We start from the raw sequence: 137,336 nt of genomic DNA, 5'->3' as shown, positions 1-137,336 counted from the left end.
GTACATAACAATATGAAGTATCAGCTTTCCTGTTCAGCTTTTATAATTCTCCATTCCGCATTGCCTTCCTATTGCTTTCACCTTGTCCTATAATATAACAACAGTAGTGCTAACACTTACAATAATATTTATTATTTATATCACCATATATTTGCATTCCCTATTTTTTATTTTGGCTTCCGTTTTCTAGCCACTTATTAGTTTTATTCCGTATTTTGTAAAAATCCGATTCTTCTTTTTCTTTTAGTTCTATTGTCATTTTGTCTATCTCTGCACATTCAAGTACTTTTCTAATTATTGTTTCCTTTGTGGATGTATTGATATATTTTTTTACAGTTTTGTGTGAAAGCAATCCTGGCTGCAGTGAGTATGTGTATGATTATGATTATTGAGAGTGTTTGTCCATTTTTTTGTCTAATAGTTCTAATAAGAATGCTTCTGATTACAGTTCTATTTTTCGCTCTGTAATTTCTTCCAACCATTTCCGAATTTTGCACCAGTATTTCCTTGTGATGGGGCACGTCCACCACATATGATAGAATGTTCCACACTTGTGGCTACATCTCCAACATTTGGGGGATAAATTTGGGTATATTTTGGCCAATCTCTCTGGAGGCACCTCTTTTCTATTCTTTGCATAGTCTGTAGATGTTGTTCAAATCTTATGTGTCTAGTGATGGCTGATATGTCAGAGACTGCCAGGATTCTAGAAATTCCCTGGCATTTTTGGACTTGGTCTGGTCTAGGATGGTCACATTTTCCTAATTGAAACTATGGTTATATCTGTCCTATGTGCTGTGAAATTAAAGAATTTTCCTTGTGTCTTCTGATTGCCAGCTGGTGTTCATGGAAGAGATTGGACAGCCATTTGGGGGGGGGGGGGCTTTTCTAGGGTTTCCTGCTAGAGCAGGGGGTTGGATTAGAAGACCTCCAAAGTCCCTTCCAACTCTGACTTCCTATATTCTATGTCTTTCTGCCTGTCCGTCTGTCTGTCTTATATCTGATAATCGTAGGGAATGCACAGCAACATTTAGAGAAACAAATATGAAGGAAAAGCAATCAGACTATAATTAGCCCTGCAATAGTCAAAAATCACATGTCAAAATAATTGTTCTGTAATTTTGGGAACTCACCCTTCTTAATAGCAAGCAGGTGTTCTAAGTTCTTTGGCAATATGGTTTCATCCCCTTTTTTACAAAAGGACCTGGCTACCTAGCAGCACTTAGATTCTCTTCACCCATCTCAAAAAGCTAAGCAGGATGTCAGGCAGGATGGGAGGCCAACAGGAGAAATCAGGATGCAGTCTAAACTGAGAAATATTTAAACACTCAGAAGAAGGGAAGCCAATTCTTGAGAGACCGCCTGCTGCCAATTACCTCCAATCTCCAATAGACCGATTAGATCCCACAGATTAGGCCTCCTCCGAATTCCATCCACTGGCCAATGCCGACTGGCGACCACCCGGAGGAGGGTCTTCTCTGTGGCTGCTCTGGCCCTCTGGAACGAGCTCCCCGTGGAGATTCGGACCCTCACCACCCTCCCCCCGACTTGGGTTGTGAGCCGCCCTGAGTCCCTTCTGGGAAAAGGGCGGCATAGAAATATAATAAATTCAATTAAATTCAAATTCAATTCTATATGCTGAAAATGAAACTCCCTGGGTTATCAGAAATTGAGTCAGCATGATTAAGAGGAAATGGTTAAGATTCCATAACTTCTTTCTATTTCTGTTCTTATTCATCTTCTACATATTTCTCTCTCTCTCTTTCTCTTTCATCTCTCCCTCCCTGTCTCTTTCTCTCCCTCATCTATCTATCTATCGGTTAGATATTTACTCTTAACTACAACGGTTTCCACCAAGGTCCTCTGTTCTGGCGGGACCAGAGGTTTAATCCTATTGGTTGAAGGGTCTGACAGCGCCCTATAAAAGGGCTGTTGTCAAACTCAATCTTCGCTGGATTTTTCCTCACTTGTTGTACTTAATAAAGAGCTGTTGTTACCATTAAGCCTGTGTGTGCCTATCCATTACCCAATCTAACTCTATCTATCTATCTATCTATCTATCTATCTATCTATCTATCTATCTATCTATCTATCTATCTATCTATCTCATCTATTTATCTATCATCTATCTATCATTATCTATCATCTATCTATCATCTATCATTATCTATCATCTATTTATCTATCTATCTATCTATCTATCTATCTATCTATCTATCTATCTATCTATCTATCTATCTATCTATCATCTATTTATCTATCATCCATCAATCAATCATCTATCTATCAATCAATCATCTATCTATCAATCATCTATCTATATCTATCTATCTATCTATCTATCTATCTATCTATCTATCTATCTATCTATCTATCTATCTTTCTATCATCTATATCTATCTATCTCTATCGATCAATCTAGCTATCTAGATATCATCCATAAAAACCATGAAACAATAATATATTTTTATGCTTTTTATAAGCTTTTCTGATATTTCATAACTCTGGGTGGAATTGGGCCTTCCCCTCCTTATGCTTGAATGTTTGCATTTTATTCTTTTATCTCAGAGGGTTGCTATCATTTATCCTGTTTTTAAAAGTAGGTCCTAGGGCTTCCTGCTTAGACCAGAAGACCTCCAAGATCCTTTCCAATCCGGCCATTCTGTATTCTCTATCAGGAACGAAATCCTCTTAACTTCGCTACCAGTTCGGAACAACACCTGGACATAAGTCACTTTTTTCAGTGATGGTATAACTTCAAACAGTCACTAAGTGAAGTGTTATAAGTTGAGGACTACCTGTATTCTATTCTATTCTATAAATATCGTAATTAATACCTATTTCCTGACAGTGAGAACAATTAATCAGTGGAACAACTTGCCTCCAGAAGTTGTGAAGGCTCCAACACTGGAGGTTTTTTAGAAGAGGCTGTCTGAAATGATATAGAAGAGTGATTGCTAATCTTTTTTTCATCATGTGTGGAAAGCACGCACACATAATGTAATGCATGTGCAACCTACCCAGCATGTGCGCACAGCCCCCCATGTGCACCCCACCCTCTGCACATGTGCATGCAACTCCTTTGCAACCCCCTGCACATGCACCTCTCCCCCCCCTTGTCCATTTTTGGCTTCTAGGTTGGTGCAGGAGGCTTTCCAGGCGCAAAATGGGGTGCAGGGTGACAAAATCCAATGCGAGTGCCCCCCTGCGCATGCACCCCACCCGCCCGTGCATGCACACTTGTGCATATGCAACAGAGACCCAAAGACGAGCTGGCCGGTGGGAGGTGGATGCGCAGTGGAGCTGGGCTGGGGTGACGGCTGGCATGCCCGCAGAACAAGCCCTGCATGCCACCTGTGCCATAGGTTCGCCATCAGGTGTATAGAGTTTCCTGCCCGGGCAGGAGGTTGGACTAGAAGACCTCCAAGGTCCCTTCCAACTCTGTTATTCTGTATATTATTGGTATAAGTGCAAAGGCAGAATGTAATAAACCATCTGAGGAAGCAAAAGTCAAAAGTACACATGACATGAGCCAAAGCAGAAATGCAAGTAACCACAGAGAACATCCCTGGTGGGGGGGGGGGAGAAGAGAAGGGTTGAGGACAATGACCCGTTTCACACATCCAAAAAAGGATGGACTGTAACAAAAAGCTGTCAACACCTAGAGCAGAGGTGTCAAACTGGGGGCCCGCGGGCCGGATACATTCCGTGCCGCACCTACCCCAGGTCTGGGAAAGGGGAAAACATTACGGCAATGTGATGCCACGAGTTTGACACCTGTGACTTAGAGCAGTGGTCTCCAACCTTGGCAACTTTTAAGACTTGTGGACTTCAACTCCCAGAGCTCTTCAACTCTGGGAGTTGAAGTCCACAAGTCTTAAAGTTGCCAAGGTTGGGGACCACTGACCTAGAGAACTGAACACAGATAATAAAACTCAATTATTCTGAGGCTCAAAAACCACAGACAACTCCTGCAGTGCCGGTAATGATGGTGGAAATGTCGTCCCCGAGAAATCATTGACAAGCAGAATGGAACAGAACAGAACCGAATTGAACAACAGAGTTGGAAGGGACCTTGGAGATCTTCTAGTCCAACCTGCTGTTCAAGCAGGAAAGCCTATACCCATGGCGGCGAAGCTGTGGCACGCGTGCCGGAAGTGCCTTTGCTGGGCTCCTCTTTTGTGTTCCTGTGCATGCATGCGTGCTGGTCAGCTGGAAGAGCATTGAAGTCTGTAATTTTTCTCTGGATATCTATTCCTACTGCCACATGTAAGAGGCAGATTGCCACTGCCTGCAAGGAATATAAATCCTTCCATCCCCCACTATCTTGTCATAGCTGAAGAATCTTCTTAAATGAGAAGCAAAACACCTTCAAAAGAGAAACAAGGAAGTCCAGTTGCCTCCTGAAAAAGCACCCTTGGGACACTCATGACCGGGATGACTGAGGATCTCTACAGACTTCTGGAGGCCAGCTGTTCCCCTGATTAATTGTTCTAACTGTCAGGGAATTTCTCCTTAGTTCTAGGTTGCTTCTCTCCTTGATTAGTTTCCATCTGTTGCTTCTTGTCCTGCCCTCAGGTGCTTTGGAGAATAGCTTGACTCCCTCTTCTTTGTGGCAGCCCCTGAGGTATATCGGAAGACTGCGACTCCCAACCAGAATGATGAAAAGGGGGTAATAATTGGTGGGCTTCGTTCATTTTGGTGAGCCCCTCTGTCACATCATTCTTTAATCTTTGCCCCTGGAAGAGAATACACATCCCTTATGAATTTGTCTAGTCTACAAATGGTTTCCTTTAAGTAGTGATTTGGGGAAACCTGAATATTTCGTCTCACTGGTACATGTGGCCAAGTCTTTTCTTCAGGTCTCTGCATGTTTCCTTCCAGGGAATGGATATGAAATCTTGTGGTTTTTAAAAAAATCTTAGCATCCTTGCCCTTCCTTACTGTTTCATCTTCCTTGGGATGCTCTGTTTGGGTAGAAACCTTTGAATTAAACTGCCTTTTTCCCTCTCCTGCGGTCCAGTCCCTCCACCAGTGACTCAGCTCGGCAGATCTTCCTTCTCAATCTTGTTAGCTCCTGCTAATGTCATCAGCGGCTCGTCCATCCTTCCTCCAGTGACCTGCCCATCTTTTTTTCACCATCTGCGGCATCTGCTCCTTAATAGGAGAGTTGGAAGGGACCTTGATGGTCTTTGAGGGCTGGATCAGCATTGTAGCTCTCCTCCACGGGCCAACAAGGGGCGGACAGCCGGGGACGGATACCTCCTGCTGGCCAAAACGGGGCACAGTAGGGTCCAGACGTGCCCCCCCCCTGTGCCTCATTTTCACCCTCAATGGCCTCCTGCCACAGCCTGCCAGCTGTTTTTGGGCTTGTTTTGGGGGCCATTTTTGGGGCCATTTTCAGCTAGCAGAGTGCTGCAGGAGGCTATGGAGGGTGAAAACGAGGCATGGGGAGGGGCGCACGCTGCTCATTTTAGCCACCAGAGCATGGGTGAAATCCTACTGGTTCGGACCGGTTTGGGAAAACTGGTAGCGGACATTGGGCCTGAGTCACTGAACAGGTAGGGACCACTGGCTGCCCGTGCCCCAGAACCAGTCCCTCAGTCGCAGCTCGCTCGCTCGCCCTGCCCAGTCTCTGCTTTCCACCATCCCAGCCTGCCTCCCCTACTCCCTCCCCTGCGGCCCGTGGCCCTGTGACGCTTGCCTGCCTTCCATGCGACCTTCCCAGTGACCCCATGGCCAGCTTGTGAAGGCAGGCAAGCATGTTGGGGCTGGCCGGCTGCGGGGAAGGGAGCTAGCAGCCTACCCCCTTCCTCGCAGCTCTGCGATTCTTGCCTGCCTTCCACACGGCCTTCCTGGTGCTCTCCATGCCCATTTGCCTTCCAAGGTTGGCGTTCAGCCCAGCCTGACCAGTGGGTGGGCCTTGGTGGTGATGCAGCCGCTGTTCTGGGGCTGAGAGGGGCGGTGGTGGCGGTGCTCCAGGAGGGGAGGCGCCAGGCAGATACCCTGGGGCTACTGCACATGTACACTGCCTGTCCTCCCAGAGTGCAGCTGCTGCTGGATGCAAGGAGGAGAGCTCCATTTCTCCTGCGCTGTGCAGGGCTCTCCTTGTGCAGGGCTCTCCTGCACTCAACCCAGCCTATGGGAAACCATAGCCGGTCACAAGCCCGGATAAACGGGGAGTGTTGGTTCCCGTGGCGACGGAACCGTGAAACAAGCTGAGAACCCAATGGCAGGACAACACACGGATAAACAACTCTGTAATCCGTGACGTTCTGCCTTTGGCCTTCACAATGCAACGGTCACTGCCTTGTGGACGTTGACATTTACGAAGATTAAGTCCAAGTCTCCTGCACTCCACAGGAGAACTGGAGCTCTCCTCCCTGCATCCAGCAACGGGTGCTCTCCTCTCCTGTGCTGCACAGCCAGCTACTTGCCTCACTGTGCAGTGGCGGCAGTGGGAGGAGGAGTTGAGAGAGAGAAGGAGAGAGAGAGAAATGAAAGAGCTGGAGGGAGAGAATGCGAGAGAGGGAAACAAAGAGAGAGAGAGAAGTGGAGAGAGAGAAATGAAAGAGCTGGAGGGAGAGAATGCGAGAGAGGGAAAAGAGAGGGAAACAAAGCAAGAGAAGGGGAGACAAAGGAAGAGAAAGAAAGAAAAGAAGAGAAAGAAAGAAAAAAAGGAAGAGAAAGAAAGAGAACTTATGACCACAGTTGAGCCCAAAGTTTGGCTGCTAAGCAAGAGCGTTGTTAAGTGAGTTTCACCAGCTGAGGAATTCTGGGAGTTGAAGTCCACAAGTCTTAAAGTTGCCAAGGTTAGAGACCCCCTGATCTAGAATACAGTCATTGACTTACAGCTGTTCATTTAACGACGGTTCGAAGTTACAACAGCATTGAAAAAAATGGCTTATGACCCTTTTTCTGAGTTACGGCCTTTGCGGCATCCCCCATGGTCATGTGATCCAAATTCAGATGCTTGGCAACTGATTCCTATTTATGACGGTTGCAGTGTCTCGGTGTCCGCCCATCCCCCTTTGCGACCTTCTGACAAGCCAAGTCAATGGGGAAGCCAGATTGACTTAACACCCAGGTTACTCACTTATCCCCTGCAGTGATTCACTTTCAACAACTGGGGCAAGAAATGAGGCCAAACTCATTTAAACAAATTGTCTCACTTAACCACAGATATTTTGAGTTTTCCCCCTGTTGGAAGAAACGTTCATCTGGGTTCAGTTCCAAGTGGGCAGACAGACAACTGGAAACATGGAGGCTGCTTGGAAAGATGGTTTTTAGTGGTGGACAGGAGGACCACATGGTTTGAGGTGTGGGGGGGGGGGAGGGAAGAGATGCTGAGAGTGCTCTGGTTTTATGCCCTCTCTGGGCTTTTGAATTTGAGCTTGGATTCTGATTGGTTGTCAGACTCCCCTGGGGCCATGCAGGGCAGTGGCGGGATTCAATTTTTTTTTACTACAGTTCTGTGGGCGTGGCTTGGTGAGCATGGCAGGGAAAGGATACTGTAAAATCTCCATTCCCTCCCCATCAATTGGGAGGGGGGGAACAGAGAATGGATGGTGACGGGGGTGGTGTCAGAAGTATTTATTTACCAGTTCTCCCAGCTACTCAAAATTTCCACTGAACACCTCCTCTGATGCAGGGGCAACACTGTATGCTGTCCTGTATCCCAGGCTTGGTTGAGCCTTGCTGGGTGATGGAATCACCCCAGGTAACCCGTGGTGAGATGGGTCGAGGGCTAATCCTCTCCTGTCCTAAGGGCCATGTCTTAATCCCATTGTTGCAGAAAATGAGACAAGACCAGCGGGAAAGGTTTATTTGCGCAAAGGTTCAGGAGCAATTGGTCAAGCAAAAATCTGAACCCCGAAGGGCCGTTGTTAACAGTCTTTATACTCTTAGACAAGTTATTGATCATCCCAAAGTACTGGCCTCCCTGTGTCACGTAGACTCTTTTCCTGTGTCATGTAGACCTCGTACACAATCTCCCAAAACAGAGACATGACATTTATTACTCATTTACCTCCCCACAGGGGGTATTGGTACAAATATCCTGTTTCATTTGTTTTAGTTAGGGGAAGCAAACAGAGCAACTAATCTTAAGGGTAATCATTCCTTTTTCCCATTCCACAGGGTAAAGAAACTTTAATACCCAAATAATCTGTCTAGTTATTAAATTCTCTTTTACCATCACCCGTGGAGCTGAAAGCCGGCGGGGCAGGGAGCTGTTTTGTCTTTAAAAACAAGCTTCTCCTTTTCTCATCCAGGGAAGCAGAATATTCTGCCTTTTAAGAGCCAAGGTGGCGCAGTGGTTAAATGCAGCACTGCAGGCTGACTGCTAGATCAGCAGTTCAGCGGTTCAAATCTCACCGGCTCAGGGTTGACTCAGCCTTCCATCCTTCCGAGGTGGGTAAAAGGACCTGGATTGTTGTTGGGGGCAATATGCTGACTCTGTAAACCGCTTAGAGAGGGCTGAAAGCCCTATGAAGCGGTATATAAGTCTACTGCTATTGCTATATATTAAATATTTTCCAGGATATTCCATTTTTCTTGGAGGGCGGTGGGTGCTAACTTCCTACACGCCTTCCCTGCCTCTGATTTCCCCCCTTTTTCGCTGGCAGGTGTTTTTCTCAATTTGGTTTCGTTTTCGTTTCTCTCACTCTCTGTTTTAATGCTCGGGGCGGAGCAACTTTTCTGCTTTAAAACGTCCGTCCTTCCCTGGCTACCAGTCTCTCCCCTCTCTGCATCAGGAGTCTTCGGAGCCGAGGAGAAATCCGCGCATGGGAACGCGATGAAGTTTGCCCGGGCGCCCCTGGAAGTCCTGACGTTCCTCCTGCTGGGGGTCCCCTCCGGTAAGCCCTTTTTGGGGGGCGCCGGGTTTTTAACAGACCGGTTTTTTTTTGCTGGGCGGGATTTATTCAGGCAATCTCCCCCTCCCTCCCCCGTTATTGAGCGACCGTGTGAATGCAGGCAAAGAACCCGTGGAGAAACTCTGCTTGGAGAGCTTCCTTAAAGGAGAAGCGCGCGGGATTTGTCTTCCTTGGATCCGAGCCTGCTGTTCTTATATATCCCATTATCCCCAGCGCTGGATCCTAGAATGTATCATTTTATTTGCCTCGTAAGATGTTGATCTTCTTCGCTTATTACAGATCCGCCTGGCTCCTAATCCGGCACCGCCTGTTTATAATAATAAATAGATCCGGGAGGAAGCTGGAAAAGCTGGTCTTGTGGCAACGGATCGCGTATAGTGTGCTTAGCTAGGCGAGGCTCTGTGGGGGGGAAATGGGGGGAGGAGAAGGGAGAAATTAACCCCGTCCAAAGGGTAAAAATCCCCCTTTGCTTTCCGATGATTTCTCAGGCACTTCCCTGTGGTTTTCTATGGTTTTCTTCAGAAACGGGTTTTTGGGGGTTTTTTGCTTTCCTAAGTGTGATCTAGTTCAAGGATCTCCAAATTTAGCAACTTGAAATTTAGCAAACTTTTAAGACTTGTGGACTGCCTTCAACTCCCCGAATTATTTTAAGCCAGCCTGGGAGTTGAAGTCCACGAGTCTTTAAAAGTTTATCATGTTTGGAGACAGACGTCCGGTGGTGGGAGGAAAGCCACGTGTCCTAATTTAGCTTCGGAGAGTGTCAGTGTGGTTTAGTGCGGGTGTGTGTGTGTTTCTGTGTCCAAATTTGGCGACTTTTTAAAGACATGTGGACTTCAACTCCCAGAATTCTGGGAGTTGAAGTCCACAAGTCTTAAAAAGTCGCCAAATTTGGAGACTGAACCCCGTAGTTAATAGCAATAGCAATAGCAGTTCGACTTATATACCGCTTCATAGGGCTTTCAGCCCTCTCTAAGCGGTTTACAGAGAGTCAGCATATTGCCCCCAACAATCCGGGTCCTCATTTTACCCACCTCGGAAGGATGGAAGGCTGAGTCAACCCTGAGCCGGTGAGATTTGAACAGCCGAACTGCAGTCAGCTGAAGTAGCCTGCAGTGCTGCATTTAACCACTGCGCCACCTCGGCTCTTTTTAAGGCACCAGACTAGAAGTTGGGAAGCTGCTAGGAATTTGGATGACTTTGGGGGCAAACTGCCTTTTCCCACCCTTAGGAAGGAGGGGGCAACCATGGGAACTGGGCTTCTCTTTTCCCTTTTGGCTTGGAAACGCTTTTCCAAGTAAGCTTCGTCGGTGAAAAGAAAAGGGGACGCTGTTTTGAGGACCACGATGTTCACATTTTGGGCAGGGAAGGTTTGAGAGAGAGGAGTGAAGGAATCCTCTGTTTACCCCCCCAAAGTGGAAAGCTTTTCCCTCAATAGAAATGGGGAGGCTTCAGCAGGTTCCACCGAGAGGATTATTAAGTGCTGGAACGAGACTAATATGCCCCCCCCAAATGCAATGAGCCCCCCCCTGCACATGGGCCCTGCCTCCTGTGTTTGCACACATGACACCCCAGCATATGCGTGCATAACCCCCGCATGCCCCTGCCCCCCAACGCATGCACGTGTGATGCCCCCAATTGTGGCCCCCTCATGCTACGGGGGGGGGGGGCACTGCTTTGCCAAAAATCCATGAGGTCAGTGTTTTGACCCCTGTGTCAATAGCTGCAGTTATTAAGAGAATCACATGGTGGTTAAGTAAGTGAATCCTCCTTTTCCCCTTCATGGGCACCCTTTGAGCTCCATGGGCCCCGGAACAATGTACCAGCTGCACCCCCCTCTCCTCAGGCCTGAGCTTCAGACTTGAGCTGCTTCCCCATTTTTTATGGGCTGTCCCCAGAAAGATTAAGACCACTTCAAGGGGTTCACCAGGAAAGCAACCCTGGGGACACAGATAAACCTCCAAGGCCTTCAACGACCCTCTCAAACAGAGTTTCTCAACCTTGGCGACTTTGAAGTCCTGTGGACTTCAACTCCCAGAATCCCCCAGCCAGGCTGGGGAATTCTGGGAGTTGAAGTCCACAGGACGTAAAGTCACCAAGGTTGAGAAACACTGCTCTAAAAGGATGCAAGTGTTGCATGAAATATCAATCCTTCCATTCCCCACCATCCTGTTGGAGCGGAAGAAGCTTCTTGGATGAGAAGCGAAACGTCTTCAAAAGAAAAAAACCCAAGAAAGTCCAGTTGCCTCCTGAAAAATTTGCTCCTTTGGGACAGGAAAGCTACACTTAATAAAGGGGAAGGATTGTAGGATTTGGAACATTCCCAATGTTATCTGATTCTCTGCCTGCTCATCTAATGAGACTTTCCACCCTTAGTACACATATATGGAAGCCCATTCCCCACAGAGGACATATATGGAGTCCTCCCTACCAGCCTCGTCAGACGGAAAAAACTACTTGGATAAGCAGGAAACATTTGTAGTCAAGGGGAAAAGAAAAGTTGAGTCAGTTGCCACAACTCAACTTCCTAACGACTTTGGCTGGATGACAGAGAATTTTCACCAACATATATTATGAAACTGTTGTAACTGAATAGCAGAGTTGGAAGGGACCTTGGAGGTCTTCTAGTCCAACCTCCTGCTCAGGCAGGAAACCTTATATCGCTTCAGACAATTTCTGTCCAATCTCTTCTTAAATGCCTCAAGAGTGGAGTAGCTCCCACAAGCGGTTAATTTTCCTAGCTGTCAGGAAGTTTCTCCTTAGTTCTAGGTTGCTTCTCTCCTTGATTAGTTTCCATCCGTTGCTTCCTGTCCTGCCTTCGGTTGCTGCTGGATTGCTTCAAGGCTAATTGGTTGGTTGGTTGATTTTGCGTGATCAAATTTGTGGCCGACTCTTAGCAACCACAAAAATGCTGTGTTCAGTGTATAAGACGCACTCAGAATTTCAGCCACTTTTTTGAGGGAAAAAGGTGCGTCTTATACTCCGAAAATACAGTATATACTGTACTTTCAGAGTATTTTCATGGAATTATTTATTTGATTTATTGCCTTTTTCATTGCATTTTCTTTTAATAATAAGCAATCGTAGTCAATAAGCAATCGTAGCCGCAGGGGCATGAATTAAAAATTTGTAGCTGGATACGGGTAGTCCTTGACATACAACGATTTGCTTAGTGACCGTTCAAATTTACAACGGCACTGAAAAAAGTGACTTATGGCTATTTCTCACACTTAACAACCACTGTGTCATCTCCATGGTCACTTGATCAAAAGGTAGAGGCTTGGCAATTGACTCATACTTATAATGGTCCTGGGATCATGTGATCCCCTTTTGTGATCTTCTAACAAGTAAAGTCAATGGGGAAGCCAGTTTTATTTAAAAACTGCATTATTAACAACTGAAGTGATTCACTTAACGGCAGTCGCAAGAAAGGTCATAAAATGGGGCTAAACTCACTTAACAAATGCCTCATTTAGCAACAAAAATCTTGGGCGAAATAAGCCAAGGAACTACCTTTAATAGCTTTGCTCATTTGAGCCTTGTCATTTGTGACTGAGATCCAAAGGTTTGGTGACATCTTAAATATCAAATAATAATATTGCATATGTTTTTGTGGCCAATTTTTCAGTTCACCGTAGCCATAGAGCAGAAAGGGATGGTTTTGGGTTGATGGTAAAAGAAAATAGCAATAGCACTTAGACTTAAATATTTCTTACAGCGCTTTCTAAGTCAGGGGTCTCAAACTCACGTTGTCATGTCATTGTCAGGTGACTGTAACGCAACTTTTTCCCCCCTTTGCTGAATTGTGTGTGTGTGCGCGCATGTGAGACCATGACCAGCACGTGATCCATCCATCCCGTGGGCTGAGATTTTGACATCCCTGCTTTAAGTGGTTTACAGAGTCAGCCTCTTGCCCCCAACAATCTGGGCCCTCCTTTTACCCACCTCGGAAGGATGGAAGGCTGAGTCAACCTTGAGCTGGTCAGGATTGAACTCCTGGAAGTCGGCAGAATTAAACTGCATTCTAATGACAGGGCTACCACAGGGTGAGATGAGAGAATGTCTTTTGAAAGTAAATCGTTAAGACAAGTGTTGGTTTGGGATGCAGATATTTCTGGATTGATGAGCTGTTTTGAGGTGAATCAACATTTTGAATCATTAGGAAGAAAATAGTATTGTGAATTGAGTTAGCATTCATTATTCGTTTGTTTGTTTATTTCTCTTTCCCTCCCTCCCTCTCTCTCCCTCTCTCTCTCTATTTTTCACATGTCCTTTCAGATGTGAGCCAGATGTTAATCACTTTTGATACTCCTCCCCTCCCCTCTGCAATTTCTTATCTACAGGGAACAATTAATCAGTGGAACAACTTGCCTCCAGAAGTTGTGAATGCTCCAACACTGGAAGTTTTTAAGAAGAGATTGGATTTGTCTGAAGTGGTATAGGGTTTCCTGCCTAAGCAGGGGGTTGGACTAGAAGACCTCCAAGGTCCCGTCCAACTCTGTTATTCAAGTTAGTACTGGTGTCTGCCAGTATTCGTTAACATACTACTGAAGTTCTCAGTTCTCTTGAAATTGATCCTTGTCTGAAATTTGAATATAGATTTGCAATTCTGGAGGGGAGAGAAAATAAACAATTCTACACTCTGCTTAGTGTGTAGAATTAACAGTACTCATTTTGGTGCTGCCACCTTGTGGAAGGAAAGAGGACCGCTGTAGTTTTGGTATCACAGTTAAGAATTGTGTGTTGAAAACAAAATGGGCTGCAACTACCGTATTTTTTCGGAGTATAAGATGCACCAAGGTTTTGAAGAGGCTTTTAAAAAAAAAAAAGTAGGTAGGTAGATAGAGGGATAGAGAGGGACAGAAAGAAAGAGAAATACAGTAGGTAGGTAGGTAGATAAAGGGATAGAGAGAGAAATAGAGAGAGAAATACAGTAGGCAGATAGGGAGAGAGTGAGGAGGTAGATAGGTAGGTAAATAAAGGGAGATATATATATAGAGAGAAATACATTAGGTATGGAGAGAGAGTGTGTATATGTATGTAGGTAGGTAGGTAGAGGGAGAGAGAGAGAGAGAAATAGAAAGAGAGAGAGAGAAATACAGTAGATAGGTAGGGAGAGAGAGAGAGTAGGTAGGTAGGTAGATGTTTCCAGGTGTATTTATCCATGTGCTGGAGAAGGAAATCGCGGACAAACCTTAAGACATTGTTTCTGCTGGCACAGCGCTTGATCAATGTAATTCTCTTTTTTTTTTCCAAATAAAAGGCATGAATAGCCTGGGGGGGGGGCATGCAGAGTGCTCGGGGTGGGGGGAACGAGCAAAAAATGGCCCGTCAAAAAAAAAATGCATGCATAGCCTTAAGGAGGCTTATAGAGTGCTGCTGGGGGGCAAAAAACAGTGCATTTTTTGCTCATTTCTGCCCTCCCAGCCCCCAGGAGTTCTCTGAAAGCCTCCATAAGGGTATGTGCGGCCAATTTGGTGAAGGGGGCGGGGCTTTGGGAGGCAATAAATGCTGTATTCAATGTATAAGACGCACCCAGATTTTCAGCCTGTTTTTTGAGGAAAAAAGGTGCGTCTTATACTCTGAAAAATACGGTACGTAGAAAATTGTCCCATCCCACTTCCTCAAGGCTCAACTCATTCTTTCCCCCAAAAGGGACATTCTGGGGTTTTTTTCTTAACATGGTACAGAACATTAGACACAAAGGCTGCATTTGTTTTTCCCGCATAAAGTTATTTTATTGTACAACATTAAACTTTAGGATAAATGGTTGTGCGAATTGGGTATGTCTAGTCCAGTGGTGGGTTTCAAATTTTTTTAGAACCTCTTCTATAGGTGTAGCCTGCTTTGTGGGAGTGGCTTGCCAGCCATGTGACTGGGTGGGAGTGGCTTGCCAGCCATGTGACTGGGTGGGCGTGGCCAACTTGTAAAATGTGGTGAAACTCATTTAACAACGCTCTTGCTTAGCAACCAAAATGTTGGCTCAGGAACTCTAACATTGAAGTGTGCAAGTCTTAAAGCTCTCAAGTTACAAGACCCTCGCACCCCTAACCCTTTAGAAATAAAACCCCAGGGGTGTTCAAACTTGACAGCTTTAAGACTTGTGGACTTCAACTCCCAGAATTCCTTCTCTCACTCTTCATCTTGATGATGTGCGGACGGGCGGAGGGGGGAGGGAGCTGGAACCGGTTCAATTTGTGGAACCCCTTCTATAGAAGAGGTTAGAACTGGCAGGAACACCCCCCCCCCCGGTGCAGTCTAATGAAGAGCAGGACTAACATGATAGCAGTTTTCTGACATCTGAGGGACTGTCACCGGGGAAGAGGGGATCAACCTTGTAGAAACTCAGCACTTACTCACTGTCCTGGAGAATGAAATATTTTGAAGAATATTAAAAAAGGTAGAAGGTTGAATATTGTATTTCCCCAAAGAAGTGTAGGAAGTTAGCACCCACCTCTCTCCTAGAAAAAATGAAATATCCTGCGAAATATTGAAAAGGCAGAATATTATATTTCCCGGGATCAGAAATGAAGAAACATATTTTTAGGCAGGAAACAGACTCACTCTTGATAGCCCGCACCTTTCTCAACAGGCCTGTAGGGGTCCTGAGCTACTTTACTCTACATAACAAAGATGGGATTAACCTTCTACAGAAACTCACCACATGGCACCTGAGAACTCAACCAATCTTGCACTCAAAACACAGCCTAGAGAGTTGTTCCTACATGGCCTCATGGGAGTCTGACAACCAATCAGAATACATTTCTTACACAGGAACATGAAACAGAGAGATGGGGCTGAACAGAGAGTATAAAAAACCCAGCAAGCCCCTTCTTTTCTCTCTTTTCTTCTTCACCCAACATCTGGGTGAACATCCCCCCCTTTTCTGTTCAGGACCTCCAGCTGTGTGGTCCTGTCCATTAAACCATCTCTCCAAGCAGCCTCCTTGTCTCCGGTGTCTTTGGAGTGAACCCAGAAGGACATTTCTTCCAACGGAAGAAATTGAGCTTCCTGCATAGTAAAACAGCCACCAACAAATGCAAGAAGTCTTTAGAAATGGGTATTTGTGCCCATTAAGAAACCTGGACCAATCTATTGATAAACCAAACATTTTCAGCTCCAGGGTGATGGGATTAAGAAGGACAGGACATGACGTTTTAGGACATAAGAAGATTAACCCACCACCATTTAGGAAAAGAGACAAACCCCTTCATTGCACAATCCCCAGAACAGTTCAGAACAGCACTTCAAAGTCACAGAAACCTATAAAGAGTCATTCATTAATTCAACCATTTGGTCAGCTGTCCCAGAACCACAAGTTGTTTTTGGTTCTGTTCATCCATAAACAGAATCTTTCTTTCCAACCAGCCGCATTCGAAGCACGGAGATGATGGCCCTCTGGTTTGAAGGGCACTGGGTGAAAGATTGGAGGAATGGGTCAGGTCCACCATTGGATTCTGGTGTCCTGCCATTGTGCTGGGAGGGGGAGGGGATATGCTTGGGATTTTTCCACTTCTGCTGTGTGCCTGGGAATTAGGGAAGGGGACAGTCTTTGGAGACAGAGAGGACTCCTTCCCAGCAGGTTTTTGTCAGGTTCCAAGGTTGTCACCCCACTGAGCGTGAACCCTTATCAGCCTTCTCAAAACATCTTCTCAGCAGTATATTGGCTGATGGTGGGGGGCGTTGTTGGGATTGGGAAACTGAAATAATTGCTTTTGCTTTGCGTGGGAACTTCAGATTCCGCCTGACTTTACTGCAGCCACTTTATCTCAGTAAAAGTTCTTTTGATTCAACCCAAAAGTTTTGTTTTTCCTGACGCGGGGGTAGGCCTGACAGAATGCCCAGAACTGAAGATCCTCTGTTTTTTCATCTTCCCTCCTTCCCTGTTAGGCTCTTTCGAGCACACTCTGCTCTATAAGTACATGTTGGTATCCGAACCTGGTGAGGGGCTGCCCCAGTTCATCACGGTGGGCTATCTGAATAACCAGATCATCACTTACTATGACAGCCAGAATAAGAAGAAGGTGCCAAAGGTTGACTGGATGAGGCAGGTGGAGAATGAGGATGTCAACTATTGGAAGGAAGGAAGCTTTATCTTGCATGAAACCCAGCAGGTGTTGCAAGAGGATCTGAGGCAAGTTCAAAACCGCTACAAGCAGAATGGAGGTGAGTGAAAGTAGAATCGACCCCTGGGGCCTCGGGTGTGGCGGTTGATAGATGGTGTATGAAGAAATAATCCATCTGTAAGACCTGTATTCATCATTCTCAAGGTTTTTCTCCTTCAACCAATTGGATTAGAACCGGGAAGGCGGTGGGGGAGGGGACAACTGTGGCACCTTTACAGCCTGTGGACTTCAACTCCCAGAAATCTGGCTGGCTCATTGAAGTCCACAGGTCATAAAGAGGGCATAGGTGCCCACCATGCATTAGAACAGGGCATGCATTTGGCACTGAGTGCTGAAAAGGGAGCATGCACACACGCCCGTCAGAACTGCAACCCGGATGAGGAGCTGCTTAGGGGGCATGCACACGTCAAGAAATGAATTCCAGTTTCTGGCATGTATGCATGCATGTGTGATGATCAGCTGGCTGGTCACATGTGCACGCTGGAAACTGGAAGTTCAGCTTTTGGGTTTCCAGCACTGTTGCATGCACGAAGGCCATGTGTGCAAGAAACCTGGAAGAGGGATGGGCAATGTGTGCCAGGCAACATGACTCTGCGTGTCACTTTGGCATCATGGCATTAGAAGAAGGAAGTGAATAGCGTTCCTCCTCTTTTTAATCTCTTGCCTATTGGAGGCATGTGGGGTATTGTGGGGGGGAAGAATGAGGGAAGCCCCCCACCCAATAAAGAAAGGGAGATGCTGGTCTGCAGTCCTGGTTGCGTGAGCTTAAATGGACTCCGGAGGATGGTAGAGGACAGGAAGGCCTGGAGGAGCGTTGCCCATGGGGTCGCGATGAGTCGGACACGACTTCGCAACTAACAATAACAAATCCGATTTCAGGGGATGGAAAGTCTTGAGTGTCAATAACCATTAAGCAATGGAATAGCTTAACTTCCTGCTGCAGTTACCTTTGGTGGGATGAAAGGGAGGTGAGCCTCTTTTGTGGGGGTTTCTGCGGAGGGGGACCCTCGGGGCTCCTCCTTACCCCTTTCTGCGATTTGTTTTTTCTTCAGGGTTTCACACATGGCAGCTGATGTATGGCTGTGCGCTCCAGCGAGACGAGAGCAAAAGAGGGTTAATGCAGTATGGCTACGACGGGAGGACCTTCATCAGCTTCGACAAGGAGACCCTTACCTGGGTGGCTCCCGTCCCCCAGGCCCAGGTCACCCAGAGGAGTTGGGATGCTAATGTGCAGTGGTCCCAGAGGAATAAGGAGTACCTGGAGGAGGAGTGCATTAAGTGGCTGGAAAAGTACCTGTCCTACGGGCAGGAGACGCTGCTGAGGACAGGTGCGTCCCCTGAGGGGGGAGGAGAAATACAGTGCTGGATTTATATTGCATGAGATGAGGTCCTAAGCTACTGTTTCGTAACCATGGCAATCTGAAGATGTGTGGACTTCAACTCCCAGAATTCCCCAACCAGCTTTGCTGGTTGGGGAATTCTGGGAGTTGAAGTCCACATGACTCTCAACTGGCCAAGGGGAGTCCCAACATCCGGGCCACAGCCTTCTACTGAGCTGTGGCCCTGTTTGGAACTGGGTCGCGGGAGTGGTGGGCGAGCATGCAACACGCAGCTCCAGTTGTGTGAGCAGCGGACGCTCGGACTTGTGCGTGGAGCCCCAATTGCGCAGGCGGCTAGCACTTGTGCTCACGGGCGAAGCTCCATTTGCACAAACGGTGGACTTGAACATCCATTGCTCTTGCAAATGGAGCTAGGCACATGCCTGCCACTCACACAGAAGTATTCCCTCTCCCCCTCCCACTGGGCTGCCATGCCAGAAAGGTTGGGGACCACTTATTATCATTATTGTGCCGTATCCACCATCGGACGTTGGCAATCATGTTGGCGATCCTATTTTTATCAACAGCTGCACGAAAAAGTCCCCTAGATTTTGTAGCCATGATGTTTTTCTTCTGCCTGGACCTCGTTTGTCTTCAGTCTTTCCCGGGTGGATTTAGTGAAGTATGCCGTATTTTTCCGGGTGTCGCATCACATGTCCAAAATATTCTAACTTTGGCTTTTTAATGGTTTTGATGATTTCCCTTGGCTTTCCCAGGCGGCTTATCACCTCCTCGTTTCTGATTTTGTCAACCCAGTAACAGCTGTCTGTTACTGGGTTGTTAGACCACTGCTCTAAGTAATATATAGCTCGTAGGCCCATTGTTGGAGGGAGGCGGTGGCTCAGTGGCTAAAACACTGAGCTTGTCAACCAGAAAGGTCGGCAGTTCGAATCCCTAGCACCACGTAACGGAGTGAGCTCCTGTTACTTGTCCCAGCTTCTGCCAACCTAGCAGTTCGAAATCATGTAAATTTTAAAAATGCAAGTAGAAAAATAGAAACCACCTTTGGTGGGAAGGTTAACAGCGTTCCGTGCACCTTCGGTGTTTAGTCATGCCAGCCACATGACCATGGAGACGTCCTCAGACAGCGCTAGCTCTTGGAGCACAGGGAGACAATTTTCACCCTCCTGGAGGCTTGAGGAAAGCCTCCAGAGCCTGGGAGGGTGAAAAACAAGCCTCCCAGAAGTTCCGGAAGTCCCCAAATGGTTCTGTTTCCAGCTTCCTGATCCGGTGGGGGGAGGCCATTTTTGCCCTCCTGGAGGCTTGAGGAAAGCCTTCAGAACCTGGGGTGAAAATTCCCTCTGCTGTGATGCAGGAGGCGGAGTAGGCCACACATCCCATGACCATGCCCACCCAGCAACCGGGCAGAGAACCAGTTGCTAAATTTTTTCAAGCCCACCTCTGGGTACCACTGTGTAGTATTTCAGTTCCAAAGGTGAAGAGATGCCTTGAGTGGTGGGGTGGCAAATATTTCAAGCAGCTCTGGGTTTTTCTTCTTTGCTAAAATTGTGTACATTTTCTAGGCAGTCCTGGAAAAAGACACAAATCAAAGACGAGTTTACTTATTCTGTCAGCTGGTGTGGAAATTCAGTGTTAATTCTGTGGGTGCCTTTTTTGCAGAGACCCCAGTGGTGACAATGAGCAGCAGGATGGAGTCTGAGGATGGGATGGAGACACACATTTGCAAAATCCATGGCTTCTACCCCAGGGAGATCGATGCCTCCTGGACAAGGGATGGGGAAGTCTGGCTGGAAGAGACCTTCCAAGGGTTTGTGGCCCCCAATTCGGATGGGACCTACCACTACTGGCTCAGCATCCGGATCGATCCGAAAGAGAGGGGCCGCTATCGGTGCCATGTGGAGCACGACAGCCTGCAGGAGCCTCTGGATGTGGCTATAAAGGGTGAGAGGCTTATTTGTGGCTACCCCGAGGCTTGATTGGATCAGCAGCAACTGGCTGGGGTCATCTTGGGAGGCGGCACCAAGTGACCAGGGTGCTCAGGATGGATGCAGGAGTGGTACGTCCAGCGGATCATCACCAGAGAAGAGACCCGCCAGAAATTAGGGGAGAAGAGGCAGCTCAAGAAATGGGGGCTATAAAGAGAGGAGGTGTGTGGCATGAAAAGGAAGAACAAAGGAAAAGAAGAAGAGTAAAGAAAGGGGAGAAGCAGCATGAAGGGGAAAAGAGACAGTGGAGACGTAGGCAAAAATACATTGGAGGAGGAGGAGGAGGTGTGGATAGCAAGTAGAGAGGAGGAAGTAGAGGTGGTATTCAGCCAGTTCTGATAGGTTCTGGAGAACCAGTAGCGGAAATTTTGAGGAGTTTGGAGAACCGGCAAATTGACTGGCCCCTCCCCTGCCGCCTCCCAGTGATCTTCTTTTGTTGCCCTGAACAGGAGAACAGAACTGGAAAGCAGGTTAATGGGGTGGGAAGGGAATGGGGATTTTGCAGTAACCTTCCCCTGCCACACCCACAAAGCCATGCCCACAAAACCACACCGCACCCACAAAGCCATGCCCACAGAACCGGTAGTAAAAAAAAAATTGAATCCCACCACTGGGAGGAAGTGTTTGTCAGTTTGCCCTGTCACCACCCTGCCTCCTGATCCCTGATTGGTGGTTCTGTATGGGAGGTGATGGGGCCAGAGAGAGGGAGAGGGAGAACAAGAATGAAGTTGATCAGAGGGCGGGACCGAAGCCGTGACGAGACGACGTGCGATCTCAAAGCTCTGAGATCGCAGTCGACACTTTTATTGTTGGGGGGGGGGGGGGTCCCAATGGACCTAAATCCTCCCGAAGAGATGGTGAATAGGAAGATTACATCTTGCTGATCTCGGGGATATCGCAAAATCTCCAAGAGAGCAAGGAAAACTCTTCAAGCTGGTAATAAAAATTCCAGTCTTTTGTCAAGACTGACAAAGTCAGGGCAGCCTAAGAACGGAACGATGTGGAAAGAGAAAGTGTTTCCAGCTGGTGAGAAACTTTTATTGTTTTAAAAAAACGGACTGTAATGGTTCTGGACAGTGGTTATCTTACTTTTTAAATGTTATTTACATGAATTGAATCTAAGCAAAACTTTTTCAAATGGATGGATTAAGCTTTCTTCTAACATTTCTTGGTGACTGTCTGCAAACTACAGATTGATTGTTTTGACTACGACATTGCAAGCTTTTGTTGCCTAGCCGTTTGGCTTAAGATCTGATAAGATTTTACAGCTGTCCTTTTGAAGTTTGTTTTCGCTTACAGAGAGCTTGTGAGTGTGTGTTTTAATCTTCCTGACCTTCTAAGAAAAAATATAACTGTGTATGGACATGGTGTCCATAGGGTCTTTGAATCTCCGAGGAGTATTATTAGCGCTGTAGAGATTGTTGGATATAGAGGAAAGAATTGAGAGAAAATTGGATTATTTGGTGCATTTAACAACAAAATATGATGAAAAAAACAGGATGTTTTTCAAATACAAAATAAGAAGATTGAAATTCAAAAAACTGAAATGGAAGACGAATATAAAGAGACTGAGCTGGTTGATATTCATGGTGGTTTATTTCTGAGGGAGGAAGGACTGGAATATTGGAAGAGGAATTAAATGGAGAGAAAATTTATTTCAAAGGACAGGACATAGAAGAAGAAGAAGAAGAAGAAGAAGAAGAAGAAGAAGAAGAAGAAGAAGAAGAAGAAGAAGAAGAAGAAGAAGAAGAAGAAGAAGAAGAAGAAGAAGAAGAAGAAGAAGAAGAAGAAGAAAACATTAAAGAATTTATGGACTATGAAATACTACTTGCAAAATATTTGATATTACTGCTGATAATTAAATATAAGCTGAACAAGGAAACAAAAAGAGGGTGTCAAGATTACATGAGAGGTATTACAAGCAAGGAGCTGCTAAGAGGAGTCCATACAGATTTGATCAAGAGGATGTTTGGAGGACTGGATCCACAAATGGCAGAAGACATAAGATTGTTTTGCTATTGGAGAGATACAGGTTGATAGATGGAAGAGTATAATTTAAAACTAGCTAAACTTAGTTAAATTTAGTGACAATAGGTATAGTTAAATAAAAAATGATAATTATAGTAATGTATACAATGTTGAACTGTTATGATAAACAATAATTGGATATGAATATTGAATATTACCCGTGAATGGAAGGTTAGAAATACTTTTGTACTATAAAGGTTATTAATAACAATAACAATAAAAGGAACAAAATTAGACACAGCTAAGTTTTAATTATTAGGGGGAAATGTTATAATATAGGTTATAGTCAAATAAAGAAAGGATAATGATAATAAATTATATACATGCTATGAGTACAATATGAGGGAATTGGATATAAATGGTAAAGAGGGATTTGGAAAGGAGGATTAGAAAATTTTGGTATTAAATATTATGGATGTTTAGCTAGAATAGGATATGAGGATTTAATGTTAATGGAGGATTTTATAACTAAGTAAATGAAATGCCAGTATGTGGTTATGTATTAAATCTTGGTATATTTTATGATGAAGGATGTTTAAATAATCATAGTCAAATAAAAGTGGAGGTATGATGATGGTAATGTAATAAATATCCGAGTTAAGAAATTAGAATTAATATGAATTATATTTGATGACGGTGGAAGAGATGCACGAAAGCCTTTTGTAACCAACTGATACACTTTCTACAGTATGTAAAGAAGGAGGATTTGTATGTTTGTTTTGAAAATAAAAATATATTTAAAAAAAGAATAAAGTTGAGAGAGAGAGAGAGACAGAGAGAGAGAGAGAGACAGAGAGAGCACAAAGCTGAACAAGAGAGAAGAAGCGAAGCCAACCCAGAGAGAAAGGGTGAGAGGAGCCAGCAACCATAATTGTCACCAGATGCACTAGGAGGCTGCAGAGGAAAGCCGATCCATGCGAGAGAGTGATCCAGTGACCGGACACCCCAGGAGGCTGCAGAGGAGAGCCAATCCATGCGAGAGAGTGATCCAGTGACCGGACACCCCAGGAGGCTGCAGAGGAGAGCCAATCCATGTGAGAGAGTGATCCAGTGACCAGACACCCCAGGAGGCTGCAGAGGAGAGCCAATCCAGGCGAGAAAACGGGCCAGTGACCAAAGGGTGCACCAGACACACCCGAAGGAAGCAGAGGCAAGTTGACACGCCGAAGGACAGTGGAGATGAACTGAGCTGGGCAAGTGGAAGTGCCTGGGTGAGCGATCAGAGCCAGAGACCCTAGGACATTCTATCAGTGACTGAGAGCGTAAAAGCAATAAGTTACTTGGGAGAAAGGGACAGAAGGAGTGGGACTTTTGCGGCCTTTTGAGGGGTGGCGCTACAAAGGGGGGGGTGGGGTTGTCCGGAATCTCCTTCTAGCCTTTCTCCATGTGGTATGTGTGTGTGATCCCATCCAGGGACGTGAGCAAAAAGCAATGGACTCCACCGCCATCACTATGTGGTGTGAGGAACAGAATAGTGAGATAGAGACAAGTGTAGCAATCAACATCTCTGGGGATACTTGGCCAGAAGAGTGAATTCTACAGGCAGTGAGGGTCCATGCCCCAGATCCACTGGTGAGACAACAACTGGTTCAGTGATTGCGTGCTTTGTACGCATGTGCTCCGCCTGCGCCTAGCACGAGCTCTGCGTACATGCACAGTTTTAACAAAACTTACCTTCCACATTACTTCTGGGGAGTAACACAGCTGAGGCACAGCAATCCACTCTGCCACGCAAATCAATTGAGAGGATGTAGGTAAGTAAAGTGCAGGGGCGGGCAAGTGGGCTCTCCTGATTGTCAGAGCGAACCGGTTCGCTCCTGAGCTGATTGTCGGAGCTACCAGTCCGGCTGAATCCTACCTCTGCCCAGATCAAAAGTAGACATGAAGACAAACTGGGGCTCTTCCCACTCTTTTATGTTATTGGAGTGGAAAAGAAGGCTCCCCAAGTGCTTTGGGGTATGTGTGACAGCCTTCAATTGATTAAGGACATCAGGGCAAGGGTGTTACACCTGACCCCACAGGTCACATATTTAGTGAAGGCATTCTTACCCAAGAAGAGACACCTACTGTATTTTCACGACTATAAGCCGCACTGAAAATCCTAGAATTTGATCAAAAACCGGCAGTGCGGCTTATAACCCGGTGCGCTTTATATATGGAGCAGTTTCCCTCCCCAGCGCCCAGGCTTTCTCCTCAGTTCCTGCCTGTTCCTGCCTCCCGTTCCTTCCACCATCTGAGCAGTTTCCCTCCCCAGCGCCCAGGCTTTCCCCTCAGTTCCTGCCTGTTCCTGCCTCCCGTTCCTTCCACCCTCTGAGCAGTTTCCCTCCCCAGCGCCCAGGCTTTCCCCTCAGTTCCTGCCTGTTCCTGCCTCCCGTTCCTTCCACCCTCTGAGCAGTTTCCCTCCCCAGCGCCCAGGCTTTCCCCTCAGTTCCTGCCTGTTCCTGCCTTCCGTTCCTTCCACCATCTGAGCAGTTTCCCTCCCCAGCGCCCAGGCTTTCCCCTCAGTTCCTGCCTGTTCCTGCCTTCCGTTCCTTCCACCATCTGAGCAGTTTCCCTCCCCAGCGCCCAGGCTTTCCCCTCAGTTCCTGCCTGTTCCTGCCTCCCGTTCCTTCCACCCTCTGAGCAGTTTCCCTCCCCAGCGCCCAAGCTTTCCCCGCAGTTCCTGCCTGTTCCTGCCTCCCGTTCCTTCCACCCTCTGAGCAGTTTCCCTCCCCAGCGCCCAGGCTTTCCCCTCAGTTCCTGCCTGTTCCTGCCTTCCGTTCCTTCCACCATCTGAGCAGTTTCCCTCCCCAGCGCCCAAGCTTTCCCCGCAGTTCCTGCCTGTTCCTGCCTCCCGTTCCTTCCACCCTCTGAGCAGTTTCCCTCCCCAGCGCCCAGGCTTTCCCCTCAGTTCCTGCCTGTTCCTGCCTCCCGTTCCTTCCACCCTCTGAGCAGTTTCCCTCCCCAGTGCCCAGGCTTTCTTCTCCGATTGGTTTTAATGGGGAGGTCCGATGGAATAGCGCTTAATGGGAGAAGGATTAATAGTTTCTCGGGTTCAAGCTGCGGATTCTAACTTTCACAAAGGGAACTAAAGCTGAGCAGGTAATTGCTTTATTAAAGCCAATTCAGTTTGCGGGAGATATTTGGTGCGCTTCTTTGAAAATCTCCCTCCCAATTCTGCCCAACGCCTCCCCGACCTTACTGGATGAACGGTGCGGGGGGGTGTGTATCATGTAGTGCGGAGTCCGAGGAGTGGCAGATGTTGCGATTTCATTAGTAATTTGTTTGTTTGCGCGCGCGGATGAATGTTGCAAAAAAAACGTGCGGCTTATAACCCGGTGCGCTTTATATATGAAAAAAGTTTGAAAAATTAACGTTAACTGATACTGCGGCTTATAACCCGGTGCGGCTTATGGTCATGAAAATACGGTACTTTGGTTACCATAAGGGCAGCAAGGACATGGTCTGCCCAGGCTGGTAACCACTGTGCGAAGTCTGGGTACAAGAAACTTCATGCCTTTTCGGGGATACAACCAATCCCAGAGGGGGAAGAAGAATACAAAGCCTGGATGGAACAGGTGAAGAATGGGATGTATCAGACACCCAAACGAAGCAGCGAAAAGAGCATGAAGGGTCCCACTGCCGAAACCATTAGAAGCTTAACACTCGGCCGAAGGCAATTCACAGTGCATGATTATACCTCTGTTTACTACAGGATGAGTTCAGGCCTGCCAAAACAGTTTCTAGCCTGCTGCTTCGGTTCGAGCAAATGTACCAGAGGGGAGGTAAAAGGCAGCCCAAGTACATCAGGCGCTTGAACAGGTTGCTGTGTCAGATTGTGTAGAGGAAGGGGATGGAGCCAGCTGAAGTGGAATGGGCCAGGATGAAGCAATTTTCATGGGGTGTTTTAATTCTCAGACCCAGTTTGGAATCGGCTGAAGACCCTGGCCGAGGGGAGAAGATTTAGGGCAACAGAAGTGGTGAGGAAGTTAAAGAGGCCACAGCCAATTCACCATGAGGCACAGGAATGAGGAGAACTGGAGGTGAGTATGCCTGGCTCACTTCTACGGAAGCCCAAATATCCCCAAAATGGAGATGAGCGCTATTAGGAATATAATTCTAACAGTTGGGTTGGCAATATATAAACCATGTAGTTAGTTTAGTTAACTAAACTAAACTAACTAAACCATGTAACAATTCTATACCTGTTTCTTTAAATCATACTGTAAAATGTGATTGGTTGCCGTTTTCCTCAATCGGCCATAAGAGGGAGCCAGAACGACTGTTAGCTCTCTCTCTGTTTGTTAGATGCTGGGCTGATCTGATCTGAGTGCCATGAGCTATTGTAAGTTTTGCAAGTGTTAGCAAACTTTGTGTACCGGACTGATTATATGGTACTGGACTATGTTATTTGGATTATCCCTTAACTGAAAGACGTCGATGACTAACTGTCTTATCCGTGTATGACTTGGACTGTTTGATGGACTCTGATACCTCTATTTCCAAGAAAGTAAAAGCCTGTTTAAACTGCAGTGTCTCTGTATGCCGGTTTGTGTGTTCTCCAACACAATTCTCACAACACATCTCTGAACGTACTCACTCTCCCAATGGGGAGCTTCCCTAACAAGCGCCTCACAGACAGCAAGAATGGTTCACACTTGAGTGGAAGCTGGGCTAGGCCAGCCAATGAGGGGGATAGGCTTTTTCATCTCAGCCAAGAAACTGGCAAAGCAAGTGATCTATTATTACTACTATGGGGGTACTGGGCCCCACAGACATACCTGTAGAAAGCCATCCAAACCATCAAGTCTGACCTAGTTTGGAAACTACAGAAGGCCCCAGTGTGAGACCCAACTGAGAAGCTGATCCCAGAAGAGAGAATGTTGAGGTGGAGATAATCCCAGAGGTGATCTCCATGAAGGCCTTGCAGCAGTCTTAAGGGAGGATCTTGGTCGGAATCTGGAATGTTCCTGACTTCCCTGTGAGGTTGAAGGACCAAACATTGTTGAGACAAGTGAGTCTGGCAACCCCTGTCGTACCGCCTGATACAGGGGGAAAAACTGAGGATGAGGTTTCAATAGATTGGCTCTGCCTGAAGAACACACAGTTTGCCCCACAGCGGCTGGAGGGGCCTGGAGGCCAACTTTAGAGGCGGCGACACCTGTTCTCGAAGGATGAATTTGACATGGAGTGTGCTAGGAGCACCCAACATCTAATCCATCTAAGGAAGATAAGCCATTCTGAGCGAGGTCTTGGAAGATTCCATTAAGTCATTTAGATGACCTCAGAGAGCATCTAGCGGAGTTGAAGAGGACCAGGGCCCTCTGAGAATCTTGGAACCTCTATGCCTCTCCCATAGTAGTGGTCTGGAAGAAGAATGGGTGGTCTGAGAATGTGCATAGGTTATCGTGCCCTCAATCAGAGGGCCATTCCGGATCAGTACACGAGGGGTACCCAACCTGTGTGCCGTGGTCCACTACTGGGTGGTGACCTATTCCCCAGTCGGCCATGAGGGGCTGGCTAATGTGCATGCATGCATGTGTGTGCACAACCCCACTGTCAGGCATTCTTGGCTTCACTCAGGGAAGCATCATGAATGCTCGAGGCCTCACTTGCCCAAGCATCAAAGGCACTCTCGACCTCCCTCGCATGAGGAGCACAGGCACTCTTGACCCACTCGCACAAGCGTCGTGGGCACTTGAGGCCTCACTCACACGAGCATTGCAGGCACTCTCGATCCACTCATGAGAGCATTGAGGGTTCTTGGGGCCTCATTCGCCTGAGCATTGCTAGCGCTCTTGGCCCCACTTATGCAAGCAACGTGTACTCTCATGCACACATGCAGGCGTACACATACCCATCCCTCCCACAAAACCATTCCCTCTTTCCCCTCTTTCCCAACTACGGGCCCCCAGCCCAGAAAGCTTGGGGAACTCTGAAGTATACCACCCCCTGGATTGAAGACATTGCTTATCAGGGACAAAGTGGTTTAGTGTGCTGGATCTGAGAAGTGGTTACCACCAGATTCCCATGCATCCAGATGATCAAGAGAAAACTGCTTTCATCTGCCTCTTGGGGTTCTATGAATTCAATCAGATGCCTCAAGGGTTTTCAGCAGCTTTTCAGCAATTTATGGAAGGCCAGTAGAAGACATGAATCTGATAGAGGTGCTGGTGTACTTAGACGATATCGTGTTTGGTGAGACTCTTGAACAACATGAGAACACAGAGAAGGTTCTGACTAGCTCCATGAAGAAGGGTTGAAACTGTCTCTAGAGAAATGCCAGTTTTACCGACCATCTGCCACATACCTCAGCCACGTCTCTGGAGAAGGGATATCAAACGACCCGACAAAGTTTGAGGCCATCACTTCCTGGCCCAGGCCCCAAAATGTGACTGAACTGTGATCATTTCTAGGGTTCTGCTCAAACTATCAGAGATTTGTTGAAGGATTTGGGAAGATAGCCCATTTTCTCCATGATCTGTTGAAGAATGAGGAAGAAGTGGATGTGTCTGACAGTTTGGGTCAACTTTACCAGGATAAGGGACCCAGGTAGTCCTGGGAGTCAATTCAAGCAGAGTGGGCAAAGCAGTGTGAACAGGCCTTCAATAAACTTGGGAGACTGACTAATGCCCGTGTCTTGACCTACGCAGTCCCAAGTGTCTTGATAAGCTACATGTCAATGCTAGCTGGGACGGCCTTGAAAGGGGTAGCCACCTTGTCTGGATTCCGTTTCAGCTTAAAGCAGGGGTTCCCATTCTATGGGCCATGACCCAGTACCAGGCCGCGAGGTAACCGCCAGCAGGCCGCATAAGTGGCTGGCTGGTGCACGTGCCTCTGTGCGCACGCACAGCCCGACATGCATGAGTGTGGCTGTGGGTACTCATGGCCCCACTCAAGCCTCGTCTCAGGTGCTCATGGCCCCACTTGCAGTAGCTTGGTTGTAGGTGCTTGTGGCCTCACTCATGAGAGCATCGCTGTGAACATCACAGGCGCGCCTACATGCACCTGCACGTACCCCTCCCACAAAACCATTCCCTCCCTCTCCCTGCTCTGGGCCACCAAACTGGAAAGGTTGGGGAACCCTGGCTAAAGTACCGACATTAAATAAGACATTCACGGACCCCATTGGTAAAAAATATAGGATTCATGTCTTGTATGTACAGATCATTGGTGAACTGTATCTCACTCATCGGGGGAACCAAAGAAATTTGGGCAGGGGGGAGTGTATAGCAGGGGTAGTGAGGAGAGCAGCACCCAGTATCAATCTTTTATTGATAGTCATCACCATGATACTAAAAATGTTTATGCGGATGTTTCAGGTACAATAAAATATCCCTTTGGTGTCTTTACTAAGTATCAATTCACAAGCTCCGTGACTGCTATTCAATGGGAATCCTGAGTTTTGTGAAAAAGAAATTTGAAGTTCCCCTCCTCAACCGGGTGTTCATGAGACCAAAAATGCCCGTATTTGGTCTATAAGATGCACTTAAATTTTCACCCACTTTCAAGGGGGGGGGGGAAACAGTGCGTCTTGTTCTCCAAAAAATACGGTATTTATTTACATCCTGCCTTTATTACTTTTACAAGTAATAAATGCAGGATGCAAATAAATATCCAACACACCTTCATCCTCCTATTTTCCCACATAACAACAACTCTGAGGTAGATTGGGATGAGAGAGAGAGAGAGACAGAGAGACCAAGAGAGAGACAGAGACCGAGAGAGACCGAGAGAGAGGGAGAGATTGGTCCAAGGTCACCAGCTGTCTTTTATCGCTAAAGCCGGACTACAATTCACCGCCTCCTGCTTTGTAGCCTGGTTTCATCACTATTAGACCCAACTGGCTCTAATTTTTACAAGAGGCAAACAAAATAAAACTCTATACCTGCTTTTTTTAAAAAAAAGAATAAATGATAAATGAGATTAAAAAATAAAATGCAAACATTCAAATGTAAGGAAAAATGCCCAATTCCACCCAGAGTTATATCAGAACAGCTTATAAAAAGCAAACACTTTATTGTTCCGTGGTTTTTATAGATGATATATAGATATATGGATAGACAGATGAACCATAGATAGAGATAACATGATTGTGTTGTTGAAGTTTTTGTTTCTATAAATGCTGAGAGTCACAAGACTGCAAATTGCTGTTTTTGAGCTAAACAACTTAACAACTAAAGAGATATATCAGCTGCCTTCATGCTGAGCTGGTGTGAGAAGAAGGCAGTATCATGAGGACATGTCTTTTAAACGGTTAGCAAGGCATCTTCATGCTACAGTTAGAAGGATATGAAGCTGAGACCCCTAGACTTATTAATATTGGGGATTTCCAGTCCTTGGGCTGCATTAAGTCTCTCCCTTATTTGGGAAGATTGTTTGGGGTTCTCCTTCAATGATCTGCTCTCTTTCTCCCAATTCAGAACCAACCAATTCAAAATCCAACCTGGGGCTCATCATCGGCTGCGTTGTGGCTGCCCTTGTCCTGGCGTGTCCGATTGCTGGGATCCTAGTATTATTCTTCAGTAAGTATCTTTTTCTGGGTGATTGAAGGAAGATGGGGAGTTTCCTCTCAAATCTAGCCCTTTGGGGGGGCTTTTTCCTGGCTTCCTTCTGTTTTCTTGCCTTCAGAGGTTGTGGGTGCTCCAACACTGGAGAAGCAACTGGACAACCATTTGTCTAAAATGGTATATAGGGTCTCCTGCTTGAGCAGGGTGTTGTTATCCCCAGCCGTCTTTGGGCTCCAGTCTCTGCTGAGTTTGAGGTTCTGACAGTCCTGTCTTCTTCTGAGCTATGAGGAAGCATCACACTTCTGTCTTACTCAGAAGCTTTAGTCACAGGGCAGCAGATACAGATTTCAATGAAAATTGGGTGCTTTCGCTTCCCCCATTTCTCCTCCATCTTGGAGGCAGCAGATCGCTCTCGATGTTTGTAATTGTAATCAGATGTTTATAGTCTGTAGATCAGGGGTGTCAAACTCGCGCCCCATGTGCCGGATGCGTCATGCTCTGGCCACACTCACTCCGGTTTAGCGAAGGGGAAAGACGTGATACGTCACGTGACGAACGATGTGACAATGCAAATTTGACACCCCTGCTGTAGTTTTTCCTGTGTCTGCTTATCGCTAGGAGAGGTTGTGACTCAACAACTGTGAAGACCTCTCTTGGGGATTTTCCCCCTACAGAGGGAGAGACTGGATGATCTCTGACGGATTCTTTTTTTCACTGATTTTTTTTTTCCTTGCAGAGAAATATGAAGATGGCTACAAAGCAGGAAAAAGTGAGTGGTTTTTTTCCGCTTGACATGTTGACTCCCACTCAGAGTAGGGATCAGAGGCTCCATGAGTTGAGAAGTGTGTATCTGTTCCTGTGACTCCAAATGCCATGAGCAACTCATGACGCTGCAGAGGACCGAGAAATAAGCTGAGGAGGATGGGCCGGGCTGTTCTTATGAGCGGAGGAACAGCTGATATGAGAAACTCTCGAAAGAGTGAGAAGGATGAGAAGACCTGGCTGAGTGGAAGATCCCTCCGATTGAGAAGTTGCTCTGTTTTCCAAGTAGGCAGAAATGAAGGCTTGGCCATAACATGATCAGGAAGCTCTGTAAAAGTACTGATCAAAAAGAGGCATTTTGAGAGAGCTTTGGTGGTTGCCAGCTGGATCTCCTCTTGGTCTCCCACCAAAAAGGCTCTCTAAGCACGAACTGATTGGAAAAAAGTAACGTTGGATCCATCTGCATTGTCAAGGAATTGCTTAGCACCTGTCCAGATGAAGTCACTATCACAAATTTGTATTTTTTTAATATGAATAAATATATATTTTTTATTCAAATTTACAGCCGCCTTTGCCATCACCCAGAAAGAAAAACGCAAGATAGTCAGGGACACAGGAATATCGTGAGGCAAATTAAAACAACCTACAGAAGACGGAGAAGAAAAAAGGGAGGGAAAAAAGGGAAACGCCCCCTTTATACTTACGGGAGCCAATCCTAGCGTAGATTGCCTCATGTATGAGTCAGCACTTTCTTTTTTCAAAGAATTTTTATTTTTTTATCCTCTTACATACCATTTAAGTATACATTCACATAATTAGTCTTCTTCTTTACATTTATAATTCTTATACATTTATTATTTCATTTAACAAGTTATAATGTACAATTTGGGTTGCTTTATTTACCACCCCTTCCTCCTTTTGTAACACCTCCTAACACCTTCTTTTCTCCCTCCCTCCCTTCTCTACTCTCTTCCTTCTCTCCTTCTCCTCCCTTCTTCCCTTCCCTTTCTCCTACTCCTGCTCTTCCTCTTCCCCTCCCTACCCTCTCTCCTTCTCTTTCTCCCCCTTCCTCTTTCTTCTTCCCCCCGTCTTCCTTTCTTTCTCTCCGCCTCTCGCCCTTTCTTTTTCTATTATTGTTGGTGTATATTTCAAAACTCAGTTTATGTTTCCTTGGGATGGTATTTCCGTCAGCCCAAATATAATTTAGTGTTCTGACCCCCCTCGTTCCACACCAAAGCACACTCCAAGCCAAAGATAAGTTACGGCATTTAATTAACAGACAGACAGGTCCTTGGCAGCAAACCGGCACAGACAAGCTTGGGCAGCAATCCAGCACAGATAAGCCGTGGCAGCAATCCAGCCTGCCAAGCTCACAATCATGTTCTCCAACATTAGTTCCTGCGTTGACTTCTGCAAAAGGGGCGTGTGCACAAGCAGTCCTTTTTATAGTCTGGAGAGGAGCCTAATGACCACCAGCTGAGTGCAGTTACCTCCTGTACTTGCATAACTGTTCCTGGTGCCTATTAGCTATTCGGTGCCGGGCATCCAGGAACAACTCACTGCTGGCGTCCGGATCACTCTTCCTTGTCTCCTCCCCACTGGTCCAAGGCTCAGGCGCCTCCTGGTGGCCAACCAGCCTCTCTGCGCCCTGCTCGGAGTCGGAACCCTGTCCAGGGTCCTCCAGAGTCGACTCATAGGGCCCCTCGCTGTTGGAGTCTGGTGGCAGCTCCAACGGCTCCTGCTGGGCCACAGCAATTTAGTATCATTTCTTATTCCCTTACCTTCACTAGTCTACCCTAGGTATGTTTCCCCCCCCTTTATATCTCGTTCTTGAATATATACTTATATGTTTAATATTTTCTGTTTTCCCCTTCTCCCCCCCCCTTTTCCATTTAATAGGAGTCAGCACTTTCTAACCACTACAACTGTGTGTTCTGGCCTATTGTACATTTTCCTCTCCCACCTACTAAATCCAATATCATAGCACCCCTCCAATTTATAGCTGGACAGCATTTAAACCAAGTTGTTTTATTAAGAATCTTGTGTTTTTGTATACTTAAATGGGTTTGTCATGAGGTCAACTAAATTATTTTCTGATGGACAATAAACCAGGTCAATTGTATTTTCTTTCACTGCTTCTCTGGCATTACAATATTTTGTGTCAACGTGCTTGCTTCTGGTTTTTATTCTCTCTTGCCATTTGTATACATGTTGTGTTATCTTCAAACACCGGCACAGCTCCTTTCACTTCAATATCCAAACCCTTTAACTATTACATATACCATGCTATATCTGAACACAATTCTGATAATGTCATGGATTCTGCTTGAGCTGTGGAAATGGCAACTGAAGTCTGTTTTCTGCATTTCCAACCGGTTAGTTGGCGTTCCAACCAAACCAGAGGTGGTATTCAGCAGGTTCTGGAGAACTAGTAGCAGAAATTTTGAATAGTTCGGAGAATCGGTAAATACTACCTCTGACTGGCCCCACTCCCCATCTGAGTCCCCTCAGGGAAAAGGGCGGCCTACAAATGCAAATAAAACCTCTAAAAACCTCTAAAAACCATCTATTCCCTGCCTCCCAAGTCCCAGCTGATCAGGAGGAAATGGGGATTTTACAGTAACTTTCCCCAGGAGTGGGGAGGGAATGGAGATTGTACAGTATCCTTCCCCCCGCCATTTCACCAAGTCATGCCACGCCCACCAAGCCATGCCCACAGAACCGGTAGTAAAAAAAATGGAATCCCACCACTGAACCAAACATTGCAAACATTACAACAAATCCTGACATTGACTCTCTATCTTGTACATCACTGTCTACAATACAGTTCCAGTTCACTTGTAAATGTCATCCCAAATCCATGGTTTGCTTTAAATTAGTTTTGTGGATCGGCGAGGGAGGGAGAGGATGGTTCCACACATGGAGCGGGCTGCATTTGTGTGAGCAGCAAGCACGCACAACAGTGCTCACCCATTGCTTACACGTATGGCTCGCATGCCACTTCAGCCCGGTTCCAAAAGATTGAAGTCCTGGTAGTGGGCCATGGGCCAGGGGTTGGGACTCCCACTTTTCATAACATAATATTTTAATTCCTAACCACTGTTGTATAGGTTTTAATCATTTAAGAGTCAGAGTGATTAGAATGCACTACTGCAAGCTATTTCTTTTTTTTTCTTTTTTCCCCCTTCTACAACACCTTACAGTCATTACATCAACATTGTTAGGTCATCATACCTGTACATGTATATAATATTTTGCTTCTATATTTACACACCTTTATATACAGTTCTATATATATTTATATATAGTTTTTTGGCTTAGTTAATTTTATTCTTGTTTTGCAGCCATTTGTACCAATTGTTCCAAATTTCATAATATTCCGACTCTTCTTTATCTTTTAATTTCAGTGTTCATTTGTCCATCTCTGCACAATCCAAAGTTTTTTTATCACTAATTCGTCCGAGAGGGTATTATTTTGTTTCAGCATTGGGCAAATGCTATTCTAGCTGTAGTTAGCAGATGCGTTAATATGTATTTAATTTTCTTTGTATATTTCTCTTTGATTATTCCCAGTAGAAAGATTTCGGGTTTGTATTTTATCTGTTCTCCTGTAATCTCTTGCACCCATTTCCAAATTTTTGTCCAATATTTTTGTGTTTCCGGGCAGGTCCACCATATGTGATAATAGGTCCCTTGTACTTTTTAACACTTCCAGCCGGTCGGCTTCATGTTTGGGTACATTTTAGCCAATCTTGTTGGTGATAAGTGCCAACGATAAAACATTTTGTATATAAGTGCTGCTGATCGTGTTAGTTTATAATTTGTGTTCCAAATTCTTACCCAATCCACTAGATCTATGTTGTAACCAAAGTTTTTGGCCCACACTATCATGCAACCTTTAACGTTTTCTTCTTCTAATGTTACTTCTAATAAAGTAGAAGTTATAAATTTATAAATCTTTCGCCTTTTTACTGCAAGCTATTTCTGCTGCCTGCTAGCTGCCTGCAGTTTGGTTAGGTTAGGTTAGGTTTATTTGCATTTGTAGGCCGCCCTTTTCCCTGAGGGGACTCAGGGCGGCGCACAGAAAACCAGGGAAAGGGGGATACAACGTTGAGACAACAACACATAATAAAATAATGAGCAACATGCATACAACATTCGGGCGGGGTAGCAATCCTTATCCCCAGGCCTGACGGGCGAGCCAGTTCTTCAAGGCTGTGCGGAAGGCCTGGACGGTGGAGAGGGTACGAATCTCTACGGGGAGCTCGTTCCAAAGGGTCGGGGCCACTGCTGAAAAGGCCCTCCTCCTTGTAGTTGCCAGCCGACACTGGCTGGCCGATGGAATACGGAGGAGGCCTAATCTATGAGATCGTATAGGTCGTAGGGAGGTAATTGGCAGAAGGCGGTCTCTCAAGTATCCAGATCCACTGCCATGTAGGGCTTTATGGGTGATCAATAGCACCTTGAAGCGCATCCGGAGATCGACAGGTAGCCAGCGCAGCTCGCGGAGGATAGGTGTAATGCGGGTGAATCGGGGTGCACCCGCGATCACTCGCGCGGCTGCGTTCTGTACTAGCTGAAGTCGCCGGATGCTCCTCAAGGGCAGCCCCATGTAGAGCACATTGCAGTATTCCAGCCTAGAGGTCACAAGGGCCCGAGTGACTGTTGTGAGGGCCTCCCGATTCAGGTAGGGTCGCAACTGGCGCACCAGGCGTACCTGGGCGAATGCCCCCCTGGTCACAGCCGCTATATGGTGGTCGAATGACAGCTGTGGATCCAGGAGGACTCCCAAGTTGCGAACCCTCTCTGAGGGGTGTAAAATTTGACCCCCCAGCCTGAGTGTTGAATTATTGGCCAAATTTTTGGGAGGAAAACACAACAGCCACTCGGTCTTTTCTGGGTTGAGCACGAGCTTGTTAATCCTCATCCAGTCCATGACGGCTTCAAGCCCCCGGCCCATCACGTCAACCGCTTCATTGATTTGGCACGGGGCGGACAGATACAATTGAGTATCGTCCGCATATTGATGGTATCTAATCCCGTGCCTGCGGATGATCTCTCCCAGCGGTTTCATGTAGATGTTGAATAGTAGGGGGGATAAGACCGAACCCTGCGGCACCCCATATTTTAGGGGCCTTGGGGACGATCTCTGCCCTCCCACTAACACCGACTGCGACCTGTCCGAGAGGTAGGAGGAGAACCACCGTAACACGGTGCCCCCCACTCCCACCTCCCGCAGTCGTCGCAGAAGGATACCATGGTCGATGGTATCGAAAGCCGCTGAGAGGTCGAGGAGGACCAGGATGGAGGGATGTCCTTCATCTCTGGCCCTCCAAAGATCATCCATCAATGCGACCAAAGCGGTTTCTGTGCTGTAACCGGGTCTGAAGCCGGACTGGAAGGGGTCTAGATAATTTGCTTCCTCCAAGGACCGTTGGAGCTGGAAGGCCACCACCTTCTCAACAACCTTCCCCAGAAAGGGGAGGTTGGAGACCGGGCGATAGTTGTTAAGGACAGCTGGATCCAAGGATGGTTTCTTCAGGAGGGGTCTCACCACCGCCGCTTTCAGTGCGGCGGGGAAGTTCCCCTCCCGAAGGGAGGCGGTTACAACCGCCTGGATCCAGCCTCGTGTCACCTCACTGCAGTTAGAGACCAACCATGAGGGACACGGATCCAGAGCACAGGTGGAGGAACTTACAGCTCTCATGGCCTTGTCCACATCCCCGGGGGTAACTTCCTGAAACTCAACCCAGAGCTGTTCTACTTGGTCCCCCTGTGCCTCGGCTGGAACTGCAGGTGTGGAGTCCAAGTCCGCCCGAAACCGAGCAATTTTGTCCGCTAAGAATTGGGCATATTCTTCAGCTCTGCCCTGCAGGGGTTCCCCCGTCTCCCTTTTATTCAACAGGGAGCGGGTTATCCTAAACAGGGCGGCTGGACGAGACTCAGCGGATGCAATCAGGGAAGCTATGTGTGATCTTTTAGCTGTCCTAAGTGCCCTAGTATATTCCCTGGTGCAGATGGTAACCATTGCTCGGTTCGATGCGGACTTATCGGACCTCCAACGGTGCTCTAGGCATCTCCTCCGGCGCTTCATCTCCCGGAGTTCCTCGGTGAACCAAGGGGGTCTCCGGGATCCGCCGCCTCGGAGGGGCCGCAGTGGCGCAATCCGGTCGAGGGCCTCTGATGCTGCCAAGTGCCACGCAGCAGCCAGAGTCTCCGCCGGACTGTGGGCGAAAGTGTCAGGAATAACCCCAAGCTCTGTCTGGAACCTTGCTGGCTCCATAAGACGCCTGGGGCGGAACCACCTGGTCGGTTCCTCCTCCCTACAGTGGGGGTTTGGCCTCCGGAAGTCGAGCCTCAGTAGGCAATGGTCTGACCACGACAGGGGTATGATGTCACTCCCCCTCAGACCAAGATCACACATCCACTGCTCCGAGAGAAATACAAGGTCAAGCATGTGTCCCGCTGAATGGGTTGGGCCTCGAATTACTTGAGTCAAGCCCATGGCTGTCATGGAAGCCATGAACTCCTGCGCCCCATCAGAGTTTTCACCGAGCGACGGCAAATTAAAGTCCCCCAGGACCATCAACCTAGGGAACTCAATTGCCAGCTCGGCTACCGACTCGAGGAGCGAGGGGAGGGCTGCTGCAACGCTGTTGGGAGGCAGGTACGTTAGCAGCAGACCCACTTGACCCTTGAGGTCCAACTTTAACAGCAAAGACTCACACCCGACAATCTCCGGAGCAGGGACCCTACGAGGAACTAACGACTCCCGGATAACGGCGGCCACACCCCCACCCCTTTCCTGAGCTCTCGGCTGATGCAGCACCTGAAATCCTGCTGGGCACAGCTCTACAAGGGGGACTCCTCCCTCTGGGCCCAGCCAGGTCTCAGTAATACATGCCAGGTCTGCCCTCTCGTCTTCAATTAAGTCCCGGACGAGAGGAGCTTTATGTACAACAGACCTGGCATTTAGCGACAACAGCCTGAGGCCAGGGTCCTGACTACTTGCGCCATCTGGTCTTGGAGTGGGACTCATAGGGCCGGAAGGAGGGATCTCTGTAATATAGCGAACCCTCCTTCCCCGGTAATGGCTTGCCCTAAAGTCCCCGCCGTATCTGCCTCTCCCTGTTACGACCGCAATACCCCGACCCTCTCCCGTGTCTCTGGTCCCCTCACCCACCCCCATAGCCCCCGCAACTCCCGGCAGGTCCTCCGAAGCACGCATACTCATGCACTCTCCCAAGCAGTCCCCACGTAAAGAGTTAAAAACACAAAATTACAACAATATAATCATAAAAGTGGGACATTCACTCATCTCAAACATACCTCATGCATAACCCATACAAAGGAAGAAGAGAAAGATGAAAGAAGAGTAAGAAATTATAGGTTGCGCAAGTTAATTAATTTAAAGTGCGAATAGTCCTGGGAAGGTCCAAAAGGGTCCAAGGTGGTTAAGGAATAGAGATAGAGAGGGTCTTCTATATGTTGTAAATACCCCCACTCGTCCAGTAGTGGTGCTATCTGTGGTAGCAGGTCCAAGGCGGCATCAGACCACATTGGCCTTGGCAGATGGAAATGTTGATAATGGGACAGATGAAAATATAGTCCGAAAGGTCCAAAGGACACATTCCAAGAAGAGTCTAATCTTAGCCAGCATAGGGCCCTGCGATGACAGCAGCCCGATGGAGGGGCGAATGTCCCAACAGGGGAGGCCAAGCCGAAGGGAAAAGAATGGGGTTGCAGCAGCGGCAGATAAAGACCGCCTCCCATTCTTTCCCAGTGATGTCTCAGGCTAACCGCCTTCTCCCTGGGGCAATAGTTTGACAGTTCGATTCTGACTGACTCAAGGTTGACTCAGCCTTCCATCCTTCCAAGTTGGTATAATGAGGACCCAGATTTTGGGGGGCAAGAGGCTGACTCTAACCCGCTTAGAGAGGTCTGTAAAGCACTGTGAAGTGGTATATAAGTCTAAGGGCTATCACTATTGATGTGTAGTGGCTTGAAATACTGACTGAATTGGCAATATCTGCCCTTGACCATTGTGGTAGTAGAGCAGACTTCCTAGGACCGCTTGATACAATTCCTGATTACAGGCTGTGCTATTTTTTATGGTTTGAAAATCTGGTACAGCATCATGGGAGTTTGCATGCTCCATATTAAACTTTTTTTAAAAACAAATGTTCTGTTTTCTTTTGACTTGGAGAACATATCCCCCTTGTCGTTTCTTTTATTTCTACTCCTAAATCATTCTTTATTTCTCCTAGACACTTTAACTGAAAATCCTTTTCAAGCTATTTTGCAAAGGAGTAAATTTGTGATTGTTCTTTTGTTATGTACCCAGATAGTATTAATTAATTGAATGCATCTTTAGATGACTTGTGAAACAACTTTCTTAAAGATTTCCCGTGTTGGGGCATTCAAAACTTCTGGAGGCAGGTTGTTCCACTGATTAATTTTTTTAGCAATAGCAATAGCAGTAGACTTATATACCGCTTCATAGGGCTTTCAGCCCTCTCTAAGCGGTTTACAGAGAGTCAGCATATTGCCCCCAACAATCTGGGTCCTCATTTTACCCACCTCGGAAGGATGGAAGGCTGAGTCAACCCTGAGCTGGTGAGATTTGAACCGCTGAACTGCTGATCTAGCAGTAGCCTGCAGTGCTTCATTTAACCACTGCGCCACCTTGGCTCTTGTTCTCACTGTCAGGAAATTTCTCCTTAATTCTAGGTTGCTTCTCTCCTCAATTAATTTCCATCCATTGCTTCTTGTCCCGCCCCCCTCAGGTGCTTTGGAGAATAGCTTGACTCCCTCTTGTTTGTGGCAGCCCCTCAGATATTACAACACTGCTATCATGTCACTCCAGTATTTCATTTCATTAAGCTAGACATATCCAATTCCCACAACCCTTCTTTATATGTGTTCGCCTCCAATCTTCTAATCATCTTTGTTGCTCTTCTTTGCACTTTTTCTAGAGTCTCAACAGCTGTAACAAATATCATCCACAAATGTTAACAATGCAGGTCTTTTGCCTTCTCAGTTTTGGATCAGCTTAACTGCTTCTGAAACCTTTTTTTCCCCCCAAGTCTGCATCTAAACATTGGTTCTAATTTCAAACTGTCACTAAATGAACTGTTATAGGTCGAGGATTACGTGTATACATATTAAGGGTTATTTCCAGTGTCTCTTAGCTAAAGCAGCTTGAGTCAATTCTTTTGAATGTATTGGTGGGTGTCTCTGTCTCTCTGTGTGTCTCTCCGTATGTGTCTCTAAATTAATTAACTCCCAGTTTTTTTTTCGTTTTTTTTCTAGCAAGTGACAAAGGAGCCAACAATTGGAGCTGGGTAAGTCAGTGGGAGTTGCTCCTGAATAAACAAGAGCTATTCTGTTTCTTAGCAAGAACTTTTGGCAGGCGGGGAAGGGGGGAGATTGAAAAGAGAGGCCCTCCTCTGTTTTTAAAGGGTCTCCTAAAACATTCTCCATGTGTTCCTTCTATGAGTGGTTCTAGTGAAACCAGGATTTATTCTGGCAGGACTGGGACTAAGTGTTTATAAATCTATTGAGATTGAGTCTTAAATTAGTACGGTCACTCCTCACATTTTTCCACCCAATATAATTAAGCGATTACGTTGATTGGAAACTTGTGCCCCCCCCCCCTCTCCGTTTACTCGTAGGACAATTGTTCATGAAGGATTAACTTTAAACTTTATTAACATCAGGATTGGGACGTAGTGGCTAAGATGCTGCGCTTGCCAATTAGAAAGGTCGGTAGTTCGGCGGTTCGAATCCCTAGCACCGCATAACGGAGTGAGCTCCCGTTACTTGTCCCAGCTTCTGCCAACATAGCAGTTTGAAAACACATAAAAAGTGCAAGTAGAAAAATAGGAACCACCTTTGGTGGGAAGGTAACAGCGTTCCGTGCGCCTTTGGCATTTAGTCATGCCGGCCACATGACCACGGAGACGTCTTCGGGCAACGCTGGCTCTTCAGCTTTGAAACAGAGATGAGCACCGCCCCCTGGAGTCGGGAACAAGTAGCACATATGTGTGAGGGGAACTTTTACCTTTACCTCCCCTGTTTACTTGGAGGATAATAAATGAAGGATTAACTTTAATTTACATCAGCATATGAATAGTAGGAGAAAAGGTTCCTCATTGAAAAGGAAATAGGGAAATTACCGTTTTTGGTTTTGTTTTGCTTATCCCTAGGGGTTACCAAAGTGGGGGATGGAAAGTTGGTTCTCTGTGCTTGTGGGTTTCGTTACCGGGCTAGGTAACATCTTCAGCGGAGTTTAGGGTGGATGTCAGTATCGGTGTTTTTCTGTTAGCAAAGTCTCCATTTTCCCTTCCATTCTGACAATTCTGTTCTCACTTTTTTCTTTTTCTTCCTTTTGCTCTGTGTAAAAAATCAACTTTATTCTCCCCTCCCCTCCTTTCCTTGATTTCTAACAAAGTTACAGAGTTACTATCATTGCACTGGTTTGTTCCTGCAGAGGAGAAAGGGAAACTCTCCCTGTTGGATTTCCAACCTCCTTCCCAACCGTCGAGGGAAGGCGGCCCTAGAGATTACATGGCATTTGCTTTGGAGCAAGGAGCCCTTTAGCTCTGGAATGGGAAATAAGGAAACCACCTTATAATGCCACGAGCCCTAACCGTTAAGAGACCTGTTTTGGTCACATGGCCTGGTCTCCTTTAAGAGATCCATGAAGCTGCAGAGGTTTAATGGTGAAGAGAAAGAGATCCTCCTCAGAGGATCCAGACAAGGCAGAGACTCACTCTGTGTCTTTTTCTCCAATGCAGGGAAGAACCAGGCCATTTAGCAGCTTCGGCCTCCTCACAGGTGAGTAGCCCCAGTGAGGGCTGTATGCGGGGGAGAGGGAGGAGGGGAGGGCTTTGAGGTCCAAGGACCAACTGATGGTGAAGATACTTTGGGGGAACCCTCTTCTCCTATTCATCTCAAACATTGCAAGGTAAGGAATTTGGGGGAGATTCAGAGGGGCTCCGGGGAGGGGTCTGCCTGCCCCCAACCTCTTATTCTGCAAGGCCCCCCAGGATCTGACTGGATAAGGAGGCTCAGAGACCTGCAAAGAGGAGATCAGAGCATCCCCAGTGTAAGGGGGAGGGAAGGGGAAGATGAAGAACTTCTTGAGGGTCCTACAACCATGGGCTTCTCTCCCCTCCTTGATCCCATCTGGGAATCCCTCCCTCCAGATGTTGAAGGAAAAGCTGGACTCTCTGGAGGCCATGAATCCATTTGCACTTTGTCTCTGGGGGCAACAGGGAGTAGAATTGGATTGGTGTACTTGAGGGAACACATCCATATGAGTTAGACAGATTCTCACCCACCCCAGGAGCCAGTCCCAGCCCTGCCCCTCCCTCTTGTGTTTTGGAAAATCCCATCCCTCTCTTGAAGCTGCTGTTTCTAGTCCTTCTCTGGGCTGATTTTTGCTGATCCCTCAGCCTGGACAGTGTGATTCCTCCTCGAGGCTCCCTCCCAGACTGATCCTGCCTGTTTTTTCCCCTCCTCTTTGCAGCACCAGTGGACCATCCAGCATAAGAAGAGAGGAAGGGACTCTTCCCTCAAGATGGCATGTTGAATGGTCAGGAATTGTTTATCTCCTTGCCACCAAGCTGGTGATTTCGTCGCTTTGCTCCTGGTTTTATGAATGAGAGACTAGGAAAGATCCAAGTTGAGTTTCAAATGAGCATGAATTGAAGGAGAAGGAGTGGTGGGGTCTGGATGCCTACAAAGCGCCCTCTGAACATCTAATCTCTTAGTATAGTGTTTGAGCGGCACATTTTCATGCCTGAGTCCCAACCACCCTAAGATAAACAGCCAAGTTGGTTAATGCACAATTCAAGCAACTTAGCAATCTCTGTGAAGTGAGTCTTAAGGTTTCAGACAAGACAAAGAGGTGACAACGGAAGGAAAGTTAGCAGAAGCTTCTGGGCTGGGATATAAATCCAGTCTGGCTACCTCCAAGTCTTGCCTTTAGAACTGTGTTTTTCCGTCTTGGAATTTTAAGATGTGTGGACTTCATCTCCCAGAATTCCCCCTCCCCATGGCGTTTATGGCTGCTTGCAGCGAGCGGGAGTAACTGCTTCGGCTATCCAGCCCAGGGGCTGTAGTTTAAGGATCCCTGATTTAGTGCAATATAAAAAAATGCAGAAATGCAAAAAAAAATTCTAAAGGCCACCAGTGGTTGACCACTGTTCTAGTTTATCCTCACCTCCCCAAATACCAAACTATTATTGATTGCTTCTTCATTCTCCTCCCCCCCCCTACATCCCACCCCGTTGGCCCAGCCCCATTTCCTCCCGGCTGTTCTCCAACCCTCTTGGGATGATAGTATTACTCGTTATTAAATGTGAACAATGCCAAGCTACTCTAGTACAGGTACTCCTTGACTTACAACCACAGTTGAGCACTGTTCCCTCTAAGGTGCGCGGCTGTGCGACTGCGCACATGGCAAGAAAACACTGCGTAGGACTTTTCAACTCCCGCGCAGTAATTTCCACAGGCTCCGGGAAGCTGGGGAGGAGGTCCTTTGCAGTCCGGACTAACTGCTGCTGCCTCCTCCTCCTCTAACAGCACCGCCGGATTTGCTGCCCGGTGCTGCGGCTTTGAGGAGCCTTTGAGGCTACGGGAGCCAGTAGGAAGGCGGCGGAGGGGCAGGAGCAGGAAAAAAAGCCCCAATAGCCCGTGGGAGATAGGGAAGTAGGCATTAACAGTAAGTTTCTAAAGGATAACTCAGCACAAAGGAAGCCGAGGGAAGGAAGCCATTTTCTAGCTGATTGACAGGGAGGCTGTTCCCTCCTGGATCAAAGTTACTGAGGAGAGAAGCGGCGGCAGCAGCAACGGCAGCAGCAACTGCAGCAACCAACTCTCAAACAAGTGGAAGCCCACGCCGGATATGCACATGTTGTCTGAATCCAGCCTCTGCGCTCGAGGTTTTTTTCACAGGAAGGGGGAGTCGAGCTGGTGCTCTGCAGATTTTATTCGATTTTAGAAAAAGAAAATAAAGGCTTCTTGGTCCACCTGGACCGGAAAGTCAAAATCCAGAAAATTAACCTTGTTTAGGAAAGTTTTGCACTGATGGAAAAATAGTGTTTTCCAGTGAAAGTTTTTTCCCTACTTTTCCTTGTTTGCTTTTTTGGCCTCTATTCCTTCTCTTCTCTCCTCTTTTCTTTCTTCCTTTTTTCTTTCCTTCCTTCCTTCTTTCTTCCTTTCCTCTTTCTCTCTCTTTCTTTTTTCTGCCTCTTTTTCTTATCCTCCCAGCCTCCTCTCCCCTTTCTTTTTCTCTTTCTCCTCTTTCCTTTTTTGTCTCTCCCTCTGTCTCTGTCTCTCTCTCTCCCTCTCCCTTCTTTCCTTCCTCCCTTCCTTCCTCTCCCCTCTTTGTTTGCTTCTTTAAGTGCCCCAATTGCTAATCTACATCAGTTGGTAATTTATTCATAACTTGCTAATATCACTGCAGACTATTGGATAATAAGGGGGAAAGTATAGTCCTCAACTTACAACAGTTCACTTAATGACTAAAGCTACATCAGCACTGAAAAAAGTGAATTACAGCTGTTCTTCACACATGATGATTGCAGCATCCCCATGGTCATAGGATCAAAATTTGGATCTTTGGCAACTGCCTCATATTTATGATGGTTGCAGTGTCCTGGGGTCACCTTTTGCAACCATCTGCCAAGGAAAGTCAGTAGGAAAGTCAGACTGACTTAACAACCAGGTTACTGATTTAACCACAGTGATTCACTTAACTGTAGCAAGAAAGGTTGTAAAATGGGGCAAAACTCACTTAACAAATGTCTCACTTAGCAATAGAAACTTTGGGCTCAATGATGGTCGTAGATTGAGGACTACCTGTATAGGGAGATTTCTTAATGGATATTTACATGGTAGAATTGAGTTTCAAATAACATTAATTTTGTTGTCTTGGGTGACATCAATGAAAAAAATCCAGGTGCTCAGGTATGAAAATGTGCTGTTCAAACACTATACTTTTCCACTCACACTGAAAAAAAATTAGAGGGAACATTGCAGTTGAGCCCAAACTTTCTGTTCCTAAGCGAGGCAGTTCAGTGAATGTTGCTTCATTTTAACCATCTTTCTTGCCACGATCATTAAGAGAAGCACTGCAGTTAAGTTAGTAGCATGGTTGTTAAGTGAATCGGTCTTCCCCCGTTGGCTTCACTGGTCATAAGGTCGCAAACGGGGATCACATGACCCTGGGACACTGCAACCGTCGTAAATATGAGCCAGTTGCCAGGCATCCAAATTTTGATCATGTGACCACGGGGATGGTGCAACGGTCGTAACTGTGAAAAACGGTCAGAAGTCCCTTTTTTCGGGTATTGTTGTAACTTGGAATGTTCACAAAATAAATGATTGTAAGTAAAGGACTACCTGATTTTGGAGCCCCAAAGACTAATAAGCTCAGGACTGTCTCAGCATTAAAATATGTTGGAAAAATAAATCTCTGGCCTTTTTCACTCAATGGAAGGAAAATTGGACTTGTATGAGCAGACTGCCTGCCCATAGATCAGAAGTCTTCAAACTTGGCAACTTTAAGACTTGTGGACTTCAACCCCCAGAATTCTCCTGCCAGCTATTGAAGTCCACAAGTCTTAAAGTTGTCGTGTTTGGGGAGCCCTGCTATAGATATATATGCAGCCTATAGTTTGTATGGATAAGTGCAATGAAATATGGGACTCACTTATACAGAATGCAAAAAATAGTTATATAAACGTGTCGGGAATATATTTTGTCTTGAATAATTTTGAACTATAGAATGTAATTACGGAACTATATAATTTTGCCTTTGCAAGTATATGTAGAATAATGTGTGACATATTTTTTTTCTTATTGCAGCTGTTCTTACATTTGTTCTTTCCCTTCAGCAATGTATCTACCGCTGTTGATATTATTTTTGTCTTTTGTTTATTTTTATAAAAATACAAAGTGCGCACTGCCAACCTACTTTGGCATATTAGTGTCACCTGGATGCAATCTCCGTTTTAGCTTAACTCGGAGCCGCCCCACTTTCAGAATGTGTTCCCCGATTAAGAAACCTTATGCCCAGCAGGGTGGTTGTGGAAATAAAATGAAGGGAAATTTAAGAAAAAGCCCCACCACCACCCAATGTTCCCTCTAATTTTTTTTCAGCGTGGGCGGAAAAGTATAGTGTTTGAGCGGCACATTTTCATGCCTGAGTCCCAACCATTCTAGTTTAAACTTCCAGCTGCACTTTTTCTTCGTAACAACATTTACTCCAGCTTTACGTTTTGACATCAGCAATGACCAATGATGTACCTATAGGGTTAGGGTTTATCAATTATTACAATGATCTTTTCAAATTCATTTTGGATTAAATAAAAAAGAGTTTTGAAATGAATATATAAATGGCACTTAATACCACTAATATTAAAATAGTAAATGTCTGATATACTTCATTTTAATGAATTTCACTTGATATACTTCATTTTAATGAGTTAACATTCAATTGCAAAAGTTGTCTATGCACTGTATTCTTCTGTGAATGTATTATATGCAATTTGCTATTTTAAATGAGTAAAATTATTAAAATCACCATAATTAAAGTCTCATTCGCATCTAAGAGTTTTCTTCCATCGTTAATTTGTAAAATCAAGGATTTATTGCCTGCATGTTCAACGATGCTTGCTGATTGTTTAAAAATTTGTGGGAATTTGCTCCTCTCTGTACAGAGGGTTTCAGTAACCTACTACTACTGCAAAACTAATTTCTAAACCGCATACTACTTGCAAATATAAATAGATTGTTAAAATGGCTCTACCATAACCAAATAAGAGAAAAAAACACCTTCCTTTTGTTTATAAAGTAGTGATTTTAGTTTGCTCTATGGAAGTCACTATTTTAAACTGACAGATAGGAAGTTTAATTAGATTAAAAGCAAAAATATTCTCAATGACTTTGAAAATCCCAATGAGTTATCAAATATAGGTACTCCTTCATTACAACGTGGGACTGGAATTTTTATTACTCAGCAATGCGGTCACAAAGCTGATGTCGTGTCATGGCTCATGTGACCGGGCTCTCCCGCCTCTTTCCAACTCCGAGGGCATCAATCGTGTTAGCCGAGGGATGTGCAAAGTTGGCTCTTTTAAGACTGGTGGACTTCAACTTCCAGAATTTTGAGAGTTGAAGTCCACCAGTCTTAAAACAGCCAACTTTGCAGACCCCTGTGTTAGCCCAAAGCCTGGTGCTGGGCTTTGCTCCCCCATTGGTGGAGCCTCAAGAAGCGAGGAGGGAGAAAAAGAGCTCAAAAGAGCTACATTTTTGCTAAATGTAACTGGGGAGAGCCAGCCCAGGCAATAGCAAATTACCCGATCTCGCAGCAGGTCTGAAAGGGAGGGGGGGAAGCAAAACTCCAGGCAGGGCTATCTGACTCTTCTAATTCCCCGTGAAAACCGTTGTTGCCTCTGAAGCATTCGCTCCGGTGTTTTAAATCTTTAAGCTTCCCTTTCCCTTTTTTCTTTTCAACCTACACTGATTAGAGAATCCTGAAGTCGGGCGGCAATGTACTGCAGTAGAAAAGGTTTAGCTGGAGGAGGTTTTGATTGCAATCGCTCTGTAGTTCGTGTCCAGATACCTAACGTGCCCCACGTGCCTCTGCGCGGCAATTAGAAACTACTGCACGCGGTATTGCAGCCATGTGAGCGGCCGCGCAAGCGCGCACCTTACTGGGAACAGTGCTCACATGCCTCTGCGCGGCAATTAGAAACTACTGCGCGCGGTATTGCAGCCATGTGAGCGGCCGCGCAAGCGCGCACCTTAGAGGGAACAGTGATTACTCTGGATATTTCTACGCCCTCTTTGTGCATTTCAGGGCTTCAAACCTGGCAGGTGTTTCTGTGCTGTGAGCTCATTGAAGACAGGAGCAAAGGAGGGTTTTTGCACTATGGCTATGATGGGATGGACTTCATCAGCTTCGACAAGGAGACCCTCAGATGAGTGACAGCTCAGCCCCAGGCCCAGAAGATCAAGGAGGAGTGGGAGGAGGATCCAAGGTGGTCCCAGGGAAGCAAAGACTTCCTGGAGAAGACCTGCATTGAATGGCTGCAGAGATACCTGCCCCACCAGAAGGAGGCTCCAAAGAAGACAGGTGAGTGGCCAAATGGGCTCAGATTGTTTTTTCCTAGGCCTCCACATCTTCCCCTCCTCAGGTTTTGTGCTCTACACAGCCAAGCCACCCTTCATGTGCCTGGCAGAAATTGAAGTGCGAACTTACCAAAACAAACTAGGGGAATTTACCACAGTAGGGAAAAGAAGTTCCAAACCTTCACTCCTCAAAAAACAAGTTCTTCAAAGAAAAAGAAAAGGAAACCAAAGGAGCCAGATATTAAGGCTGAGATCCAATCCTTTTTTCATGAGGAAATCTAATTTTTGCATCCTGCATTTGTGGCAGAATCAAAAGCTGATTGATTCTCTTCCCAATTTCCACCTTGGACAACAAATTCAATTTAGGGTGTCAAAACTGAACTCAAAGCCCAAGCATTGCAATTACTTTGGTCAGAGTGAGAACTTTACCCCCAACTCTATCTGTCCCTTTCAAAAATGAATCTAAAGCGTTCAGTGTCCCAGAGGTTCAGGAGAGGAGAGGGGGCAGAGGGAGAGGATGGGCAAAGGAGGTCTTCTTCCCACTTATTAAATCGCCTTGACAGAAACTCTAGAAATCCCAGGAACTTTGTTGTTACTCTTTCTTCAGAGCCCCCAGTGGGGAAAGTGACTCGCAAGGTGGTGGATGACAGCCTGGAGGTCCTCATCTGCCAGGTCTTTGGCTTCTACCCCAAGGAGATCCAGGCCACCTGGATGAGAGATGGAGAGGTCTGCCAGTATGAGACCCTCCATAGGAACGTGGCCCCCAACTCAGATGGGACCTATTATGTCCAGCTCAGCATTGAGATCGACCCCAAGGAGAGCAACCATTTTCGGTGTCGCCTGGAGCACGAGGGATTGCAGGAGCCTCTGGTGTTGTCTTTCAAGGAGGAAAGAGGTGAGAAGGTGATGGGTTAATGTAGAAATAAACTTTACATCAGTGTTTGAAAAGGGAAGGGAGAGTTTTCTGCTGCATCCTTTCATGTTTTCAGGTGGTGTGCAGGGAATATAGCCCTGCATTTAGCAATGGGAGAGAAGTGCCAGAAGAGTTGGAATTGGTAACTTAATAGCAAAAGTATGAAGATATGAAGATATATGAGATGATATGATAAATGAGATGATTGGTTGTGGCTCTTCCTTCTGCCTTTCAAGGCCATTCCCTCCATCCTCTACAGCAGTGAGGATGGTCCTATGCTGAAATCATGTGCAGGCGTGTGACAGCATACATTTGAGTGCCTACACCTATAATGCAATGCACCCCTCCAAACATTGTAACGATCCCCCCGTGCCCCATTTTTGGCCTAGCAGGTCTCCCAGAAGCCTCCTGGGATCAAAAACGGGCTGCATGAAATCCCCTTCCCTCCCACCCATGCGCGTGCATCTCCCACATGTGCGGCAGAGACTCAAAAGACAGCTGGCCAGCGGGAGGTACATGCGTATGCGCAGTGGAGCTGAGCTGGGTGACAGCTTGCCTGCCCAAGTGCCATAGGTTCGCCATCATGGCTTTACAGCAGTGGCTCTCTACCTTTCCAATGCTGCGACCCTTTAATACAGTTCCTCATGTTGTGGTGACCCCCAACCATAGAGATCTAGCTTGCCATTGCTTTCATCATAGGTTGGTCTTTCTTTCTTTCTTTCTTTCTTTCTTTCTTTCTTTCTTTCTTTCTTTCTTTCTTCTTCCTTTCTTTTCCCCTGGTTTCCCTCTCTTTTCCCTCTCTCTCATTCTCTCCCTTCAGCTCTCTTTCATTTGTTTCTCCCTCTCCCCCTTCTCCCTCTAATTTGTTTCCCTTTATTTTCCCTCTCCCATTCTCTCCTTCCAGCTCTCTTTCATTTCTCACTCTCTCTCTCCCCTTTTCTCTTTCATCTCTTTCTTGCGCGTGCAAGCAAAATACCCTCCTGGGCCGGGATCACGGAGGCGGGGACAGCGACTCTTTCTGCTGCTGCCACTGAGAAGTGAGTATCTGGCTGCGCTGTGGAGGAGAGTGACACTGCGGAGGAGACTCCTCAGTGCCAGACTCAGATTAGCGCCAGACGCGGTCCCCTTCATGTTGGCTCAGGAAAGAGCCGGAGCAGCCGTCTCTGGAGAGAGGGAAGAGCTCCTGAGCCCTGCACAAGGAGAGCCCTGTGCAGCGCAGGAGAAGTGGAGTTCTTCCCTCCCTGCACCCAACCAGCTGCTGCTCCCCATCCCCCTCCTTCCTGAGCCAACGTGAAGGGGACTGTGGCTCGCGCTGACCTGAGTCTGGCGCTGAGGAGTCTCCTGCGCAGCGTGGCTCCCCTGCGCTGTGTACCCAGTTGGAATTGGAATTGGAATTGATTTTATTTGTAGGCCGCCCTTTTCCCTGAGGGGACTCAGGGCGGCTCACAGAAACCAGGGAAAGGGGAATACAATACAATACAATACTAAGACAACGACACATAATAAAATAATACACAACATGCATACACCATTCGGGCGGGGTAATGGTCCTTATCCCCAGGCCTGACGGGCGAGCCAGTTCTTCAAGGCTGTGCGGAAGGCCTGGACGGTGGTGAGGGTACGGATCTCAACGGGGAGCTCGTTCCAAAGGGTCGGGGCCGCTACTGAGAAGGCCCTCCTCCTTGTGGTTGCCAGCCGGCATTGGCTGGCCGATGGAATGCGGAGGAGGCCTAACCTATGAGATCTTATAGGCCGTAGGGAGGTAATTGGCAGAAGGCGGTCTCTCAGGTATCCAGATCCACTGCCATGTAGGGCTTTATGGGTGGTCAATAGCACCTTGAAGCGCATCCGGAGATCGACAGGTAGCCAGCGCAGCTTGCGGAGGATAGGTGTAATGCGGGTGAATCGGGGTGTACCCGCAATCACTCGCGCGGCTGCGTTCTGTACTAGCTGAAGTCGCCGGATGTTCCTCAAGGGCAGCCCCATGTAGAGCACATTGCAGTATTCCAGCCTAGAGATCACGAGGGCCCGAGTGACTGTTGTGAGAGCCTCCCGGTTCAGGTAGGGTCGCAACTGGCGCACCAGGCGTACCTGGGCGAATGCCCCCCTGGTCACAGCCGCTATATGATGGTCGAATGACAGCTGTGGATCCAGGAGGACTCCCAAGTTGCGAACCCTCTCTGAGGGGTGTAAAATTTGACCCCCCAGCCTGAGTGTTGGATTAATAGCCGAATTTTTGGGAGGAAAACACAACAGCCACTCGGTCTTTTCTGGGTTGAGCACAAGCTTGTTAATCCTCATCCAGTCCATGACGGCTTCGAGTCCCCGGTCCAGTTACTCCTGATGCTGTGTTGTTGCCCTCCTACGGCCTCTTCCACATCTCCTGATGTACTGGCCTGTCTCCTGGTAGCACCTCCATGCTCTGGACACTACGCTGACAGACACAGCAAACCTTCTTGCCTCAGCTGGCATTGATGTGCCATCCTGGATGAGCTGCACTACCTGAGCCACTTGTGTGGGTTGTAGACTCCGTCTCATGCTACCACTAGAGTGAAAGCACCACCAGCATTCAAAAATGACCAAACCATCAGCCAGAAAGCATAGGAACTGAGAAGTGGTCTGTGGTCACCACCTGCAGAACCACTCCTTTATTGGGGATGTCTTGCTAACTGCCTATGCTTTCCACCTGTTGTCTATTCCATGTGCACAACAGCATGTGTAATTGATTGTCAATCAGTGTTGCTACCTAAGTGGACAGTTTGATTTCACAGACATGTGATTGACTTGGCATTACATTGTGTTGTTTAAGTGTTCCCTTTATGTTTTTTGAGCAGTATATATTTATATATAGTTTTTTGGCTTAATTAATTTCATTCTTGTTTTGCAGCCATTATTAGCTGCAGAGGCCTTTCCTGAAGGTCTCTGGCAGTGAAGCAGAGGCCAGCGGGTGAGGAAACGCGTGCAAGCAGCCGCAGAAGAAGTGGGCCAGCAAGGCAGGTCTTGGGGTGGGCAAAGCCTGGCTGCAACTGTCCAAAGATAATCAGTTCCACCCCACCATCCCCACCCTAGCTTGATTTTTACCCATGTGCCTCCCCCCCCCCAGTGCAACCAGGTGCAATGGAGTGAGCAGGATCTTAACTAGGGCTTATTTTTGGGGAAATATGGTAGGTCCTTTTAGTATCATAACATTCTAAGGCATCAGTTCACAATATTAAACCCTGAATGCCCCAGCCCAGCCCCCAGCCTTCCCCTTAGACCATGTAAACAGGTTCTCTTTGTTCTGAGAACCATCTGGTCTCTTGTGCACACCTGTTGATATGACCTTGAAAAGTTTTCAGTTTCTGGATTGTGCAGAGATGGACAAATTAACACTGAAATTAAAAGATAAAGAAGAGTCGGAATATTGTGAAATTTGGAACGATTGGTACAAATGGCTGCAAAACAAGAATAAAATTAATTAAGCCTATATATATATATATATATATATATATATATATATATATATATATATATATATATATATATATATATATATATATATATATATATATATATATATATATATATATATATATATATATATATATATATACACACACACATATATATATACACATACACATACACATACACATACACATACATACATACATACATACATACATACATACATACATACATACATATATATATATATAGAAATGTTTATAAAGTGTGTAAATATAGACGTGAAATATTATTGACCTGTAAAGATATGGTGACATAACAATGTTGATGTAATGACTGTAAGGTGTTGTAGAAGGGAAAAAATAATAATAAAAATCTGCTAAAAAAAGAAAAAGAAAAGTTTTCAGTGTCTTGCAAGTTCGCATGGAACAGCAGAGGTTTCATTTCTCCCAATTAACCCATTTATAGTCAACATCTCCCACCTCCCTTACTGTAATGACCAGTTGAAATGGAGAGGCACGGAGCTGCCTATGTTTCACTCTTGACATGCTGCCCCCTCAAAAGAAGAACGGACCTGGAACGGTAAAAAATAAACACACACACACACACACACACACACACACACACAGATCAACAATGGCAAGCAATTAAAAATGGGTTTGGGTGTTTTAACAACGGTTCTGTGGCAAAAACATAGGGAGTTCTGTGCCTCTTCATTTCAACTTCTCACCCGCATTACTACTATGGTCTGTTTCCTATTTACAGTACACTTGTTACCCGATTAGCAAAAACTTCATCTATTTCTTCTGCTTGGTTGGATGGCCTGTAGTATACACCTATGGCAATGTCATTCTTTTTCCCTTTTATATTGACCCACATGGCTTCTAGGAGGCTTTCATTCTTGATTTTGTGCATTTCTATAGAGATGTATATAATGCAACTTCACCTCCTCTCCTCTTAGGTCTGTTGCTTTTGAACCATTTTTATCATGGGTGTCAAACTCACAGCTCATAGGCCACATGTGTCACGCGCTGGCCATGCGCACCCTTGGTTTAACAAAGGGAGGAAATGTCTTGATACATCATGTGACGATGGTGTAAGTTTGACACCCATGGTTTATATCTTTCTATCAGTCCATTCCAGTCATGAGTTTCATCCCACCAAGTTTTGGTAATGCCAACTACATCATACTCCTACTTTGAATTTTAACTTTGCTGTTGTTTAACTTGTTAACAATTCCTTCTTTGATATATGTAATGTACAATAGATCAATTAGGTTTGCAAACACATATACAAGCTTATAAATTTCAGACCTGCTTTGCAAGGGAAGAATCTAGTATTCAACTAGGGGTTATATTAAGTTTTGCAATCGAGGCGAATATCTGTAATTCAGGTGTAAGATGAGGATGAAGGTTCTTTCTCTGAGCTTGTGGGTTGGTTTCTGAACATTCAATTACCAGACTAGGTAACATCTGCAGCGGAGTTTAGGGGGTGTCAGTGTTCTTTTGTTTGCAAGTGTCAACCAGATCTCCAGCATGGGGTTCGAATTTGCAGCATGCTTGCTATTGGCTGCCATAGTAACAGGGAGGGGGGGCATGGCATTTGGGTTGGGGAAGTGGGTTGGTGAGGTGAAGTCCCATGTGAACTGAAAGAGAAGTTTGTTGTGCCACTGGGAGAAAGGGTGGAGCTTCCCAGCATTACCAGTCACGGGGAATGGAGTTCTCTGTTCCTGTGGTGGCCTCCCCCTGTTTTTGGGCTCCTAAAGGAGCCAAAGCCATCTTGTAGGGGCAGCGAAGCTAAGGAGGGGCGCTGTGAGTGGTCGCAGGAGAGATTGGAACTCACCTGCTGAGCTCTGGGGGTTTTCTCTCTATGCCATGACAAGGAGAAGAGGCAACTTCACAAAGCCGGGACAGCAGATGACTATCTAAGCCCAGTGCAGGAGCGGACTTTGGTGAACAATGTGTGAACTGGGTGAGAAGACCGCTTCTCACCCAGAGGCCAGATGTCCTCAAGTATCCAGGAGGGTAAAACGGACTCAGCTGAGGCCTTCAGGAGGCTGGAAATGTTTCTGAACTTCCAGTAGGCTCGTTTTTCATCGTTGTACCCGTTCCACACACACACCTGAGCCTCTGCGCGGGGCCTGCACTTACTTCACACCCAAAACTGGCCACGTGGAGACTCCTGGGAAGGGAGGGGTGGGCGGGGTCAACCACACCTTGTTACTACCGGGTCAGCAAACCAAATAAAAATAATGGATAAATCCCACCATTGCTCCTGAGCATGTTTATTTTCTTAAAAGATTTCAGTGTCATGTTTATTCATGTCTCTCCTCTGATGCCGGTTAAGCAGTAGGTCTGTCTCTCTGCAAGCTAAGAATCCTGGATTAAATTCCATTCCTCTCACAACCACCCTCCAAGGTAGGCCAGCTAGGTCACATTGGCTGAAGCCTTTCCATGGATAAAACAGGCAGGTAGCCCCCAATTTACAACTTGTACAATTGTGGTACATCGGGGAGCCCCAGAGGGTCAATCCTCCGTCCTGTGCTGGAGAGTCTCCCCTCGGCCTCTGCCCTGGCTAAACCTCCTCTCTCTCTTCCACCAGCCAGGAAGGAAGTCCTTGGTCAGGCTCGAAAGTCCCACGGAGGTTGTAAGCTCTCTCATTTTCTCTAATGACATGCTGATAACGAGAGAGAAGGAGGAAAGGGGGAATGAGAGAGAGGGAGGGAGGGGGGAGGGAGAGAGAGAAGGAGGGAGAGGGTGGAGGGAGAGAGGGGAGGGTTAGGCCAACCTATTTGGCTTCCCTAACCTCTGTAGAAAAGTTCCCATGTTACAAAATATTCTGAATCTTCTTTTTCTTTTATTTTTAAGGTTAACTGTTGTGGTCCAGCAGGAGCTGTTGGAGCTGCCACGAGACTCCCACAACGAGGGCCCTATGAGTCGGCTCTGGAGTTGGAGGACCCTGGACAGGTTCCGCTCCGAGACAGCATGCCAGGGGCGGCTGAACCTTGGACCAGTGGGGAGGAGACAAGGAGTTGGTCCTGGATGCCAGGCAAGGGAAGCAAGAACGCGTTACAGCAGATCTTGTGGCTAGCTTGGCAGGCTGGATTGCTGCCAAGGTTAGTCTGTGTGTTAATAAATCCTCTTTGTCTCAGCGTGCTTTGTTGTAGGACGAGGGGTGGGGGTCAGGACAGTTAACCTATCCATTTCTGCACATTTCATAATTTTTTTTTTATTATATTATCATCTGTAGGGGTTTTCCCAGTATTGTGCGTATACAATCCTGGCTGCTGTTAGAATATGTGAAATTAAATATACAACGATCATGGGAGAAGAAGCCTTGTGGTGCAATCTATCTCATGATCCATTTTTCTACATCGTGAAAATCCACTAATGGCAATTTGGATAAAAGATTATTTTTTTGTTGTGGGGGGGGGGCAGAATTGTTTGAATGCTGCACTCAGTATAATGGTCAAACTTGGATGATTAAATATATAGTCAACTAGGTACAAATGGCCATAGGTTCGCCATCCCGAGGACCCGGATTGTTGGGGGTAATATGCTGACTCTGTAAACCGCTTAGAGAGGGCTGAAAGCCCTATGAAGCGGTATATAAGTCTAACTGCTATTGCTATTGCTATCCCGGATATAGGTGGTACGTGGATCAATAGTAGTAACTATGAAGCTGGGAAGCTCCTGAAGCCTCTGGAGGGTCTCTGGGGGAAGCTATTTTCGCCCTCCTCAGGCTCCTAGAAAGCCTCTCGAGCCTGGGGAGGGTGAAAAAAGTGTGCCAAAAGCTGGGGAGTGCTGTTAATGCACACATGCATTGGGGGGTGTCATGGGTGCATGCCCGCTGGGGTTGCACGCATAGCGTTATGAGTGTGGGCACGCCCGTGCATGGCCCCTCAGTGCTCCCCCTGTTTTTGGCACATGATCCAAAAAACATTAGCCATCACTGACCTATATTATACCTGTGCATTTGGTTTTTCTTGCCTAAATGTAGAACCTTACATTTTTCACCATTCAATTTCATTTTGTTAGATGGCCCCTAATGTTCAAGTCTGGCCAGGTCCTCTTGTATCTTGAGTCTATCTTCTCCCCCTTTTCATTCCTCCATCTGCCAAGCATTCCTAGAAGAGGCAAAAATGGTCTTCTTCATACAGAAGCAGCTCCCTGCAGCTTACCCCAGCAAGAACTGCGATTTCCTGGAAAAGAAAGAAAAGAAAATGGAGATGTCAGTCTCTTAGCTGGATGGAAAGAGATGAAGAAACTCTTTCTGACTCTAGATTCCTCTTTCCTTCCTTCACGTACAAACTAAAACACACAAACACACCCAAAGCGTTTGAACCAAACAATGTCCTAAGAGGCATAGGAATGAATTCTTAACATTGAGAGACCTCCACAAAGAGAAATAGTCCAACAATTCTTCAGTCAGAAGCACAGCCAGTGTGAGGATACAGATGGTTGCAAAGTTTTCCCAATCAGTTCATATTTGGAGAGCCTTGTGGTGGGAGACCAAGAGGAGATCCAGCAAAGCTCCTTTTCCCTCAAAATGCCTCCTTTCGATAACTACCTTTACGGAGCTTCCTGACCACGTTATGTCCAAGTCTTTCCCATCCGCATTCTTTGAAAGCAGAGCAGCTTCTCAGACAGAAGGATCCTCCAGACAGCTGAGTCGCCTCACCGTTTTGAAAATTCCTTGAATCAGACGTTTCTCCTTGGGGGTCTCCATTCCCTAGAACAGCTTGGCTGTAATGTAAAGGGAGCCCACCTTTCTCAGCTTAGTTCTTGGGAGGAAGACAGAGATAGCACAACTCTGCAGCTTCAGGAGCTGCTTTTGTGTTTGGACGGAAACACACGAACGCACCTGATGCTACCTCTGATCCCAGCTGGAGCTAACAGGTAAATATCACAGATCGTCCACCTTATCATGAGGCAGGAGGAAGGAGACGAGTCAAAATATAAGTACGTCCCCTGGGTATAGCAGCCCCCAGACTCTATATTCTAAATCAGTAATATGTACTTAATATGCACTTTGATTAACTTTGATTTCTTACTTCCTCAAAGTTGTTACAAATCTTACTGGAACAGTGTGGCAACATGCTGTAAAGGAAGGACACAGGAAGCCAAGCATGGGTGTAAGAGAGAACAAGGGTGAAACTCCAAAAACAGCTTAAGAAATCTAGGAATAAGAACTTTTGTATTTTTTCCTATGAGCTTCTCTTTCTGTAAGATTCCAAAATGTACTTTTCTGTTTTAGTAAAATGTTTACGTCTTGTATGGGAAGAAGAGAAACACCTTAAAACAACTTAGTTTGAAGTATGGTATAAAAATCAATGTCCTGGGTGGATCCCGGGGAGTTCAGATTTTGGTGTGTGAACACGCTGAACTCGATGCATCAATAAACCTGTTTCTCTTGTACCTTCGTGGTCTCACGCCCCGTTTTTATTGAGCATTGTGGCCAAAGCCTCACCCTGCTGCAACAATACTGCCTGGCAGAGTTAAAGCTGAGTCAGGACTGAGGTGCCCCAAGGAGGCCAGGTGTAAGATGCTCCCCAAAAGGGCTGTGAAAACCCAGGAGAAGGAAGCCCAGAAGAAGCTCCCTAAAGCGAGAGATTTGGGAGGATTTCTCTATCTTCTTTAAATCAAACCCCGCAAAATGATACTTACTCAAGAACATCAAAGTCCCAACAATCACACACACCATGACAAGACCAGCCATAACGCAGCCGATGATGAGGCCCAGGTTGGATTCTGGGACTGAATTGGGAAAAAAGAGCAGATCATTGAAGGAGAACCCCAAACAACCATCCCAATAAAAAAGATTTAATTCAGCCAAAGGAACAGAAATTCCTCAAATTAAAAAGTCTAAGGAGCTCCTCTTCCTGTCCCTCTAACTGTAGCATGAAGACGCCCCACTAGCAATTCTTCCAATAGGACCCTGATCATAAAACAATGTGTGCGCTTCTTTCTTAGAGGAGCAATTTGTTATTTATAGGGACAGAGGCTAAGAGAGGATCTAAGGGGATTTCATCAGGATTGGTCAGCAGTTGTGATGGGATTTGTTGCTTCCTTTACATCACCGGAATCCAATTCTATGGACTGTTGCCTGCAGGTCCACCAACCTCATACATGGGGAAAACTCAAGTTCTAAATAATTTAGAACTCAACATCTGGATACAGCTGGGGTCAGATTTCTCCCCCACCACCCTCCACCCTCCCAAAGAGCCCAGCCTTTACCTCCCTGTAGCCTCTCACCCGCCAGGGCAAGGGCCAGAGGCTCCTGCAGGCCGTCATGCTCCACATAGCACTGATAGCGGCTCCTCTCTTTGGGGTCGATCCGGATGCTGAGCCAGTAGTGGTAGGTCCCATCCACATTGGGGGCCACAGACCCATGGAGGGTGTTCTTCAGCCAGATGTCCTCATTCCGTCTCCAGGAGGCATTGATTTCTCTGGGGTAGAAGCCGTATATCTGGCAGATGTGCATCTCCATCCCATCCTCCATCTCCGTCCTGCTGTTCACTGTCACCACTGGGGTCTCTGCAGAAAAGGCATCCCCGGAATTAACTTTGAGCACTTCCAGAGCCTGACGGGCAGAAAAATCTCCCACTTCTTGGTTTTAATTCGGGTATATAACTCTCTATAACTGTAGTGTCTCCAAGAGTTTTAGGAAATGCTCAAATGTTTGACAAAAATGGAAAGAATGCCAAGAAACAGTGGCGGATTTATACATTTATCCCATTGACATATCCCATATGGAATTGTCCAGTAGCGAGTTTTCCCACAGCAAATATCCCCAATTGGTCCCATTGCCTCATTGAGGGCTGTGAAGAGGACACTCCTAAGTGCTTTTGCTGCCTGATACACACAGACACCCACCAGGCAGAGGCTGCATTTCCTGGTCCATTGAGTGGCTTCCTGTGTCCTGGAGACCTGCTGGAGGGGGAGGGCTAGAATTCCCTCCAGGTATCCAGGCAGCAGATCCGGGACTCAAAGGGGCAGAATCAGATCAGAAAGGAGGAAAGTCCAGCCTAGATCAGATGCTCACCTGTCCTCATCAGCGTCTCATTCCTATAAAACAGGCACTTCTCTAGCAACTCAATGCAGACTTCCCTCTTGGGATGATCAGACCCGCTGAAGGTGTATTCAGTTTTCAAATTATAAGCCACCTTTAAGTAAAACTCTTTTTCGCTCCCATTTCCCCGGAGTTCACAGCTTACGATGCCCTGTGCCGTATGAAGATCTGAAAGGGGGACAGGATTAGATTTGAGGAATCCTCCGAAGAGACAGACATCTCCCTTCTTGTAGGGATTTTGATTCAGGAAGGAGTCAGCAAGAAATGGGACAAATAACAACTGTAAAATAACATTTTCCCCCATGAAGCTATTCAGTCCCTTTGGATGAGACATTGAGTTTCCCTATTCACCCTAAAAAAAACTCCATCACACTTTGAAGGTCTCCAGATATCTCCCACTCCCGTTTCCTCCCTCTTCTCCCTCCCCCAGTGGCTCCTTCTGGGCCAAAGGAGAAGAGTCAGCGCTGTCTTTGTCTTGGATCCACAGAGCCTCAAATCCTCTTTCTAGAGGCTCAGTGCAGAGACAAATGGCCAGTGGGTTGAGGGGAAGAGGCGACCCCCAAACCCCATTTCGAACCCTCAAGAGAGGCTCCTTAGAAGCAAACATATTTGCTTGCAATGTTCCCCAAAATAAGGTTCTTTGAAAGTGAGTCTTTTCCCCCAGAGATGCAGAGGGGGGTGGGGGGTTCCCTCCTTAAGGGACCCCCACCAGGAGAGCAAAGCCTGATTTGAAGCCATAGCACCTCTGGCTGTTCAGGAAGGGTTCCAATTGGCTGCCTTCTTTCTTTTATGTCCCTCCCCCACCCAGGATAGAATTGATGCATTGAGTTGACCTGTGCCCCTTCAAGAGTCCCCAGCATGACCTCCCAGAACTCCCTGACCTCTTCTTCCAACAGGAGATGAAGAGGCTCCTGGTCTTTGGGCCACACTTAACAGATTACCAGAGTTTGAAGGGACCTTGTGGGTCAGCTAGTCCACCCCCTGGCCAAGCAGGAGACCCTACACCATTTCTCACATATGGCAGCCCGGTCTCTTCTTCAAAGCTTCCAGTGATGAAGCTTCCACAGCAAACAGTTCCATGGGTTGATTGTTCTCACTGTCAGAAAATGTATCCGTATTTCCAGGTTGAATATCTTCTTATTCAGTTTCCATCCATTATTCCTTGTCTGGCCTTCAGGCGCTTTGGAAAATAGTTTGACCCCTTCCTCTTTGGGCAGCCCCTCAAATATTGGAAGACTGCTATCATGTGTCGCTTCCTTGTCCAGCTGGCTGTCGTTCCATTTTGCTTTGGATAATGTTTTTGAGTAAAACGCAATGGACGCCTCATTTCCATTTGGCATCTGGTGGCTGAGGACAGCTCCGATGCCATAAGGAGAGGCATCACAGGTTAATATTATGGACAAAATCCCATATGCTATGAGGACATGCTCTGAAGTTAAGAGATCTTTTATAGCTGAGATATGAGGACATGCTCTGAAGTTAAGAGATCTTTTATAGCTGAGAAGGCAGATACTTCTTTATGACCCCAAGTCCAGTCTGCCTTTTTGTCCAGTAAACAGTGAAGCGGCTCAGCTACTGTCACCTTCTGTGGCAGAAATCGTCAGATACAGTATAGATGGGATGCACCATTTGGCATCATATTTACATTTGATAAGCAAAGGTACCGCCTCAACTCTGTATGGAAAGCCCGAGATTTTTATTATAATATATTGAAGGCCGGACACCCTGCACCATCTGGACCTAGAGAAAGACCACAAGAAGGACAGGATAGACAGCAAACTACACAACCACCAGACAAGATGGAGCATCTCTCTTCTCTAGAAGTGCAAGGTGCTATGGAACCAAGACCTAGCTGCATGACTACTAGACGTATGGAGAAACAAGCTAAAAAGCAACAGCATCAACAATCATCGGCCATCGATCAAGGAACTACAACAACAAATCTGGAAGCAGTGGGAGGAGCTAGACCTAAGGTTAAACAGGCCATGCAGGAAGCTCTAAATATGCTTCAACCAACCAAAGATGACAACTAAGATTTTAACATGGAATGTCAACGGACTGAATTCTCCACAGAAGAGGAAGAAAATATTTCATTATCTCAAACAGTTTAAGAACGATGTAATTTGTTTGCAAGAAACTCATATCAAGTCAACTGATCAAAAATATTTGATCAACTCAAAACTTGGTCAACATTTTGCAGCTTCTGCTATGGAAAAGAAGAATGGTATAGTTGTATACTTAAGAAAAGATATGAAAGCTGAATTAATAGAGGCAGATCCCTTCGGAAGATATATTGCTTTAGACTTAATCTTAGAAGGGAAAAAGACATTACTTTTGGGAATTTATGCTCCCAATCAACAGCAAGATAGATTCTATAGAAATCTTCATGCTAAATTAGTACAGTGGGACTATAGTTCCTGTATACTATTGGGTGACTAGAATGGAGTGATAGACACTAAGAGAGATAAGAAGATTTCCCGCCTAAATACCAAGATGCGAGCAAAGTTACCCAAATCTTTCTTTGACATTATGGATGATTTTGAATTGAGAGATATTTGGCGAGAAAGAAATGCAGAGGAATATGACTTCACTTTCTTCTCGGACAGGCATCAATCCCTTTCAAGGATTGATTTTATTCTAACCACTAATGATTTGCTTTCTAGGGTCAAGAAAACAAAGATTGCAGCTAGGGTCCTTTCGGACCATAACCCAGTTTGGATGGAGTTGGGAAGGGTAGTGCAGGCAAGAAGGTCTTGGAGATTGAATGAAAACTTATTTAGATATGAAAAGTATATTAATGATTGTAAAAAATTACTATCTGAATATTTTGTTTTGAATATGAATAAGGGTACATCTATGGAATTTGTATGGGACGCAAGCAAAGCGTATATGAGAGGAGTTTTGATGAATATAAATAAAACACATAGAAATAAGCAAGGGTTAAAACGAACAGAACTGGAAGAGGAAATTAAGAGAAAAGAGCTGGAGTTAACAATGAACCCAGACGATACAAAGGTTAAGGAAGCTATTAACATATTAAAATCTCAATTTGACATGTTGATCTCTGACCAGGTAGCTACTAATTTATTATATGCAAAACACAATACTTTTTGTAATGCAAACAAACCTGGCAGATGGTTAGCTTATCAGATTAGGAAAAAAAGGAAAACTCGAAATATATCTAAACTGATTTACAGAGGGAAGGAGGTGTTTCAACAGGAAGAGATTCAAAAGGCTTTCTGGGAATTTTTTACAGAACTGTATAAAGGGGATAAAATTAATGGTTTAGACATAGACAAATATTTAGACAAAGAGAAAATACCTTCAGTTAGAGAAGAACACAGGCAAAAATTGAATCAACCAATAACCTCGGGGGAAATCCTGCAGGTAATTAAGCAATTAAAGTCAGGGAAAGCACCAGGTACAGATGGCTTGACAGTGGTTTACTATAAAAACTTACAGTTAGAAATGGTAGAACCTCTTAGAGAATTATTTAATATGATTCAAACGGAAGGTAAAGTCCCTCCATCTTGGAAGACAGCGTTTATATCTTTGATACCCAAAGAAGATCAAGATACTACTCAACCCAAAAATTATAGACCTATTTCATTACTGAATGTAGATTATAAAATTTTTACTAAAATATTAGCAAATAGGTTAATGTTGGTCATTCAACAATTGATACATACGGACCAAACAGGTTTTATACAAGGGAGACAGATGAAAAGTAATGTTAGATTAATTATTAATGCATTAGAATATTTGGGAAAGAACAACCAGATCCCTGCTGCATTTATATTTTTGTCATAAAATATTTTATTCAATTTTCACATTCCATTTGCAATCATTTATATACAGGGTATTTACTATAAAAAGAAAAGAAAAAAAGAAAAACAAAGAAAAAGGGAATAAAACGAACAAGTAAAGAGAAAACACAACTCATCATTCACAACCCCACCCTTGCATCCTCCATACACCTCATCTACCCCCTCCAACTTTCCTTTCTCCCTCTAACACTCCCCTCCTACTTCCCTTTCCCCTCAATCCTTCCTTCTCCCCTTACTCCCCGGACACCCTCCTTACCTTCCCCTTACTCCTTCCTTACTCCTCCCTCTTCTTTCCCTCTACCTCCCTCCTTGGTGTATGCCTTTATTCGAGTGTTGTTTGATCTGATAAAAGTAAAATGAACCAAGGAAAAAATAATAATAATAATGATAAAAAAAAAGAACCACCGTATATAGATACATTCTTGTTCTTATTAAAACTATGTTAACACCCCCCCACCCCACCCCCCACAATCCCCATCCCTAATCCTCCCGACTTCCCAGGGCCCACACCTGGCACTACCTTCTGTCTAAAATATCTTGTATACATATGAATTAAAAAATAAAAGTATATATCAAAAGAAAAGAAAAGCAGAGAAAGAGAAAAAAAAAAAAGGAAAAAAAGAAAAGAGAAAAGAGAAAAAAGAAAAAAAAAGAAACCACTCTTGTATTGATCTCAGCCCCCCATCTTTATCTATGCTTAAATAGTATAAATCATTCTATCTATATTTTATTCTCGTCTCTTACTTCTTTGCTATTTACCCCAACCTTCTGTAGACTCTCCCATTCCCTTCCTAAACCTCATGATCCCTTCCAATAAAATTTAAGCAGCGTGGTTCATGCCATATATTCAAATATAACTTTACAGACAAGTAATCAAACTTTCCCTTCTAGTAAAATTTAAACAACGTAAATAATCTTTCTTTACCCCTTTTTCAAACAGTAATTCAAAATAATAAATAACTTAGTTCATTCCACATTCATTTTACCTTCATCCCTCACTTGTCTGATATTTACCACTATCAAATTTATACTAGCATTTGTTTAAAATATAACTCAGAGTGATTTGTAGCATGAATCATTCCACATATTCCAATAATACTTTCAGCAAGAGTCAGTTAACCTTCTATTTTAAGGTAGTCCCTTCTAACAGCGTTTAAACAACATAAGTCATTCTGCATTCTTTTTACAGTTATCTTCCCAAGCGGCTTCCTGTTCTAATAAGCTTTAAACAACGTAGATTTTGCCCTCTTCCCTTGCTTGTCTGATATTTACCACAAATAACGTAGTTCATTCCACATGCATTTTACCCTCATCTCTTGCTTGTCTGATATTTACCACTATCAAATTTATACTAGCGTTTATTTAAAAAGTGACTCAGAACTATTACAACCAACTTTCCCTTCAAATAAAAGTTAAGTAGCATGGATCATATTCAAATAATACTTTCAGCAAGAGTCAGTTAACCTTCTATTTTAAAATAGTCCCATCTAACAAAGTTTAAACAACATAAATCATTCCGCATTCTTTTAACCACTATCAAATTTATGCTAACGTTACTTTAGAATCTAGCTCAAAGTAGTTTCACCCAGCTTTCCCTTCTGATAAAAATTAGTCCACTTTTTCTACCGGAGAGAGGTCTCAAACCCCCATTCAGTCCTCAACTTTAGGAAGTCTTTTGAAGTATCTAAATTCTCGATCTGCGTTCTTCTGCTTCTCTGAGGGAGGAGGGGCTGCCCCCTCCATCTTGCAGCCGCATGGCCAGCCGTTTGCTTTCTCCTTCCGCTTGTCTCTCCTCTCTTCCAAGCGCGTCAGGAAGTCCCGCCTTCAGAATCCTACAATAGAAATCTTGAGCCTCCGAAACAGAGTTAAGACGAAATCTTTGATTCTCAAATGTAACTGTAATACCGGCAGGGGCCTCCCATCTGTATCGAATCTGTTGACTCCTAAGCTCCTTAGTTAAAAAGGTGTAATTCCTTCTTGCCTTCAACATCTGAAAAGGAATATCTTTGAAAACAATCAGGTCCTGGCCTTCAACTCGAAAACCGTTATTATGAAACTTTTGCACAATCGCATTTCTAGCTTCTTTTGTGGAAAAATGTATAATTATGTCCCTCGGGAGTTGTCGCTGTTCCGCTATCAATGAGTTCTGGCGATAGATTTTCCGAATCTGCCAATCAAAGTTAAGTCCCGGGCTTCCCAGCGCATGGCTGAAGGCTTCAGCAAAGGTCTGTTTCAAATCCTCTTGCTCCTTTTCACGGAATCCTCTGACTCTAATTGCAAATGCCTTCCTATTAAAATTTAACATCATAAGCTGATCTTCGTTATTTCTAATTTTTTCTTGTAAAATTTGAATATTGGTAGTCAAATTAAAATTAGCCTTCTCCAGACTTTCCAATTTGTTCTCTATTTCAGCAGAGTAATCTGAGAGGGCAGACACGGCTACAAACGTATTCGCCTTCATTTGATTAACTTTAGATTTTAAATCATCATAAAGTTGCAATACAAATTCCTGAATTTCTTGTTTAAAGGCATTAAACATTTTAAAGAGATATTCCTGCGTTAAAACTTCTCCAGTAGAGGGCGTAGGGGACAAAGGCTGTGTTCCCAGAAAAGATTCTTTAAATTCTTTAGATACATTTGTAGCAAGACGCTTCTTTGATCTGGGTGCCATAATAAATAAACAAGTAAGCAGCGCTTCACTCCCCTCTATTTCCAAAGAAAAAGAGTTTATTTTGTTAAGGAGCAGTCTGCAGGAAGATAAACCCGGCTAAGTACATCCAGTAATCATCCACGGAGAGAAATCGCCATTTTGAAGTCTATTTAAACAAAGAAGTCTTTAAGACGAATGGAGCTGGTATTTAAGATAGTAATAAAAGCATAAATCTCACAGGGGTGGTACCCTCCCGTATCAATTCTAGCTTGAAAAAACTTTGTTTTGTCCTGGGGGGGGCTAGCCTGTCTGGGGCTGCCCAAAAAAAAAAGGCAGCTGAGAAGAACTGGCCGGAGATAAAAGCTCCGCTTCGGCTGGATCTAATCTCTTCCACAGCCCAAAAAAAAAAGGCTGTGGCTTACGAATAGACCCTAGTCTACGGAGCTATCCTCCCTGCCCCTTTCTTAGCCAAAAAGGGGTGCTATCTATGATCTTATTTAGATATACAGACCAGATCTCTGAGGAGCTCGGTGGAGCCCTCCTCGGCAACAGGCCACGCCCCCAGGAAGTTGCGTTTATATTTTTGGACGCTGAGAAGGCCTTTGATCGAGTTAACTGGCAATTTCTGCTGAAGATACTGCAAAAAATGCAGATAGGAGATAATTTTTTACAGTCAATTAAAGCAATATACCAACAGCAAACAGCACAAATCATAGTCAATGGAAGTTTAACAGACTCTTTTCAAATTGGAAAAGGTACAAGACAGGGCTGTCCTTTGTCCCCATTATTGTTTATTATAACTTTGGAAGTATTGTTGAATAAAATACGGGGCTTGGATGGTTTAAAAGGGATCAAGATTAGGCAGCAAGAATATAGAGTCCGCGCTTTTGCGGATGATTTGGTCATAATATTAGAACAACCGCAGGAATCCAGTATGGTTTTAATGAATACGATTAATCAATATGGTCAAGTGTCGGGCTTTAAAATAAACTTAGGAAAAACCAAAATATTAGCTATAAATATGAATATTAAACAAAAGGAAGAATTAGGAGTGATGCTAGGATGTGAGGTAGTTAAAAAAGTCAAATATCTTGGAGTTAACATTTTAACTTCAAATGGGAAATTATATAAGCATAATTATGAACCACTTTGGCATAGCATACAGACAGAGATGAAAAAATGGGAGAAATTGCACTTATCTTTGCTGGGTAGGATAGCGGCAGTGAAAATGAACATTTTACCAAAATTTTTATTTCTTTTCCAAATGTTACCTATACTTAAAAAAGATGCGAACTTTTTAGAATGGCAGAAGGGTATCAACAAATTTGTGTGGGCAGGAAAGAAGCCAAGGGTAAAGATGAAAATAATGCAAGATGTACGTGAGAGAGGAGGATTGAAACTACCTAATTTAAAACTATATTATGATGCAGTGGCATTATCTGTAATTAGTGATTGGACTCATTTAACCAATGATAGAATATTGAATATTGAGGGACACGATCTGGTATTTGGTTGGCATGCTTACCTGTTATTCAACAAAAAATTGGATAAGAATTTTAAAAGTCATATTTTAAGAAATGCTTTATTGCGGGTTTGGAAGAAATACCAATATAAATTAAATGACAAGATACCCATGTGGGCAATTCCTAGACACGCAATTGAAAATATGAATACAGCACAAAAACAGGACAGAATTACTTACAGACAGCTTCTTACCTCGGAAAGGGGGGTATTACAATTAAAATCTTTAGAGGTATTAAAAGAGGAGAAGGTAGTTCAAACATGGTTCCAGTATGGGCAATTACAGGCTAGGTGGAAAATAGATCAAAAAATTGGTTTTATCCAAGTTGAGGATAATCTGTTTAAACAAATAAGAGATCAAAGCTTAATGCATATAAAGAGGATATATAATGTATTAATACAGATGGATTCGGAAACAGAATTAGTTAAAGATTGTATGATAAAATGGGCTCAAAATATTGAGGAACCAATAATGTTGGATACATGGGAAAGAATCTGGATAAGAAATGTGAAATTTACACAAGCTCAAAATCTGAGAGAAAATTTTTACAAGATGTTCTATAGATGGCATTTAGATCCTAAAAAGTTGGCTTCTATGTATCCGAATGTACAGCCTAAATGTTGGAGGTGTGGTTCTCTCGATGCTACATATTATCATATATGGTGGACCTGCCAAAAGGTTAAGGCATTTTGGATAAAAATATGGTGGGTCATGCAAAATGTTTTTAAAAGAAGGATAAAGTTTATTCCTCAGTTATTTTTACTAGGTATATGTACTGACTTTACAGTGGTAGAGACTAATTTGATTCTGCACCTGATAACTGCAGCAAGACTGTTGGTGGCGCAATATTGGAAGAAGGAAGACTTGCCTACAATCCAAGAATGGACATTGAAAGTAACAAACTTAGCCGAGATGGCTAAAATATCGGCATATCTCAAAGATCATTCAAATGAGATATATAAACGAGACTGGAAAAAATGGATTGACTATATACAAAATAAATACGGGACCAAGAAATTCCAGTTAGCCTATGCTTAAGATCAGAAATGATTTAAACTGTTAAAAGTTAGTTCAGTAAGAAGAAGCTAAGGTCAATCTAGAATGTCATTAATTTCTTTATTTCTTTTTTCTCAATAGATTTTAGACCGTGTTAGTTAAAAATCCATACCGTGTACGGGTTCTGGGAAGTCGGGGGGGAGGAGGGGGGGTGGGGGGGGGTGGAGGGAGGGAGGGGCACACACACACAAAAAAAATTGTACTTCAATGTCTTAATGATTGACAAATGATGACATATTTGTGTTTTTTTTTAAAGAAAAATAAAAAAGTTCTGTTTTAAAAAAAATAAATATTGGAAGACTGCTATCATGTGTCGCTTCCTTGTCCAGCTGGCTGTCGTTCCATTTTGCTTTGGATAATGTTTTTGAGTAAAACGCAATGGACGCCTCATTTCCATTTGGCATCTGGTGGCTGAGGACAGCTCCGATGCCATAAGGAGAGGCATCACAGGTTAATATTATGGACAAAATCCCATATGCTATGAGGACATGCTCTGAAGTTAAGAGATCTTTTATAGCTGAGAAGGCAGATACTTCTTTATGACCCCAAGTCCAGTCTGTCTTTTTGTCCAGTAAACAGTGAAGCGGCTCAGCTACTGTCACCTTCTGTGGCAGAAAAATACTATAAAAGTTTAACAGGCCTAGGAATGCCTGGAGTTCCGTTTTATTGGTTGGAGTGGATGCTTCCTTTATTGCCTTTATCTTACTGTTGGTGGGGTGGATGCCAGATTTGTCAATTAGGTAACCCAAGAATTCAACTTTGGGTACGGCTATTTGGCACTTCCCTTTTTTTACTTTAACTCCCCCTCCTGGAAATGACTCAGGACTGTTCGTAATCGGCAGATTAATTGTTCTCTGTTGCTTGCTGCCACAAGGACATCATCAAAATAAGGCACTACCCCTGGGATGCCCTGTAGGAGGTGCTCCATTAAGCTTTGGAAAAGTCCTGGCGCCACGCTCACCCCAAATTGCAGTCTCCAGCATTTAAATGCCGCTCTATGCGTTACAATTGTCTGTGCCTCTGCAGTGGCATTATCCACAGGCAACTGCTGATATGCTTGTGCTAGATCAAGTTAGGTGAAATATTTTCCTTTGCCAGAGAATGCAACAGGTGTGGTACCACTGGCATTGGATATGCACTCTGTTGCAATGCCTTATTTATTGTACATTAGTAGTCAGCGCAGAGGCGAATTGAGCCATCTGGCTTGATTGGTGTGGCAATTGATGTCTCCCACCTCACATGATCAATTGACTCCAAAACCCTTTGGGCAATTAGTTTGTCTAAATGCTCATCCATTTTGGTCTGGAGAGCAAAAAGGACTCTTCGCACCTTTAATCTGACAAGGGCAATTTTAGGGTCTAGGTTGAAAGACATTGGGATCCCCTTATACTTGCCACATCAAAGATATTGCTGAATTCGGCTAGTACGATGTCATCCTCTTGGACGACGTTATTCCCAGATCTAAGGCGTCGAACCATCCTACCCCGACCAGGCTGGGCAGGTCCTTGTCCACTGTGGTCAGTTAAAATGGCCCTTCAAAGTGTTTAAACTTAACCTTGAAACACCCATCTCCTAGCACTGGAATGCGATTCCTTTGGTAATATTTTTAAAGTGCCTTTTGCAGCTTAAATTGCTGTCTATTGTGTCCCGGAACAGCTTTTTTGATATTTTTCCAGGATACCATTGACAGGTATGACCCACTGTCCAGTTCCATGTCAAATTGGGTGCCTTTGATGTTCATTGTGATGTGGAATTTCTTTGTTCTGTATACATCAGAATGCTCTATTATTGTTTGGTGGACCTCCCTGGTTTCCAGAGATCGTTCTTCTCTCCGTTTGTATTTTGAAAATGGTGCCCTCCGGGAACCTGTCTGTAAACCATGTGACGGTGTCTAGGATACAGGGTGTCTCTGGTGGTGGTAGACTGGCTTGCTTGCTCGGCATGCTTCAGTTATATGTCCTTTTCGCTCGCAGCAATGGCAGATGGTATCTTTACATTTACAAGTTGATTCCCTTCATACCCGGCACAATGCGAAGGTTTGTGCCCCGCATCTTTCCATTCAGACTTTGTTCAGTGGACGGCCTCATCCTCTTTAGTGCTCTCATTGTTCTCTGTGCTCCCTTGATATCTGGCCAATGCTACCCTCGAGGAATGGACACTGCCTGACTTTCTGATGGTGGCAGTGGACCTATCTGAGGCTTCAGCTGCCCAGGGAAGGCACAGGAAACAAAAGCAAGCAGAAACAGAGCTCTCACTGGGGCGAAAGACCTGAGATCACAGACAACAGAAAGCGGCACATTTCAAAGGCAGCGGACAATGTCCTGCTGTGAGAGCCAAGCCACGCCCATCTGCTGTCCAACTTACCAAGGCGGAGCTTCTGCTGGGAGATCTACCCCTCCCCCAACCCCGGGCTGTTGTGCTTGGCACTCGGCACTTGGCATGAGAACTTGCCGTTCTCTCCCAGCCCTCTTTGCTGGCAGCAACAGCAAATGTACCAGGCAGAATGCTGTTGCCATGGAAAAGCAAGTGCAGAGGCACTTTGCTGCTGCACTAAGGCTCTGGCCATGCCACTCCCGCGACAGCATGGCAGGGAGCCACAGCAGAAGGTCCAAAGAGCTGCATGTGGCTCTGGAGCCGCAGGTTGCCAAGCTCTGGTATAGCGTCTCCTGCTTGAGCAGGGGGTTGCACTAGAAGATCTCAAAGGTCCCTTCCAGCTCTATTCTGATTGATTGATTGATTGATTGTTTACTTACCTCTCAAATAAGGGGGTGACAGAAATGCTTCTTCTTAGATGGGAACTCTGGTGGGGTCAGGAGTCCCCAGGAGGATCAAGGTAAATTTGATCCTTCAATTCTCTGGTGTGGAAACAGAAAGAAAGACCTTCCACCAGGAGCCTCTTAGGAACCACTGGGGGGAAACCTGTCATTCCTTTCCTCCCTCACAACAGGAGGTCCACCCACCAAGGACCTTTAGGCAAATTGGGGGCAGCCAATGGTGGGAGCCTAAACGTCACATTCTGTCCACCAAGGCCAAGCTCACTCTCTTTCCTCCTCTTTAGTTCATTTTATATCACTCCTGTGCTATACTGTTTAATTTTTTAACTTTAACATGTATATGTCTATCTCTAGCTCTCTACCTCTACACGTATCTATATCTCTACTTCTATATATATGTATGACATTTTGATTGCCCATTCCACCTTTAATAATGATAACATCCACATAAAACTTTGGTTATGGGGCATGGATAAAATAATATTTTTTAAAAACAATAAACATAGTTTCAAAATAATATTTTAAAAAGGGTAGGAAACAGCTTTTAATCTGGGAGAGACCCACTTTCTTCCCCTCTCCTACTATTGGCAGAGAATATGGGGCAGGAAGAGCCACCGGACCTGTCACTCACCTTCGTTCTTATTGTAGGGAGACCCTGATTTCTCCTTCTGTCTTCTGAACTCATCATCTTCAGTACGTGCTACATCAGTCAGAGCCTGCCAGCATTGGGGAATATCCTTCCCTGATTTCTCCATCCAGGAGACTCGTGGCTGAATTTTCCTGCTGTTGCTGTCATAGTGAGCAAAGAGCTCACTGTCCAAATAGCCCAGAACAACAAAGTGGGAGAGCCTCTGACTGGGCTCCGAGACACCGAAGTAGACAACTTTGAGGGAATGTGAGGAGGAGCCTAAAAAAGAGGGAGAAAGTTAGGGGGATTCTGCTAGGACTCCTCTGATGATACGGGGCAGAGATGACCCCATTATTACATCTGGAAGGAAGAGGAAAAGACGATGGGGGGAGGGAGAGGAGAAAGAGAAAGAGGAGAAAGAAAATGAGGATGGGGTGAGGGAGAGGAGAAAGGGGGAAATGAAGGAAGAGATAATGGAAGAGAAAGAGGAGGGAGAGGGTGGAAAGAAGGAGGGAGAGGCAAAAAAGCAGCTTCTGGAAGGGTTAGAAGGTTGGAGGGCAGAGATGTTTGGGATGAGAGAGGAAGGGAAGAGAAAGCAAGATCAAAGGGAGAACAGGAACCCCAGAACCTACCTGCCCCCATCCCCCAATAGTGCCCTTCCCTCTTCAAGCAAGGCCTCATACGGACTGCCCAAGCAGGCTGTAGTCACCCACGGGGAGAAGGGGTGTGTGGGGTCCACTTCCAGAAGCAGCAGGAAACCCCACCTGGAAACCCAGCTTCAAAGGGTGTGGGGATAAAACGAACTCCTTGCCTCACAGAGGGCCAACGTGGCTTGTTAATAAGGAAAGATTTGAGGAAAGATTTTATAAAACAGGGGAGGGAAAGGGGGATCCAGGAGGGACTGAAGGCCATGGAGCCCTTGGGGGAAACACAAACCGATTGTCTGGAAGATGTTAGGATTTAAAGGGGGAGTGAAGGGACCAATAATAAAGACACATGGGCCGCTCTGGATCTTCTTCCTCTCTCTCTCTCTCTTTCTCTCTCTTGCTCTCTCTCTCTCTCACACACACAGACACACAATCTGGGTAATTCCTCCTTCAGGCATCTGAGCAGGAATTGGCTTTGAAGCCAGGATTCAGTGGGGCTCCCCCTCATTCCACAGAGAATTTCACTGCTGATTATCCCGATTGCTTCAATTCAACCAAATACTTTGGACACCTCATGCTGTCATTCAGACATACTTGCAACGCACCAGATTCAAACTCTTTACTTTTCACAGCTGATTCTCAAAAAATTGTCCTCCTCCAGTGCTGAGCCTGCTCTCTTTTCAGTGGCACTGTGGAAATCATCCTCCACACACACAGTCACAAATCCCACGAGATGAAAAGAGCCACAAAGGTCATCTAGGCTACCCTCGACTCAGGATAGGAACTGAAATGAAAGCCTTTTTCTACCCTTCAGTATGTTTCTAGCCACTGCTTGACCCTCTCCAGCAAAGTTAGGGAGCCCCCCAAAACTCTCTGGGCAACCGCTTGCCCTATTCAGCTGCTCTTACTAAAACATTCAACCAGAATCTGGATCTCTTTCAATGAAATGCCTCACTTTATGAATGACATGTTTTGTTTTGTTTTCTAATCCAATTCAAAAGAAAGTTGGTTAAGGCCAAAGATCAACAAATAATAACAATATCACTGAGAAAAGGAGATAATAGGATGAAGAAAGGCAACATATGAAACCCATCATTGAAGAATCAAGTCTATTCCAGAAACTCTGATCAAAGTCATTACCCTGGGAATCGATGATCACGTGTAGAATTGATTAGCCCTGATCACTGTCCTCCTGAGGAGGATGAGGGACATTAATCATGCTTACAAGGCTGGGATCCTCTCTAGGATCCTTCTCCCCTTGGCCTGAGGAGATATCGCAAACCAGATTCCCACCAGCAGGAAAAGGGCTTGATCCCCTTACATCTTGAAAGGGACTCACCGAGGCACATCTGGGGCAGAGCGACCACCTCCAACACCAGGAGCCACAAGGCTGCAGAGCGCAGAGCCATCCTCTGTCCCAAAGCCTCCTCCTGCGCTGCGCTCTCCTGAAAAGTCCCAGGCAAAGAAAGAGCCGCTCGGGGCAATAATCGCAATAATCCAATGCGAGCAGCCGATTGCCGAGCTCAACCAATAGAGAAAAATCATTCCCATGACGTCTATAGTTGCTAGGCGGAAAACCGGGCAAAACTGAGAAAAGCTAGAAAAGGGAAGCGAAAGTTTCGTAAGAACCAACGCCTCGTTCCAGGAATTCTCCGTCGTGGGGGGAGGAGCAGATCTGCGGGGATCAAGACAGCGGGAAAGTTATGTGGGCGGAGGGGGGGAGTCCCTTTCAGACCCCACACAGACCCTCGCAGCTGTGTGATCAGGTGGAGAGGTCTACTCTGCCAGGCAGTATTGTTGCAGCAGGTTGAGTCTTTGGCCACAATGCTCAATAAAAACGGGACGTGAGACCACGAAGGTACAAGAGAAACAGGTTTATTGATGCATCGAGTTCAGCGTGTTCACACACCAAAATCTGAACTCCCCGGGATCCACCCAGGACATTGATTTTTTTTTGTTCACATAGAAAAATTTTTATTTTCCATTTTCATAGCATATAATCACATGTATTACATAGTCAATATCATGTTGTATTACTAAGAAATTACATCAATTCATCTTGCCATCAATTACCAAAAAAAAAAAAAAATCCAGTTATTGGCTCTTCTGCTCTCCATACACCATATTTATACCTTATCCGACATTTTCTTCCCCCTCTCTCCTCCCCCTCTCTACCTCCTTTCTTCCCTCCATCATCCTTTTCTACTCTACTTCGGCTTCCTTTCTCCTTCTCCTCTCTCCCCTTAACACTCCTCCTTATACACCTCATCTTCCCCCCCCCCTCACCCTCTCTCCTGCCCCTCCCTTCCTATCTTTCTTCTCTCCTCTGCTTCCCACTCTTCCTCTCATTCACTTGGTGTATTTCAGCTTCTGAGCAAACTTCCTTTTGTTTTGATGGTATTTATAATTCCATTTCAATATACATAAAAAAGAAAAAAATAGCAGTATACATGTACAATCATTACCTTAAGATCCAACACCCCTCCTCCAACCTAGTATACTCCCCTCCCTCCCCCCTTCCCCCAACTCCCCCAACCGTTCCCCCCCCTTGACTTCCCAGAACCAATACAAGGTATAAATCTTTAACAAAAACAGTTTAAAATATACTTAAAGAGAAAGTAGAAAATTAATAACATCTTAAAATTGAGCTTAGCTCCTCCTTGTTAGGCTAACTATAAACAATTTGTATCATTCCTGATCTTAATCATAAGCTATCTGAAATTTCCTAGACCCATATTTATTTTGAATATAGTAAATCCATTTTTTCCAGTCTCGTTTATATCTCTCGTTTGAATAGTCCTTAAGATATGCAGATATTCTGCTAAGTTTGTGACTTTCTTGGATGTCCATTCTTGGATAGTAGGCAAATCTTCCTTCTTCCAGTATTGCGCCACCAACAATCTAGCTGCAGTTATCAAGTGCAAAATCAAGTTAATCTCTACAGCTGTACAGTCAGTAATTATACCTAACAAAAATAGCTGGGGGGTTAACTTTATCCTTTTTTAAGAACATTTTGCATAATCCACCATATTTTTATCCAGAATGCCTTAATCTTTTTGCAAGTCCACCATATATGAAAATATGTAGCGTCGAGAGAATCACATCTCCAGCATTTAGGTTGTAAATTCAAATACATAGAAGCCATTTTTGGGGGATCTAGGTGCCATCTGTAAAACATCTTATAAAAATTTTCTCTCAAGTTTTGGGCCTGTGTATCCAACATTATTGGTTCTTCAACATTTTGAGCCCATTTAATCATACAGTCTTTAACTAGCTCTGTTTCCGAGTCAATTTCTATTAATACATTATATCATCTTTTTATATGCATTGGATTTTGATCTCTAATTTGTTTAAGTAAATTATCCTTGACTTGCATAAAGCCAATTTTTTGATCTATTTTCCATCTAGCCTGTAACTGCCCATACTGAAACCATGTTTGAATTACCTTTTCCTTTTTTAATACATCCAAAGATTTCAGTTGTGGTACACCTCTTTCTGCAGTAAGAAGCTGCCTGTAAGTAATTATATCCTGTTTTTGTACTATGTTCATATTTTCTATTGCATGTCTAGGGATAACCCACATAGGTAACTTATCATTTAGTTTATATTGATATTTTTTCCAAACCCGCAGTAAAGCATTCCTTAAAATATGACTTTTAAAATTCTTATCCACCTTTTTGTTGTATAGCAAATAAGCATGTCAACCATATACCAAATCATACCCTTCAATATTAAGTATTCTATCATCTGTTAAGTTGATCCAGTCACTAATTATAGATAGAACTACTGCATCATAATATAGTTTTAAATTGGGTAATTTCAAGCCTCCTCTTTCACGCACATCCTTCATTATTTTAAGTTTTACTCTCGGCTTCTTACCTACCCATACAAATTTATTAATACCCTTCTGCCATTCTAACAAATTTGCATCATTTTTAAGTATTGGTAACGTTTGAAAAAGAAATAAAAATTTAGGTAGAATATTCATTTTCACTGCTGCTATTCTCCCAGCAGAGATAACTATAATTTCTCCCATTTTTTCATCTCTGTCTGTATACTATACAACAGTGGTTCATAATTGTGCTTATATAACTTCCCGTTTGAGGTTGAAATATAAACTCCTAAGTACTTGACCTTTTTAACTATTTCACATCCTGTCATTCCTTCTAGTTCTTCCCTTTGTTTAGTATTCATATTTATAGCTAATATCTTTGTTTTCCCTAAGTTTATTTTAAATCCTGACACTTGACCATATTGATTAATCATATTCATTAAGACCTTACCAGATTCCTGTGGTTGGGTTAATGTTATAACCAAGTCATCCGCAAAGGCCCGTACTCTGTATTCTTGCTGCCTAATCCTGATTCCCTGTAGGTCCCCTGAACCCCGTATTTTATTCAACAATAATTCTAAAGTTATAATAAACAATAGTGGGGATAAGGGACACCCCTGTCTTGTGCCTCTCTCGATTTTAAATGAATCTGTTAAGCTTCCATTAACTATGATTTGGGCTGTTTGTTCCTGATATATTGCTTTGATTGATTGTAAGAAGTGCTCTCCATTTGCATTTTTTGCAGTGTTTTCAGCAGGAATTAGCAATTCACTCGATCAAAGGCTTTTTCAGCATCTAAAAATATAAGTGCCGCAGGGATTTGGTTGTTCTTCCCCAGGTATTCTAATGTATTAAGGATTAACCTTACGTTAGTTCTCATATGTCTCCCTTGAATAAAACCTGTTTGATCATTATGAATCAATTGTTGAATAACCAACATTAACCTATTCGCTAGTATTTTAGTAAAGATTTTATAATCTATATGAAGTAATGATATGGGTCTATAATTTTTTGGATGAGTAGGATCTTGATCTTCTTTGGGTATCAAAGATATAAAGGGTGTCTTCCAAGATGGGGGTACCTTCCCTTCCACTTGGATCTTATTAAATAATTCCTTAAGCGGTTCTACCATTTCTAACTGCATCCAGGACATTGATTTTTATATGATACTTCAAACTAAGTTGATTTAAGGCGTTTCTCTCAGGGGTTCCCATACAAGACGTAAACATTTTACTAAAACCGGGAAGTACATTTTGTAATCTTATAGAAAGAGAAGTACATAGGAAAAAATACAAAAAGTGAAGTTCTTATTCCTAGATTTCTTAAGCTGTTTTTGGAGTTTCACCCTTGTTCTGTCTTACACCCATGTTTGGCTTCCTGTGCCCTTCCTTTACAGCATGTTGCCACACTGTTCCAGTAAGATTTGTAACAACTTTGAGGAAGTAAGAAATCAAAGTTAATCAAAGTGCATATTAAGTACATATTACTGATTTAGAATATAGAGTCTGGGGGCTGCTATACCCAGGGGACGTACTTATATTTTGGCTCATCTTCTTCCTCCTGCCTCATTAGCAGGTGGATGATCTGTGATCTTTATGTGTTAGCTCCAATTTAGACTTGGGATCAGAGGTCAACCAGCCTCTCTGCGCCCTGCTCGGAGTCGGAACCCTGTCCAGGGTCCTCCACATCCTCCAGAGCCGACTCATAGGGCCCCTCGCTGTCGGAGTCTGGTGGCAGCTCCAACGGCTCCTGCTGGGCCACAACAGTTAACCTTAAAAATAAAAGAAAAAGAAGATTCAGAATATTTTGTAACATGGGAACTTTTCTACAGAGGTTAGGGAAGCCAAATAGGTTAGCCTAACCCTCCCCTCTCTCCCTCCACCCTCTCCCTCCTTCTCTCTCTACCTCCCCCTCCCTCCCTCCCTCTCTCTCATTCTCCCTTTCCTCCTTCTCTCTCGTTATCAGCATGTCATTAGAGAAAATGAGAGAGCTTACAACCTCCGTGGGACTTTCGAGCCTGACCAAGGACTTCCTTCCTGGCTGGTGGAAGAGAGAGAGGAGGTTTAGCCAGGGCAGAGGTCGAGGGGAGACTCTCCAGCACAGGGCGGAGGATTGACCCTCTGGGGCTCCCCGATGTACCACATTTGTACAAGTTGTAAATTGGGGGCTACCTGCCTGTTTTATCCATGGAAAGGCTTCAGCCAATGTGACCTAGCTGGCCTACCTTGGAGGGTGGTTGTGAGAGGAACGGAAGGACAATCTATTTCTTTTGCAGAGATGGAATTTAATCCAGGATTCTTAGCTTGCAGAGAGACAGACCTACTGCTTAACCGGCATCAGAGGAGAGACATGAATAAACATGACACTGAAATCTTTTAAGAAAATAAACATGCTCAGGAGCAATGGTGGGATTCATCCAGTTAATTTTAATTTGGTTTGCTGACCCGGTAGTAACAAGGCATGGCTGACCCTGCCCACCCCTCCCTTCCCAGGAGTCTCCATGCGGCCAGTTTTGGATGTGAAGTAAGTGCAGGCCCCGCGCAGAGGCTCAGGTGTGTCTGTGGAGCGGGTACAACGATGAAAAACGAGCCTACTGGAAGTTCAGAAACATTTCCAGCCTCCTGAAGGCCTCAGCGGAGTCCGTTTTACCCTCCTGGAGACTTGAGGAAAGCCTCCCGAGCCTGGGGAGGGCAAACACACACACACACACACACACACACAGAGGGACAGTGCAGAAACCTGGACCACACCCCCATGGTCGCACCCACCCAGCAACCAGGCAGAGAACCGGTTGCTAAAATTTTATAAATCCACCCCTGCTCAGGAGATGTCCTGTCAAACATGGATTGTGTCCATGTGTTTCGGTGTCCATGCATGTCCATCCAGTACTTTGCGTGTCAATCTCTTGTTTGCGCAAGATGCTGCATCTTAAACTTAAACTTAAAGGCTCTGAAAACAGACAAGGTTTTATGCTTGCTGTAAACCCAGACAGAAAAGAGAGGATCTGAAAGTGAAGCTTACCCTAAAGACGGACAAGTTCCAGAGATCATCAGCAATTGGAAAGTCCTTCTAATGGCCACTTCATTACTAGTGTTAGATACTTGTTCTAACTACAGTGGTTTCAAAGGGTCTGACAGCTCCCTATAAAAGGGCTGCTGTCAGACTCAACCTTCGCTGGATGGTTCTCACTTGTTATACTTAATAAAGAGCTGTTGTTATAGTTAAGGCTGTGTGTGCCTATCCATTACCCAAGCTAACAATTAGAAATACAGAGCCATGAAAGGAGGCAGAAGGTCTCTCTTCTTCCTTCCTCACAGGCATGGCCTTATTCTCACTCTGTACATGCTCAGTGGAAGGCTGATCACCACAGGAGATGGTTCAAGCCCTGAAAAAAAAAGGCATTGCCTCTTACTCCTACTTTGCTAATCACGGGAAATGTAAAAGCACCATCATCAATTCTTTATCAATTGGCCCTCATAATTGTTCTGCCTGAAGCGTTGTAGGCTTGCTGGGGCAAGCAGTTAACTCCATGCTTAGGAATCTCTTTCAAGTTTATTATCAGGCGTTCTTAATAGCAAAACTTACAGTTCAGTGTTAAGATACTACTGACTTTCCATGATCTGTCCCATCATGTAGTGTAAAAAGATGATGATTTTATCCCCATGCTGTGTGGAGATGTAGAATGCTACTATTCCGGTTCACAAAGGCAATTAAACTGCCCGGCTATAAACTTTGCAAGTGGGCATGATGCCCCGGTGGCCAATCAGAAACAGAGATGTGATCACATGTCATGGAACTACATTTCCCATAAGGCAGTCTCTGCCTGCTTTTCCCATGAGGTAGTTTCTTGAAGGAGAGAGTTCTTAATTCCTACACTAGCTATATACTGCTGGGGCAGCACAATAATAACAATGATCACAACCTGAAGAGGAATTTATTATTTTTAGTCCAAGGATTCCCCAGAAGAGCCACCAAAACCAACCTTAGTTAATTGCAGGAAGACTGAAGAGCTTTGAAGCTTCCTAAAGATTCAGGCCTTCACTGGAGAATAAAGGAAAGGAGGGAATTAATGCATTGTTCTGCCACTTGCTGAGGAAAGAAAATATGCAAGTCTGGGAATGCTTATATGAAGGATTGTGAAATTATTTACTGGATTATATCTAATCACCCTCTGGCCAAAAGTTATTTAAAGGGACTCCTGAATGTTATGCTAGAAGGTTGAATCTGTAAAAGGGACGTAAAGAGGCTTTTGATAACCTCTGGGACTATTTAAATGGAACTGATTGTTTACCTATGGGATATAAACAACGGTGATTACTGTACTCCTTGAAGGGCAAATTTAGGACTGAATAAATCAGTGGAGAATTCTAGGAGTTGAAGTCCACAAGTCTTAAAGTTCCCAAGTTTGGTCACCTCTGGAATAAATGGTTCTTGGACTACTGGACAAAAGTTGGATTTTAAAAAACAAAATAAGATGCTCTTTTAGGAAGAAATGAGTGGAACTTTGAAGGAGAGGGCGTTGCTTTTTCAAAACAGAAAGGACATCATGGAAAAAGGAGTTGAGGAGATTATGGAAAATACTATGGAAGGGATGATGAGCAAAGACCAAGACGCTCAGGAAAGGGAGTAGCTAACAGAAGAAATGGAGGAAAAAATGGAACTGATTCTTTTTAGTCCAAGGATTCCCCAGAAGAGCCGCCAAAACCAACCTTAGTTAATTGCAGGAAAACTGAAGAGTTTTGAAGCTTCCTGAAGATTCAGGCCTTCGCTGGAGAATAAAGGGAAAGGGGGAATTAATGCATTGTTCTGCGTTTGGCATCGTCTTAGCCTTGAAGGTCCCCCAATTGCCTTTGGCCGTTTTCCTCCAGAGCGAAGATCATTGGGGGTTTCTGACCTCTCCACCTGATCACAAAGCTGCGAGGGTCTGTGTGGGGTCTGAAAGGGACTCCCCCCCCTCCGCCCACATAACTTTCCCGCTGTCTTGATCCCCGCAGATCTGCTCCTCCCCCCACGACGGAGAATTCCTGGAACGAGGCGTCGATTCTTACGAAACTTTCGCTTCCCTTTTCTAGCTTTTCTCAGAGGTTTTGCCCGGTTGTCTGCCTAGCAACCAGAGACATCATGGGAACGGGTTTTTTCTCTATTGGTTGAGCTCGGCCAATCGTCTTCTCGCTTTGGATTATTGCGCTGTTGGTCGCCCGGAGCGGCTCTTTCTTTTGCCTGGGACTTTTCAGGAGAGCGCAGCGCAGGAGGAGGCTTTGGGACAGAGGATGGCTCTGCGCTCTGCAACCCTGTGGTTCCTGGTGTTGGAGGTGGTCGCTCTGCCCCAGATGTGCCTCGGTGAGTCCCTTTCAAGATGTAAGGGGCTCAAGCCCTTTTCCTGCTGGTGGGAATCTGGTTTGCGATATCTCCACAGGCCAAGGGGAGAAGGATCCCAGAGAGGATCCCAGCCTTGTGAGCATGATTAATGTCCCTCATCCTCCTCAGGAGGACAGTGATCAGGGCTAATCAATTCTTCACGTGATCATTGATTCCCAGGGTAAATTAGATCAGAGTTTCTGGAATAGACTTGATTCTTCAATGATGGGTTTCATATGTTGCCTTCTTCATCCTATTATTTCCTTTTCTCAGTGATATTGTTATTATTTGTTGATCTTTGGCCTTAACCAACTTTCTTTTGAATTGGATTAGAAAACAAAACATTTCATTCATAAAGTGGGCATTTCATTGAAAGAGATCCAGATTCTGGTTGAATGTTTTAGTAAGAGCAGCTGAATAGGGCAACCACTTGCCCAGAGAGTTTTGGGGGGGGCTCCCTAACTTTGCTGGAGAGGGTCAAGCAGTGGCTAGACACATACTGAGGGGTAGAAAAAGGCTTTCATTTCAGTTCCTATCCTGAGTAGAGGGTAGCCTAGATGACCTTTGTGGCTCTTTTCATCTCGTGGGATTTGTGACTGTGTGTGTGGAGGATGATTTCCACAGTGCCACTGAAAAGAGAGCAGGCTCAGCACTGGAGGAGGACAATTTTTTGAGAATCAGCTGTGAAAAGTGAAGAGTTTGAATCTGGTGCGTTTCTAGTATGTCTGAATGACAGCATGAGGTGTCCAAAGTGGGTGGTTGAATTGAAGCAATCGGGATAATCAGCAGTGAAATTCTCTGTGGAATGAGGGGGAGCCCCACTGAATCCTGGCTTCAATGCCAATTCCTGCTCAGATGCCTGAAGGAGGAATTACCCAGATTGTGTGTCTGTGTGTGTGTGAGAGAGAGTGAGCGAGAGAGAGAAAGAGACAGAGAGAGGAAGAAGATCCAGAGGGGCCCATGTGTCTTTATTATTGGTCCCTTCACTCCCCCTTTAAATCCTAACATCTTCCAGACAATCGGTTTGTGTTTCCCCCAAGGGCTCCATGGCCTTCAGTCCCTCCTGGATCCCCCTTTCCCTCCCCTGTTTTATAAAATCTTTCCTCAAATCTTTCCTTTTTAACGAGCCACGTTGGCCCTCAGTGTGGCAAGGAGTTTGTTATATTTCCCCTCCCCTGAAGCTGGGTTACCAGGTGGGGTTTCCTGCTGCTTCTGGAGGTGGACCCCACACACCCCTTCTCCCTGTGGGTGACTACAGCCTGCTTGGGCAGTCCGTATGAGGCCTTGCTTGAAGAGGGAAGGGCACAATTGGGGGATGGGGGCAGGTAGGTTCTGGGGTTCCTGTTCTCCCTTTGATCTTCCCTTCCTCTCTCATCCCAAACATCTCTGCCCTCCAACCTTCTAACCCTTCCAGAAGCTGCTTTTTTGCTTCTCCCTCCTCTTTCTCTTCCATTATCACTTCCTTCATTTTCCCCTTTCTCCTCTCCCTCCCCCCATCTCCCCCGGTCTTTTCCTCTTCCTTCCAGATGTAATAATGGGGTCATCTCTGCCCCGTATCATCAGAGGAGTCCTAGCAGAATCCCCCTAACTTTCTCCCTCTTTTTTAGGCTCCTCCTCACATTCCCTCAAGGTTGCCTTCTTCGCTGTCTGGGAGCCCAGTCAGAGGCTCTCCCACGTTGTTGTTCTGGGCTATTTGGACGGTGAGCTCTTTGCTCGCTATGACAGCAACAGCAGGAAGATTCAGCCACGAGTCTCCTGGATGGAGAAATCAGGGAAGGATATTCCCCAATACTGGCAGGCTCTGACTGATGCAGCACGTAGCCAAGATGATGAGTTCAGAAGACACAAGGAGAAATCAGGGTCTCCCTTCAATAAGAACGGAGGTGAGTGATGGGTCCGGTGGCTCTTCCTGCCCCATATTCTCCGCCAATAACAGGAGAGGGGAAGAAAGTGGGTCTCTCCCAGATTAAAAGCTGTTTCCTACCCTTTTAAAATATTATTTTGAAACTATGTTTATTGTTTTAAAAATATTATTTTATCCTTGCCTCATAACCAAAGTTTTATGTGGATGTTATCATTATTAAAGGTGGAATGGGCAATCAAGATAGATAGATAGATAGAGAGAGAGAGAGAGAGAGAGAGAGAGAGAGAGAGAGAGAGAGATAGATAGATAGATAGATAGATAGATAGATAGATAGATAGATAAAGAGATGTATAGAGATAGAGAGCTAGAGATAGACAGACATATACATGTTAAAGTTAAAAAATTAAACAGTATAGCACAGGAGTGATATAAAATGAACTAAAGAGGGGGAAAGAGAGTGAGCTTGGCCTTGGTGGACAGAATGTGACGTTTAGGCTCCCACCATTGGCTGCCCCCAATTTGCCTAAAGGTCCTTGGTGGGTGGACCTCCTGCTGTGAGGGAGGAAAGGAATGACAGGTTTCCCCCCAGTGGTTCCTAAGAGGCTCCTGGTGGAAGGTCTTTCTTTCTGTTTCCACACCAGAGAATTGAGGGATCAAATTTACCTTGATCCTCCTGGGGACTCCAGATCCCCACCAGAGTTCCCATCTAAGAAGAAGCATTTCTGTCACCCCCTTATTTGAGAGGTAAGTAAACAATCAATCAATCAATCAGAATAGAGCTGGAAGGGAGCTTTGAGGTCTTCTAGTGCAACCCCCTGCTCAAGCAGGAGACGCTATACCAGAGGTCGGCAACCTGCAGCTCCAGAGCCACATGCAGCTCTTTGGACCTTCTGCTGTGGCTCCCTGCCATGCTGCCACGGTAGTGGCATGGCCAGAGTCTTAGTGCAGCAGCAAAGTGCCTCTGCACTTGCTTTTCCATGGCAACAGCATTCTGCCTGGTACATTTGCTGTTGCTGCCAGGAAAGAGGGCTGGGAGAGAACGGCAAGTTCTCATGCCAAGGGAAAAGCACAACAGCCCTGCAGGTGGGGATATGGCCCAGCAGAAGCTCCCCCTTGGTGAGTTGGACAGCAGAGAGACATGGCTTGGCTCTCACAGCAGGACATTGTTCGCTGCCTTTGAAATATGCCGCTTTCTGTTGTCTGTGATCTCAGGTCTTTCACCCCAGTAAGAGTTACGTTTCTGCTTGCTTTTGTTTCCTGTGCCTTCCCTGGGCAGCTGAAACCTCAGATAGGTCCACTGCCACCATCAGAAAGTCAGGCAGTGTCCATTCCTCGAGGGTAGCATTGGCCAGATATCAAGGGAGCACAGAGAACAATGAGAGCACTAAAGAGGATGAGGCCGTCCACTGAACAAAGTCTGAATGGAAAGATGCGGGGCACAAACCTTCGCGTTGCGCCGGGTGTGAAGGAAACCACCCAAGAGCAGCTAGTAAATTTAAAGATACCAACTGCCGTCGCTGTGAGCGAAAAGGACATATAGCTGAAGCATGCCGAGCAAGCCACCCTGTATCTTAGACACCGTCACATCGTTTACAGACCGGTTCCCGAAGGGCACCATTTTCAAAATACAAACGGAGAGAAGACCGATCTCTGGAAACCAGGGAGGTCCAACAAACAATAGTCGGGCATTCTGATGTATACAGATCAAAGAAATTCCACATCACAATGAACATCAAAGGCACCCAATTTGACATGGAACTGGACAGTGGGTCATACCTGTCAATGGGATCCTGGAAAAATATCAAAAAAGCTCTTCCGGGACACAATAGACAGCAATTTAAGCTGCAAAAGACACTTTTAAAATATTACTAAGGGAATCGCATTCCAGTGCTAGGAGATGGGTGTTTCAAGGTTAAGTTTAAACACTTGGAAGGGCCATTTTAACTGACCACAGTGGACAAGGACCTGCCCAGCCTGATTAGAGTAGGATGGTTCGACGCCTTAGATCTGGGAATAACGTCGTCCAAGAGGATGACATCGTACTAGCCGAATTCAGCAATATCTTTGATGTGGCAAGTATAAGGGGATCCCAATGTCTTTCAACCTAGACCCTAAAATTGCCCTTGTCAGATTAAAGGTGCGAAGAGTCCTTTTTGCTCTCCAGACCAAAATGGATGAGCATTTAGACAAACTAATTGCCCAAAGGGTTTTGGAGTCAATTGATCATGCGAGGTGGGAGACATCAATTGTCACACCAATCAAGCCAGATGGCTCAATTCGCCTCTGCGCTGATGTACAATAAATAAGGCATTGCAACAGAGTGCATATCCAATGCCAGTGGTACCACACCTGTTGCATTCTCTGGCAAAGGAAAATATTTCACCTAACTTGATCTTGCACAAGCATATCAGCAGTTGCCTGTGGATAATGCCACTGGAGAGGCACAGACAATTGTAATGCATAAAGTGGCATTTAAATGCTGGAGACTGCAATTTGCGGTGAGCGTGGCGCCAGGACTTTTCCAAAGCTTAATGGAGCATCTCCTTCAGGGCATCCCAGGGGTAGTGCATTATTTTGATGATGTCCTTGTGGCAGCAAGCAATAGAGAACAATTAATCTGCCGATTACGAACAGTCCTGAGTCATTTTCAGGAGGCGGGAGTTAAAGTTAAAAAAAAGGGAAGTGCCAAATAGCTGTACCCAAAGTTGAATTCTTGGGTTACCTAATTGACAAATCTGGCATCCACCCCACCAACAGTAAGATAAAGGCAATAAAGGAAGCATACACTCCAACCAATAAAACGGAACTCCAGGCATTCATAGGCCTGTTAAACTTTTATAGTATTTTTCTGCCACGGAAGGTAACAGTGGCTGAGCTGCTTCACTGTTTACTGGACAAAAAGGCAGATTGGACTTGGGGTCAAGAAGAAGTATCTGCCTTCTCAGTAATAAAAGATCTCTTAACTTCAGAGCATGTCCTCATACCATATGAGATTTTGCCCATAATATGAACCTGTGGCGCCTCTCCTTATAGCATTGGAGCTGTCCTCAGCCACCAGATGCCAAATGGAAATGAGGCGTCCATTGCGTTTTACTCAAAAACATTCTCCAAAACAAAACAGAACGACAGCCAGCTGGACAAGGAAGCGAGACATGATAGCAGTCTTCCAATATTTGAGGGGCTGCCCAAAGAGGAAGGGGTCAAGCTATTTTCCAAAGCGCCTAAAGGCCAGACGAGGAATAATGGATGGAAACTGAGTAAGAAGATATTCAGCCTGGAAATAAGGATACATTTTCTGACTGTGAGAACAATCAACTCATGGAACTGTTTGCCTTCAGAAGTTGTGGAAGCTTCATCACTGGAAGCTTTGAAGAAGACACCGGGCTGCCATATGTAAGAAATGGTGTAGGGTCTCCTGCTTGGCCAGGGAGTGGGCTAGCTGACCCACAAAGTCCCTTCCAACTCTGGTAATCTGTTAAGTGTGGCCCAAAGACCAGGAGCCTCTTCATCTCCTGTTGGAAGAAGAGGTCAGGGAGGTCATGTTGGGATCTCTTGAAGGGGCACAGGTCAACTCAATGCATCAATTATATCCTGGGTGGGGGAGGGACATAAAAGAAAGAAGGCAGCCAATTGGAACCCTTCCTGAACAGCCAGAGGTGCTGTGACTTTAAATCAGGCTTTGCTCTCCTGGTGGGGGTCCCTTAAGGAAGGAACCCCCCAACCCCTCTGCATCTCTGGGGGCAAAGACTCACTTTCAAAGAACCTTATTTTGGGGAACATTGCAAGCAAATATGTTTGCTTCTAAGGAGCCTCTCTTGAGGGTTCAAAATGGAGTTTGGGGATCGCCTCTTCCCCTCAACCCACTGGCCATTTGTCTCTGCACTGAGCCTCCAGAAAGAGGATTTGAGGCTCTGTGGATCCAAGACAAAGACAGCGCTGACTCTTCTCCTTTGGCCCAGAAGGAGCCACTGGGGGAGGGAGAAGAGGGAGGAAACGGGAGCGGGAGATATCTGGAGACCTTCAAAGTGTGATGGTTTTTTTTTTAGGGTGAATAGGGAAACTCAATGTCTCATCCAAAGCGACTGAGTAGCTTCATGGGGGGAAATGTTATTTTACAGTTGTTATTTGTCCCTTTTCTTGCTGACTCCCTCCTGAATCAAAATCCCTGCAAGAAGGGAGATGTCTGTCTCTTCGGAGGAGTCCTCAAATCTAATCCTGTCCCCATTTCAGATCTTTATACGGAACAGGGCATCGCAGGCTGTGAACTCCGGGGAAATGGGAGCGAAAGAGAGATTTACATAAAGACGGCTCCTAATTTGATAGGTTCATACACCTTCCGTGCGCCTGTTCATCCCAAGATGGAAGTCTGCATTGACTTGCTAGAGAAGTGCCTGTTTTATAGGAATGAGACGCTGATGAGAATAGGTGAGCATCTAATCTAGGCTGGACTTTCTGCTTTTCTGATCTGATTTCTTGCACACATTCGGCCTCTTTGGGTCCCTGGTCTGCTGCCTGATACCTGGTCGGGAATTTTCCCCCTCCCCCTCCAGCAGGTCTCCAGGACACAGGAAGCCATTCAATGGACAGGAAATGCAGCCTCTGCCTGGCGGGTGTCTGTGTGTATCAGGCAGCAAAAGCACTTAGGAGTGTCCTCTTCACAGCCCTCAATGAGGCAATGGGACCAATTGGGGATATTTCCTGTGGGAAAACTCGCTACTGGACAATTCCATATGGGATATGTCAATGTGATAAATTGATAAATCCGCCACTGTTTCTTGGCATTCTTTCCATTTTTGTCAAACATTTGAGCATTTCCTAAAACTCTTGGAGACACTGCACTTATAGAGTGTTAAATACCCGAATTAAAATCAAGAAGTGGGAGATTTTTCTGCCCGTCAGGCTCTGGAGGGGCTCAAAATTAATTCCGGGGATGCCTTTTCTGCAGAGACCCCAGTGGTGACAGTGAACAGCAGGACGGAGGTGGAGGATGGGATGGAGACGCACATCTGCCAGATATACGGCTTCTACCCCAGGGAAATCAATGCCTCCTGGAGACGGAACGAGGACATCTGGCTGAAGGACACCCTCCATGGGTCTGTGGCCCCCAATGCGGATGGGACCTACCACTACTGGCTCAGCATCTGGATCGACCCCAAAGAGAGGGGATGCTATGAGTGCTATGTGGAGCATGACGGCCTGCAGGAGCCTCTGGCCCTTGCCCTGGCGGGTGAGAGGCTACAGGGAGGTAAAGGCTGGGCTCTTTGGGAGGGTGGAAGGTGGTGGGGGAGAAATCTGACCCCAGCTGTATCCAGATGTTGAGTTCATTTAGAACTTGAGTTTTCCCCATGTATGAGGTTGGTGGACCTGCAGTCAACAGTCCATAGAATTGGATTCCGGTGATGTAAAGGAAGCAACAAATCCCATCACAACTGCTGACCAATCCTGATGAAATCCCCTTAGATCCTCTCTTAGCCTCTGTCCCTATAAATAACAAATTGCTGCTCTAAGAAAGAAGCGCACACATTGTTTTATGATCAGGCTCCTATTGAAAGAATTGCTAGTGGGGTGTCTTCATGCTACAGTTAGAGGGACATGAAGAGGAGCTCCTTAGACTTTTTAATTTGAGGAATTTCTGTTCCTTTGGCTGAATTAAGTGTTTTTTATTGGGATGGTTGTTTGGGGTTCTCCTTCAATGATCTGCTCTTTTTTCCCAATTCAGTCCCAGAATCCAACCTGGGCCTCATCATCGGCTGCGTTGTGGCTGGTCTTGTCATGGTGTGTGTGATTGTTGGGACTTTGATGTTCTTGAGTAAGTATCCTTTTGGGGGGGTTGATTGAAAGAAGATAGAGAAATCCTCCCAAATCTCTCGCTTTAGGGAGCTTCTTCTGGGCTTCCTTCTCCTGGGTTTTCACAGCCCTTTTGGGGAGCATCTTACACCTGGCCTCTGTGGGGCACCTCAGTCCTGACTCAGCTTTAACTCTGCCAGGCAGTTTTGTTCCAGCAGGTTGAGGCTTTCGCCACAATGCTCAGTAAAAACGGGACGTGAGACCACGAAGGTACAAGAGAAACAGGTTTATTGATGCATGGAGTTCAGCGTGTTCACACACCAAAATCTGAACTCCCCGGGATCCACCCAGGACATTGATTTTTATACCATACTTCAAACTAAGTTGTTTTAAGGCGTTTCTCTTCTTCCCATACAAGACGTAAACATTTTACTAAAACCGGGAAGTACATTTTGGAATCTTATAGAAAGAGAAGATCATAGGAAAAAAATACAAAAAGTGAAGATCTTATTCCTAGATTTCTTAAGCTGTTTTTGGAGTTTCGCCCTTGTTCTGTCTTACACCCATGCTTGGCTTCCTGTGCCCTTCCTTTACAGCATCTTGCCACACTGTTCCAGTAAGATTTGTAACAACTTTGAGGAAGTAAGAAATCAAAGTTAATCAAAGTGCATATTGTGTACATATTACTGATTTAGAATATAGAGTCTGGGGGCTGCTATACCCAGGGGACGTACTTATCTTTTGACTCTTCTTCTTCCTCCTGCCTCATGATCAGGTGGATGATTTGTGATCTTTACCTGTTAGCTCCAGCTGGGATCAGAGGTAGCATCAGGTGCCTTCGTGTGTTTCCGTCCAAACACAAAAGCAGCTCCTGAAGCTGCAGAGTTGTGCTATCTCTGTCTTCCTCCCAAGAACTAAGCTGAGAAAGGTGGGCTCCCTTTACATTACAGCCAAGCTGTTCTAGGGAATGGAGACCCCCAAGGAGAAACGTCTGATACAAGGAATTTTCAAGATGGTGAGGCGACTCAGCTGTCTGGAGGATCCTTCTGTCTGAGAAGCTGCTCTGCTTTCAAAGAATGCGGATGGGAAAGACTTGGACATAACATGGTCAGGAAGCTCCGTAAAGGTAGTTATCGAAAGGAGGCATTTTGAGAGAAAAGGAGCTTTGCTGGATCTCCCCTTGGTCTCCCACCACAAGGCTCTCCAAGTATGAACTGATTGGGAAAAGAGACTTTGCAACCATCTGTATCCTCACACTGGCTGTGCTTCTGACTGAAGAATTGTTGGACTATTTCTCTTTGTGGAGGTCTCTCAATGTTAAGAATTCATTACTATGCCTCTTAGGACATTGTTTGGTTCAAACGCTTTGGGTGTGTTTATGTGTTTTAGTTTGTACGCGAAGGAAAGAAAGAGGAATCTAGAGTCAGAAAGAGTTTCTTCATCTCTTTCCATCCAGCTAAGAGACTGACATCTCCATGTTCTTTTCTTTCTTTTCCAGGAAATCGCAGTTCTTGCTGGGGTAAGCTGCAGGGAGCTGCTTCTGTATGAAGAAGACCATTTTTGCCTCTTCTAGGAATGCTTGGCAGATGGAGGAATGAAAAGGGGGAGAAGATAGACTTAAGATACAAGAGGACCTTGCCAGACTTGAACTGGGATTTCAGACGGCGCTTGGAGAAATACCTGACACTCTCGTCCACAGTCCGGTGGAGTCCTTAGTCGCTGCCTGGAATACAGCGGCGGTGGGGGCTCTAAACCAGATTGCGCCTTTGCGACCTCTCCGAGGTAGCTTATCCAGGAGAGCTCCTTGGTTTACCGAGGAACTCCGGGAGATGAAGCGCCAAAAGAGACGCCTAGAGCACCGCTGGAGGGCCAGTAAATCTGAGTCAGATCAAGCACTGATGAGAGCCTTTATCAGAGCCTATCTCGTGGCAATACGGGCGGCGAAATGTGCGCATTTTGCCGCCCTTATTGCATCCACTGAATCGCACCCAGCCACCTTGTTTGAAGAGCCAAGGTGGCGCAGTGGTTAAAATGCAGCACTGCAGGCTACTGCTAGATCAGCAGGTCAGCGGTTCAAATCTCACCGGCTCAGGGTTGACTCAGCCTTCCATCCTTCCAAGGTGGGTAAAATGAGGACCCAGATTGTTGGGGGCAATATGCTGACTCTCTGTAAACCGCTTAGAGAGGCCTGAAAGGCCTATGAAGCGGTATATAAGTCTACTGCTATTGCTACTGCTATTGCTATTGCTATTGCTATTGCTATTGCTAAAATAACCCGCTCCCTCTTGAAAGGGAGGGATGCGGATGACCCTTTACAAGGAAGAGCTGAGGAATTTGTTCAGTTTCTAACGGATAAAGTTGCTCGGATTCGGACAGAGCTGGACTCCAATTGCACGGTACCAGCCGAGGTACCAGGGGAAGGTCTTGAGCGTGTTTCATGGATTGAGTTTCAACTTGTCTCTCCTGAGGAAGTGGACAAGGCCATGGGAGCGGTGAGTGCCTCCACTTGTATACTGGACCCGTGCTCCTCCTGGCTGGACTCGACCAGCAGGGAGGTGACACGTGGCTGGATCCAGACGATAATTAACACCTCTCTCTGGGAGGGAATTTTCCCGCTCCGCCTAAAGGATGCGGTGGTGAGACCCCTCCTGAAGAAACCTTCTCTGGACCCAGCCATTTTGAGTAACTATCGTCCAGTCTCCAACCTGCCCTTTCTAGGGAAGGTTGTTGAGAAAGTGGTGGCCTTTCAACTCCAACGGTCCTTGGATGAAACCAATTCTTTCAGTCGGGTTTCAGGCCTGGTTACAGCACGGAAACTGCTTTGGTTGCGCTGACCGATGATCTCTGGTGAGCCAGGGATAGGGGTCGCCCCTTTATCCTTGTGCTCCTTGACCTCTCAGCGGCCTTCGATACTATTGACCATGATATCCTTCTGCGACAGTTGTGGGAGGTGGGAGTGGAAGGCACCATCCTTCGGTGGTTCTCCTCCTACCTCTCAGACAGGTCACAGTCGGTGTTGGTTGGAGGGCAGAGGTCGACCCCAAGGCCCCTCAATTATGGGGTGCCACAGGGTTCGGTCCTGTCCCCTCTCCTATTTAACATCTACATGAAGCCGCTGGGTGAGATCATACGCCGACACGGGATTAAATACCATCAATACGCGGACGATACGCAGTTGTATCTGTCTGCTCCGTGCCAACTCAGTGAAGTGGTAGAAGTGATGTGCCAGTGCCTGGAGGCTGTCAGGGTCTGGATGGGTATGAACAAGCTTGCACTCAATCCCGACAAGACCGAGTGGCTATTGATGTTCCCGCCCAAAGATTGGCCAATTATTCCACCTCTCAGGCTGGGGGGTGAAATTATACGCCCCTCAGAGAGGGTTTGCAATTTGGGAGTCCTCCTGGATCCACAGCTGACTTTAGAACACCATTTGTCGGCTGTGACCAGGGGGACCTTTGCCCAGGTTCGCCTGGTACACCAATTGCGACCCTACCTGGACCGGGAGGCCCTTCAGATAGTCACTCACACCCTTGTGACCTCAAGACTGGATTACTGTAACGCGCTCTACATGGGGCTGCCCTTGAAGAGTGTTCGAAGACTCATTAAGACATTGAAGTACAATTTTTTTGTGTGTGCCCCTCCCTCCCTCCACCCCCCAACCCCCCTCCTCCTTCCAGAACCCGTACATGGTATGGATTTTTAACTAACACAGTCTAAAATCTATTGAGAAAAAAGAAATAAAGAAATTAATGACATTCTACATTGACCTTAGCTTCTTCTTACTGAACTAACTTTTAAGAGTTTAAATCATTTCTGATCTTAAGCATAGGCTAACTGGAATTTCTTGGTCCCGTATTTATTTTGTATATAGTCAATCCATTTTTTCCAGTCTCGTTTATATCTCTCATTTGAGTGATCTTTAAGATATGCCGATATTTTAGCCATCTCGACTAAGTTTGTGACTTTCAATGTCCATTCTTGGATTGTAAGCAAATCTTCCTTCTTCCAGTATTGCGCCACCAACAGTCTTGCTGCAGTTATTAGGTGCAGAATCAAATTAGTCTCTACCACTGTAAAGTCAGTACATATACCTAGTAAAAATAACAGGAATAAACTTTATCCTTCTTTTAAAAATATTTTCCATGACCCACCATATTTTTATCCAGAATGCCTTAACCAATGTCTTAATGATTGACGAATGATGAAATATTTGTGTTTTTTTAAAAAAAAGAAATAAAATAAATATTTGGGAAAAGAGTGTTCAAAGACTTCAGTTAGTCCAGAACGCAGCTGTGCGAGCGATTGTGGGTGCACCTCGTTTCACCCATGTTACACCTATCCTCCGGGAGCTGCACTGGCTGCCTGTTGATCTCCGGGTACGCTTCAAGGTGCTAGTTGTCACCTACAAAGCCCTTCATGGTATTGGATCTGGGTACTTGAGAGACCGCCTACTGCCAATTACCTCCACTAGGCCGATAAGATCCCATAGATTAGGCCTCCTCCAAATTCCATCAGCCGGCCAATGTCGGCTGGCAACTACCCAGAGGAGAGCCTTCTCGGTGGCTGCTCCAGCCCTCTGGAACGAGCTCCCCGTGGAGATCCGGACCCTTACTACTCTCCCGGCCTTCCGCAAAGCCACCAAGTCCTGGCTGCTCCGGGAGGCCGGGGGGCTGTTGAAGTATCCAGCCCCACGGTAACTATGAATGTTGTGTATTTTAAATTGTTGTTTTGTCTATTTATCCCCTTCCCCTTTTTATTGTAAGCTGCTCGGAGTACTTCGGGAGTGGGCGGCATACAAGACCAATAAACTACAAGACCAATAAACTAACTATTAGGGGCCATCTAACAAAATGAAATTCAATGGTGAAAAATGTAAGGTTCTACATTTAGGCAAGAAAAACCAAATGCACAGGTATAATATAGGTCAGTGATGGCTAACCTTTTTTGGATCGCGTGCCAAAAGCAGGGGGAGCACCAGGGGGCCATGCACGGGCATGCCCACACTCATAAAGCTATGCGGGCAACCCCAGCGCGCATGCACACATGACACCCCCCAATGCATGTGTGCATTAACAGCACTCCCCCACTTTTGGCACAATCTTTCACCCTCCCCAGGCTATAGAGGCTTTCTAGGAGCCTGGGGAGGGCGAAAACAGCTTCCTCCACCCCCCAGAGGCCCTCCAGAGGCTTCAGGAGCTTCCCAGGTTCATAGTTACTACTATTGATCCAGGTACCACCTATATCTGGGATGGTGAACCTATGGCACGTGTGCCACAGGTGGCATGGGGAGCCATTTGTATCTTGAAGCCTCTGGAGCGCAAAAAACCGCCCCTACGGGCAACCCAGAGATTTGGGAACTGTGTCTTCCAGTTTGCCTGTAGGGCCATTTTTCACCCTCTGGAGCTTTCAGGAGCCTTTCCAGAAGGCTACAGTGGGTGAAAAACGTCCCTACAAGTAAACTGGAAGTCCGTTCCTGAATTTTCCGTTTGCCCGTAGGGCCGGTTTTTCATGCTCTGGAGTCTTCATGGAAGGCTCTGGAGGGTGAAAAATGGCCTTAATAAAGGCGAAAGTAAGCTGGCCAGGGCACGCATGCACACTGGAGCTGACAGGGAAATGCCTTGCATGCCCTAACAGATGGCTCTGCGTGCCACCAGTGGCACACATGCCATAGGTTCTCCATCCGTTGTCTCATGGTCATGATGCTGGCAACCCACTTGTGTTCATGATCAGTTGCCAATTGCCCCCCTCTCCCACTTCATATGATCACCATATGCAAATGTATCTGCTGGCTTCCCCTAGAATCAAAGGGGAACCCGGCAGAAAATGTTGCAAGCTTCTGGGACCTGCCAAAAGGACTCCCTCTCATCCTCTGGGAGCTGATTGAAAGAACTGCCTGCCGAGGAGGGTTGAAATCCTTCAGATCTGAAACTCCATTCCTGCAGCCTGCTGGAGGATTTCCCTTCCATGCATGGAGGGAAGCTGAGCTGACGTGTCAGCTTTTTCACTCTATCCACTGGGAGATTACTTAAGGACTGCATTTGGAAGTGCCAGGATTTTAGTCATTAAACAAAGCAGCCACATGAGCATCTCACAATGACTGTTCCACTCAGTGACAGACATTCTAGTCTGAATTGTGATCAAGGACTATCTTTAAATCCATTAAGAATATTTCAATTGATATCGTCACCCCTTTTATGATAGTTTTCTACATAGATTAATATCTTAAATATGAAAGGGGTAAATATGTGGGGGGGGGTTTACTATTTACTGATAGGACAAGTTATTTTACATCAGCATCTAAATAGTAAAGGATGGGAGAACTGGGCCCACATTAAAAAGCGGCATTGGTAAAACTGCCGTTTCTTTTTTGCTTCTCTTGACTAAAGTCTCCTTTTCCTTCAAGTTTTAATACTTTTGTTCCCTTCTTGTTCCTCCTTTTTGTTCCTTTGCACAAAATCATAGTGGGCTTCCTCCCTACTTTCATAGAAAGACGGCTGTTTATTAAAGTGTAATAAATTGCCTTTAAAATGATCTTCTGACTCAGTGGCTTATTCGAGAGAATGTACCAAGGCAGAATCTACAGGCAAATTATGGCCCTCGGTCTGTCTATGAAAAATTGTTGGAGGGAGTTAAAAGAAGAAGACAAAATTCCCATGAAATTTCACATTTCCTCTCCTCTAAAATGGGGGAGGGGTGGGGGCTAGGTCCTCTAGTTTTGCAAGTAATAATAATGTATATTTCTGTGCTGCTCTACTCAGTGACTCAGATGGCTGGGAAAATTAAGATCCTAGCAAGGTGTTTCTCAGCCTTGGCAACTTAATGATGAGAAATTCAGAACTTCAGCATAATAGAGTTGGAAGGGACCATGGAGGTCCTCTAGTCCAACCCCCTGCTCAAGCAGGAGACCTTATACCATTCCAGAAAAGTGGCCATCCAGTCTTTTCTTTTAAAAATTTAAAATTATTTTAAAATGTTAATTTTGAATAGGCTGAAAATAACACAAAGAGTTTTTATGCTCTCACACAAATACATTCCACAAATTGCCCGCCAAGAGATTGTCAGGAAATTGTGCAGCTGGTGTCTAAATGGAGTAAGAGACGCTGACATGAATTTGTTGATTTGTATAAATATATATTACAACTATATACGCAGCAAACAAGACAGGCAAGCAACAGCATCGTCAGGTAAATCAACACAGCAGGAACCTCATGAGGTAAATCACAGAGACCCCTCCCCCACTACTCAAGAGGAAAAAAGGCGGGAAACGAGGCACCTCCCCCTTTACACTCCCAGCAACCAATCACAGCTTAGATTGCCTCATGCAGTGCCCAGCTTGCTTCAACCAACTGCCTACAACTGTGTGTTCTTACTCATTGTCCAACCCTTCACTGCTCCAGCTATTAAATTAAATATAGTAACTGAGACATTTTTTAACGTTTGAATTTTGTCTCAGCTAGAACTTGAAACCCTCCAAGCGCACTGGACTTCAATTCCCATCATCCCCTGTTACCAGGACCTCTGGCCTATCCTCCACATCTGGAGGCTGCTCTTTGCTGCCAATTGGCCTGTTGGGAAAACGCTCCGACTGCAGAGAAAGCAGCTCTGAGAGCAAGGAAGGGAATTTGACCCTTTTGGGAGTGAGATGCTCCTTTTGGGGGATATCAGGCAGGAAAAAGAAGCGCTTTGGTCTCCACAGGCAGCAGGAGGCATTGCAGTAGAATCCAAATTGGACCCCTGGATTCTGGCCAGAAGCTCTTGCAAATTGCCCCCTTTTATCCAGACAAAAGAAGTTATTGCAGCTGCCTTTGATGCTTTTGGACCCTCGCTAATAAACATGTTCTCCCCCCCACCGTGGACTTCTATTTGAAGATGGGCACCTGGGAGGGTCTGGAGCAAGGGTTTCATACCCTGACCTCTCCTCCCCTCCCCTAGGAAACACCCCAGTTTGGGAAAGTATTCAAAAAAGCTCCCCAGTCTCAGAAATAAAACCAAACTCGGAAAAAGGAGGGGGCTGAATTGGGGACAACACACACACACACACACAACTAGATCCCATTTCGGAGACCAGTACAGTTTCTGGCCAGAGTCTTCTCCCCCTTGATCCTTCCCAAGAAGCTGCTCTTCCAATCCAGAATGTTTTCAAGTCCTCCCTTTGCTTTTCGTTGGGTGGGGGATAGGAATTGCTTTTCTCAGCTGAAAGCAAACACTTTCACTTCATTTTTGGAAATCACCGGATTTAGGGTTGTTGTTTTTTTGTTATTCTTGTTGTTTATCAACAATAGCCGCCCATATCCCAAGTTACTCTGAGCAACATGCAACAAAGCTAAAAACAGGTATTTTGTAAATATTAGAACAATTCATATTGTAATTATGATTCAAACATTTAAATGTTTTTAGAAAGATGATATGTTAGGCAAAGAGATGTTGATAATAATTCCACCTTAACAATTCACCAGTCTCCCTGAGGTCCCCAGTCCTGATGGCAGGAAAAGGTTTGGAGGGAAATCTGAAACTGACATGGCAGAAAGCTAACCGAGATTATAAAATCTCTAACTGGGAGGTGGGGATTAGTCACCCCACTATAAAAAAATATTTTGCGAGACTAGAAAGAGTGCAGAGAAGAGCAACAAAGATTAATAGGGGACTGGAGGCTAAAACATATGAAGAACCTCTTCAGGAACTGGGCATGGCTAGTCTAATGAAGGGAAGACATGATAGCAGTCTTCCAATATTTGAGGGGCTGCCATAGAGAGGAGGTGGACAACCTATTTTTCCAAAGCACCCAAAGGCCAGATCAAGGAGAGATTCAACCTAGAAATAAGGAGAAATTTTCTGATAGTGAGAACAATCAATCCATGGACCGGCTTGCCTTTGGACGTTGTGGGTGCTTCATCAGTGGAAGCTTTCAAGAGACTGGGCAACCATCTGTCAGAAATGGTTGGGTCTCCTGTTTGAGCAGGCGGTTGGACTAGATGACCTACAAGGTCCCTTCCAGCTCTGTTATTCTGTTCTATTTAGATGAAAAATAAGGCATCCTTTTTACCTGTGTTAAAAAAAAACTCCCCTATGTCCCTGGTTTTAGGAAATTAAATGTATCAATTCCCAAACAAAGGGTATGTTTGTGCAAACAGGAACTCCAGTGTTTCAAATACATTGGGAGTTTTGAAACAGTTGAAATAGCTTTTCTATCCTCCGAATCCTGATTCGGTTCTCTTTGTCGCGCATAAAGATTGATTACCACCTTGTCCTCAACCCTAATATCCCCAGATCACAGGCAGCAATTTGCCTCCCAAGAGGCTCTTTCTTCCATTCCAGAAGCCCATGATGTAGGGCAGATCCAACACAATTTTTCCCCTCTCACAAAGTGGAGATTGAAGGTGGCAATGTTCACATGTGATCAGATCAACTCAAAAACATCCTGGCTGCCTTCACAATCACCTCTCCTCTTGGGTTGTCTTTCCTGCCTTTGACAGCTGAGTCTGGGAATCTCTGATCTAGGACGTTACACTGAGTTACTTATCGCATGGAGAATTGGATAGCCCAGATCATCCTCCTCCCAATCTGGCTGAGGAGCATTTCTGCCTTTCCTTGTGCTTGTAAGGCTGGGATCCTCTCAGGATCCTGACCTGAGGAGATATTGCAGATCCAGACATGATAGTGTAAAGATCCTCAGCTGGAGATGAATTCGTTAGCACAATTATAGTGTTTGCGGGAAAAGCTATTCCAGCCCCCTGAATAAAGTACAACTCTCGTGCTTTAAACTGGGAGGGGGGCTATTTCCTCTCCTATAGTAGTTTTACATTTGGTTATAAGTTATTTTTTCCATTAAGATTTGGTTTTCTTATTATGTATATTTATAGACTTAATTCTCTTTTTACTTTGATTTTTGTACTTTATGAAATAGGCCTGATTCTACAATGATTGTTTTTGTATGTTTCCCTTCTTCATCAAAATATTATTTCCTTTTTTCAGTGATATTATTATTGTTGCTGGCTTTCAGCCATAACAAACTTTCTTTTGAATTGGGTTAGAAAAATCAAATAAAGTAATTCATAAAGTGATGGATTTCAATGAAAGAGAGCCAGATTCTGGTTGAATGTTTTAATAAGAGCAGCTGGACATGGCAACCACTTGTCCAGAGACTTGGGGTGCCTCCCCAACTTTGCTGGAGAAGGTCAAGCAGAAGTTAGACACATGTTGAGGGGTAGAAAAAGGCTTTCATTTCAGTTCCTATCCTGAGTAGAGGGTAGCCTAAATGACCTTCATGGCTCTTTTCATTTTGTGGATGCTGTGACTGTGTGTGTCGAAGGTGATTTCCAAAGTGCTGCTGAAAAGAGAGCAGGATCAGCCCCAGAGGAGGACAAAGTCGCAAGCATCTTCTGTGGAAAGTGAAGAGTGAGAATCAGAGTAAATCTGGTGCACTGCAAATATCTCTGAACGACAGTTTCTGTGCCCTAATTGGGTTGTTGAAATGAAATCTTGGGATAATCACAGTGAAATTTTCTGTGGAATGGGGGGTGAGTCCCACTGAGTCCTGGGTTCAAAGCCAATTCCTCCTCAGATGGCTGAACTCTGGGAGGGGAGGGGGAACTTCCCAGCTGATGGGTTTTTTTTGAAGAAGATGATCCAGTGGGCTTCATTGCGGCTCCTTCTGCTCTCCCCTTTCCCCTGCAAGTGTGGATGGGACTCTGGTTTCCCCCACAGATCCCACGGCTTCTCGTCCCAGCTGGATCCCTCTTTCCCTCCCCTGTTTTATAAAACATCTCCTTAAAATATTTATTTATTAAAAATCCATGATGGCCTCAGTGAGGCAAGGATTTTATCCCCCCCCCCCATGAAGCTGGGTAATCAGGTGGGGCTTCCTGCAGCTTTTGACCTTGGGGGGGTGGAACACCCTTCTCACTCTGGGATGATTGCAATCTATAAGAGGCCTTGAGGGAGGCCTTGCTGGAAGAGGGAAGGGCACAATTGGGGAAGCAGGTAGGTTTTGGGGTCACATTCTCCCTTTGATCCTGGCTTCCATTGCCTTCCTCTCTCATCCTTCAACTCCTTTCCCGTCCAAACTTTCACACACACCCCAGAAGCTGCTTCTTTGCCTCCGTTGCCTCCTCTTTCCACCTTCTTCCTCTTCTTCCTCTCTCATCATCTCCCCCTTCCTTTCCCCCCTTCTTTCTCTGCCCTCTTATTCCTCCCTAGAACTGCAAATTTGGGCCTGCTGTATCCCAGGGTCCCTCAGCACCCAACTCTGCCCCTCTGGGTCCCTTCTAGACTACTCCGACACCCTGGAGTATTTACACATCGTCATCTCGGACCCCAATCAGAGGCTGCCCCACTATGTCTCTCTGGGCTATGTGAACGACCAGCTCATCACTTCCTACGACAGCAACAGCAGGAAGTTCCAGCCTCGAGTCTCCTGGATGGAGAAGGTGGGGAAGGACGACCCCCAGTATTGGGACAAAAACACCCAGATATCACAAGGCAAAGAGGAAGGTTGGAGAAATGATCTAACATTTTGGAGGATTTATTTCAATCAGACTGAAGGTGAGATGAGTGGAATGGCTCCACCTGCCCCATATTCCCCACCAGTAGCTGGAGCAGGGCAAAAATGGGACTCACCCACAGGAACCACTGTTCCCTAACCTTTGTGAAAGGTTATTTTTAAAAAATATGTTTATTGCTTTTAAAATGTTTATAATTTCACCTTTGCCCCATAACTGAAGTTTTATGCATGTAATGATTATTAAAGGGAGATGGGCAAGCAAAATGTGTGGAAAAATTAAATAAAAAGTTTTAAAAAAACATAGCATGGGAATAATATAAAACAAGGCAAAGAGCAGACCAAAATCTCCACCAGGAAAGATGGAGAGCCTGGCCTTGGTGAACATCCTGTTGTAATGTGAATAACAGGCTGCCCCACCCCACCCCTGAAAGCAGGTGGATCCTAAGAAATCCCTGGTGGAAGGTCCTTCTGGCTATTTCCACTCCATCTTCCTCTGGAAAGGGGCTATCTTGATCCATTTGGGGGACACCAGATGCCCACCAGGCTCATCCTATCTAAGGAGAAGCATTTGTAGCACCCCCCCTTTTTGGAGGCCAAAGTGTGGCCCAAAGACCAGGAACCTCCTCACTCCCTCAATGTCACCAGCAAATTCCACTAGTCATGCCTGATTATTTAGAAATCTATTTAAAAAAAACGATGCTAGGACAAAACCCTGGGAAACCTACCAGAGGACCTGCTCTTTTATTCCATGGCTGTTAAGCTTCTTGAGGAGACTTTGATAAGGGATTTTATCAAAGACTTTAAAAAAAATTGTAGCACCAGTAGATGATGGGCCTTATCCACATACTTATTACCACTCTCAAAAATTCTAATAGATTAATTAGGCAGGATAGTCCCTTAATGAAGCCAGGTAATGTATTTTTGACCAAGGCCCGTGTCTCCAGGTGTTTGGGAATTTTATCTTTAATAGCACTTTGTAGTGTCTTCCTTAAAACAGATAAATGGCTAGGTCTATAATGTCATGGGTCTTCCCATGATCCTTTTTTTAAAAACTAGAGTTGCATTGACTACCTACTAGTTACTACTTACTAGAGAGGCTGAGCACAGAGACAGATGCATATTTTAATGAGAAGGTCCAGAACCTCAGCTTTGAATTCCTTTATAATACTTGAGTGGGTCTCATTAAGGCCTGGAGATTTGCTGATGCCCAAAGCTGCTTCTTTTGTCACCATTCAGTTCACCGGATTCCCTTTTCCTGGGAACAGGAGCAAAATCCCCCAGTTGTTCTCCTGTGAAGGAGAGATGCAAATGGGGAATAGAGAGAATGCAGAACCGAGGCAAAGATGGTGCTGCTTGTTCTCCTTTTGCCCGGAAGGAGCTTTGGGGGAGGGGAGGGAGAAGTTGGAGGGAAACGTGGGAGGGCAGCTGGGTCAAGAGACTTTCAGTGTGTGATTTTGGGAAATGGTGGAGGGGTAGTGGTTCAAGGCCTCATCCAAAGGGACCTCTGGAGCTTCAATTGCCAGTCATTTTTTTACCTTTTCTCAGGGCTTCCTCCTGAGTCAAAGTCCCTGCAAGGATAGAGATGGCTGTCTTTCCTGAGGAACCCCCCAAACCATAATCCTGTTCCTCTTTCAGGTCTTCATGTGGGCCAGGGCATGGAAGGCTGTGCTCTCCAGAGAGACAGGAGCAAAATCGATTTTTGGCAAACGTATTTTGATGGGGAGTTGGTGGAATCATCTATGAGAGTAGATGAGCCTGACATGGATGAGGAATGCTTTGAGGAATGCAAGGATTCTAAACTGATGGAGCATTTAACTCAACTTGCTCTTCCTCTTTATCAGGGATGTTAGAAATGGTGAAGCCACTTCACTAGTTCACCCCAGAAATGCTGGCATAGTCAGGTCTAAAGAGCTCAACAGTGATGAGGCCAACCTCACTGTCTTCAGGGGACAGAAGGTTCCACAATGTGAGCAGGCTATGTCCAGCCTGCTAGATGTAGCTCGCTAGGCAACGGAAGCCATAATATAACTTCTCTGTGGGGTCTGGTAGGATTAATAGATGAAATTGGGAAGAGGTGGTTCCTGAAATAGTCTGGTGTCCTGCCATGAATTGCAAATGCCCCAAGCTGTTTGTTTTGATCCTGTCTCTCCTCATCTTGAAATTCTGATTGTGTCCCTTGGAAAGAGGCTAGGAGTAACCAAAGATTTAGGGAAGAGGAAGAGGATCCAAAGTAGGGAGAAAAACATGTGTGTTTTTTAAAGGAACCCCTAAAGATCATCTCCACTTTCCCTCCCCTGAAGGGAGCAGCCCAAGATCACTCAGAGTTCAAAGCAGCCAGAGAGGAATTTCCTTGGAGCCTCAATTTGTTTCCGGAGGTTTTTCAGGCTGAGTCCCTGGGAAGGACTCAAAATCAGGAGTTCTTCTGGTTGAGCCTATTCCAGATTCGGAGCATTTCCCAAAACTCTTGGAGACGCTGCAGGTGTGAAGTGAGAAATCCCTACCTTAAAATTAAATAGTGGGAGATTTTCCTGCCTCTCCAAGTTTCTCACCCACCTTCCAGGCTCTGGAGGGACTCAGAGTTAATTCTGGGGGTGCCGTTTCTGCAGAGACCCCAGTGGTGACAATGAGCAGCAGGACAGAGGTGGAAGATGGGATGGAGACGCATGTCTGCCGTGTGTATGGCTTCTACCCCATGGAGATTGATGCCTCTTAGATGAAAAATGGGGAGGTCTGGCTGCAAGATACTCTCCATGGGTCTGTGGCCCCCAATGCAGATGGGAGCTACCACTACTGGCTCAGCATCCGGATCGATCCCAAAGAGAGGGACCATTTTTGGTGCCATGTAAAGCACAACAGCCTCCAGGAGCCTATGGTCCTGGCTCTGACAGGTGAGCAGCTTCGGGGGGAGGGAGGAAGGCTTGACTCTTAACACAGTTTCCTCCACTAAAGAACAATGTATCACTGATCTAAGAAAGAAGGCTGAACATAACTTGAAGGACCGTCTCACCCCACTAGGATTGCCCCTCCCACTCTTGCCAACAGATGCGACATGCTGTGGGCCCCATCAGGCTGACTATTCTAGATGGCAGGGTCCAGGAGAATGGTCTTTACTCCCATTACACCTGCCCTCTGGAATATCTTGCCAACCTTCCTGACTTTTGTAAGGGCCTAAAGACTCTGCCAGTTAGTTAGGGCTGGGGGAAACGGCAGAGCATCACAGTGGAGGTGGTTGATTGAGTAACATCCCATCCATCTGTAATTGGATTTTAGTGGATTTTAGCTATTGATATTAATTTATTTGTGTAGTGTGTCTGTGTCTGTGTGTGTGTGTGTATGTATAAACACACACATCAACACACATGTAAATATTAACAGAATAACAGCACAATATAAGGGACCTTGGAGGTCTTCTACTCCAGCCCCTTGCTCAAGCCAGAGACCCAATGCCATTCCACAAAGGTGGCTATCCAGTGTACAGAGCTGCCCAATTCAACCCAGAATCATGACATATTGGGGCAACCTATGAAAAGAACAAATAAGTTTTTTTTTACTGTTTCACAAATGTTGTTTATATTATTGTGCATTTGGGTTTTTTTCTGTAAACTGCTGGGAGACAAAAGATTGCCAAGTGCTGCTCTTGAGGTTAAAAGCCAATGATGAATGCCAGTTGCTTTCGTACTTGGCTGGCATGAGATACATGACAGTGTCCTATAACATGTCATCCAATAATAGCAACCTGTTTTCATGGTACCTTTAGAGGAACATAGAGATGGACCATTAGTCATTTTGATCTAAGGAATTAGGTCTCTCCTTTAAATAGAGATGATTGTTTGGGATTTTCCTTCAATGATCTGCTCTTTCTCCCAATTCAGCTCCAAAATCCAACCTGGGGCTCATCATCGGCTGTGTTGTGGCTGGCCTTGTCCTAGTGTGTGTGATAGCTGGGGCTTTGATATGCTTCAGTAAGTATCCTTTTATGGGGGTGATTGAAGGAAGATGGGCAGAGTCCTCGTAAGTCTTATCCTTTGACGGGGGGAAGCTTCTGGGCTTCCTTCTGTCCAGTGTTCCCAGCCCTCTTGGGAGCATCTGAGATTCTGACCTCTTTGGGGGACTTCGGTCTTGACTCAGCGTTCAGTCAAGGCAGCATCAAGTGGATGATTTGTAATTTTATATTTAAGTTCCAATTCACAGCAGAGATCAGAGGTAGCATTTGTTGAGTTGTACATTTGTGTATTTGTGTGTCTAAACACAAAAGCAGCTCCTGAAGCTGCAGAGTTGTTCTATCTTCTTCGTCCTCCCAAAAAGCAACCTGCTTTTTGCAATAGAATCAGACTATTCTAGGGAATCGAGACCCCAAGGATAAACATCTGATACAAGGAATCTCAAAAAAGGTGAAGGGCTGGGTGGAAGATCCCTCTAACTGAGAAGCTGTTCTGTTTTCTAAGAATGCAGAAAGAAAAGGCTTGGTCATAACATGGTCTATAAAAGTAGTGATCAAAAAGAGGCATTTTGAGAGAAAAGGAGCTTTGGGGGATGCTAGCTGCATCTCCTCTTGGTCTCCCACCAAAAAGGCTCTCTAAGCCTAAACTGATAGGAAAAAGAAACTTTGGATCTCTCTGTATCCTCATATCAACTGAGCTTTCTGAATTGCTGAACACTGTGTGATATACATACAAATTTTAAGACTTCTTTCTGATGCCTTTTAGCCAAAGCACTTCGGTTCAAATTCTCTCCATGTACTTCTGTGTCTTTAATTGTGTGCAAGAGAGAAAGTGAATGAGGGAGGGGGCTGGAGTCAGAAAGAGCTTTCTCCATCTATAAGCCAAGAGAATATAATGATTATACCTGTTCACCCTCTTTTCTTTCTTTTCCAGGAAGACACAGTTCAGGCCAGGGTAAAATGGAGGAAGCAGCTTCCGTATGAACAATTCTGCATCTTATAAGAGTGCTTGCTTACAAGAGTAATTGAAATAAAGGAATGAAAAAAGGGAATTTCCTCACAATGCTATTTTTAAAGGGCCTTTTATGACAGTTCCCCACATAGGTTATAATCTTAAATGCGGATGGGACAATTGTGCATGAACAATTAATATTATTTTACGCATTGGTTGGAAACATGCAGAAGAGGCCATCATCCTGCAGTAGATAGGCAATGGCTAAAATGATGATGGTGAGCATATGAATGGTATAGGATTGGAGAAGTGGGTCCATATTAAAAGGGGCATTGGTAAAACTACTTTTTTTTTCTTGCCTTGACTAAAGTCTCTCTTTTCTTTCAAATTTTATAATTTTGTTCTTGCTTGATCTTCCTTTAACAATGTATAAAATCAAGTGCTTGTGTAAACTATAAAAGGAAATGTAAGTTTTTCTTCTGGGCACTCAATTTTCATAGAGAGACCCCTCTTCATTAAAGTACTCTAATAAATTGCTTTTAAATGATCTTTCGACTCAGTTGCTTATTGGAGAGAGTCTACCAAGTCAGAATCTAAGGCCAGATTTTGGCCATCAGTCTGTCTGTGAAAAATTGTTGGAGGGAGTCAAAAGAAGAGAAAATTCCCTTGAAAAGGGGGTGCATTTCATCTCCTTTGAAATCAGGGGGCTAAGCCCTCTAGATTTGCTAATAACATATTTATGTGCTGCTGTACTCCCAGTGACTCAGATGACTGGGAAAATTAAGATCCTAGCAAGGTGTTTCTCAGCCTTGGCAACTTAATGCTGTAAAATTCAGAACGACAGAATAAGAGTTGGAAGAGACCTTGGAGGCCTTCTAGTCCAACCCTCTGCTCAAGCAGGAAACTCTATACCATTCCAGACAAGTGGCTGCCCAGTCTTTTCTTAATTTCTTGAAATTATTTTAAAATGTTAATTTATTTCAAAAAAATATGTGGACTTCAACTTCCAGAATTCTCCAGTTGAATAGACTGGAACTAACACAAAATAATACAATTGTTTTTATGCTCTCATGAACATATTCCATGAATTGCCAGCCAGGGAATTGCACAGCCAGTGTCTAAATGGAGTCAGAGATACTGATATGAATTTGTTGTTTTATATTGTTGGAAGAAATGTCCCTCTGGGTTCAGTTCCAAGTGGGCAAAAAAAACAGACAATGGAAACATGGAGGCTGCTTGGAAAGATGGTTTTAATGGTTGGCAGGACCATGTGGTTTGAGATCCTGGGGAAAAGGGGAATCACATGCTTCCAGATGTTGGGTGAAGAAGAAAAGAGACAGAGATGCTGAAAGTCCCTGGCTTTATGCCCTCTCTGGCCTTTGATCTTGATCAAGATCTTTGATCTTGTATTCTGATTGGTTGTCAGGCTCCCATGGGGGCCATGCAAGGACAACTCTCTAGGCTGTGCTTTGAGTCCATGTTTGGTTGAGCATTGCCTCTTCCCAGGTGCCCTGTGGTGAGATGGGTAAAGGGCTAATACTATCATCCCTTAACCCCATCACCCTGGTGCTGAAGGGGGAGACCTTTGTTATGTAGAATATACTGACTCAGGCCTTTTACTGGCCCATTGACAAAGGTGGGGGCTATTAAGAGTGAGTCTGTTTCCTGCCTAAAAACATGTTTCTCCATTTCTGATCCAGGGAAATATAATAGTCTGCCTTTTCAATATTTCCCTATTTCACTTTTCTAGAAGTGGGGTGGGTTTTAGCGTCCTACAATATAAATATATTTTACAGCTATATACACATCAATCAGTAGCATCCTCAGGTAAATCAACACAGCAGGAACGTCATGAGGTAAATTATGGAGCGCACAGTAGAGAAAGACAAAAAAGGCCCTTTACACTCACAGCATCCAATCGCAGCACAGATTCCCTCACGCAGAGGCTAGTTCTCTTTAACCAATTAGTTACAACTCATTGTTATTACTCACTGTCCAACCCTTCAGTGCTTCAGCTACTGAATGTCTTAACCAAGACATTTTTAACATTTTAATTTTGTCGCAGCTATAACTTGGAGCCCTCCAAGTTCACTAGACTCCAACCCCCATCATCCCCTGTTTGCAGGCCCTCTAGCCTCTCCTCTAAATCTGAAGGCTGCTCTCTGCAGTCAATTGGCTTCGACTGCAAAGAGAGCAGCTCTGAGAGCAGGGAGGGGAAGTGGATTTGGCCCTCCTGGAACGAGTAGCTCCTTTCTTGGGGGATGGGGGTGGGGATGGGGGGAGGAGAAGGACTTTGCTCTCTGAAGGCAGCAGGCAGTACAACCCAGATGGAAGCCCTGGATCTTTTATCCAGACAAAGAAAGTTATTGCAATGGCCTTTGGGCGATTTTAGAGCCCGTTCAAACCCCCACCCCCACCCCGACTTCTGTTTGAAGACGGGTACGTGGAAGAGCCTGGGGCCAAGTTTCCCTTATCTGACCTCGCTTCCCCTCACCTCGGAAGCTCCCCAGTTTGTAGGATTAGCCAGAAAAGCTGTCCAGTCTTGAAAATAAAAGCAGCCTCGAACAAGGAGGAGGCTGAATTGCGGAACCCCCCCCCCACACACACACACACATACACACTAGATCCCATTTCGGAGGCCAATACAGCTCCTGGCCAGCCTTCACTCCCTGATCCTTCCCCAGAAGCTGCTCTTCCAACCCAGGATGGTTTTCTATCTTACGGTATTTGGCGTCCCCGACCTTTTCCCATAAAAAGAGGCATCTTCGCCTTTAAGACGTCCCAACAGTGTTTGGGGGTTTTCATCCAAAACAAACATCACGTGAGATTCTTGACCTCCACCTGATCCTTAACCGATCTCCGGCTGCGAGGGCTGTGCCGGGCCTGAAAGGGAGGCCGCCTCCCTGCCCTCTTCTCCCACCCCGGCTGAACCCAAAAAACTCTCCCGCAGTTTTGATCTCTGCAGATCTGTCCCTCCCCCCTGATGAGATTCCTGGAATGAGATTGCGTGACTCGGATGAAACTTTCGCTTCCCTTTTGCAGTTTTTCTCACAGGTTTTCCCCCGACGTCTGCCTAGCAACCATAGACGACATAGGAACGTCTTTTTCCTATTGGTTCGGTTTGGCCAATCACCAGCTCGTTCTGGGTTTTTGGGCTGTAGATCGCTGGGAGCGCCACTTTCTTTGCCTGCGACTTTTCAGGAGAGCGCAGCGCCGGTGGAGGTTTTGGAACAGGATGGCTCTGCGCTTTGCGCCCTTCTTGCTTCTGGTGTTGAAGGTGGTTGCTGTATGGGAGAGGTGCTTCGGTAAGTCCCTTTCGAGGATGTGAAGATTCCAGATCCTTTTTTCTGCTGGTGGGGATCCATCCGGGGAATTTCTCTCTCCTGCCCACAAAATGCCATCCCCACAAAGAGAATCCTGATTCGGTAGCCCATAAAGACCCGTCCATCTTGATTGTCACCTTGTCCTCAATCCCAATATCTCCAGGGCACAGGCAGAGATTTGCCTCCCAAGAGGCTCTTTCTTCAAACCCAGAAGCCCCCAGATATAGGACAGATTGCAGAATTAAAAAAAATACTAAAAATAAGTTAAGAGGTAATTTAAATCCCGAGAAACCAAGGGCATTTGGACTGTTTTTCCCCCTTAATCTGCCTGAATTTCATTGAGCAAAATGGCAAACATACTTTGCTTTAATACATAGTTTTAGCATGGAAGAGGAGAGGAGGAGGGTTAGTTATGTGTACAGCCCCCCAAAAATCAAGAGGGTGGCTGACATCTGATGAAGGGAGCTCCAGATTTAATTAAGTTTGCTGGAAAAGGCACAACCACACTCCTAATTTCTGGCAATGCCTTTCAAACTGCAGCTTTCCTGCCTCAGGTTGAACTCAACTCCTGTGATTTCCAGGGTGTACCTAAATTACTTTTTAGTTACAACAGAAAAGTGATTTTCTGTTGCCATCTGGTGGGATGTTGTGAGTTTCTAACCTCACTGCGATTTCCTGAGAGTCTTCCAGCCAAGTTCCAAAGGGGGAAGGGGACCTAATCTCAGTTTCAGTTTTCTGTAGCCACCTTCCTAGGAGATGGTGAACGTCCATTTGTCTAGCCAGCACAGGTCGAGCATGACCGCTCCCATCATTTTTGGTGACACCACAAACTGGATACGTTCCCAGTGGTGACCCATCTCTAGCCTTATGTGTTTGGTGACAAGCGTGACAATCCCCTCCCCCATCAATGGCCCATCGACCTGCTCAAAGCATATGAGATATGAGCATATGAGATTGGTTAGGGTCTCACCCTGATCCCTAGTTTTTGGACAGTGGGGAGGCTGATCAAGCACCAGGTACACCGAGGGTCTATGATGGCTTCTACTCCCTGCACCCTGGTCTTAGGCACCACTAGCCTCAATTTAGTAGTGAATGGATGGATGGCTTCAGTTACCATCAGGTCATGCTTGCTGTCATTGTTGCTGTCCCCAGTTGCCAGTGGTGGGACTCCCTGAGCCAGAGTTCCCTCTTCAGGGGGAGGGGAAACCTCAATTGCTTGGTGGGCAAATTTTCCTATCTCCGTGGTCTTTTGCAGTGGCTTTTTCAGCTTGGCTGATTCAGGGATCTTCGCTTGTGGGATGGGAGCTGAGGTCAGGCATTTGGATGCATGGTGACCATGTTGGCTGCACCAGAAACATTTGATTGGTGTCATTGAGACTCCCCTTGGTGGGTGCCAGATCACTGGCCAAGCTGTCTCTTTGGAGTCCATTCGGCTTGGACCCAGCCTTGCCCTGGGTAGTAAACCCAGTTGAGTGACACCTGCCAGGCTGGTGGCAGCTGGGTTGTCTAAGTGGGCTGACTGGCCTTCGATACCTTGGCAGGCTCCACTGTAGCCCTGGGTTCGACTGGGCTGAAGGAAATGGCGAAGGGCTGATGGCATGGACCACTGCAGTAGTTGATCAGTCCCTCCTGGGAGGAATTGGCCTTGGGCTGGAGTGTGCTGACGGGAGCGGGAGAGGGCTCACAGCCTGGATAGGTCGATTCCTCCGGGGAGGAAACATCAGAGTAGGCCGGCTCATGATCACGCTCAAGTGTTCAAGCTGGTGCAACTGCCCCACGCCACTGAGTTTCAGCCAGTCAAATCTCTCTGGCAACCCTTCTAGGATCTGGCTAGGGCCGCGGTCTGTATCTTGGGGGGGTCCATTGAGACCTAAACCGTCCCATAGAGACAGTGATCAGGAAGACAAAGCCTTGCTGGTCTCAGGGATATTGCAAAATCCCTGATAGACCCAAGGGAAGTGCTTCAAGCTTGCGGTAAACAGGCAGCCCCTAGGCTGATGAAATCGGGACGCTCTGGAAGGAAGGAAGTGAAAAGAGAAAGTGAGTCCATCTGGTGAGGTATTTTTTCTATTTTGCTAAAGGCTGCCCAAAGAAATGTTTCTTTAAAGCCAAATTAGATCCTTAGACAAAAGAACTGAGCGGCAAAAATAATCCTAATGGGATCTCTGCGGAAAGTTTTTTTTCCCTTTGTCATTGTAACTATTCTTTGTGGATTGAAATGCTCGTAACATTCTTCATCTCTGATCTTAAAGTGAATGGATTGATTTTTTTTCTTCAGCTTCTTGTTGCTTTATTTTTTGACTTCTAGATTAAAACCTTCCTTTTTATTTTAACAATTCTTCCTACTACTTGTTATTAAACCACACTAAAAGAAATCTAAATAACTTTGTTTCGTACAGAAGGTGAAAATTAACTGCCACTGGGAGTATTTTGAAACAACGTATCTCTTTTTTTATTTGATTCCACTAACTTTGCAGCTGAAGGGTTTGCAACTTGTTTACAGAAACTGATAAAGAACCAAGGGCACAAACTGTTTCACAGGTGCCTCTGAGAATTCTTTAGGCAGGGAAAGAAAGAAAGGAAGGAAGGAAGGAAGGAAGGAAGGAAGGAAGGAAGGAAGGAAGGAAGGAAGGAAGGAAGAGAACCCTTCCCCTTTGAAGAGCATAAAAGAATTTGTGTTCAAGTCAACCTAAAATAAAAAATAAAAGAGGCCTGGAAGGCTAGAGTGGCAGTGGTTATTAGTTTTTTTCCTCTTTCCTCCTTTTTTGGAAACATGGATCAATATTCAGATGAAGAAACCTTAAAATTCCAAAATATCTTGGCTGGAATTCAAAATCTATTGGAAGGATATGGGATAATTGAGAAGAAGTTGGAAAGACTAGTCTTCCTCACAGCAAAAGATGTTGGGGTTGGAGCCCCCAAAATTAAACGGGAGAATGAACATATAGAGGATAAAAATAAGACAGTAGATGAATTTATTAATGGAACAAATGTGGGTGAAAATTGAAAGAAGGGAATATGGATAAGGGAATTTGACGAATTGGAGCTCTTCCCCAGATTCCAGGAGACAGAAGAGAAAAAAATACTAATGATGCTAGACATAAGAAGAGAAATTTTTTCACAAGCAAGATTGACAAACAAAGACAAGTTAACTTTAGTAGCAATTGGTGGGCAAGGAGATTATCTGAGAGACCCTTCAAGCAACAAAGAGCGGAGAGAAGCCTATAAGAACCTTATAAAGGAGATAAAAAGAAGACTAACTCTACAATTGGCAAGAGAGATAAGACTGTTTTGTTACTGGAAAGATACAGGGTGACAATGAAAGATGGTAATAAAAAATTAGTTTTTTTATTATTGGTGATTAATAAGTAGGAATTTTGTAAGTCCTAGATTGTTTTAGATTGTTATTAAATGTTTACTCATTAACAATTAATTAACCATAAATAATAATAATAATGACATGATAATGGATACAGCATAATGATATATACATTTATTGACAATTTAGTAAAAGAAATTTGGATATAAATTGTAAATTGTGACTTGGGAAAAAGACCTATAAGTTTTATTAACAAATTTTCATTTAGATGTTGTAATAAAGGTGTAAGGGTTTTTTGGGGGATGGGGGCCCTGATGAGAGGAGATGGGGCATAAATAGTAAATGATTTTTAACCAATTATAATAACAACAAGGAAATGTTAATGGACATTGTTTAACAATATATACATGCTATGGTATTGGCCAAAGTAACTTAGATATAAATTTTAGTCAGTGAGTTGGGGGGGGAAAGGAGGGGGAGGCTTAGAAACTTTATTAATTGACTTTTACTTAAAAGATGTTATAAAGGTGTAATGTTATTGTAGGATTTTTTGAAATAGCTAATGAATGCCATTATGTGGTTGTGTCTTCAAGTAAGAATGTTTTGAGGTAAAAGCATGTTAAAATAATTGTAGTCAAATGAGAATTGTGGTACATTGATAGTAAGATATACAAAGATTTTTTATTTAAAGTGTATAATCTAATATGAACTATAAGTAATGACTGCTAAGTCCTCGACTTGCGACTGGTCCTAAAGTCCTTGACTTACGACTGGCCGCAAGTCCTGGACTTATGACTAGCAGCCGGCAACAGCCTAGTCGCTCCTGATTGGCGAAGACATGGCTGGCTGAGTGCAGGCTGCCAGAGGCACTCCCATTGACTGCCCTGCTTGACAGCTCCGTATAAATAGCTGTCAAGCAGGGCGAGGTGCTGAATCCTATCTGTACATAGTTATCTGTTTGCCAGACGTTGTCGTGTACGACAATGGGACGCAGTTTGCTCCCACGACTTTCCAGGAGTTCCTGGCCATGCAAGGCATCCACCACGTGCCCACCGCCCCTTATCATCTGGGTGGCAATGGCCGGGCGGAATGAGCTGTCCGCTCAGCCAAAGAGGCGTTGGGCAGGATGGATCGGGCCGACTGGCCGACAAGGGTGGCCGCTTACCTCCTGGGTCAGCACTCCACCCCTTGCCCTATCTCTAACAAGAGCCCTGCTGAGCTGCTGATGGGCCGGCGCCTGCGAATTACCCTGGACAGATTGCATCTGCTCTACTCCAGGGAACAGCCTGGCAACCTGGGAGCCCCTCCCCACACTTTCGGGGATGGGGACCTTGTCTGGGCTAGGAGCTTTTCTGGGGATCCGAAGTACCTGCCACCATCACTGCAGTAACTGGTCCCTGCTCTTACAGGGTCACTCTCCCAGATGGCACCGAGTGGAGGTGCCATGTGGATCACCCGAGGCCTGCACTCAATCCAGCCCATTGAGCCCGGCCGCCGTTGCCCAACAGCCGGCCTCAGTACCGCCGCGGCCCGCAATTCTCCCTTCGAATGTCGCTCCATTTGCGGCCTTCCCCCAGTCAGGCCTCCCCTGCCCTGCTACCGCCTTGTGGCAGCCGTTCCAAGTTCCAGCTCCATCCATCAACCCTCCTCCTGGGTTTCCCTAACATGAGGCCTTCACCCAATCAGGCCTCGCCTACCTGGCGACCGCCTACCAACAGCCACGCTCTACTTGTGGTTCCTGGAAGTCACCAGGGAGCCACTTCAACTGCTTCCCTGTCCCTTCACGGCCAGGCAGCTTCTCTCTCCCTCTCCTACCGCACTGGGGGAGCTGTGTGACACCACAGAAGGCAAGGTCCTCCTGGACGGTTGCCTTGCTTACGTGTCTTGCCTCGCACTCTCCTGGAACAGTGAAGCAGTTGAAGAGGTGCCATGGCGACTTCCGGGAGTGGTAGCAGCTTCTGGCTGTAGAGCAGCTCTGGCAGCAGGAGCCCACAGCCTCAACAGGCCAGCGGCAGAAAGGCCCTGGTGCCTTAGTGATGGCCTATCTAATCATTTACACTGTGGGCATAATAGCTGGGTAAGCGAGCACCGGCGCACTCTTGGTGGGTTGAATTTGAAGGGGTACTTACAGCACATGTCACACCCATCCTACATGCTGATCCCCCAAATCTCTTTGGGAAAGATTTTGGAGCACCTGCTGAATCCAGCTAAAACTCAGTGGCTGAAGCCTTTTCAGACCCCTCTCCCCAAAATATCTGGTACACAGATATTGGGGTCAGCCATAGAGGAGGCATTTAGGACACCCAAAAATTTTGCTGCCCAAATGGTGCCGCATTCAGGCGCATACAGCTGTTGGGTTGGAAGATTCTACTTTATTGCAGACCCTTCAGAATGGAGCAGCATACAAGCATTGTAATGAAAAAGTAATGAATAAAAATAAATGTTTTCTTTTCTTTTCAATAGCTAAAGTTTTTTCCTGTTTTGAATTTCAGAAGAGTTGACAAAGAATCTTCTTGAACTTTAAAGATGCGACTGGCATTTTACAAAGTGTTCTGGCTATGATGTCATGAAAACAGCCTAGATCATCTAAAAAGAAAGATATTTGAATCCCTGATAGAAAAAATATGGTTTGCAAAAAAAAAAAAAAAAAAGCAAAGTTTGCCAATTAAAACCTTCTCTCTTTCCCCCTTTTCTGATTGAGGCAGGGCACACCTGGGCCTCCTGGTGAAGTTGCCACATTACTCCAGCTGTACATCACCGCCAGGCTGATCCTTTGTTGATTACAAGTTGGGTCTGAGGTTCAGGATCTCGTATTGTGCCTCTCCTTGTTTCTGGCAGCTTCAAGGTCTTTTGCTGAGTGAATTTAGCTTATGGTAGTGAAAACAGGAACTGCCAACAAGGCTCAGCTGGGCAGGGGCAGGGCAGTTCTCTGCTCTAATGACTGGCTGGGTGGGCGTGGCTTTGGGGGTGTCATGTGACTGAGTGGGCATGGTCAACTCTATGTCACTTGTGTGAGTGTTACCTGTATGGGACAGGCAAGGTTGGGGAGGGAATCCAGGGGTCTCCGATGTGGGTGGGTGGGAGAAAAGACAGATCCAACTCTCTCTCTCTCTCTCTCCTCTCTCTCCTCTCTCTCTCTCTCTCTCTCTCCTCTCTCTCCTCTCTCTCTCTCTGTGTGTGTGTGTGTGCAACTCACATTGCGCTTTCCAAGCTTGCTGTCAGTGAGGCTGGGCAACGGTGAGGGCTGGCTTTTTGCCTAGCTTTTTCCAGCCAGGGGAAAATGGCCAGGGGCCTGCGGAGGAAGCCTTTGTCAAGCTAGACTGGGAAAGCTGGCTGCGGGAGGAAGAGAAGCCAGGTAAACTGGACCCAGTCACTTCCTGGTTCCCTCATCCCAGAAGCAGCAACCTCACACTCTCCCCTCTCTGCTGGCCCCCGGAGGGTTGTCTCCAGTTAGGTTGGAGAAATTATTGGACCATGTGATGGACTTGTGGGTGCAGAGGATGGATCTTTGACTTTCTTTTGGGTGGAGAAAACCCGAAACTCTCATATTCATGTTTTCCCAGATGTGCCGATATGACATCTGTAATAAAAGTCTTCTTGGGGGTCTTACTTGGAACCCTGACATCAAGTGGTTGAGTCTGAGAAACTCTGATCCAGGCTTTTACACTGCAAGTTGATCAGCCCTGATCACTGTTCCCCCAAGATGGCTGAGGGGCATTTCTACTTTTCTTTGTGGTTGGAAGTGCCCAATTGGGGTGGGGGGGAGATAGTTTTGGAGAATCCTGTTCTCCCTTTTATCCTGCTTTCTCTTCCCCTTCTCATACACCTTCAAACTTATTTCTTCCCCAACCCCTCCAGAAGCTGCTTCTCTGCATCTCAGTGATTCTCTTTCCACATTCTGCCTCCTCTTCCTCTTTCCTCTTGCTCCCCTTTCCTTTCCCCCCTTCTCCCTCTGCTGCTCAGTTCCCTTCTTTCTCCCTTTTCCTCCCTACAACAACAAACTGGGGTCTGCTGTGCCCCATAGGATCAGGGTCCCTCAGCAGAAGCTGCCTAATTCTGTTTCTCTGTGTCCCTTCCAGACTATTCCTCCCATACCCTCAAGTATTTACACATCGCCATCTCGGACCCCAGTCAGGAGCTACCCTACTATATTGCTCTGGTGTATGTGAATGATCAACTCTTCAGTTACTACAACAGCAGCAGCAGGAAGGTGCAGCCTCGAGTGTCCTGGGCGGAGAAGGTGGAGAAGGACAACCCCCAGTTCTGGGACAGTCAGACCCAGAGAGCACATTTCCAACAGGAAACGTGGCTAATTTACCTAGAGGATTTGATTAGTTTCCACAATGAGACTGAAGGTGAGCGATGGGTGGGATGGCTCCTCCTGCCCCATATTCCCCACCAGTAGCTGGAATGGGGGAGAAAGAGGGGCCCTCCACACAGGAACTGCTGTTGCCTAATTTTTTTGAAAAGGTTATTGAAAAATGTATATTGCTTTTAAAATGTTTATAATTTCATCCTTGCCCCATAACTGAAGTTTTCTGTCCATATTATAATTATTAAATTGAGATGGGTGATCAGATGGCCTTGGTGGACATTCTGCTATGAATAGCAGATTTTTACCCCATCACTGAAGGTAGAAGATCCTAGTGGAAGATCCTTTCTGTTTCCAAACAAACAAATGAGGGATCAAGTTCACCATGATCCACCTGGGGACGCAAGATCCCATCAGGCTCCCCACCAGTTTCATCCTAGCCAAAGAGAACATTTCTGGCACCTCTGTTTTTGAGGGCCAACTGGGGCCCAAAGTCCAGGAGCTTCCTCACTTCCTCCAATTGGAAGGAGGCCAGGGAGATCAAGTGGGATGGGGTCCTTGAAGGGGGAGACACGATACTTCCCAATATTGGGGTGAAGGAACAGAAAAGAAGAAATCTCCCTTTTGGGACCCTTTCTGAGCAATCAAAGCTCAGGATGTTTCCTGAGCACCAGGCTGAACTCTCACATAGCTCTCTTGGTGGGGCCACGTTAAGAGGGGAATCCCTTCCTCGGCAGCCTCCCCCCCTTTCTGCTGTCTCTGGGGGCAAAAACTCCTTTTCAAGGAATCTAATTTAGAGGAGGATTGTAAGAAAACATGTCTGTGGAATAATTATACGTTTCTTTTGGCCTTGGATAAACCTTGTCCACAAACAAGCCATTAGCCACTTTTTCATCACAATATTGTGCCATCCCACTCCCTTCTGTTATTCTTGCCTCTCCCCCCCCCCCACAGGCAGACATGAGAGCTTTGCTAGTTCTGCCCCTGCTCCCCGGAGGGTCTCCCTAGGTCCCAAGCCCACTGCTGGCCTCTCAGAGCTCCCTTATGGTGGACAAAGGAAGAAAGGGTCCAATCAGGATGGTGGGGAGTTGAGAAACCCAGGACACCATCTGGCGTCTCTCAAAGTAGAGAGCATCAGAATCTAAGCAAGCCAGCTGGATCAGACTCCCCGGCTCATCTAGTCCAGCAGTCTGTGGTCTCCCTGTGGCCCATCACTCTGACCAGGAAGCCCAGTGGCCTCCCAGAAGATGGCGTGTAAGGCCAGACCTTTGCCACGAAAGTTAATAGCCATGGAAGCCAGGATTTCCATGAATTAGTCCAATCTCCTTTTGAAGCAGCGAACATCAGTCCCCATGATACTGCTACCCTTCCACATGTTCTGTAAACTTAGCTTGCCTCCTGGTATTCCTGTGTACCTGATTATCTTGTGTTTTTCTAAATAATGACAAAGGCTGCTTAAATCTTTGTAAGCCTAACACCAATACCTGGGAAGATCCTGGAAAAGATAATTTAAAAACCCAGATCTGCAAACATTGAGAAACAAATAAAGTTATAACTAGAAGTCAGCAAGAGTTTGTTAAAAACAGATCGTGCCAAATCGGGCTTCGGGGGGAGGAGCCTGCCGCTGTCGGGAGCTCAACGAAGCTCCTGTCAGGATTCTGGTTTGTATATCTTATAAGATCTATAGATATCTCCCCTTTCTGGCAGAAAGGGGCAGGGAGAAGGTCAGTCGTTAGGATCTCTTTGTAATTCATAGCTTTTTTTTTTGCTGTGAATGGAGAAGAGGTTCAACATCAGCTGAGCTTTTACTCCAGCCAGTTTTCCGCAGCTGCCTTTTTTGCAGCCCGAGGCAGATTGCCCCCCCCCCCAGGACAAAGCTAAGCTATTTAAAAATTAATCCGGGCGGGGACCATTCCTGAGGAATTTCTTCCATTACTATCTAAAATACCAGCTTCAACTTCGCAAAAGGCTCCCTTTTTTTAGCTGCGTCACAAGATGGCGATCTTATAGCTTTTGTGTTTGATGTGACGTACTTAGTCAGCCCTACCCTCCTGAAGGCTTCTCCGTATTAACTGTTAAAAGATTAACTGAGGGGAGCAGAGACTTTGATTCTTGGCTTGCTTGATTGCTTGTCTTTTATTTTTATTCTGGAATGGCTCCCAAATCTAAACAGAAGCGCTTCCTTAATAACATATCTCAAAAAACTGCTATGAAGCCGCTACCCTTGCCTCCCACACCCTCCACGGGAGATTTGTTAACACAAGAATTTCTTCTCAAAACGCTTAATGATTTCAGACAGGAAATTAATCAACTGATATCGGATTTATATGATCAATTTGATGCTAAAATTGCCCAGGCAAAGGAGGATATGATCGGAGTAATGACAGTCATGACAGATTATATTGCTGAAACGGAGGACAAATTGGAACTTTTGGAAGAAACTAACCTTAATTTGATATCCAAAATTCAAACGTTACAACAGGAAATTGAAAATGCTCAAAAACAACTTGTCATGATAAATTATAATAAGACTGCCTTCGCAATAAGAGTTAGAGGACTGCGTGAAAACCAACAGGAGAATTTGAAACAGATCTTCTTTGAGGCTCTTAGCCGCTTGGTGGGAAGTCCGGGACTTAACTTGGATTGGCAGATTCAAAAAATTTACCGCCAGAATTCGTGGGTAGCAAAACAGCGACAGCTTCCGAGGGACATAATTATATACTTTACCACAAGGGAATCCAGAAATGTGATAATACAGAGGCTTTACAACAAGAGGTTGAGAATTGATGGACAGGACTTGATTGTTTTTAAAGAGATACCATCTCAAATATTAAGAACAAGGAGAGAGTACTCTTTCTTAACCGAAGAACTCAGAAATTCTCAGATTCCATACAAATGGGAAGTCCCAGCTGGCATTACAGTTACATTTGGCAACCAAAAACACCGCATTAATTCTGTCTGTGAAGCCCGAGAATTTTACCACAAGACCCTGAAGGCGGGACTTCCTGACTCATCCGGACCTGGAGAGAGACAAGGAGAAGGAGAAGACAAGCAGCGAGACACGTGGCTACAAGGCGGAGGGTGTTGCTTTCCTCTTCCGGAAGGGCAGAGGAGTAAAGAATAAAGACTTAGCGATGTTTTCAAAACTTTATGATTTCTGCCTGGGATAAAAAGGAAAAGTTGTATATCGATGATGAGACATGGAGACTGAAAGAAGCGTTGCTGATTGTGGACACATATTGTATATAAGATTTGTTTGAACTCTAACTCAAACTGCGCATGAATTATTTTCCTAGGCGAGGAGAGCGGAGATTGCGATCTTTTAGAGTTGTGGTCTGGGACGAACGGAGTTGGGAGGCGCGTGGGAGAGGGAAGGGTAGCGAAAGTTTAATTAGACTACTTGGGGCTAGAATGCAAGCTGATGTTTGTTTGAGTTGCTATTTCAATATAAGGTCAAGAAAGATTGGTCGGAGAGTCTCCAGGAAGGTGGAGTAAATATGTGAGGAGCAATGGACGCGGATAAAATATATATGTGGATATGGATAAAGGCAGGGTGGAAGGTAAAAAATTTACATGTGGAGGTGGGTAAGGATAGAAAGGGAGGTGTTGGAAATGAAAAATGAAAGAAGTACTTGAGTTTAATGGTTTTATAGAAAGGTTTGGATATTCGGATAAAAAAGAGATAAATTAAAGGTCTGAATAGATAGATAAAGCAAGGAGACTTTTAGTTGGGGAATCCTAATTGATTAACTTACCTGGCTCTAATACAGTTTGAAACCCTGCAAGTAGTAAAATAACCGAAATTTGGAATGAGCTACATTGTTTAAGATTTACAGATGATGGGAAGCTGTGTTAATGTAGTGGGTTTATTGATCTTTCTTGCTTTTCTTTTCTTTTTGTGTGTGTGTGTTTTTTTTCTTTTCTATTTTTTACTATTCCCTTTTTTTTTTTTTTTTGGCTTTTCTTTTATTTTTTTTAATTTTAAAGTTAGCTGGCTTTATTATACTCAAGTGCTTGTTAAAGAACTATGCCGGGTATGGGACCTGCGAAGCCGTAAGGGGGTTAGGGAGGGGGGATTATAGGGGGGAGGGTGGAGGGTGGAATTACAGTTTCAATTCTTAGAACAATAAGAATTCACTTGTATACTGCGGCTCGTTTTCCTTTTTTTTTTCTTTTTCTCTTTTATTTTCTAAAAAACAAACTGAATAGATTAATTGTAGGGATACACCAAAGTGAGGAGAAGAGGGAGAGAAGAGGGAGAAGTAAAGAGGGAGCGAGAGGGGAATGTAAGGAGGGTGAGATGGAGGGAGGGGGAGATGTCTGAGGGGGAAGGGAAGTAGAAGAGGGGAATGCTGGAGGGGAGAAATGAAAGTTGGAGGGGGAGAAGAAAGGGTGTATGGGGGATTGAAGTGTCATGCTGGGTTGTTTTTTTTTTTTTCTTATGGTGGATTTTTTCCTCTTTGTTTTTTGTTACGCACAGTATATAAGTGATTGTATAAAATGAAAATGAAAATGAAATAAATAAAATGTATGTAAAACAGATCGTGCCAAATCAATCTTACTTCATTCTTTGACAAAATGACTAAATTAGTAGATTAGTGAAATGCTGTGGACACAGTATACTTAGATTTAAACAGTGACGTGCGGTGAGGTTTATGGCTGGTGAGGCACTGACACAGGGGTTTCACCTTTTTTAAGACTTGTGGACTTCAACTCCCAGAATTCCACAGCCAGGCATGCTCAGTTCCGATTTAAAGCGACAGCACTTGTTTTTCTCTTTTATGAAAAGGTTTCCATCATTCTTTTTCTTCTCCCTCCCCCTCCTTCCTCCCTCTCCCCCTCCCCTCCCCTCTCAAACAGACAAACGCACACACAGAAGTTGGATTGGACTATCTCTCATACCCCCTTTCCTCTCTCACTCACTCTCTCTCAAACAAACATAAACACAGAAGTTGGGTTAAAGCCGTTGATTGCAGGCGGAGCCACGTTGCCTTTTCAAACTTGTAATCAGTGAAGCTGGGCTTATATAGTTTTATCCAGGTGTGTGTGTGTGTGTGTGTGTGTGTGTGTGTGTGTGTGTGTGTGTTTGAAAAGGCAACATGGCTCTGCCTGCAATCAAACTACACTTGGGGAGGGATCTACACTTGATGAAGTTTGAATTCCTCCCCCTCCCTCCGACCCACACGTATCTTTTCCAGCTGTTTCAGAGCGGATTTCAACTCTGCTCTTGCCTGTCATCATGAAGGAAAAAAATGTAAAAGGAAAAAGGCAAGAGCTGAGGTCAGGGTGAGCTAGGTGCTGCCAGAGTCACCATGGATGACTCTACTTAACTTTTTTAAAAAGCTTCTAAAAAAGTGCCCTCTACAGGAGGAGGCAGAAGAATGACGTGCCTCACCTACATCAGGAATTTTTCAACTTTTAACCCTTGCTTAACTCTGCTCGAGTGATCATAAAATGCCTAAAGTCAGACTAGATGAGGCACGTCATTATCCTGCCTCCTCCTGTAGAGGGCGCTTTTTAGAGGCTTTTTTTAAACAGTTAAGCACTAAGCAGAGTCATCCACTGTGACTCTGGCAGCAACTAACTCAGCCTGACCTCAGCTTTTGCCTTTTTCCTTTTACATTTTTTTTCTTTTCATGATGACAGTGGTGAAGCTCTGCCTCCCCTGCCTGCACGTCCTTGGATTTAAGTAAGGCATTTGACAAAGTAACCACCATCTACTTCTTAGTAAGCTAGGAAAATGTGGGATAGACAACATTGCCACCTCATGTATTTGTAACAGGTTGATAAAACATACACAGTGAGTAGTTCTTAATGGTACTACATCTACATGGAGGGGAATAAGCAGTTGGATACCACAAAGTTCTCTCTTAGGCCCAGCACAGAGGTGGGTTGCTCCCGGTTCGGACAGTTCGGATGAACTGGTACTGGTAATTGGGTATGGGTCGCCAAACCGGTAGTGCTAGGTGACTGGCCATGCGCCCAAACTGGCCCACTCCCGATGCTTGTCCTGCCTTGCCTTCACCAGGTGCATGCACAGAATTAAGGCAGGACATAAAGCGAGATTTGGACATAACATGAAATGGGGTCAGACTATAAGATCTCCTGGAGGGCACCATCTATCCCTTCTATCTTGTTATACATTTATTGAGTCTTGAAGTAAAACAGCAAGTTTGAACTCAGGAAACTTGAATGTTAAACCACAACATCTGTGTAGATCAGGTCAGTTGGAGGTCTCGCTTGCGAGTCAAACGTTATAGCTTAACCACATGTCAGAATGGAACTAGTGTTTCCTGCATGCCAACTGCAGCCTAGACATTAAAGGGCAATACGGTATAATCTGCTTCTTTGCCTAGAAATAAGGAAATTAGCCAATAGAAATGATTTAGCACATTTCCGTGTTAGCTGTTTTATGGAACTTATAAGTCCTAAGAACCTCGCTCAGACATCAAATGTGAGTTTACACTGTCTGAGCCACTTGGCCAAATAAAGCTTATCTTGATCTCGCAGTCCAAATCTCCTGATTTTCTGCAACAGAACTGCCTCTTCCTGCCTTCAAACAGATAAGCATTTGAGCTTAGCTGAGCCACCACTACCCACTGGCCAGCCTCTTTTGAAGCCGCCGGCATTGCAGCTGCCCCGTCCCCTTGGAGCTCCAAGTGGCGGGGTGGGGTGGCAATGAGATCCAAGGGCGTGTTTGCAAGCAAGGTGCAAAGCGGCTCTCAAAGAGAATGAAGTGGGCGTGGTGATGGAAGAGGTGCCTCTTCCGTCCTTGGCTGTTGTGAAGAAGCCGCAGCTCTAGGTGCCCCGTGCCCACATCGTTCTCCGCCCCCTCTCTTTCCCTTGTTCGGTTGCTAGCACCAAAGTGCCACCAGGGCAAGCGTGTGGGGTGTGTGTCTAGGGGGGAATCACAGACCATTCGGCACTGAGGTAGAAGCAGGGATTCCACTGCAGCTGGCTGAGGGGGGCACTTCTAAGTATCAGTTCTGGGGTGCTGGACTGACCAACTGACCGCATCACCTTCTCACCCCCGGGAACCTTCGGTGCTGGCTGGAGCCAGCAGGGTTACCCACCCCAAGAAAGCGGGAGAGAGAGCTCTTCCATCACTCGGTGAGCTCCTCATGATTCAGCGGACTGACACCGCAGCCGGGCAGGAAAGAAGCCGGTCTTGGGAGAGACCTTCCCTCCCCTTCCAGAGAGCTTGTGCAGGGAGAGGAGGTGGGCTGGTTTGAATGCAGGTGGGCGATTTGTGGCTGGCGCCTCCTTCACTCGTTGCAGCGGGTGCAGCAAGATGCATGTTGCAGCAACACCCGTGCTGCCTGCCTGGGTGAAGACAATGAGCGGGTGAGTTTTTCTTCCCTCCCTTTTCACCCACCCACCTCCTGCTGCTTTTCCTCCCTCTCCTTCCCTGCGTTGCCTGGTCACAAGGCCAAAGAAATTTAGATATTAGCAATTGTCATAATGGTTTCCACCAAGGTCCTCTGTTCCGGCGGGAACAGAGGTTTAATCTCATTGGTCGAAGGGTCTGACAGCTCCCTATAACAGGGCTGCTGTCAGACTCAACCTTCGCTGGATTGTACATACTTGTTCTGTTACAATAAAGAGCGGTTGTTGTTTGAGCACCCCTAGAGTTTTTCTCTAAAGGGTTAGGGGTGCAAGGGTCTTGTAACTTGACAGCTTTAAGACTTGCGTGCTTCAAATGCCAGAGTTTCTGAGCCAACGTTTTGATTGTTAAGGAAGAGCGTTGTTAAGTGGGTTTCACCACATTTTACAAGTTGGCCATGCCCACCCAGTCACATGACTGCCAAGCCACTCCCACCCAGTCACATGGCCAGCAAACCACTCCCACAAAGCAATAGCAATAGCAGTTAGACTTATATACCGCTTCATAGGGCTTTCAGCCCTCTCTAAGCGGTTTACAGAGTCAGCCTATCGCCCCCACAGTCTGGGTCCTCATTTCACCCACCTCGGAAGGATGGAAGGCTGAGTCAACCTTGAGCCGGTGAGATTAGAACCGCTGAACTGCAGATAACAGTCAGCTGAAGTGGCCTTCTGTACTGCACCCTAACCACTGCGCCACCTTGGCTCCTATAAAGCAGGCCACACCTACAAAAGAGGTCCTAAAAAAATTTGAAACCCACTACTGGTGTGTGTGTGAGGAGGAACATTCTTTCTGAAAGAGGGATGCGTATGTTCCTGTGTGTGTATGTGGTCTGGCAGGTTCATTGGAAATCTGAGAAATAAGAATAATCCCCTAAGAAATTAAGAAGACTGTAAAATAAGCAGATATGAAATATCTTGATTGTCAAATCAAAACTTTTATTGATTTAAGAAATTTTCCCCTGCGTTGAGTGTTTCTTTGATCTGTTGTTTCTTGCTGAGTCCATCCAGCCATTTTTGGTCTGAAGCTCCTTCTGCAACTGGTCTCCCAATGGGGAAAGCAGAGTCACTCCAGTTTGCTCTTTCTGGAACCTGATTCTCCGTTCTCGGCTTACTGTAGATCTGAATCACAGAATCACTTTGTGAATAAGTCAAAGGGCACATGAAGAAGAGGCTCCAATAATAAAAAAAATCAATGTTTCAAAATCCATTTAAAAGGCCAAAAACACTTTGGGTGTGCAAATCAAACTGGGCCATGTGCTACTGTTGCTAAGGAAAATATTCCTTTGTGGCCCTTCAAGGCTCCATTCCCACTTTTCACTAGGGCTAAAATCTCAATGGGAGGCATGAGCAGGGTACCACAAGGGAAATGGGGGAAGGAGGAGTGGGCTTTCCTGAAGAAAAAGCTCCTGAGTGGCCTCTCTTGTGGGGGGGCTTTCCGTGGGTATTCAGGGTCTCCCCTTCCCCTCACCACCCCTACCAGCCCTTTGGCTCTGAACTCAGACTTCAAACGGAGGATTTGGGGCTCTGCAGAGCCGAGGCAAAGATGGTGCCGCTTGTTCTCCTTTTTCCCAGGAGGAGCTTTTGGGGGGAGGGAGAAGATGGAGGGAAATGTAGGGTCTGGAGGTTCATTTCAGGAAGAAAGAAAGGAGAGAAGAAGACACATGGCCTTCAATGCCCAGTATGATGTTGGGATGGGGGCGGCTGAAGGCCTCACCCTGAAGGACCAGCAGAGTTTCACAGACAAAAATGTAATTCTTTCATTTTCCAATCATTATTTGTCCCTTCTCTCATGGCTCCATCCTGAGTCAAAGTTCCTGCAGGGACAAAGATGGCTGTCTCTTCTAAGGACTCCCCAAATCACAATCCTGTCTCTCTTTCAGGCCTTCATATAATCCAAGGCATAGAAGGCTGTGCTCTCCGGGGAGATGGGAGCAAAAGAACGTTACTCCAGGAGGCTTATGATGGAGAGACGGGGTTTCCCTGGGATCAGCCTGCAGATGAGGAAAACGAATGCATTGCGTGGCTGGAGAAGTACCTGTCCTACAGGAATGATACACTGTTGAGGACAGGTGAGCACTTGGATCCATACTGGGCTTTTCTCCTGTAGGAAGTTAAAACCCACCCCTTTCCTAGAAATATCCTGGGAAATATTGAAAAGGCAGAATATTATATTTTCCTGGATCAGAAATGGAGAAACATGTTTTTAGGCAGGAAACAGACTCACTCTTAATAGCCCCCACCTTTGTCAATGGGCCAGTAAAAGGCCTGAGCCAGTATATTCTACATAACAAAGATCTCTCCCCTTCAGCTCCAGGGTGATGGGATTAAGGCATGGTAGTATTAGCCCTTTACCCATCTCACCACAGGACACCTGGGAAGAAGCAAGGCTCAACCAAACTTGGACTCAAAACACAGCCTAGAGTGTTGCCCCTGCATGGCCCCATGGGAGCCTGACAACCAATCAGAATACAAGCTCAATGTCAAAGGCCAAAGAGGGCATAAAACCAGGGACTTTCGGCATCTCTGTCTCTTTTCTTCTTCACCCAACATCTGGAAGCATATGATTCCCCTTTTCCCCAGGATCTCAAACCATGTGGTCCTGCCAACCATTAAAACCATCTTTCCAAGCAGCCTCCATGTTTCCAGTGGGTTTTTTTTGCCCACTTGGAACTGACCCCAGGTGGACATTTCTTCCAACACTCCTTTCTGCTCTGATTTCTTGTGCACATTCAGCCTCTTTGGATTGTTTGCCCTGGTGTTTATCCTCCTATTTCCTAGTACTATTTCTATGTTTAATGGGACAATATATTGACTCCCACTTGTGCAAAAAAATGAAAATAAATTAAAGCTGAGGGTCTTTTCTTCTGGTGGGATGAGGGGGGAATCTAACGGGTGGGGGTGGGTGGGGGGGATGTAAGTATTATGTGTCCATGGCTATGGTTCCTCAAACCCCTTAGACTAAGGTGACCAGATTTTCAGATTGGTAAAGAGGGACACCTTTGACCGGGGGGGGGGGTGATTAAAAATTTTATACGGAGCAACAAAAATTTCATACAACGCAAAAATAGTATTGTAATATATTTTTTTATTTCAACATAACTACAATTTACAAATATAAATTGTAACTGTTAGCCAAACATCTAAATTTTGATCACGTGACCATGAGGATGCTGCAATGGTCGCTAAGTGTGAAAAATGGTCATCAGTCACTTTTTTCAATGCCATTGTAACTTTGGTCACTATACCACCTTTCTTGCCACAGTTCTTAAGTGAATAACTGCAGCTGATAAGTTAGTAGCATAAGTGAATCTGGTTTGCCCATTTGACTTTGTCAAAAGGTGATTATATGACCCCAGGACACTGAAACCATCATAAATATGAATCTGTTGCCAAACATCAAAATTTTGATTGTGTGACCATGAGGATGCTGCAACGGTTGCTAAGTGTGAAAAATGGTCATCAGTCACTTTTTTCAATGCCATTGTAACTTTGGTCACTAAGCCCATTATCCCACCTTTCTTGCCACAGTTCTTAAGTGAATAACTGCAGCTGGTATTTTGTATTTTGGATAGAATCTTTTTTTAAATAGCCTAGGACAATTTAAAAAAAGAATCCACCCAGAATAAATTGAAATAAAACATTTCAAACTATTCTTTCTATGCACAATATATTTCAAAGTATTGTGTATAGAATTTTTAAACATGGTTTCACTTCAATTTATTTTGGATAGAATCTTTTTTTAAATAGTCTAAGACAATTTTAAAAAAGAATCCACACAGAATTTAAAAAAATCCTATGCACAATAAATAAAATATTATTTTAAAATACATTAAAAAATAAAAGAAAAAAAACTCAGCTCACTTACCACCAACCTCCGTGCCCCTCCCCTCTGGAAAATCCAGGAAGTAACACTCATGACCTCTCTAGCCAAGTGTTTCCTGCAGCTCAATGGTACTTGGTCATTTTTTCTTATAAAAGGAGGTAAAGGCGCGCGGGGGGGTGGTGTCCATTTTGTTGCTTTAATGTTTTAATACCTTCAATGAAAGTACTGAGACAGAGAGAGGGATTAGACAGGGTGTCTTTTGTCTTGCCCCGGTTAGGATTTCTTAAGCAAATCCACTGGGCTTTCAACATGAAGCCAGAAAATCGTGACTTTTTTAAAATGGCCCGGGACAATTGTTATAAAGCGTGATTGTCCCACTGAAATCGGGACATCTGGTCACCTTACCTTAGACTCCTTAAACTCTGATGGTGACTCCCCCACTCAAAGTAACTCCCCTCCCCACCTTCAGAGACACTCCCTCACCCCACAGGGCTTCCTGCTCACATTATAATATTCTCCCATCCTTTTTTCTATGTTTAATTTGTTGTTTTCTCATCAAGACTCTCACTACCCTAGTATTTTAACTCAGATATTTATACATGTTACCGTCATCATACCTCCATTTTCATTTGACTATAGTTGTTTAAATATCCTTCATCATAAAATATACCAAGATTTAATACACAACCACATACCGCCATTTCATTTACTATTTCTAAAATCCTCCAATGACACTAAATTCTTATATTCTATTCTAGCTAAACATCCATAATATTTAATAACAAAGTTTTCTATCCTTCTTTCCAAATCTCTGTTTACAATTTACATCCCATTTCCTTATGTTGTACATATATATATATATATATATATATATATATATATATATATATATATATATATATATATATATATATATATATATATATATATATATTTATCAGCACAAATAAAAACATATATATATATATATATATATATATATATATATATATATATATATATATATATATATATATATATATATATATATATATTGTGCTGATAAATAAATAAAGGGAGACTAGTATAGATCTATTTCAAGCTATTTAGCTCTCATCAGCTAGCCATACTCTTACTGGGATTTGAACCTGGGCTGTATTACATATTAGGCAGATGTGTTAACCACTAAGCCACAGGCTCTCCTCCGTTATCAGCTGAGCCAGGGAGAAAGGTATATATTTAAAATCACAACCCCTGGTATGCCCAAATATGGGAGGAAGTTCACTACTTCCATTCTCTGTCCATTGGCTCGTCACGAGAGACCATCCAGACAGAAACCCAATATTTTTACTGTTGCCTCTCTTGTGACGAGCCGATGGACAGAGAATGGAAGTAGTGAACTTCCTCCCATATTTGGGCATACCGGGGGTTGTGACTTTAAATATATACCTTTCACCCTGGCCTCGCTGATAAGGAGTCGAGCCCTGTAGCTCAATGGTTAGCACATCTGCCTTAGAGGCAACAGAGCACAGGTTCGATTCCCAGTAAGGGTGTGGCTAGCTGATGAGAGCTAAATAGCTTGAAATAGATCTATACTAGTCTCCCTTTATTTATTTATCAGCATAAATATAACAAATATAACAAAAAGGCAACAGTAAAAAATATTGGGTTTCTGTCTGGATGGTCTCTTGTGACGAGCCGAAGACAGAGAGTGGAAGTGTGACCTTCCTCCCATATTTGGGCATACCAGGGGTTGTGACTTTAAATATATACCTTTCACCCTGGCCTCGCTGATAAGGAGTCGAGCCCTGTAGCTCAATGGTTAGCACATCTGCCTTAGAGGCAACAGAGCACAGGTTCGATTCCCAGTAAGGGTGTGGCTAGCTGATGAGAGCTAAATAGCTTGAAATAGATCTATACTAGTCTCCCTTTATTTATTTATCAGTATAAATATAACAAATATAACAAAAAGGCAACAGTAAAAAATATTGGGTTTCTGTCTGGATGGTCTCTTGTGACGAGCCGAAGACAGAGAGTGGAAGTGTGATCTTCCTCCCATATTTGGGCATACCAGGGGTTGTGACTTTAATATATATATATATATATATATATATATATATATATATATATATATATATATATATATATATATATATATATATATATATATATATATATATATATATATATATATATATATATACTTAAAGTCACAACCCCTGGTATGCCCAAGTGTGGGAGGAAGGTCACACTTCCACTCTCTGTCATTAGGCTCGTCACAAGAGTCCATCCAGACAGAAACCCATATATATATGGGTTTTTTTAATTTGTGCTGATAAATAAATAACGGGAGACTAGTATAGATTGATTTCAAGCTATTTAGCTCTCATCAGCTAGCCATACGCTTACTGGGATTCGAACCTGTGCTGTATTGCATCTTAGGCAAACATCTTAGCCATTAAGCCACAGGTCTCCTCCTTATCAGCTGAAGCCAGGGAAGAAGGTATATATTAGATTTTTTACAACCCCTGGTAAGCCCCAATTATGGGAGGAAGCTAACTGCTTCCATCTTCTGTCAATTGGCTCGTCACAAGAGTCCATCACGACAGAAACCCAATATTTTTACTGTTGCCTTTGTTATATTTGTGTTTTTTTATTTGTGCTGATAAATAAATAAAGGGAGACTAGTATAGATCTATTTCAAGCTCTTTAGCTCTCATCAGCTAGCCATACCCTTACTGGGATTTGAACCTGGGCTATATTACATACTAGGCAGAAATCTTAGCCATTAGGCCACAGGCTCTTATCCGTTATCAGCGAACCAGGTGGTTCCTGAAATAGTCTAGTGTCCTGCCATGAATTGCAAATGTCCCGAGCTGTTTGCTTTGATTTTGTCTCTCCTCGTCTTGAAATTATGATTGTGTCCCTTGGAAAGAGGCTAGGAGTAACCAAAGATTTAGGGAAGAGGAAGAAGATCGAAAATAGGGAGAAACATATGTGTGTTTTTTAAAGGAACCCCTAAAGATCATCTCCACTTTCCCACCCCTGAAGGGAGCAGCCCAGATCACTCAGAGTTCAAAGCAGCCAGAGAGGAATTTCCTTGGAGCCTCAATTTGCTTCCGGGGGTTTTTCAGGCTGAGTCCCTGGGAAGGACTCAAAATCAGGAGTTCTTCTGGTTGAGCCTTTTCCAGATTCGGAGCATTTCCCAAAACTCTTGGAGACGCTGCAGGTGTGAAGTGAGAAATCGCTACCTTAAAATTAAATAGTGGGAGATTTTCCTGCCTCTCCAAGTTTCTCACCCACCTTCCAGGCTCTGGAGGGACTCAGAGTTAATTCTGGGGTGCCGTTTCTGCAGAGACCCCAGTGGTGACAATGAGCAGCAGGACGGAGGTGGAAGATGGGATGGAGACGCATGTCTACCGTGTGTATGGCTTCTACCCCATGGAGATTGATGCCTCTTGGATGAGAAATGGGGAGGTCTGGCTGCAAGATACTCTCCATGGGTCTGTGGCCCCCAATGCAGATGGGACCTACCACTACTGGCTCAGCATCCGGATCAATCCCAAAGAGAGGGACCATTTTTGGTGCCATGTGAAGCACAACAGCCTCCAGGAGCCTATGGTCCTGGCTCTGACAGGTGAGCAGCTTCGGGGGGAATGGGGGAAGGCTTGACTCAACGCAGTTTTTTCCCCTAAAGAACAATGTATCACTGATCTAAGAAAGAAGGCTGAACATAACTTGAAGGACCATCTCACCCCACTAGGATTGCCCCTCCCACTCTTGCCAACAGATGCGACATGCTGCGGGCCCCATCAGGCTGACTATTCTAGATGGCAGGGTCCAGGAGAATGGTCTTTTCTGCCATTACACCTGCCCTCTGGAATATCTTGCCAACCTTCCTGACTTTTGTAAGGGCCTAAAGACTCTGTCAGTTAGTTAGGGCTGGGGGAAACGGCAGAGCATCACAGTGGAGGTGGTTGATTGAGTAACATCCCATCCATCTGTAATTGGATTTTAGTGGATTTTAGCTATTGGTATTAATTTATTTGTGTAGTGTGTGTGTGTGTGTGTGTGTGTATGTATAAACACACACATCAACACACATGTAAATATTAACAGAATAACAACACAATATAAGGGACCTTGGAGGTCTTCTACTCCAGCCCCTTGCTCAAGCCAGAGACCCAATGCCATTCCACAAAGGTGGCTATCCAGTGTACAGAGCTGCCCAATTCAACCCAGAATCATGACATATTGGGGCAACCTATGAAAAGAACAAAGAAGTTTTTTTACTGTTTCACAAATGTTGTTTATATTATTGTGCATTTGGTTTTTTTTCTGTAAACTGCTGGGAGACAAAAGATTGCCAAGTGCTGCTCTTGAGGTGAAAAGCCAATGATGAATGCCAGTTGCTTTCGTACTTGGCTGGCATGAGATGCATGGCAGTGTCCTATAACATGTCATCCAATAATAGCAACCTGTTTTCATGGTACCTTTAGAGGAACACAGAGATGGACCATTAGTCATTTTGATTTAAGGAATTAGGTCTCTCCTTTAAATTGGTTGTTTGGGATTCTCCTTCAATGATCTGCTCTTTCTCTCAATTCAGCTCCAAAATCCAACCTGGGGCTCATCATCGGCTGTGTTGTGGCTGGTCTTGTCCTAGTGTGTGTGATATCTGGGGCTTTGATATGCTTCAGTAAGTATCCTTTTTTGGGGGTGATTGAAGGAAGATGGGCAGAGTCCTCGTAAGTCTTATCCTTTGATGGGGGGAAGCTTCTGGGCTTCCTTCTGTCCAGTGTTCCCAGCCCTCTTGGGAGGATCTGAGATTCTGACCTCTTTGGGGGACTTCGGTCTTGACTCAGCTTTCAGTCAAGGCAGCATCAAGTGGATGATTTGTAATTTTATATTTAAGTTCCAATTCACAGCAGAGATCAGAGGTAGCATTTGTTGAGTTGTACATTTGTGTATTTGTGTGTCTAAACACAAAAGCAGCTCCTGAAGCTGCAGAGTTGTTCTATCTTCTTCGTCCTCCCAAAAAGCAACCTGCTTTTTGCAATAGAATCAGACTATTCTAGGGAATCGAGACCCCAAGGATAAACATCTGATACAAGGAATCTCAAAAAAGGTGAAGGGCTGGGTGGAAGATCCCTCTAACTGAGAAGCTGTTCTGTTTTCTAAGAATGCAGAAAGAAAAGGCTTGGTCATAACATGGTCTATAAAAGTAGTGATCAAAAGAGACATTTTGAGAGAAAAGGAGCTTTGGGGGATGCTAGCTGCATCTCCTCTTGGTCTCCCACCAAAAAGGCTCTCTAAGCCTAAACTGATTGGAAAAAGAAACTTTGGATCTCTCTGTATCCTCATATCAACTGAGCTTTCTGAATTGCTGAACACTGTGTGATATACATACAAATTTTAAGACTTCTTTCTGATGCCTTTTAGCCAAAGCAGTTTGGTTCAAATTCTCTCCATGTATTTCTGTGTCTTTAATTGTGTGCAAGAGAGAAAGTGAAGGAGGGAGGGGGCTGGAGTCAGAAAGAGCTTTCTCCATCTATAAGCCAAGAGAATATAATGATTATACCTGTTCACCCTCTTTTCTTTCTTTTCCAGGAAGACACAGTTCAGGCCAGGGTAAAATGGAGGAAGCAGCTTCCATATGAACAATTCTGCATCTTATAAGAGTGCTTGCTTACAAGAGTAATTGAAATAAAGGAATGAAAAGAGGGAATTTCCTCACAATTCTATTTTTAAAGGGCCTTTTATGACAGTTCCCCACATAGGTTATAATCTTAAATGCGGATGGGACAATTGTGCATGAACAATTAATATTATTTTACGCATTGGTTGGAAACATGCAGAAGAGGTCATCATCCTGCAGTAGATAGGCAATGGCTAAAATGAGGATGATGAGCATATGAATGGTATAGGATTGGAGAAGTGGGTCCATATTAAAAGAGGCATTGGGAAAACTACTATTTTTTTTCTTGCCTTGACTAAAGTCTCTCTTTTCTTTCAAATTTTATAATTTTGTTCTTGCTTGATCTTCCTTTAACAATGTATTAAATCAAGTGCTTGTGCAAACTATAAAAGGAAATGTAAGTTTTTCTTCTGGGCACTCAATTTTCATAGAGAGACCCCTCTTCATTAAAGTACCCTAATAAATTGCTTTTAAATGATCTTTCGACTCAGTTGCTTATTGGAGAGAGTCTACCAAGTCAGAATCTAAGGCCAGATTTTGGCCATCAGTCTGTCTGTGAAAAATTGTTGGAGGGAGTCAAAAGAAGACAAAATTCCCTTGAAAAGGGGGTGCATTTCATCTTCTTTGAAAACGGGGCTAAGCCCTCTAGATTTGCTAATAACAGTGACCTGCGGTGAGGTTTATGGCTGGTGAGGCACTGATGACATCACAATCTTTTTATTAAAATGCCTTTGTAATACAGGGCGTTTTAATAAAAGGATCTGTGCCATTTCGTCCCATCCTTGCGCATTTTGAAGGGGTGGTGGGCAAGAGCGTATCGCCGAGGACTATATGTGGTGACCACCAGTGGCCAAAAACAAAAAAAGAGATGGGGGGGAGCAAGGAGCCGAGGAGTTCTTTGTTGTGTTTTCCACAAGGGAGCACAGTCCCTCCGAGGGGGGGAGGAGAGAGAGAGAGAGAGATGATGATGATGACAATTAAGTATCAAAAGCCTTTTCAGTTTGACAATATAATACGTTATCCAAAATTATAAATAATCTTATTTTCAGATGCATTTTTTGCCATCTCTGTTATTTTCTTTTTTAAAAAATCAGACTTGCTTTCATCATAAGTCTGAGAAAGTTAGTTTCTTTCTTTCTCTTTCTTTCTTTCTTTCTTTCTTTTCTTTTTCTTTCTTTCCCCATGATTTGTTTCCCTCTTTTCTCTCTCTCTTTCTCTCCCTTCAGCTCTCTTTCATTTCTCTCTCCCTCTCCCCCTTTTCTCTCTAATTTGTTTCCCTCTCTCCCATTCTCTTCTTCCAGCTCTTTCATTTCTCTCTTCCTCCCCTCTCAGATGCTGAGGAGAGCCACGCCGTGCAGGAAACTCCTCAGCATCAGACTCACGTCAGCGCCAGCCACGGTCCCCTTCATGTTGGCTTCGTGTTCCCTCCCTGCACCCAAGCAGCTGCTGCGGCTGCTCCCCATTCCCCTCCTTCCTGAGCCAACATGAAGTGGACCGGGGCTCACGCTGACCTGAGTCTAGCGCTGAGGAGTCTCCTGCACAGTGTGGCTCTGTGAGCTAAGAGATAAGCACAAGAAAAGGGCTGGAGCTCTTCTCCTTTGACACCCATTGACACTTTTGCCCAGCGCTAAATGCCACCCGGATCCTCCCTCCCTTCCTCTCCACAACCTTCCCCCGAAAGCTTTTTCCCAAATAATACCAGCAGCCATTTCATCTCCACCAAAGTAGATACATACACACACACACACACCAAACAACAACAAAAAAAAAAAATTAAAAAATGGCAGAAATGGAGAAAGAAGTGAGCCCTCCAGAAAATAAAAGAAGCAGGAAGCCGGCTCATCCCGTAAAAAGGGAAATCAATGAAGAGATGAAGGTATATCTCTGTGCTCCCCATTTATTGTCACTGTATTCCAAGCGAGAAGGGAAGAAAAAGGGAAGAGGAGTAGCGTTGAGTCAAGGAAGAACAAGCACCCTCTACTATGAGGCAGGAGAACAGCGTGCCTCACCTACCTCGATCGAGTGCTTGAGCAATCACAAAACGCTTAAAAAGTCAGACTAGGTGAGGCACGCAGTTCTCCTGCCACATAGTAAGGGTTTAAGGGTTTATTAACATTTATAGGCCGCCCTTTTCCCTGAGGGGACTCAGGGCGGCTTACATAGGATCAGGGGAGGGTAATACAAACAGTGACGTAAACAAACATAGAGTAAAATAGTAAGCAACATTCATTCATCATTCGGGAGGGGCGATTATCTTTGTCCCCAGGCCTGACGGGCTAGCCAGGTCTTAAGGGCTATGCGGAAGGCCTGGATGGTGGTGAGGGTACGAATCTCCACGGGGAGTTCGTTCCAAAGGGTCGGAGCTAAGTAGAGGGCGCTTTTTAGAGGCTTTTTTAAATAGTTAAGCAGAGTCACCCATGGTGAGGCAGCAGCTAGCTCAGCCTCACCTCAGTTCACACCTTTTTCCTTTTAATTTTTCTTTTCTTTTCATGATGAGAGTGGTGAGGCTCTGCCTCCCCTGCCTCCCCTGACTGCACGTCACTGGCTAATAACATATTTATGTGCTGCTGTACTCCCAGTGACTCGGATGACTGGGAAAATTAAGATCCTAGCAAGGTGTTTCTCAGCCTTGGCAACTTAATGCTGTAAAATTCCGAACTTCAGAATAAAAGTTGGAAGAGACCTTGGAGGCCTTCTAGTCCAACCCTCTGCTCAAGCAGGAAACCCTATACAATTCCAGACAAGTGGCTGCCCAGTCTTTTCTTAATTTCTTGAAATTATTTTAAAATGTTAATTTATTTCAAAAAAATATGTGGACTTCAACTTCCAGAATTCTCCAATTGAACAGACTGGAACTAACACAAAATAATGCAATTGTTTTTATGCTCTCATGAACATATTCCATGAAGTCAGGGAATTGCACAGCCAGTGTCTAAATGGAGTCAGAGATGCTGATATGAACTTATTGTTTTATATTGTTGGA

The 137,336-nt window shown here is 45.1% G+C and overlaps 4 protein-coding genes and 1 pseudogene across 5 annotated transcripts; 4 read left to right on the top strand and 1 right to left on the bottom strand.

The window, feature by feature from the left end:
• Window positions 1–8,740: 8,740 nt before the first annotated feature.
• LOC106545552 (major histocompatibility complex class I-related protein 1) lies at window positions 8,741–46,584 on the top strand. The gene is made up of 9 exons (XM_087711290.1): window positions 8,741–8,858; window positions 16,764–17,039; window positions 18,052–18,327; window positions 19,999–20,280; window positions 30,755–30,856; window positions 31,578–31,610; window positions 40,916–40,947; window positions 42,403–42,442; window positions 43,137–46,584. The coding sequence occupies exons 1-9, from the start codon at window positions 8,798–8,800 to the stop codon at window positions 43,157–43,159; spliced, it is 1,125 nt and encodes a 374-aa protein (XP_087567416.1). The 5' UTR covers window positions 8,741–8,797; the 3' UTR covers window positions 43,160–46,584.
• Window positions 46,585–57,024: 10,440 nt separating this feature from the next.
• LOC148047238 (major histocompatibility complex class I-related protein 1-like) lies at window positions 57,025–74,692 on the bottom strand. The gene is made up of 6 exons (XM_087711135.1): window positions 74,623–74,692; window positions 72,640–72,915; window positions 60,153–60,347; window positions 59,345–59,644; window positions 58,775–58,864; window positions 57,025–57,309 (listed from the first exon to the last, which is right to left on the bottom strand). Exons 1-6 carry the CDS (start codon window positions 74,690–74,692, stop codon window positions 57,260–57,262), a joined length of 981 nt encoding a protein of 326 aa, XP_087567261.1. The 3' UTR covers window positions 57,025–57,259.
• Window positions 74,693–86,325: 11,633 nt separating this feature from the next.
• On the top strand, window positions 86,326–92,120 carry LOC148047237 (major histocompatibility complex class I-related protein 1-like). The gene is made up of 5 exons (XM_087711134.1): window positions 86,326–86,413; window positions 88,568–88,762; window positions 89,283–89,582; window positions 90,057–90,146; window positions 91,623–92,120. The coding sequence occupies exons 1-5, from the start codon at window positions 86,326–86,328 to the stop codon at window positions 91,670–91,672; spliced, it is 723 nt and encodes a 240-aa protein (XP_087567260.1). The 3' UTR covers window positions 91,673–92,120.
• An 8,475-nt stretch (window positions 92,121–100,595) lies between these two features.
• LOC148047236 (class I histocompatibility antigen, F10 alpha chain-like) lies at window positions 100,596–106,903 on the top strand (annotated as a pseudogene). The gene is made up of 5 exons (XR_015696097.1): window positions 100,596–100,641; window positions 101,393–101,665; window positions 104,231–104,512; window positions 105,497–105,586; window positions 106,499–106,903. The product of XR_015696097.1 is annotated as a class I histocompatibility antigen, F10 alpha chain-like (transcript).
• A 2,848-nt stretch (window positions 106,904–109,751) lies between these two features.
• On the top strand, window positions 109,752–134,744 carry LOC148047235 (class I histocompatibility antigen, F10 alpha chain-like). The gene is made up of 6 exons (XM_087711133.1): window positions 109,752–109,821; window positions 117,238–117,513; window positions 126,734–126,922; window positions 132,011–132,292; window positions 133,265–133,354; window positions 134,266–134,744. The coding sequence occupies exons 1-6, from the start codon at window positions 109,752–109,754 to the stop codon at window positions 134,313–134,315; spliced, it is 957 nt and encodes a 318-aa protein (XP_087567259.1). The 3' UTR covers window positions 134,316–134,744.
• Window positions 134,745–137,336: the final 2,592 nt, after the last annotated feature.

Source organism: Thamnophis sirtalis, unplaced genomic scaffold (genome assembly GCF_051295495.1).
Source record: "Thamnophis sirtalis isolate CommonGarterSnake01/CBP01778 unplaced genomic scaffold, rThaSir2_p1.2 scaffold_3, whole genome shotgun sequence".
NCBI classification, from domain to species: domain Eukaryota; kingdom Metazoa; phylum Chordata; class Lepidosauria; order Squamata; family Natricidae; genus Thamnophis; species Thamnophis sirtalis.
This window is presented reverse-complemented; position numbering and strand designations above follow the sequence as displayed.

What these genes read in the sequence shown, in the direction of transcription:
- LOC106545552 (XM_087711290.1), top strand. Translation starts at nt 8,798, where the DNA reads ATGAAGTTTGCCCGGGCGCCCCTGGAAGTCCTGACGTTCCTCCTGCTG. An exon ending in CCTGCTGGGGGTCCCCTCCG is followed by an intron (nt 8,859 to 16,763) that starts GTAAGCCCTTTT and finishes CTTCCCTGTTAG; the next exon opens with GCTCTTTCGAGCACACTCTG. An exon ending in GATCCTAGTATTATTCTTCA is followed by an intron (nt 30,857 to 31,577) that starts GTAAGTATCTTT and finishes TTTTCCTTGCAG; the next exon opens with AGAAATATGAAGATGGCTAC.
- LOC148047235 (XM_087711133.1), top strand. Translation starts at nt 109,752, where the DNA reads ATGGCTCTGCGCTTTGCGCCCTTCTTGCTTCTGGTGTTGAAGGTGGTT. An exon ending in TGTATGGGAGAGGTGCTTCG is followed by an intron (nt 109,822 to 117,237) that starts GTAAGTCCCTTT and finishes TGTCCCTTCCAG; the next exon opens with ACTATTCCTCCCATACCCTC. An exon ending in TATGGTCCTGGCTCTGACAG is followed by an intron (nt 132,293 to 133,264) that starts GTGAGCAGCTTC and finishes CTCTCAATTCAG; the next exon opens with CTCCAAAATCCAACCTGGGG.
- LOC148047238 (XM_087711135.1), bottom strand. Translation starts at nt 74,692, where the DNA reads ATGGCTCTGCGCTCTGCAGCCTTGTGGCTCCTGGTGTTGGAGGTGGTC. An exon ending in TCTGCCCCAGATGTGCCTCG is followed by an intron (nt 72,916 to 74,622) that starts GTGAGTCCCTTT and finishes CCTCTTTTTTAG; the next exon opens with GCTCCTCCTCACATTCCCTC. An exon ending in GGGTGAGAGGCTACAGGGAG is followed by an intron (nt 58,865 to 59,344) that starts GTAAAGGCTGGG and finishes TTCCCAATTCAG; the next exon opens with TCCCAGAATCCAACCTGGGC.
- LOC148047237 (XM_087711134.1), top strand. Translation starts at nt 86,326, where the DNA reads ATGGTTCGACGCCTTAGATCTGGGAATAACGTCGTCCAAGAGGATGAC. An exon ending in CAATATCTTTGATGTGGCAA is followed by an intron (nt 86,414 to 88,567) that starts GTATAAGGGGAT and finishes TCCCCATTTCAG; the next exon opens with ATCTTTATACGGAACAGGGC. An exon ending in TGGGACTTTGATGTTCTTGA is followed by an intron (nt 90,147 to 91,622) that starts GTAAGTATCCTT and finishes TTTCTTTTCCAG; the next exon opens with GAAATCGCAGTTCTTGCTGG.